We start from the raw sequence: 144179 nt of genomic DNA, 5'->3' as shown, positions 1-144179 counted from the left end.
GAATCATAAATCAGGGTTTGAATTGTAAATCGTAGGATTCAAAATTTTTTTTAAAAAATATTTATTTAAAAAGCGATTCAAATCACTTTGCTTAAGATTCGACTCAAATCATAAATCGTAGGATTTTGTCAACATTGGTGATGGATTAATTTATGGTTGTTATGGTCCATTTGTATTCATGTGGTGTGATGCTCTAGATCTATACTCTAGTGGTCTGATGCCCTAGATTTATTATCTGCTTATTTCATTTTCTGTCTTCTATCTCCTATAAATCCCAAAAGTGGTTCCTTGAATTCAAGTTCCACACAGTAGGGCTCATTTGGGAGCTTGTAAATGGAGGTAAATGGCAAATGGAATTGGAGGTAAATGAATTGGGAGTAAATGGCTTAACTCAGTTGTGTTTGTATGGGAGTAAATGAAATGCATTTGAAATCCAAATATTCCGTTTGGATGGGGGTAAATGGGAGGAATTGAAATGCATTGGAAATTTTCAATATATTCAAAAGAACATGTGATATCCTAAATTAGCTTTAACATCTCAAATTAGTGTACATATGTGATATTTAACAAAATGATTGTAAAAAGCCCATTGAAATATATACTTTAGCCAAAAATGAGAAAATTTTGAGCCTCGAGTGGGTCACAAACGTAAGGATCACAAGCAAGCAACTTGCCAACGCATTTTAACTGTCCATTTAGATGGCCAACCCTTGGATGGTTTGGATCATTCTATTGGTGTGATTTTAGTGATGTAGCAGGTAATTGAATTGTTTTGGAGTATCATTAACATGCCATGTGCAAGGCGGACATGTGCGTAGCACCACCTTTGTTTACTTGTGTGACTCTCTAAGGGAGGTCAAAAAGGCATTTCACCCCATTTAGTTCCAAATCCTTTCTTCTATAGAGGATTTCATTTACATACCCATTTACTCCCATTTCATTTCGTTTACATGCATTTACTTCCATACAAACACACCTTAAAAAGCTGGCATGTAAATCCATATTCTAATTATTTTCCAGTTTGGGCCCAATTCCTATTCCTTGCTACATTGGCAAGTGGTAGCTGGAGTATTTTTCATCTCATAGGATTCCAGAATCCACTTGATATTTCTAGAATCTTCTAGATAACTTTCAAATGTAATCTAGCAGGATCTAGAATCCTCGAAGATGTGAATTCTAATATCGTAGATTTAGGAGATTTCTAGAGTAGATTTAGGAGATATCTTGAATCCCCCAAGATATTCTAGGAATCTCCTCGATAGATTTCAGAAGTTTGTAAGTGCCATCTCATGTACCCATTCTAATAAAGCAATGCATTTTCTTCTTTTCTTTCTCTCGTTTCTCTTTTTAATATCAGTGACCATTTATTTGAACATGGTATTAGAGCGGGGTTGCAGGTTACATCATCACTCCTTCACCTTCCTCATCTCCCTGCCATCATCTCAATACCACTGTATCACACATTCATTAATTGGTGGATTAACAGGTATCAATTGTTAGGTATTATTTGAAGATGGTATGATAGCAGAACTGATGAATATATAAATGGTCAGGTATATAGCTATGAACATTTCAAAAATAAAAAATAAAAAGCTATGAACACATTGATCATACACCAACATTCTGAGCTGGCAGTTCATGATGTATGGGAAAAACGGAAGCTGCTACAGCAAATTAGGTCAGGGATGATTCAAAAAATCTACACGCACAAAGTTGTGGAATCTAACGGCGATCAACCGATCTGACGAGTAGGCCTTCATCATCAACTCCTGCTAAAGCTGAAAATGGTTATATGAGATACAAGCAGGCAATATCTCTGGATGTATACAGCTGTTCAAGACGAGGTCGAGTTTCTAACCAATCAAGAGGGAATTATGAAGTGCAAAAATAGGCCACGATAAATCGGATGAACTGTAAAATCTAACTGATGGTTCCTACTCTTGATTGGGAATTAGATCTTCGTTAATAGCTGTTAGGTCTAGTGTTTTTTTTTTTTTAATCCTATAAGACACCTTACATTTAGGTGGGCCCCCATAAGGTTACACGTGAAGAAGAATTGCAGCATTTTGTTTGGGATCTAGTAATAGGGTTACCATATATTTTTAGAAGGATTTAGGGGCCTTTTATACAAACAATTCTTGCGGTTAATTGTTAGTGATTTGGGTATTGGTCCTATGACTAAAACTATTTGCCTTCTAAGGCTTGCGATTGGTTGTTAATAAGGTCCCACATGTTTATTAGTTGGGATTTTAAGGAAGTGCCTGATTTAGTAGATTTCGGGCTGGTTTATTGGTGATGTTAGGATTCTTTTGGTTGCTTTGGTGAGAGTTCCTAGTTATCATTAGGTTATTTAGTGGTTCTTTATTTTTTGGTAACTAGGTGTCTTAAGATAATTTAAGAGAGATTAATGAGAGCGAGATAAAATAGCGGATGAAAGAAAAGCTTTCTTTGCGTTTTTATCCTACCGATGCATCTAGTTTCTCTCTCTCTCTCTCTCTCTATATATATATATATATATATATCCTATTGATTGATTTACATTAGATGTAGGGCCAGGGGTGGCCCCACTTGGTTGCAGGGCCATGTTTGAGCCAGAGCTATTGATTTTGGGGACCATAAATTAATCGGATGACTTAAATAGTGGTCCGATTGTCCCACAGTGCCCACATGACCAATCAAACAATTCTAATCACAAAATGCTGGACTCACTTTATCTTTTTGTCTTATGGCTAAGACTCTTGGTTGATAAGTTTCATATTTCAACTCCAATTAGTGGAGATCTTTATTCTAAAACCTTGTTTAGCAAGTAACAATTGGAGTCATGTCCAAGTTGGGAAAACAAAGTATGATGGTCTATATTTACTAGACCATTATAGTATAGAGATACATGATTAGTTTGACAATAACAAGACTCTTCTTCTAAACCTATGATTGCTTAATTTTGTGGGTTGGGATGCCGTAGATCTATATTTTCCAATGGTGTGATGCCTTAGATTTATTGTTTTGCCTAGTTCTTTTCTAACTTACAACTTTAATTCCTATATTTTTTTAATGATGAATATGAGCGAATAGTATAGAGATACATGGTTAGTTTTAATAAGACTCTTCTTCTAAACCTATGATTGCTTAATTTTGTGGGGTGTGATGCCGTAGATCTATATTTTCCAATGGTGTGATGTCTTAGATTTACTGTTTTGCCTAGTTCTTTTTTAACTTACAACTTTAATTCCTATATTTTTTTAATGATGAATACGAGCGAATTCTTGCAATGGAGATCTACAATTTCCGAAGTAGGTATGAACAATCTATTATTTGTTTTCTCTCAATTTGGATTCAATCTCACAATGCATGGGCATTTTCACACCGGGCTTGAGTGGGGTTGCCTATGGGATGCAAGGGCACACTCGGGGTGGGTGGCCCGTGTGAGACGCGTGGTTCATGTGAGGCAGTACCCATGTGATTTGGGGCTCACGTGGGGTTCGGCCGAGGTCCTAACCCATGAGATGTGGGCCCTGGGCTATGAGATGAAGGGATTAATTCGTCATGCTCTATCAGTTCGAGCTTTTAAAGCAAGTGGCTAATTGTCCTGCATCAAAGTGGTGTCAGAGCGAGAGGTCGCGTGTTCGAGACTCCTCACCGGGGGTGATTAATGTAGGGGCATTTTCACACCGGGCTCGAAAGGGGTTGCCTGTGGGATGCAGGGGCACACTCGGGGTGGGCGGCCCGTGTGAGGAGGTACCCATGTGATTTGGGGCCCACGAGGGTTCGACCAAGGTTCTAACCCATGAGATGTGGGGCCTGGGCTATGAGATAAAGGGATTAATTTGTCATGTTCTATCAGTTCGAGCTTTTAGAGCAAGTGGCTATTTGTCCTGCATCAAAATGGTACCAAAGCGAGAGGTCTCGTGTTCGAGACTCCTCAACGGGGGTGATTAATGCATGGGCATTTTCACACCGGGCTCGAGTGGCGTTACTTGTGGGATGCAGGGGCACACTCAGGGTGGGCGGCCCGTGTGAGGCGGGTGGCTCGTGTGAGGTGGTACCCATGTGATTTGGGGCCCACAAGGGAGGTTCGACCGAGGTCTTAACCCATAAGATGTGGGGCCTGGGCTATGAGATAAAGGGATTAATTCGTCATGCTCTATCAGTTCAAGCTTTTAGAGCAAGTGGCTAATTGTCCTGCACTGCATCATCTCATCTTCATCCTGCATCAATTTGGTATCATAGCTTCACTACACATTCTCCGAGGTCACTAACATTAGGATCAAATTTCGGGTTTGTGGCTCCTACTACTGGTGGTGTGACTCTACCTGAAATTCCATGTTTGACTTCACTTCAAACCTGACACATCAGGTCAGGTGTCAAGTTTTGTTGCTTCAATTCTTCCGTCTTACATCATGTTTTCTCATTTGTGTTGTACTAGGCCCATCTACACCTATACACAAGTCACGTGTGCTGCATCATGTTTTCTCACATTTGGCAACCTGGCTTTTGCCCAGAAGATTTCAAATCCTTATTTTGAACCTTTTTTTTTTTTTTTGTTTTCTTGGAATGAAAAATGGTTCAAAAGAAAAAAATCTGGCTCGCAAATTGTTGGATTTGCAATCCTCCCCAATGGTTGAGTTTTTATAGAAAGGGGAGAGTTGCAGCTTGAAAATTGAGGTTGCTAAATGCAGTTTCTGGATTCCACAGATTGAAAATCCAGGTTGCTTGACACAACTGACAGATTGAAAATCTAAGAGATTCAGAAATTCTGGATTTGGATTCTGAAGTAAAAATCTGAATCTAAGCTGCCAAATGACCGCTAGATATTGTTCCAAAGTTCTCCCCTGCCCATTGGTGGTGGGTAGGAATATGCTCATTCAAATTGGGATTCTGAGAATTGAGCTGGAATCCCATTTCACATGCAATGGGGAATCATGCACCAATGGACAGTGGTAGATCTTGTCATACAACCTCATATCTGCTGATAGGAGTACCGCACCGGAGATGTAATGAGCTTGTGACAATTCACTTGCATGCTTATCATTCACGTTGACAACATCAAAAAAAATGGTGATTTTGTAGGTCCGGGGCCCATCATGTGCACGCATGTTTGCAGACTATCTCTCAGGAATGAAGGAGGATGCAGGGATAAAGAAAGTGGTGGTTTTGGAACGCGGATTTAATGGATGGGAAGCTTCTGGGAGGCCCGTTTGTCGCTGTACTAACATCCCTTGTAAAGGCAGCAGTTCAAAGGCAGCAGTCTAACATGGATCCTATTCAACAAGAAGCAAATGAAGAAGAAAGCATCCTACTACACTATTAATAGCCAAACAGCAAAGTATATCTGGCTCTGGTGTTGCATCTCCAAACTAAAATGGTGACACTCGCATGCACCCAGGTGCTTGTAATACATACCGATTTGTTATCTGCCTTCTTGCATGTTTGGATATAACATGAACTGTTTGTAGGTAGAATGATTTTCTTGCAAAATGATATTGTGTTTCTTTTAAGTGGTCGATACGGGCTAAACTGTTGTTTTGGGGCAGAAAACCAGTAAGCCACCCATGTGGGCCGACCCAGATTGCATGACACCCCACCATGCGTTTGGATGCATGCCAAATTGTATTGAAATGGTGGTTTGCTGGCCACTGCCACACTTACCTCTACATGCTGATAAATGTGCCTATTGGTCATGCGTGAATGGCATATAATCCGTGCATCTGGCGGGGAGCCCACCGTGTCATCTGGTCCTTGCTCCAGTAGCAGGGAAGAGTGCCCGATCCTTTTCGAAGGGGATCTACCTCCTAGTGTGGAAGACACGTAATGGTTTATGAGAATCATTCTTTGCATTATTATTTGATAACAAGTAAATATATAGAAAAGCCTAGGATCTATTTACGATTCAGATTATCCCAAAGATAGGATCCATTCATGATTCGGATATCCCCTATCATATGATCAATTCCTTTGCAACTGAGAATTTATTTTAATTAATTAATTAATTATTATTATTATTATTATTGGATTCTATTATTTTACCTCCCTTAAAAGAACCTTGCCCTCAAGGTTTGATCTCCCTTGGGTCGCTTTGTCCTTGGATCTCCGCTTCAACATCAGCATCTAGTAGGAAGAATTGTTGCAACTTGCAGCAGTGACCTAGGCCAACTTTTCATCACAGTGGCTACATGGGCACTTTACTTTGGTGTGCCTGCATGTCTGGCCATGACTTTTATTATTATTATTATTATTATTATTAAGTGAATGACTCTTACTTTGGGTATCATTGGAGTAGTGTTCAGCACAAGGAATTCCATATCGGTAACAGTGGCCGTAAGGGTCACCACCGTTACCGATACGGGTATTGGTAGTAACCGCCAATATGGGGAGCATAACGACCTTTACGACCCCCATAACGGTTCAAAAAAATTTTGCCCAAAAAAAAACTGACAAAAAATATCTTGAAAATCTATAATAATGTAAATATCCTAAATCTGTATTCATTTTTTGTTTTGAAAATGCTTATGGTAGCATAATAGTCCACTCTTAAGTGAGAGTGTTGTATTGGATTGTCTAGTGAATTTATGAACTTAGTTATGTCTCTAATATTTACACATTACAACCAAGCATTAGAATTAGAATCGGAAAAAAAAATAAAAAAAATGCATATATACCTCTCTTTTCAATTTTTTGAAAAAAAAAAAAAACCATTGGAGCTTCTATTTGCCCAAATCACTTCAATCTACTATTTTTATCTTAAAAACTGTAGTACGAGTAGTCAAAATCTACTGTATAATGATGTAGGAAAGTTTTTGGAATAAGAAAAGTGAAAAAATGAGAAAAAATAAATTTACATAAAAAAAGACATTTTTCGACTGATACGGGGGTAACGGTCATTATGCCCCGTAACGGCCGATACAGTTCCAAAAAATCAACTACCCTGTTTTACCCCCGTATCGCGTAGCAGTCACAACCATTACCTGTACGTATCGGCCTTTACGGCCGTATCATAACGGATACGGAACACTTCGGTTCGGTGTTAGTTGGCTCTCCTCTCCGTGATGAAGCTGTTGGAGTTTTTCTTCCTGTATGCACATTGGCTTGATTGAAGTCACCACAGTGGTGAGCTGGGACATTAAAATTTGGCTCAGTCTCTTTCTTTAGCTCTCTAAAGAAGCAACCCACAAGTACCTTTTATATCCATCTTTCAACTCGATTTGCTAGCTGCTTGAAATTAGTTTGGTAGTCATGAATGGTTCTCGTCTATTGCAATTTTGAGAGTGTGGAATCAAAATCTTCATATTCAATTTGGTCTAGAATGGATGCATAAGGCTTTTATGAAATCAGCCCATATCAAGGTCACTTGCGTTTTCTCGTACCATTGATATGACAACACAGCATCATCTCCTTCCAAATGGAATAATGCTAATAAAATCTTTTGATCTTTCGACGTTAGCATCTCCTTCCAAATGGAAGGATGCTAATAAAATCTTTTGATCTTTCTATGTATTCTCAAGGTTGAAAATTTGCTTAGAACAATAAAACAAACTATTCAGATCTTGACCACCAAACTCTAAAAAGTTGATGCACGTGTACGTTGCTTGGATGGGTATCACACTATATTTATTAGGCTACCGTCAGATCTACTTAACCCGTTCTTTGCATTTCGATCATTGGTCTGATCTCCTGCATCCTTGATCAAGTGATAGTTACTATATCCATGTAAATTATTCTCCTATCTCTATGAATATGAAAGAATTATTCCATTATTGATCATTATAATAATGAAATCAATGGTCCAAAGTCAAAATGTGATTCCGATCGATGCTATTAATGAACCAACCCAATTAATACACTTGTTAAAGGTTCTTATATGATTTTTACTTAGAATTGGAAAGCATTAATCACAATAAAGATACAAAGTTACTTCCTTAAAAGTTTCAAAAGAACATATTAATATAACATTCAGTTGTATTAATAAAAATACACAGTTACTCCCTTAAAATTTCAAAAGAATGCACTAATATAAAATTCACTTGTATCGAGCCTCATGGCAGACAAGGCATCTTTGGTCTTATGCAACAATCAGAAATGTTGTAGCACTTGCTCTTTCAAATTTTCAACCTTGGCCTCTGTCGACTCAATTTGCTAAGCTTACATTGGTAAGTTTGGGCATTCCCAAGATTAATGCTTTAATACAGGTTGATATGATCCTTTTACTCCACGAGCAGATGAGTGCTTTTCATCCTCTTTGAAGGGGATTTACCTCTTACTACACAAGACATTCAGTGATGATAATCAATCTCTGCTTTATTATTTGATAACAACTAAATATAAAGAAAAAACCTTTGATCTATTTAAGATTTGGATTATCTCAAATATAGGATTTATTTTAATTAATTAATTATTTTATTTTATTTTATTCTTGAATCCTATTCCTTGCAGAACCCATGGCAAAAAATTCAGGCCTGTTAGCTATTGGGTAGGCAAGAACAAACTAAAGCAATGGATGGTCTAAGGGAAACCATGGATGGTAGACCATTCATTGTTTTTAGCTCATGTCTGGCCTACTTAATAGCTGACACAGCTTGTGTTTTTTTTTTTTCAGATGATCTAAACCATTGATGGAACCTGATACATGCATCTATTTCTACATGTGCATAACCAAATTGTAATTTCCATCCTTAGCATTCATATCTCATCTGGGTTCCTAACTGAAATAACATTATTTCAAGTTGGACAAGATATGAATATTGTTATAACTCAAATCTGGTTGGGTGGGTACCACACCTGTAGACGTCCAGATACCTGCACCTAGTAGTATGTTAAGGGCAAAGGGGCGCTGCCTGTTTGGGTTGTGGCCAGGGACCATCCGATGCCTAAGTCAGGTGAGTTGAATTAAAGTAGAAATGGGACTCGAGGTAGTGTTTTTGGTGCTTACCTCTTTTATGAAGACTAGTTGCTGTTTATATAGGACATCCGAGAATATTGGAGTTTCTGAATCCTCCTCGATTACACTAGAGGATCCCTGATTATACGGGATCCTTATCCTTCATTTACTGGAGATATATGCGGCTGGGATCGGATCGGATTCCGGATTTCTCGTACCGCCCCTAGCGGTGGCCGAGCTTGTCAGCTTGGGATGTCGGGTGAGCTCAGAGCTCTGAACCCGAGCACCTCTCCCACGGGCCCTTCCCGTATAGTAGATGGGTCAGTCCGACCGAGGTGAGTCCTTTCTACCGAGTCTTCTAACATCTCAGCTCGACAACTAATCCAAGCTACGGGAAACTACTCGTCCCCCGCTGGTGACCTCTATGCTCGGACCTTGGCAATCCGCAGCTCAAAGGGTCAGTAGATAATTGTTGCTCTTCCTGCGTGAGGGACTAGCTTGGTTTTCCCCACAATAAATATCATTGCAATTGGAGGTCTAAAAACTCACTGAGTCACTTGAAACTCCACCTGGTCAACTCAACTCAACTGAATTTGAGTGGACTTCGATGGGATCTATGATCCTTTTTAATATTTTAAAAAAAACGATAAATATCTAAGAGGGGTTTATTACTGATAACCCCTCTCTAGTTTATAAAGGGACCCAAAACAAATTCAACTGCTTTAAAAAAAAAAAAGAAAAAGAAAAAGAAAAAAAAAAAAACTGCTAAAAAGGGAGCCCAAAATGGGCGGACGGGATCTTCCAATTTGGAAAATTGTTTGAGCTACGTCCATCTATGGTGAGGCCCAGCAGATCGATAGCAACTAGGTACTGGGCCTCAAAGAGTAATCATATGGTCCTCTTGGATATGATCTCCCTTAGTTTTTCAAGGTGATCCAGACTGTTAATCTGATGCATGTCACTGTGGATGAATCATCCCTACAAAATGATGGCATGGAAATGAAATCAAGTAACTGTCCAGGGTCATTTGGGAAAGGACAATAAATGGGTGGCTAGGATCCTCCAAAAATTTTGAACACACCCCCACTATTTCATAACCATTCCAAAAATAAATAAATCTCCATTGCAAGACGTGTGAATGAAAAGCTTCAAGTAGGCACCTCACATTGATGAATTATATGGTACGGATAAGCGGGCCATGGTTCGGTAACCAGATTGGTCTGTTATGTATGCCTAGAGGTGGGCATCGAGCCGAGTCGAGTCGAGTCGAGATCGGCCAAGCTTGGCTTGGCTTGTCCATGATGTACTCGAGTTCGAGCTCGAGCTCAAGCTTGGCCTCGAGCTCAACATTGAAGCTTGGCTTGTTTGCCAAAGTTGTCGAGTCGAGTTCGAGTCGAACTAGTGGTTCGAGTCGAGTCGAGTTTACCTTGAGTCGAGCTCAAGCTTGTTGGGTGAGAGAGTACTGGATTTTGTTCTTGATCCTCCTCCATTGATGAAAAATTCAAAAATCTTAAGAGAATCAAAGCAAAACCCGATGAAAAAACCAAACAAAGCTTCGAACGGATGAGGAAACCCGTAAGAATCGATCTGTTCTTGATCTTCTTCCACCAGCAGAAATTCAAGTACTAGAAAAGAAATAGAGCAGAACACAGATTAGAAATCCAAGTAAAGAGCTCTAGCTAATCAGATCATTGGATTTCCTTGAAGCTCTAATAAATCTGAGAAGAACCCATCTCGAATTTCTTAGGTTTCTCGCCTAAGAAGTAGATCTCAAGAGATTGAAATCATACTATTATGGAGTTGAAATGAAAACTGGTGGTGGTGGTCGGGGCGGGCGTGTGGCTGGCAGTGGGCAGAGAAAGAGAAGAAAGGGAAAGGGAAGGGGGTGCGTGCGGTCGAGTAGAGACTCTAGGGTTTGTTTTTTGATTTTTAATTTTTAAGTTTAAACTTAAAACTTATATATATATATATATATATATATATATATATATATATAAAATATAATATAATATAATATAATATTTAATATATTTATTAATCGAGTCGAGTCGAGCTCAAGTTCGAGCTTCGAGTCGAGTTGAGTTGAAATGCCCCCTGGTCAAACTTGGCTTGAACTCAACTCGAGCTTCAAATAATTAGCTTGGCTCGGCTCGAATTGGCCATTCAAACTGAGTCAATCCGAGCTGCCTCGAGCCAAGTCAAGCGAGCTTTTCGAGCTAGCTTGACTCGTGAACAGCCCTATGTATGCCCCAAGGTGGATGTACTGTATGATTCAAAAGTTTCCTTAATAGGATAATCACAATCTTTCAATTGGAGGCATACAGATGAACGGTTGAAAAGAGATATACAACAAGAGCCCCATTTTCACATGAAGAAGTTCCAAGTAGGGGTAGAACTGGGCACGGAACGACTCAACTCGGCTAACTCGACCCATTCAGACCCGACTCGAGCCGAACCAAATGGGTGAGTCAGTCCGAACCGAGAGTAGGCTTCATCTAATCCAAACTCAAACTGAGTCGAGTCTGAGGTACCCAGTAACTCGACTCGACTCGACTCAACCCGAAACTCGATCCAGTTAGACTCGACTCGATCTGAAACCCGACTCGACTCGGGTTTAAGTATATTAAAAAAATAAAAAAAGAAACTAATTTCTAACTATCTCTAACCCTACCCACCTCACCCGATCCCAAACTCCCTCCCTCCCTCATCTTCCTCTTCCAAGCCCGGTAGCCACCCACCACCACCACCTCTCTCTCTCTCTCTCTCTCTCTCTCTCTCTCTCTCTCTCTCTCTCCAAGTCGGTGCCAACTCGACCCGACTCATTACTTCTATCCGAGTCGAACTCGGTTTGGATCAGTTCAAGCCATACCGGGACTCGAATTGGGTCAGGCATGCTGGACTTGGTACCCAGTCAGATCGAGTTCGGGTCAGAACTATTTCAAAACCATATCAAGTCGGGTCAGCCCTAACTCGGTCCTACTCGACTCGATGCCCAGCTAGGGGTTATATGTGATACACGTCTGCGTATGCAGCTTTATACGCAGGCACTCAGAAATTGTACACGTGGCTTACATTAACTCAATTAAACCGGCTAAATTGTGAAGCCACTAATAGCTGAGAAACAGTACCAAGATCAGATTGGTTAGACCATCCTAACATCTGATTCGTGGACACTAGTTTGTGGAAAATAGGATCCATTGGATATTTTCATTTTCGACCGTCCAATAAATGTTCACCAATCTGATAGTCAAATAATCAAATAACCGTAATTCTCAGTTCATAATACATCAAAACCAGGAAATATAATTTGTACAGTTCTTTAATTTGACTACTCTTATGCCAAGTATGCAATTTCTAAGTGCCTGTGTATCATCCACCACACTCTGCTAGAGCATCAATGTTTTCTTGTCCTAATACGGGCCCTTGGGATCATCCAGTACGTAAGATTTTTTTAGACATTCTAGATTCTCCAAGGAACTGAACCAATGGTTTGAATTAGCCAATCATATGGCTCCACTTGTCTAATTTAAAACCGCGCATACTGATAAAAGGTGGACCACACATACTATAAATCCTCTCTTGAAATCGCATCATGGTCGGCCTGTCACATCGTAACGTTGGTTGATAGTTACTGTGTCCGGGTCCAAACAGAGAACAATGGTTTCAATTATTTCCAAGATAAGCCTTTGATACTCTGTCGGGGTATGAATATCAATACACGGCCATGCCATAACTATCTGCTGGGCCAATTCAAACGGTTCAAATAATAGATACCACTCTAGATGGATCATAACATAAAAATCGCATTGAAAGATACTATAACCGTTCGACTGATGGCTGACAATTGGACGGTTCTATAAAATAATTGATGGTTCAAAATTCAACTAACATATTTCTACTCGATGGGATCATAGCTATACATGTAAGACATCATCAACATCATCATTGGAGCCTTATCCAGGCTAAGTGGGTTCGGCTTCAGAATCATGTTCTACCATTCTACTCTATCATTAAGTGGGTTCGGCTTCGGAATCATGTCTACCATTCCACTCTATCATGGACCATATCGTCACTTATACTAAGTCATTTGTAATCGGGACTGTAGCTTGGGTTTGGGTTAACCTGGATCCATCTGGCCCAATCCGAGGGTTATCCCCTCGGGTTGGATCCAGTTTGAAAAACACCATCCCGAATTGAATTCTATGTTAGGTTTGGATTGAGTAAATGTTAGGTGGGTTGTCAATAATCTCGTGTTTGTGGGTTGGGTTTGCTCTAGCTAGGTTGGGTTCTTTTGATGTCGGGTTAGGGTCAATTTGGAAGTATCTAGTATTAGTGCACTAACATATACATTTTGTTTATCAATCACGTGAGTTTGTATGTTATATAGTCGGTTGAGTCTTTGGAAGCTGAAGACAAAATACATAAGAGGACGTAAAACATTAAGGAGAAAAGAACAGGTACATGAGGAGCCTTGGTGACCCTAACCCTTTACATGATCATAAACTTAATAAGTAAACCATTAGTGATAATCCTTTAGCCTTAGAAGACCAATAAAACATGATAAGTAAGGCTTTAGTAGGTGCAACATTTCAGCCCAAAATAACAGTTTTCGAGTAAAGCTCGATCCCATTAAGCAATTCTTGATTGGTCTCGAGTGATCTAGTTCGATCGATTGAAGGTCGCCAAAAACATCTAGTAACAAATTCACTAAAAAGCTGAATTTTCTCGATCCATCAAAGGACTCTTTAATCGCATCGAAGGGGAGTTCGATCGATCGAGAGAGCCATTTTCTGCCTTTTTTTTAAACCATTAGAACTCGGTTCCTTTATATAGGGCATTCGGTTCTTGGGTATATGGGGGGGTACAAATAGAGACTGTTTTTTTTTACTCATGCCGCACATTTTAGACCTCAATGTAAAGAGTTTCATGTCAATCTTCTTGTGATTCTTCACTCTAATGAGCATTCCAATCTCTTTTTTGAAGATATCAATGAACCTTCACTTTTCTAGAGATTAAACACTATGCATATAGTTAAATCCTTGTCTAAATTTTCTAGATGACTCTTCTCGGTAAATCCCCTATGAATTACAATCTTCTCATGTGTTGTAGGAGATTCACCCAACTTCTCTCACATTGGTCACCTCTTTGGCACATCATATGCAAGGCAAACGACCATATGGGATAAAGCATTAGCAAGCATCGGCATCAAACATCGGAAGAGGAATTGAGGAGCAGATTCAAGAACGAGAGAGTTTTAAGAAGCAACTCATCTAATCATGCATATCATGCTATGCATTTGTGGGTTGCGTTACAGGTGAACCATTGTGTATGATTGGTTATTGTGTCATGGTTAAAGTGTTATAGTTGTTATTGATCTTGGGTAATACATTTGCATATCATGCCATCCATGCAGTTAAACAACTAGTTAGGAAAATTACTTATTTTGTGATGTCTAACATACATAACTTAGGATAATGTACCATTGAGTTAGCTACTCACTTCCACCTAGGACGATATTTTAAAACGCCAATCATATGATATTATCGACGCAGGTACCATCGATATCTCAGATGGGCAAGCTTAAATTGACTTATACCATCGCCGTAATGTTTTATGAGTGTTGAGCAAAAATGACTTATATATATATATATATATATTATTCATTTCGAACATGTATATATTGGAGTCCTCAGTTGGGTGGACTCCATAGTTTGGTTTTGTTGAATGTATATTATGGCTTGTGTAATCTTCATTTGGGTGGACATCACTTGTAAAGTTGTACATTTTGAATATTAGCAATATATTTCCGGATTTAGTTATCTCTGGTTAACTTTTGATACTGGTGATTTAAAACTACTCTTATTATTAATTCTAGATGAATGTTATCCGGACTGCGTGAGCACGTAGGAACTCACTCAAGTGTATTTTTACTAAGTTCACATTCGAGAATTCGGGATCGGAGTCTCTGTACTCGGGTGCCGAATTTTGGAGCATAATAGGTTACTCTTATGTATTTATAGAGTTATAAACCTTTCCTACCAAACTTTCCTTGTCATAAATAAATCTCTTTAAGATAATTCTACTAGGTTCTTAAACTACAAATATCATCTACAATATACTTGCTCATAATTAGACGTATACATGAGTCATTTCGAGTCAAACTTGGCACAGCTCGACTTGGCTCGGCCACTAGCTGGGGTCCTCGAGCCTTACTGGCCAGCTCAACTCGGTTCGGTTAGCAGCTCGGGCTAGTTCGAGCCAAGTTCGAGTCAAGATCAAGCCGAGTTTGCCTGTGCAGTATTTCCACAAACACATAGACCGTACCTTCAAAATCTCACTGTATGTAAAATAACAGCAAAGGTTTTACAGGTATTTCATCAAACACTTTGTAGGTACCTTATAGTCAACATTAAAATTAAGAAAAAAAATGTATTTGGTTCATATACATACCTTCCTTGCTACCAGCCTACATGTAACACCCTGAAAATTTGGAGGTCGTGCATACGCTCGACTCCCAAGTTCCCGGGTATCACTTATGACCAATTTTACTGTATTGTGTTTAATCTTGTTTAATGAGCAGCATGGAATTACTTGAAACATGAATCACAAACACCACTAGTCTACTGAAATAGAAGTAGCTATATATATATATATATATACATACATGTCCAAAATTATCAGTGGGTCGCCCAAGGGGTTGCCCAACAAAAATACAAAAGAATGACCAGTACAAAAGAATACTACATTGAGTCCACCACTCAGCGATCCAAAATAGGTTACTAAATCTATGGTGAGTCACTCATCAACTGGAAGTAGGACAGCTCATCCTCCTCATCAATACAGCGCCGCTCGGCTCCTTGAACTCGGCGCCACTTGTAGCTACTGAAGAATCTGGTTGGTGTTTTAAAATACCGTCCCAGAGTGGGAGTGAGTGATCAACTCAATGGGTGTTATTAGTCTTAAGCTACAACAAGTATCAATTTTATGATGAATTTAATGAAAGGCAAACATTCATAAACACGTAACTAATATTGTTAATGTATGTGCATGATAAATGGTATAATGCATGACCTCACAACAACACTTCCTCGAGTGACTCCTTCTAACGATCGCGTATGACCAACACTCCCTCATTGCGACATCAACTGCCGAATCGCCAAAACCTAGATAATGCGATGCATGAATAATGTTAGCCGAGTATTTAGTTAATTCCATTCATCTAGCAGATTGGAGAAACTAGTACACCCCACGATATCAATGTCCTCAACTGGTTACGAGGCCAAGGCCCCTCAACATGCGAGACTAAGACCCCGTGATCCTTGATCCCATTGGGCTTCCCATCCTTGATTTCAAGCACATGGGGAGCGCTGAGAAGTGGGATTGCTCGTGGTCACTATGGGGGGAGGCTCGTCACCTCAGCGTATGCCGACAGCTCAGACACAGTGTCATTCCACCATGCTCGGCTCTCGAGACGGTGGATCAATTTCAAGTGGTTATCGATGGGTTTCAGTGGGCGAATAGTATTCCAGGTTCCATTCAGGCGTGAGAAGACATGGTTAACAAACATGGTTGGTCAGTAAGTGAACTAGACCACGCGAGTTTAGGCGAGTATGTGTCGGACGACATCGAGTACAAGCGACCCATGTAGTCCAACTACTGTCTCCCGTTCGTACCCGCCCAAATCTACGTGTTTAACCTCAGGATAGCCCTACCCACGGGACCACCTTCCCTCTCTTCAGTTTCCTGGCCAACCTAGAGGTTTAATGGTATTCAATAACGCTTCAACAATTCAAGATTTATCATCTAAATACTAGTAATGTCATGCACTCATACATCAAATATGGATATTCAGATTTTCTTCTATAAATATAAATACTAACAATAACATGAAATGAATGTGTGTGAGGTGAGTGGGGTTAACAAAAAGACTAAGGATTATATATAGATATATATATATATATATATATATATATATATATATATATATATATATATATATATATCATAGCATAAAAATACAACAAGGGTTAATGTATCATACATGCTACAAGGAAACATTATTCAAGAATCAAGTATAAGATGCATCATGCAATCACCAAGTTTATGCCCAATCATGTGAGGAACAACAACAATTCATAATCATTTCGTGTCAATTGGGAGGATCTTTCATATAAGGTCTTGGCTATGTTTTCTTTTAGAATTTTCAAATACATCACCCAAACATACATAATCATTAAATTTACACTAAAATTGGTGCGAGGCCACCTAACAATAATAGCCCGCACCTATGGATTGATGAGATCTTGGAAATGATCTAAGGTTGCCGATCTCGCGGGTGGATTCGTAGAGATCCTGAGTCAAATGAACTTGCATGTTAGGATTACATGCAAATCCTAGCTCAACACAAAAGATTACCAAAAGATGGGTGTTTACCTCTCTAATCAGTTGGAAATCGAGCTTGGAGTGGTGGATGTGGGGTTTCTTGAGGAAGAGGGAAGGAGTTGCAAGACTTAACCTCTCTTGGGCCCCACCTTTAACTATGACCCACCTTCACTCTCTTCTTTCTTCACTCTCTCCTCTCCTTTGTTGCTCTTGTGGAAGTGAGTGAGAGAGAAAGTCAAAGAGGGTTTTATTTCCTAGGTTTGGGCCACATGGCCTTAAGTTCTAACATTATTCCTACAATGACCCTCTAGGACCCCCTTTTGGCTTTGGGGTAGCTCTGTACCCCTCTGGCCACCAAATTTGGTGTGTATGTGTCTAATGGCCCGATGAGGGGCTGTGTAAAATTTGAAGATAAATGGATGCAGGATTTTATCATACGGTTCCGATCTTTAAATGGCTCTATGGGATCCATTTTGGCTGTTGGGACGATTCTGATGCCCCCCTAGCCACCCAATTTATAGGATAGGAGCCCCATAGCCTGATGAAGGCCTGTGCAAAGTTTGAAGGCAAACGGATGCGAGGTTTTACTGCAAAGGTCCGATTTGCGATCAGCGGTCACCGTTTCACGATTGGGTTCCAGATTTTGTGGACGGGCGCAGAAAAATATTTTAAGCCTTCATCATAAATGTAGAAAAGATCTGGCGGCTGCAAAGCCTAATATCTCAGTTTTATTTAAAAGTGTCAGATTTCAATTCTAGCCTTTGGATCAAGGTTGAGGTGACTTGCGTTTGGTAAGTGCCGATGGGACAGTGTGAATAATTAATTTCTAGGCATCTGTGGAGTCCGTGGTCCGCGATGGACCACAAGCCCAGTGAGATCTGTGTTTTTTTCAATTTTTTATTTTATTTTTCTGACCTTCCTCGGCCGTTGCATGGCCCGCGCAGGCAGTTGCCAAGCACAAATAGGCTATCTGGCTTGACAGCCCGCACTCGGTCCAATCATAACCAAACTGGTCTACCTTAATAGGCTAACTTGGGTAATTTGTTGGTGGTACCCCACATACGAGCTGTTTAAGTGAATGGTCCTGCGACAAATCTTACGTGGACGCCTCAGGACACTGTTCTGGTTGGACAGAACGTTACACGACACTTCGTTGAGTCATTTCGTTAAACACTTGGTGAGCAACATCAATATCAAAGTAAACAAGTCATCGAACTGGTTCGATCCAAGTTCGATTCAAGCTGGTGTTCGATCCGAGTTGAGTTGAGCTCGGCCAAGTTCAAACTCGGTTTGAAATTTTTTCAAGCTAAAAAAATCGGCTCAACCCGGCTTGAACTCTGTTTCGTACCGAGTCGAATCGAGCTTTTTCAAGTCGAGTTGAGCGAGCTAACTGAGCTAAATCGGTTCGTGTACAACCCTACTCATAATAAGTTCTTAAACTATAAGTAACGTCTTCAAAATACTTGCTTAACCATACCTGAATTTGATTGATTCAAACACATCCAAGTTTAGGCAGTTCACATGTGCATCATTTATATATAAATACTATCATACACATCCATGTATTGCTTAAAAGCCCACTATCCTAGGCCTATTATATCCCATGATCATAATCAAACATTTAAAAACATCTTTGAACATTTTACAAAATAATGCGTGTGATGATTTCAAAATTAATTGTTCCATCGAAACAATTTATAAAACTAATTTAGCCGACAATGTTGATCAATACTTTTGATTCGTGATATTAGGCTAAACCTATAAAAGTCTTAAATCTTTTATTGAGAATCATAATCCTTACAAGAACATGATTAACCACTCAACTCACCGTGATCCATTTAAAAGGCTCTCATATTAGTGAATTAAAGCACTCAATCAAATCCCCATCAAGATCCTAAATCATCTCCAGTGTAAGGATAAGCATAACCAGTATAGGAAGTATAAACTAATACTAGACAATTAAATTCAGCTTTACTTCCTATATCTAGTCATTGTGTACACATGCATACATCTATACATGTGCGGAGACAATATTCAATGATAAGACTCACCATACGCACAACACCCACACCATGTATATATGGTGGCCCCTAGATAAAGCTATCTTGACTTACCTATTGATAATGACAATAAATATTCTATATCTATATAAAATAATACAAATTTTGTAATTTATTTTGCATCGAATTTGTTCTACTTCATTCCCCAGAGATACAGAGACATTAATTATCTCCTAAGAAATTTGTCACAGTCATATCCATTTCATATATATATATATATATATATATATATATATATATATATATATATATATATATATATATATATATATATATAAAACAATGAATAATAAATAAAACATTAATGAAAAAAATGTATAATTCATTTGACTAAAAGAACATATATATATTCTAACATAAGTTTTATAGAATTTTCTTACTTTTCTTATTGCAAATACTATTTGCTTATTCCAAAGGATACAAGAATTGAAAGATCCACCTTCCATTTAATTTTAGAACTTTGAGCTGAAAACTTGTCTTCCTCTTTGTATTAAAGGTTTTTATGTAGGTATTTAATGTTGTAGGACCAACATGATCATCCAATCAATGTGATTTTGGAATTTGATCCATCTAGAATCTATTCCACCTAACAAGCAGATGTATTAAATTGTTGATTGGACTTATTTTTTGTGTAAATACTCCCAACCGTCCATATTAAAGGCCATTAATCAAATTATTAAAATTTGTCAAATTGACGTTAAATTTGCACGCTAGCCCATGAAATTGTATGAGGGACTAGATCAGCGGATTGGAATGTTTAAATATTCCAATTCAACCAAGAGAATAGGAATATTTTTCTTTCCTTTATTCCTACTCTTGTTAAATAATCATGCTATGATCACATTCCTACCTAAAAATTTCACCTATTTATTTTTATTTGGGACCAAATCAATGTGGGTGGACCACCAAAAAGAAGGTAACCCATAGGTTCCCACTTGTTGAAGCAATGGACCCCACAAAACGAATAGGCCCCCACCATCTCGAAGTTGAAAGGTGGAAAATGATCCAATGCATCTAGCCGCATGGAATCCTTGTACCTCCTCCATATCCTGTGGTGCAGTGCTTGGCGCATGTGTATGAGAATCATAACCATACATCTCATGTGCTACTGATTGGACGATAATCAAATACTCCCTTGATCAGACTATCCTGTCCATCTAATAAATGAACTCATCACCACTGAATGTGAGCCATTGCTGGATTTTCTTTTAGTTTCCATTTGTGGGCCACCAGATATAGGGTTAGGATCATCTAAACCGGGCGATTCTTTTGATATGGAGAAATTCACAATTGGTCCACTGAATGAACGGCTCTGATCTCATCCATATGTTCTATATGTGCGTCAATGACATGGAGGCACAGTACCTCGATGCCTCCAGAAGCACTGGATCAGCTGCACCATTGATAGAGGAGTTTATTCTTATAATTTAATAAAACAAATATGGGTATTTTCGTCATTTAGGTAAAAGAAATGGACAGGCACTGATGGTCCCCATTCCAATAAAATCAGATCAAACCAATTTCACAAGCTACGGGCTAATGTCTCCAATGGACGCATAAAAATCAATTGTAAGTACACGTGTCACACGTGGATTTGATCCTCATCTGGGCCCTTAGTGAGGAGTATATGGACCACTAATCACATGATAAGGTGATCTGGACCGTCTGATCAAACAACCTTGGGTTGAATGTGGAAACTTATATTGGACTTGATAGTATCGGCTTCTACGCGACCGTTGCATTTTCCACTTTGCACCACAGGCCCACCTGAGGAACTACCTGGATCTTCAAATTGAGGAGGCTAATCATACTCGCACTCGTGACTTGACTATCTTACTCGCGTCATAAGAGTGACCTGTACACACGTGTGTGAGATTCTAGCCGCTTATTACTGCCCACCCCACAACGATAATGATCTGGACCACCTGGTTAAAAGATCAGCATATTGGACAATCCTAACTGCCGGATTGACCTGGACAACCTGTACACACGTGTATGAGATTCTAGCCGCTTATTACAAGGTTGATGGACGGACCACATTAAAAGCTCGATTTCTTGAATGATAGGTCTTTCGATGCTCTACTTCAGCGGCTAGGATTGTCCTCCCGAGTTCTCTCTTTGAATCAAGTCACATCTATGGCAGTTGCACGTATAGCATACAGGAGGTCCAGTTCACACGTGTCCTTCGACTAACGTGGATGATAGTGCGATTGCCATTCTCCTTGGAATCAAGGAAAAGATTCTAATCGGTAGTTATTTTATACTCTGGCGGCGAGTCATGGTTGATACGCAGGCATTCAGACATTCCTACGACAAGATTGTGTGAAGCGCTGTCAATAGATCATGATACAAATTCAAGACCAATCTAACAATCCTATCCTATAAGTAATAGCCGTTTATTTCTTGAATCAGACCATTTGATATTAACATTTAGGCCGTCCAATATATGTCCATGAATCGGCCAACTGAAAATTTCAATCAGATCGATTTTCTGTTTACGCATCATCTAAAATATTTCCGACGTTTTGAACTGCTTAGATTTTATTAATAATATTCCATGTGAAAATTTAGTGCCTGTGTATCAACCATCACACTCCACTAGAGCATCTGAACTTTTTATTTATTTATTTTTGTATCCTTCTGGATTAGCTGCTGACAGGTTCGGCAGCGAATCTAGCCACTGAAGTGACGTCGCCAGATTTTGTTGCCCTACCATGCTGTATGTGTTGCATCCACACCGTTCATCTATTTGAAGAGAATCACAGAATGAATCTAAAAATGAGGCAGATCCACAGCTCAAGTAAACTCTATCATAGACAACAGTGTGACGGCAACACTTACCCTTGATTCCTAAGTCAACACACACGGACGAAGGTAAAACACAAATATAGACTTAATCGAAAACTTTTGTAGCCCAAGGAAGTTCTTAATGGTAGACATTAATCTCCTACCTCTATCTTTGACTAAAATGATGCGGATATAACACGTACATCATGGTAAGGGATGACGTCACTTAGTAGCAAGACACCTGATGGACAGTCAGTAGCTAATCCGCGTCGGAAAGACCCTACCACTCTACTGAAATAGAAAAGTGATGTCACCACGTTCCGTGGGTCCCACTATAATATATGTGTTGTATTTATGCCCTTCATTTATTTGGAGAGCTTATTTTTGGGCATGAGTCAGAGAATAATTAAGATTCAAAGTGGGGCCACAAAATTTCGATCAACCTAATTTTTATATTTTCCCTAATTACATGTCTGTATTAACTTATAAACGAGTTAGGTCTCAAATAAACTTTATGGTGGGGCATAAGTTTCAACAGTGGGCATCATTTTTTCCACTGTTTACCACAGTGGGGTTCACTTCAACTTTGGATTTATCTCATTTTTTGGCCTATGCCCTAAAATAATATCTCCAAGTGATGGAAAGTGTGAATGCGATTACGTGCAAATGGCTACACGGTAGCGTGCCATACCGTCAGGAGATTTGAGTGGCTACCATAATGTATGAGTTTTATCCACGTTGTGTATCTCTTTGTTTTTTTTATCACTTTAGGGCATAAGTCTAAAATGAGGTGGATCTAAGGCTCAAGTGGATGACACAATGGGATTAAACTCTCATAGTTGAAAACTTTTTGGAAACCACATAAATTTTGGATGGAGCTGATATTTATATTTTGTCTTCGATCAATGTAACTTTAGGAATAGATTAGATGTCAAATAAACATCATGGTGAGCCCTAAAAAAGTTTCAACAGTAAGAATCATTATCACCCCTGCTTCCGTGGTGTGTTCCAACTTAGCCTTGGATCTGACTCATTTTTGGGCCCAAACTCTAAAACGATATAAAATAAAATAAAAATTGGATGGACGGTGTGGATAAGACTCATACATCACAGTGGCCACTCAAAGCTACTGCCACTCAAAGCTACTGCCCATTCCCAGATGGAGACAGGAGTGGGTAGGACGCAATCCGCGTCCATGTTACCTCCGTAGGAAACCCAAACCGTGAAAATTGTTGGCCTCGCTTCTTAAAAGATAGCATACCGAATAGTCCACAATACTTATTTTAAGCTACGCGTAAAACACCCAAGATCTATGGTGGGGCTTACCATTCTTAATATGTAAATCCAAACCGTACATAATGTTAACAAACTTATTTGAACCGTAAATACAAAAGATCATCCGGAAAGAATGCTCACACAACAATGGGAACGATATAAAATTTCCCCTAAAACCTCAACGTTCACGCGGTGTGGCCCAGTTAAGTTCTTTATCAGGATGATCTTTCTATGGTTGGTGTCCTATCTCAGTTATTCCCTTTCTGTGGCTCACATGAGCTGCGGATCCGTCTGAAGTTTTTTCCCCAGGGCCTAGAATCGAGAATATAACCTAGTGAACGGAGTGGATGTTACGTATACATGGTGGGCCCCAAAATCCATGGGTGTTTTGGGCGCGGATTGCTTACTACCCTCACCCGACCTAGCTAGCTAGAGATGGAAATTCATGTCAAGGGCTCTGTGGAGCTCCGTGATCTATATGTTTTATCTACGCCGTCTATATATTTTGACAGATCATTTTACTTAATTAGCCCAAAATAGAGATAGATCAAAGGCTCAGACGGACCACACCAAGCCTACCGTTGAACAATTTTTAGGGCCACACGGAAGTTTCAAATCAAGCTGATATTTATGTTTTCCCTTCGTACATGTCTATGTGAAATTATAAACATGTTGGATGGAAAATAAACATAACAGTGGGGCCTAGAAAGTTTTCAATGGTAAGAGTTGAATCCCTAGTGCTTCATTTGGTGTGGTCTACTTGAGCCTTCGATCTGCCTCCATTTTAGGTCCATCATATATAATGATCTTTTAAAATAGATGAACAGTGTGAATAAAATATATAGATCATAGGGCCCAACAGAGCCCCTTACATGACCGCATGAGTTTAAGCAAATACGTGACAGACGATATCGGGTACAAGCGATTCATGTAGTCCAACTACTGTCGCCCATACGCATCCACCCAAATCTACGGGTTTAACCTCATGATAGTCTTACCAACGGGAATACTGTCTCTCACCCCAGATTCCTGACCAACCCAAGGGTTTGATGATATTCAATAATACTTAAACAATCAGGGTTTATCTATTAACACAAGTGATATCATGCATTCATTATTTCCAAACATAAAAATTCAGATGTTTCTACAAGGCAAATGCTAACAATATTATGAAATAAAGATACATGTGTGTTGTGTGGGTTAGTGAGGAAGCCAAGCATTTTATATATCTCATAATACAAAAAAAATACACAAGGGTTAGAGCATCAAACATGTTATGAGGAAACATCATACAAGAATTGAGCCAAGAATATACAAGCAATCATCAAATTCATACCCAATCATGTTGAGAAACATCAACATTTCATATTGATTTGGGGAGGACATAAAGTATAAAGTCTTGTCTAGGTTTCTCTAAATTATCCAAATACATCACCCAACAAGCAAAATCATTAGATTCATATTAAAATTGGTATTAGGCGACCTAAGAATAATAATCCGCACCTAATTACGATCGGAGAGTGAAGAGGTGATCCTAACGACGTTGGGTCCGTAGGCTTGAAGTGTCGAGGCCCGACATTGTGTAGAATGCACAAGGATTAAAGATAAAGCTGAAATTCATGAAAATTAAAGGGAGAATCACCACATAACCTTAATTAGGGTGAGATCTCTCTTCCAATAACAAGAAATTTGTAGATTTTGAGGGAGAAGGGGAGAAAGAGTTCGGAATAGACGAGATCCAGCCGTCGGGGGTGCATGCAAGGTGGTGGCTCCCACTTTCTCTCTCACTCTCTTTTTCTTCTCTTTCTCTCTTTCTCTCTTTCCTTTCTCTAGGGTAAATTCGTATGGGGAGAGGGGTGCCCCAAAGAAGCCCTTATATAGGGCCAGATTTGGTATAAATGGCCCCAAGGGCTAGGTTTTTACTATACTAACCCTATGGGAGGGTCTTTCTAAGCTCTAAGGCCCACTATGGGTCGTACATATTGATATACACCGTGGGATAGTTAGCCCTAATAATGATCTACGTATGGATATGATAGGCCCGCCATTTGGATGCGTCGATCGATAGATATGATTAGAAATCTTTTCAACGGTCACCGATGGTCGATCGGGGCCGCGGCTATATGGATATGAGCAGGGAAATATCTTTACTGCACGTGTGAAGTTTGGTCATAAACCGACGGTCCGAAATTCTCAACTTAACGTAAGAGTGGACGACCCAATTCACTTAAGTTTCAACTTCTTCCTTTAGGGTATTTGCACTTCCCATGCACTCATCCTTTGGCTCAAGTTGAGCGGTTCTTGACAGTATCCAGGTCCGACTCCCGCGATGAATGTCAAGCCTAGTAAGACGGATATTATTCTATAGTTTTGGAACTAGTGACCCACTAACGAGTGGTCTAGAGTTTTGGAATAAATTAGGTATTGAGATTTATCGTGGGTAATGATTAGGGTTTGGATTAACTATGTTCATAAGGTGACCTATTTATAACTAGTTAAAGTAGAGATTTGATCATGACTACTCTAAACCATCAGTTTTAGGTTAAAAGAGTAACGGGGTTGATTTGGTTTATTAGTCAAGATCCGGGCCTTATCTAACTCGGCTTCGGTTAGATCTTTAATTTAGTTATGATCGTCTTAATTAGTTAGCGATGGGTTGGTTAGATTTGGGCCATACGTGAGTAAATCATGGGGCTAAACTTGATGTTCAAGTGATCGGGCGGATTCGTTGGCTTCCTACGGTTGATTAATCGGACTTGTGCGGTTCTTTACTGGTTCGACCCGTGCATAAACTAACATTGAGTGCTAATGACTAGTAAGTGATAATATAAGTTAATTATATAAAAAAATTCAAGGATTTTTGGAGATCCAAAACAGTGAAAATTCAGAACGTTACAATCTACCCCCCTTAAAAACAATTTCGTCCCCGAAATTGCCTAAGGGTAATAAGTAAAGATTTTGTTATTTCATTTGTCTAAGTTTTATTGATTTCAAGTTTATATGCGTGGTAGGGTGTATACTATCTATGCTGGTTTGACTCATTTTAGGCTACCTCCCTTAAAACTTTTTCACCCCGGTGGTTTACTACAATTTATTTATTTATCCATTTATTTTTAAAGATTTGGATTCATGATGATGATTTCTCTCTATCTAGAGTAAAAATATTTATTTTTAATGTTCGACCAACACGGAGAGACGGTTGTATTGGGCTTGAACCCGATATGTTGATCATCTACCTGACCATGGTAGAAGGCTCATCGTATCCCTTCTTCGTCCTGATGGATTCTGGTCTTCTGCTCGGTCAAAGCAATGAGTCTATTGGTAGTCGCCCATGATTGAGAATTGGGTCAAGCCGGGAATGCTTCGCAGGTGTATACTTATGTAATTCCGTAGTCCGATCAATCTCAATGTTTAGGGAATAGCCATCATTAAAAAGTTTAAATCTCCTATTTATAAGGTTGTCCTTTGGGTCTTGGTCTAAGAGAGTCCTCGTTTTAATTTATGTCCAAATTAGGGTTAATAAATCTCTCAATATGCCTATAGTTAAAGATCATCCAAAAAGTTTCTAAAGGCACAAAATTTTATATGAATCACAATTTCAATCTTATGGCTAGTGGGTTATGAGCATACTAAACTTCGGTTTCATAAATTTCAAGAATGAAGGATTAGTCGAAAGTTTTAAGGTATTCTGGAGGTTTGAAGTACTAATAACGCTAATAAGGACGCAGAAAGGCAAAGATAAAGGATATCATCTTCTTAATGTTGTTTGAATCTTAAGTCCATAAGAGAATAGGAAAACTCAATATATTTTACTATAGTCCGCCTCTAATACGAACTTAAAGAGTATTAAACTATGAAACTCAATCCTACTTAAAGGTCCTAACTTACTTACACCAAAACAACTTAAACAAATACGTATATGCAATCAAATTTAATTACGGAATGATTCGTAGCATGATTATAAATAATTTCTAAATAGACACCCAATGTTAAACTTTAATATGAAAAGACATGACTAGTCTATTGGCAACTCGAAGTTTCAGAAATTTTGTTTTCAACTCTTTTATTATTTGCAATATATTCGTCAACTTTGGTTACTATATTATTCTTAAATTTTTTTATAGTAATCCATCATTAAGCTTACTTTTATTTTACAAAATTTTGTTTCATTTGAAGTTCCACAAAAATTATAAAAATTCAGAAAGTGCTAGTTGTCTCAAACCAATGATTTTCTGTTTGTTTCTAAAATATCTATACTACTTGTAACGATTTTCATACTTAAAGTAACTAAATTATTTTGTGAATTTTTATAATGAGTTTTCAGTAAGTTTATCCTCATATTATAAAATTTCATCTCATTTTGAGTTGTATAAAAATTATTAAAATTCTAGAAGTGACAGTTGTCTGAAACTAATGATTTTTTTTTTTATATGATTACAAAATGTCTCAATTTCTTATAAGGTTTCTTATACTTTTGTTAACTGAGTAATTTTTAAAAATTTTATAGTATTTTATCATTAAGTTTAAAGTCATACCACAAAATTTTATATCATTTAGAATTTTAAATAAATTATTAAAATTCTAGGAGCAACAACTGTTCGAAATTAATAATTTTTGGACAGTTAGTAAAACATCTTAATTTTAACTATATTATAATTTTTTTTTCTTATTTTTATATAAAACTAGACTCATCAAGTTTCAATCTAAGTTTTGAATCACCTAAATCGGAGTTGTAACGAAGGAAATATGAATTTTTGAATTTAACCTCAAATTGTAGAAAATTTCGACGGGGGCAACGCCGAAACGGCGGGGGCCACGCGGTCTCCTGGACGGTTGGCGAGGGCTGCAGCGGGGGCCACGTGGTCGTCGAGGGCTGTGGCTGGGGCCACGCGGTCTGGCGGGGGCCACATAGTCCCTTGGACTGTCGGCGGGGGTACCTTGCGACGAACATATCTCGTAAACCGGAATGAGTTATTCGACGTGCCATATATGAATTTGAGGTAGGAGGAGACGATTTACGCAGTGAGCCTAGTGGTTTCACGAGATCCCCCATAGGTTAACAGTCAAAATCCAACTATCTAATCATTTTGTTCCGGTTCGTTCCTATCATCGAGCTAAGGTATTATAAGTCTCTCGGACCTGTTTCATAGCGTCGCTACTGTCTCTCGCTACCCAACCTTAACACCTTGGAAGTCTCACCTTCTGTCTAATACTGTCAGTTCATAGACTGGGGTGGTTCCTAGCATTTTCGTATTTTCTATTGTGTTTCCTCTCAAGTCAGTGGATGCGTTAGTGAGTTCATGACCCACGGCCCAATTAATTCCAAACTATTGCTTTGATACCAACTTGTAATGCCCTGAAAATTGAGGGTCATGCATACGCTCGACTCCTAAGTTCCCGAGTATCACTTATATCCAATTTTACTAATTTATGTTTAATCAGGGTAATGCGCAATAGAAAATTACTTGAAACATGAGGCATAACCACAACTAATCTACTAAAGTGGGAATGATTAAAAATATACAAGTCCAAAAATATAACTATGGGTCACATAAGGCGTTGCCCAACAAAATTATAAAAATAGCATGTCCAAAAAGAATGATGTGCTGAGTCCCCTACTCAGCGATCCAAATTCGTTTACTAGACCGATGGAGAACCACCCATCAGCTGGAAGTAGGATAACTCATCCTTCTCCTCAAGGCTCGCACCGACAGACTCTTCGTACTCTGCGTCACCTGCAACTAATGGAGAGTCTAGTTGGTGTTTTAAAACACTGTCCTAGAGTGGGAGTGAGTGATCAACTCAGTGGGTGCTATTAGTCTTAAGTTGTAACAAACATCAATTATATTATGAATTTAATGAAAGACAAACATACATAAACACCTAACTAATCTTGTTAATGTAGGTGCATGATAGATGATATGATACATGCCCTCGCAACAACACTCTCTCGAGCAACTCCTTCCAACGATCGCGTATAACCAACCACCCTCATTGCGACCTCAACTGCTGAGTCGCCAACCTAACTAGTGTGATGCGGTCATGATCGTGTTAGCCGGATTTTTAATTAAGTCCGTTCAAACAGCAAATTGGGGAAACTAGTATACCCCACGATATCAATGCCCTAAACTGGTTGCGAGGCCAAGACCTCCCAACATGTGAGGCCAAGACCCCGCGATCCTTGATCCCGTCGAGTTCCCCATTCCCGACTTCAAGCACGTGGGGAGTGCTGAGCAAAGAGATCGATCGCGATCAATATGGGGAGGCTCGTCACCTCAGCGTAGGCCGAGAGCTCGGACACAGTGTCTCATTCCACCATGCCTGGCTCCCGAGTCAGTGGATCAGTTTCAATTGGTTATCAATGAGTTCCAATAGTTGAAAGGTGTTCCAAGTTCCATACAGGCGTGAGCAGACAAAGTTAACAAACATGGTTGGTCAGTAAGTAGACTAGACTGCACGACTTCAAGCGAATACGTGACAGACGACATCGGATACAAGCAACCCATGTAATCCAACTACTGTCGCCCATAAGCATCCACCCAAATTCACAGGTTTAGCCTCAGGATAATCCTGCCAACAGGACCACCGTTTCTCACCCCAGATTCCTGACCAACCCAGGGGTTTAATGATATTTAATAATACTTCAACAATCAGAGTTTATCTACTAACACAAGCGACATCGTGCATTCATTATTTCCAAACATAAAAATTCAGATATTTCTACAAGGCAAATGCTAATAATATTATGAAATAAATATGCATGTGTGTTGTCTGGGTTAGTGAAGAAGTCAAGCATTTCATATATCTCATAGTACAAAAAAAATACATAAGGGTTAGAGTATCAAACATGTTATGAGTAAACATCATATAAGAATCGAGAAAGGAATGTACAAGCAATCATCAAATTCATACCCAATCATGTTGAGAAACATCAACATTCCATAATCATTCCATATTGATTTGGGGAGGACATAAAGTATAAAGTCTTGTCTAGGTTTTTCTAGATTACCCAAATACATCACCCAACAAGCAAAATCATTAGATTCATATTAAAATTGGTATTAGGCCACCTAAGAATAATAGTCCGCACCTAATTACGATCAGAGAGTGAAGAGGCGGTCCTAACGGCTCCGGGTCCGTAGGCTTGAAGTGTCAGGGCCCTACATTGTGTAGAATGCACAAGGATCAAAGATAAAGCTGAAATTCATGAAAATTAAAGGGAGAATTACCACATTACCTTAATTAGGGTGAGATTCCTCTTCCAATAAAAAGAAATTTGGAAATTTTGAGGGAGAAGGGGAGAAAGAGGTCGGAATAGACGAGATTCGGCCGTCGGGGGTGCATACAAGGTAGTGGCTCCCACTTTCTCTCTCACTCTCACTCTCTCTCTCTCACTCACTCTCTCTCTCTTTTTCTTCTCTTTGTCTCTTTCTTTTCTCTAGGGTAAATTCGTATGGGGAGAGGGGTGTCCCAAAGAAGTCCCTATATAAGGCCAGATTTGGTGTAAATGGCCTCAAGGGTTAGGTTTTTACTATACTAGCCCTATGAGAGTGTCTTTCTAAGCTCTAGGGCCCGCTATGGGGCGTACATATTGATATACACCGTGGGATAGTTAGCTTAATGATGATCTCCGTATGGATATGATCGGCCCGCCATTTGGATGCGCCGATCAACAGATATGATTAGAAGTCTGTTCAACGGTCACCGATGGTCGATCGGAGCTGCGGCTATACGGATATGAGAGGAAAAATATCCTTATTGCATGTGTGAAGTTTGGTCATAAACCGACGGTCCGAAATTCTCAACTTTACTAAGAGTGGACGACCCAATTCAATTAAGTTTCATCTTCTTCCTTTAGGGTATTTGTACTTCTCATGCACTAGTCCTTTGACTCAAGTTGAGCGGTTCTGGACAGTACCGAGGTCCGACTCCCGCAATGGACGTCAAGCTCAGTAAGACGGACATTATTTTATAGTTTTGAAACTAGTGGCCCACTAACGAGTGGTCTAGAGCTTGTTCGGAAAATCAGGTCATTTTTGAAATAAATTAGGTGTTGAGATTTCTCGTGGGCAATGATTAGAGTTTGGATTAACTATGTTCATAAGGTGGCATATTTATAACTAGTTAAAGTAGAGATTTGATCATGACTACTCTAAACCGCCAGTTTTAGGCTAAAAGAGTAACGGGGTTGATTTGGTCTATTAGTCAAGATCCAGAACTTATCTGACTCGGCTTCGTTTAGATCTTTAATTTAGTTATGATTATCTTGATTAGTTAACGATGGGTTGGTTAGATTTGGGTCCTACGTGAGTAAATCATGGGGCTAAACTTGATGTTCAAGTGATTGGGCGGATTCGTTGGCTTCCTACGGTTGATTAATCGGACTTGTGCAATTCTTTACTGGTTCAACCCGTGCATAAACTAACATTGAGTGCTAATGGCCAGTAAGTGATAATATAGGTTAATTACATTAAAAAAAATTCAAGAATTTTTAGAGATTCAAAACAATGAAAATATAGGACGTTAGCAATTGTGATAAGTGGGCCCGTGGTTCGTTTTTAGTATAGCCCACGCGAAGCACTCACCTTATTTTACTTCACCCAAACAAAACGTACCTAACCAAACTAGACCTCTACCAACATAGATGAACCCATGAAAACTAAAATACCTCCAATTTTTTTAGCTGCTTTGCTCTAAATACCAACGATATTTTTGTCCAAAACCCTATTTCCGTATCCTAAAAAAGGGCTTTGGTAGCATAAGTTCACCAGCGTTTGAAAAAGAAAAAACAAATATAATACAGAAGAGTCTACGGTATTAATTTCTTCCTGGAAATAGAGATATTCTTTAAAGGAAAGGCGCGTTTCAGATGCAACTGGTTGGACAATAAGTTATCATACAACTATCAAATAAGTTATAAAAAAAAAAAATCAAGTTTATGCAAAATCCAACCCATCCGAAATTCTGGACCCATCATGAAGAACAATCCATGGAAAGCTTAGTCTTATCCACTCATCATGTGGTCCATACTGTAGAAAAAGGGACATCCATGTGTCAAGGAAATGATGATTGGGTCAGCTTGAGTTTTCCCTTTAGGTGATCTTCATGGTGGGGTCGAGATTTTGGACGGATGGGATATCAATCTCGACGGATGGGATATCATACAACATTTGACACATTGTCGGCTCTGCTTCAAGTAGTTGGCATGTAAATTGAGTGTGGTTATAGATAGGGTGAGGCCGTGACCGTGGGCCTCACCTTGAGGTATGTGTTGTGTATCCACTCCGTCCATGTGTTTTTAAAGAGAATTTTATATCATAAGCGAAAAAAATTGAAGTTATAAAAATTTCAGGTAGACAACACCACAGGGAACAGTGTAAATTGAATTTTCACTATTAAAAGCTTCTTGTGGCCCACAAGAATTTTGGATCAACTTGATATCGGTGTTTTCCCTTCATCTAGATCTGGAAGATCTTATCAACAGGTTGGATGGCAAATACACAATATGGTGGGCCACAGGAAGTTTTCAATGGTAGGCATTCAATCACCACTGTTTCCTACGATGTAGTCTGTATCTTTTTTGGGTGCGTGCTCTAAAATTAGCTGGCATCGCGGATGGAAGGCGTGGTTATACAACACCTGAGCCGTTTAGGTGTTACCCTTACTGTGGGGCCCACCTTGATGAAATGTTGTATATCCATGCCATCCATCCCCTTTTCCAGACCATTTTAGGATATGTTAGCAAAAATTAAATAGATTCAAATCTCAGGTGGACCACAACACAGGAAACAGTACTGATTGAACACAGACCATTGAAAACTTCCCAAGGCCCACTGCAACCATGCCCGTAAAGTTTATTTTCCATCCAACCCGTTGATAAGGTCAAACAGACCTAGATGAATGGAAAATATAAATATCAGCCTGATCCAAAACTTTTATGACATACAAAACTTTAAATGATCATTTACCACCTTTTCCAATGGTTAAGGTCCACCTGATATTTGAATTTGGTAAAAAGTTTTATAAAACGCCCTGAAATAAACTGAAAAAACGGATGGACAGCGTGGATACACAAAAACTTGATCAAGGTGGCCCCACCAGCAAAGTAATACACACTAAGCTGTGTTACCCGTGTAGCAACTAATCCGCTCCATACATCGCATGCATCAAAGTGGGCCCCACGGTCACGGCCTCACGGAATTGGCGCTCGAAGACAAGAGGGGTGAACTGTGGTCAGATCCAATACAAACGGTTCTACGATAATCTTATCCTACAAATGTATGTGTGGGACCGACCGTGATGCTTTAAGGACATACAATCTGTTCATCATGTGGGGCCCCTAATTTTCCCAATTGAAACCAAATATCTGACCGATCCAAAACTCAGGTGGTCCACACAACAGGAAACAGATGGGATGGGGACACTCACCATTAAAAACCTTCCAGACTGTAAGTGGGGTCATCATATTTTCTATTTTCTATCTAATTCATTCAGAAGATGCTTCTGACAAAAAATCAGGCCATTTCAAAATTTAAATGAGCCAAAACATGTGATTTTAGATGTTTTAGGCATGATTTAACAGTCTATCTCAGTTGAGTTTGGCGTTCTAAGATAACAGGAGGGAACGCACATGATGGACGGATTGGATTTCATTATAACATAACAGTGGGTCCCGTGCATCGATTTGTACATTAAACTTATCCACCAAGGAAACGGATTGGCTACTGGCTAGTGGTCGGTGCTCTGTGGACCCCATCATAATGTATATCTTTCGTCCAGGCCGTTCATACATTTTTTTCAGATCACTTTATGTTGTGACCTCAAAAATAAGGTAGATCCAAATCTCAAGTGGACCACAAGGTGTTGATTGAACGCCCATCATTAAAATCTTCTTGGGACCACAAAAGTTTTGGTTCAAGCTGATATTTTTTTTGCCCTACATCCAGGTCTGTATGAGCTAATCAGAAGGTTGGATGTCAAATAAACATTCCAGTGGGCCCTAGGAGGTTTTTAATGGTGGACATTTGATCACTACTGTTTTTCTATGGTGTGGTGCACCTGAGACTTAGATCTGCCTCATTTTTTGGATCATGCACTAAAATGATCTGTAAAAATGGATGGACGGCGTGGATTAAATACATACATCATGGTGGGGCCCACAGAACACTTGCCACCTGTCTAGTGGCAGCACGCTGGCCAAACCGCGTCACCCCCCACCACAACACACCACCCCCAAACACTCAAACGAGAGACGGACCGGAATAGGCTACCTGTTTTACGCAGCCCCTGTGGTTCGCAACCCATTCCAATTTTTCCATGTGGTGTGGCCCATCTGGGATGTGGGTGTAGCTGATTTTTAGCCTTAGTGCTCAGCATCGAGAACAAAACCTGATAAACGGATAGATTTTACATATACAACATGGCGAGCCCCACATACTTTGGTGTCCCATCCCATTGTTCCACGTGGCCGTATGGCCCATCCGAGTCGTGGGCGTAGTTAATTTTCGGAAATAGGCCATAACTTCAAGGAAAGAACCTGATAGACGAAGTGGATTTTACATATACAACATGATGGGTCCCACATACTTTGGTGCCCCATCCCCATTGTTCCATTTGGTGTGGCCCATCCGAGTTGCGAGCATAGCTGATTTTTGTCCTTAAAACCTAAATTCAATGATAGAACCTGATAGACGAAGTGGATTTTACATTTTTTAAAAAATGGTGGACCCCACAAACTTAGGGTGTGTAATGCGGAAGCGGATTGCGTACTGAGTATGCGGAAGCGGATTGCGTACTGAGTAACTCAGTACCCTTAGCGTACTGAGTAAACTGTGTGGGGTCAACTGTTATTTATTTATTTTATCCACTCTATTAATCCATGTTAACAGATAATTTTATGACTATATCCCAAAAATGAAGCAAATTAAAATCTCAAGTGGACCACACTACAGGAAACAGTTTGATTGAACCTCTACCATTGAATTTTTTTTTGGAGGCCAAAGAAGTTTTGGATCAAGCTGATGTTTGTGGTTTCTCTTCATCCATGTCTTTGTGATCTTATGAACAGGTTGGATGACAAATAAAAATTAATTTGGACCCTAGGAAGGTCTCAACGGTGGAAATCATTATTCCACACTGTTTCCTGTGTAATGGTCCACTTGAGCTTTTGATTCACTTCAGTTTTGGTATCAACCGTTGAAATTATCAGTAAAAATGGATGGACGGTGTGGATAAACTGTACACATTAACAGTGGCCCCAACTGAGTTTACTCAGTACGATAAAAGCGTACTGAGTAACTCAGTACGCAATCCGATTCCGCTTAAAACAGGCGTTGTAGAGAATATCAGTCCCAGTCGGAGAGGAGTCCTCTACAAGAAGATAGAGAGATAGATTGAGAGAGAGAGAGAGAGAGAGAGAGAGAGATGGATTACATATTCAAGATGGTGGTGATAGGAGACTCAGGTGTAGGGAAATCCCAACTGCTAGAAAGATTCTCGAAGAACGAGTTCAACATCGAATGCAGGGCCACTGTAGGTGTTGAGTTCCAAACAAAGTCAATCTTCATTGAAGAAAAGCTAATAAAGGCCCAGATATGGGACACTGCTGGCCAGGAACGCTACCGTGCTATCACCAGCACTTACTACCGTGGGGCCCTCGGAGCCCTCATAGTCTACGACATCACCAACTTCCCTTCTTTCCAACAAGTCCCACGATGGCTCAACGATCTCCGAGCCTACGCCCATCCCAATGCCGCTATCATGCTCGTCGGAAATAAGTCCGACCTCGACAGTATGCGGTCCGTGCCTACCGAGGATGGGAGGAAGTACGCTGAGAAGGAGGGGCTGCTCTTCCTGGAGACGTCAGCATTGGACTCCACCAATGTGGAAAAGGCTTTTACCATGGTATTAGAGCAGATTTACCGAGCGGCGAGACGGAAGTCGCTTAGTGGCGACGCACAGCCGACACTAGTTCTTGGTTCGTTGATGCTTAAAGGGACTAAGTTGGATGTGACGGAGAATCAGCCACGGCCGTCCTGTTGCTCGGCGTAGGTAGCAATTGTTATTTGATATATATATATATATATATATATATATATATATATATATATATATATATATAGGAATTGTTTTTTTTTTTTTTTTTTGAATGATGATAACTATATATTCAATGATCACTGATGAAGTTAGATGGATGAATGTGGGCTTGTTTGGCTGAATTCTAACAAACAAGATTCCCACCGATTGCGTTTGGCTTGGCTTTTCCAGGGTGTATCAGAGACAAGACAGTGCAATGTTGGTTTTTTTTTTTTTTTCTTTCTCATTTTGTTAAAGCCTTTATTTATTTATTTAAGGAAAAGAATCTTTATTAAAATATCTGAAGCAGGCTCTACACGGAAGCGGATTGCGTGGTGTGCTTAAGTTCCGTGGGCCCCACCATGATGTATGTTTTATATCCAAACGGTCTGTCCATTTGGCGAGACCGTTTTAAGGCTTGAGCATCCAAATGCAGCCTGACCACATAACCATGTTTTTAAAATTTTTAAGATTTCAAACACAACCAAACCAAATCTAGAAATGCTCCAATGATCTTTAAGCACTATTAATTATAGTGTCATTGGTTGTTCGAGACACTTGGACAGCCCAATGCATTGATCAAGACCGTTCTGTTAACATATATGGATGTGAGTCATTACACACATACATAAAGGGACGACAATGTTGTAGTCCATACAAGCGCAATCCTATTTCCCCCTCTTTTCTCCCAACTTTTTACTCTCTCTATTTTCTTCTCTCTTCTACTCTTCTTTGCTTTCAACCAACAAAGCTGCATGTTATCAGAGCTGCATTGTCTTTGATTTAATCATCCTACCTAGGGCTGAAAGTCGGGCGGGTTGGGTCGGGTTGGTACTCAACCCTAGCCCAACCCAAGTGGGCTCAGTCGGGTTGGTTGGGTAGATATATGCTAATATTTTCATTATTACATTAGTCTATTATATTTTCAATATACGTCCTATTTTTTGTACCTATAATTTTATTAATTATATATGTAATTATTTATTGTAAAGAAGTTCATTTTTCTAAATAAACAAACTAAAATATAGGACAACTATTCCTTTAAAAGTCATATTGTGTAGCAAGCAACCTATTTGAGATAGAGAAATTCCGCATATCTTATTAGCGGCATTGGAATTTTATGTGTCTTCAACATAGATGATTCGCACTCAATTATAATTAACTTATAAGAACTTATATATTGATCAGGTTCACGTTGGGTCGGGCAACCCGAGACCTCAACCCGAGCCCAACCCAAGTTTTATCGGGTTGGTGTTTGTATGGCCCAAGCCCGAGACCAAACCCGATACATACTGCCCAAGCCCAACCTAATGTCTGGTTAGTCATGGGGTCAGTCGGGTTGAACCCGCCCAACTTTCAACCCTAATCCTTCCATCCTCTTATCAATTTTTTTTTTAAAAAAATTTTTGGTCAATTTGATCCCTTTTTTATTGAGAAGTTTTTTTAAAAAGTTATGGTTTTTCTTTTCTTTTTTGGTGCTAGCGTTTGTAATAATCTATGCATGTGAAGGAAGATGATGTGTTCATGATTATCACCTCTTGTGTGCTCAATCAAAGTATGTGAACGTGTGGGCTGAATACTCTCATTGAATGTCGTGTTTGTAATCGGTTGGAACGTGGGGATGTGTAGTACACATAAGTTTACAGTATTTATTCTATTCCTTATTCCAATTGAGATGAAAGGTAATTCGCAAACTAGATTTATAAATCCATCCAATCTTGTAATGGTTTAGATGACCTCTATTAAATTGAACCCAACAAATTATCTTTAGTTGTCAAAATCCATTTAAGTGTTTTAATAGCCAAAGGAAAATTAAATATTTGACCACTAAAAAGCCTATTGAAAGTGCTTGTACATATGATCAATAAATCTAGGATAATGCTCAGATTATGGCATGACTATGGAAAGTATACAACTATCTATTAATGTGAATATAATGCTTTTGGATACTACAAGGGAAGTGTGGGACGCATTACAAGAGTTGTATTCATCAAACAAAAATCTCATAAATATTAATTCTTTGAAGAAATATTTGAGTTCTAACAAAGATAAATTATTAGGCGAATATTACTCAAAACTTAAAGGAATGTAAAAGGAACTAAATGTGTACCAACCTCTTACCATTGACTTAGATAAACAACATCAATAACTAGAAGAATTATGTGTGGCTAAGTTTTTATTGAGTTTGAAAAGTGAATATAAACCAGTTGGTGCCCAGATTTTGAGTGACATAGATATGCTATTTTTATATGAGAGATGTATACTCACCTCTAACATTATCTTTTGACTCTTCGAGTGACTTTTGAAGTGAAGCTAATGACAACTTTACATTAGCCTCCTTTTCTAGTTGATGTTGAGGTGATGTTCGTGGTGATAAAGGTAATCAACGTGGTCATCGGGAAATGGAAGGAGGTCGTGGACCGAAGAAGTGCTCCCACTATAAACTTCCAAATCATTATGTTAAAAAAAATGTTGGGATCTTCATGGGAAGCCAGCATGAGCTAATCAGACATCTCACGTCAAAGAGAGAAATGGCACAGATTGAAGCTATAAACATTCAAGGTGTTGGGTCAAGTGGAAAAATAACTTGATGAGTCCTTTATTTATCCAGATTGAAATCAGTAGATCTCTTATTAGCCCATGCAAGAATCAACGACTCCCGATGGAAGTATCCAGCTACATGCACTTTATTGACCTCATAAGAACAACAAAGTCGACCAATCAAGACCGTGACCTTTACACATCTTCGGGTCTAAGGATCAAACCATTTTCCATGCATCACAATCACAATTCAAGCTAATAGACCCCCAAAATGTTAACTTGAACTCGATTCACTAATGTGAACAAAGGTCCAAACCAAGAACATTTATTCATAGCACACTCACTCTTTTGCGAAGGGTAAAGCATAAATTGACAACCAGTCAACTCAACCCCCGATGATGGAGGCTGTCCATTCTAACCCAAGTCAGTTCCCTCACACAAGATGACTGTACATCTCTTTTTGTTATTATTAAGAATAAATTTGTCATTACGTTAGTTTGGGACAAGACGGGTGTATTTGTTTTTGTTATTAAGGTACATGTACAATTTTTTTTCTTATATAATAGAGGGATGAGGGTGTGGACGTCCACTTGTCCGATCCCATTTCCCTCTCTTCTCCCAACTTTCTGATTTCTCTCCTTTGTTTTTCCCTACAATCTACGAAGTTACAATACCCAATGCACATTTCATGGGCTACCAATGCAAACATCCCACTGATATGACAAATATTAAACATTTGACCAACAGACTATAATATGGACAGCCAAGATTGTTTTACACGATCCGTCCAATCAACCATTTGATCCATTTATTTGTTAGAGACAATCATGGATTGCTTATAATTTTTCACAAGGTCAATCAAGGATGGATTGGATCATCTGATCAATGTGATTTCTGTATAGTCGTCCTGAACATATGTTCTGCAGTGAATAAATGGTTCAGATTGATCGATTGAACTGTCCAACTGAATGGATGCAACTAGAAGCGCTATAACTTTCAGAGCTCTGGAAGCACTGGAGCATTTTTCATTATTTTCTCCTCAAAATATACAGAAGTCACAGAACTCAATAAGATTCAAACGGAGATAACAAGGAGAGGAAGCCATGCTCATGTTTTAAAAACCTTGAGCTTTAACACTCAACATCTCACACCAAATGCAACGCTTCTGGCATAGTAAGTGTAGTCTTCAACCTGGGAACTCTTTCATCTCAAAACATAAAAAAGCTAACCTCCCAAGGGATTATGGCTACCTGCAGCATAAATACCTTAGCTGCCCTTTTGTTCTGTGCCAGAAACAAAAAAGAGAACCGTTAAGAGGGTAGTTTTTTCTTCCTCTACAATCAACAATAAATCAATAAATTCTTTTGATTTTCTTCCCAGAGCCCAAAATACGGTGAAAGGTATGTTATTCCCAAATGTCGCAGCTTCAAGAGCGAACATGGCTTGTGTGCTAAGAGAACCCAAGAGATTCACATTGTGATTCCAATGTTGAATGCTTGTGTGGATGGTGAAAGATAATCCCTATGGCAAATGTTCCTTAGCCCAAAAATCTGATTGCTCCAATTTCGGGTGGGTCACATCGTAAAAATGGATTAGTAAAAAAAAATGACAACCAACAGTCACATTCTATGTGCATGTCTCACCCGCCTGATGAGTGGACCACCATGATTTTTAGGATAGGAAACCAAGGGGGACAATCTGACGAACATGCTGGATTTTTTCAAAGAAGATAATGACGTTTTAAATTGAAAGCGAAAGGAGAGGGATAGAATCCTGCTTGTGGGCAAATGAAATGTTTAACCTAGAGGCAAGAGATCTAACTTTACTAAATAGAAAACTTAAAGCTGCACCCTTGTCACATTGGCACATGTATGTTTCACTTGAAGTGGGTGTATGGAAATAGAATTCCTCAATATGAAAATCCTTATAAAGAGGATGCCATTGTGCAGTTTGACTCGTAGAAATTATATGCATGTGCAGATCCCTCACAGTACACATAACATACATGTGGTAATGAAAACTCGATCTGGTTGGCCACCACATGGATGGTCCACTGGTATGTGATCTGGTTGGATAGCTCTGTTTTAAATTGACCATTCCTGTTCAGGCGACTGAATGGATGGTAACCACAATCCACCACAATCCAGTCTCCTTGCTTTTGGGATATAGTCCATACATGAGGTGGCGGACCATATAAGCACTCCCAATCACCACACATGTTTTCATGTGTCCCATGAGGGTGCATGTAACTTGTACGACTTGAGCTACATACCAGTGTTCTTCATCTTCATAATGCATGAATCTGCTGTTGTTTCCCAAATTTGAAATGCAAAGCCAAACATGCACAAGGGCGTGCATGAGCACACTGAATGCAAGATGTAGCTTTACCACAAACCATAATCAAAGTGACAAATCTGAGTCAAAGCAATTTCTCAACAAAGAAATTCCTTGGGTATTTTCAAGTTTCCGGGTTTTTCTCAACATTTTTGAGAGATAAGAGTGGGGGGACAAGAAAAAATGAGTTGAGGAAATCAGAAATGTTTGTTTTAAACAAAAAAGGTATATTTTAGCAGGAAAATTATCATGATATTAACGGGTTTCTTGAGATAGTTCTAACAATGGGAATAATATCAAGTAAATATTGCTTTCTAGGAAAACAGGGAGAATGTCACTATATTTTAAAAAAATATTGGAGATTTGTCACTACAATCATAACAAGCACTTATCAATCAAAATGAGAAAAGATGCATCAAATAAAATGTATTTAGTTACCAAGAAACTCAAGATGTTACTTGAGAATATGCTGAATCGACCATTTTTGCCTCAGAAATCTCGAAAGCTCATCTTGGGGTCCTCACGTTTCCCACCACTACGTCCCCGCCCCCTGCCTGCTCCTCTCCCTCTGCCTCTCCCTCTCCCTCTCCCTCCCACCCGCTTCAAAAAAGACTTCCCATGCTTCATCTCCACAAGTGAATGCAGCAACTCATCGCACAAGATGCACCCCACATGCAAAGTGGCTCCATCGCTCAATGGTGTTGTCTTCTTGTTGAAATCCACTTCAATGATCGTCGAGTCACACTCAGGGCACCGGTCACGTGTCGTTGAGATCTTGTGTGCACCCTGAGGGAGGTAGACGAGGCAGTTGCACATGTTGCAGTAAAGCCTCCACTTGGGGGCGCTGACCGGATCAAGGACAAGTGTCCCATTGCACTCAGGGCAAGCACACACTCCTTGAGCTATCAAAGAATGTGGACATGTGGGGTGCGGGCAGAGGAAGCAAGGCATGCCGGCTCCCTTGCCCAACTTGCTCGAACTGCCCGTCTTAAGGGCACCGAATAGTGTGTCTATCCCTTCAAATGGAGGGCTGTTGTAGCAATAAGGGCAGAGGGGGAAGGACTTGCCTTCTGGGCCCGCCAAGGAGAACAGTAATAGCTCAAAATTGTCGAGAGGACACACAAGTTCCTTATACAGCTGATGAAACAACATAGATTGGTTAATCAGTCTCAAGGAAGAAAGTTAAATGCTTAAAATTCTTTTGACATGCCCAGAAGATCTGTTTTTTTTTTTTCTTTTAAAAGGCCAACCAGAAGAACTGTTTATGAGTGGAAAACAACAATGTTTTGACTCATTCACTAGGGAGAGATTGAGACACTCGTATTTCTTTTTCTTTACATTTAGATTCAGCTAAACTAAGTTGCACAAAGTGTGCATGCAGAAAATAACCGAAGTACTGGGAAAATACATGAAAAATGTAACAATGCAAGCTTTTCATTTCCCACTCTTTTTATTTTGATTAGGTAAAGGAAAATAAAAGGCATTTTACTTTATCCTGCCCAATCCAACAAGTTATTATCACATTGTCAACCTCGATGCCATCACTAGTAAGGTAAGAGAGGTTGATTCTCCTTCTCTATCATATGTGATCATTATGACCGCAGATTTCCCGAAAATGTGCTTAATAAATGGAGGATAGTATACTGTCTTCTATGGTCTATTGTTTGAGGCGCTCAGACCAGTTAACTTTTCGATTAAAAAGGTTCCCAAAATAAAATAAAATAAAACAAAATAAATCATGCGTTTCTACTTGCCTTTGGAATACTAGGGTGCTTAGTATCAATTTGACACTGCAAGGGTCCCAAGTTTGGAAAACTTTGGGCATTGCAGTTCCAATCTTAGGACTTGAAAAGCACAGGCCCGGTGGACCAAACTGCAAGATTCAAATGGCTATAGACTTTTGCTAAGGCTACAATTATTTGTCCACAATAATGTCTACAAACTGACACATGCCAACCATGTGTGGGCACTAGAGTTGTAAGCCAATTAACCAAATGAGCCTCACTATGTAGATGACCTGGTCTTAAAATCAGGACAGTCTAGTCAATACATGGCCACACATGCATGCTGAATGTGGACATTGATATATTCTCATTAACACTGTCCATAAATTTTGTATATCTGTGGCCCATCAGACAAGCAAACTGACCAAATTGTTGGGCCGGGTAATCTATTTGGTGGTGTGACAAAAAGGGTTCATTATCTAGTTAAGATGGATGGATTAGATCTATCAAACATGCAAGTCTTGGTACCTGGTCATCGTGAATGTTCTTCTGAATTATTTGTAAACAATTGGAAATGGGTTTGACCAATGTATTCCTGTATCTAATAGGAAATCTAACAGCCATGATCTTATGGCAACTTTTTTCCAAGATGAAGGGCAGTGTAACCATCCGATCAATAGACAGATTTTCATATACCTACAGACGCATGGACATGTCCTTAACCAAACAAATAGTTTCCAAACCACAGGTTTAGTTTTTGATGGACACTATATTACCTTAATGGTGCCCCTTTGAGGAAGATGATAAACCTCCTCACAGGTACCACAATACAAACGGGATGGTTGGGTTGAGATGTACTTCATGTACCGAACGCATTTACCACACTTGCTTAGTAAACGTCCTGAATCTGCCAACGGTGAGAACTGTGCTTCAAACAATTCATCCATAGTTTCAATCTGTAGGAAAGAGACGAAAACATGTTTATGCATCCTTAACAGTAAATAATGAGTAAGAGATGTGAGGAGATCACACAGCACAACATGGAGGCAATATAATTGTATGTAATTTTTACAAATGCATGATTCTTCACATTGTTGCAAAGAAATATTTTGGGAGGCACCTATGTGATAAAGGCACTCCATTTTCTTGAAAATGGTGGTCATCTATGACACCTGTGTCATAAACATGAAACACCTCTTGACAACTCTGTTAAGAAAACCTGAGTTTACCATCCCTTCCTGCATTGTAATGCACTTAATAACTGTAATTTTAATTTGTAGAAACAGTTAATAAGTCAACTCTATTAGTATTTGTGATTTAATAAGTGTAGCATGATGAAGGAAAATAAATTAAGATGGAGTAATAAGCCTATGCCTGGATTCATGATAAAAGTTGCAGCAGAAGTTACATGCAAGTTGCCAACCTGATGCAATTTTGTGTGGGTTTGAGACTGGCAATAAGAGCACAAAACTCTCTAAGAAAATCAGTTTAGATTTATGCCAAGAAGGCCAACTGTTGAGGCTATTTTCCCACTCAGAGTGCTGATGGAGAAATTTGAGGGGACTCTGCATGGCCTTTAATGACTTATAGAGAAAGCATATGATAGGGTCTTTAAGTTGATTTGGTGGGTAATGAGAAATAAAAGAATCTCAAGAGGACCTGTTGACATGATTAAGGAAATGTATGAAGTTGTTGTAACAAAAATGAGGACCACTAGTGAGACAAGTGAGTTTCCAATTATTGTAGGCCTACACCAGGGGTCAACATTCAGCCCTTATCTTTTTGCATTGATTATGGACGAGTTAACAAGGCATTTACAAGAAGAGTACCCCATAACGTACATAGTTTGCAAATGACATAGTTTTGATTGCTGAGACAAGGGAGGGCATAAACAAAGTAAGAACTATGGAAGGATGACTTAGAATCCAAAGGTTTTAAAATTAATATGACCAAAACATAGTATATGGAATGCAAATTAGCGACAATTGGGTGGAAACGGGGAATTAGTTAAGACTGATGACCAAAAAGTACCCCAACATGATGATTTTTAATATCTTGAGTCAATAATTCATGAGAGCACATTTTTTTTTCTTGCTTTCTATGATTTTAGATGGGATATTTGTAACAAGAATGGAAGAACAAGGGGGTTGGAAGATGGTGATCAGAAAGAAATCGACATTACAGGGAACTAATAGGTAGGGACCCTCTTGATTGTCTGAATATGAAACCTTATTCATAGAAAGCTTTCAGGAAGGGTGGATACCAGTCGATTTTGAAAGAGTGTTTGGAAGTGCTGGTTTTGTCATGAAAGTAGTGATCCCAAAAGAAAGAAACACAAACACAATTAGAGGTTGCGCTTTCATTCAAATGAGCTCGGAAGAGGAGATTGAATGTGCAGTTCAGCTGCTGGAAGGGTAGAGTTTTGGTGGTAAAAAACTCAGAAGTTCACAAGGCAAGATATGGGCCAGAAGAACAAAGAAGAGATGGTTTGGACTTTGGAGTAAAGAAAAGACGACAGATACTAAAGGGAAAAAAGAAAGTGGGACACAGGGAGGAAGAGGCACAGACAATGGACCCTTCTTCAAGTTTGAAAGGAACAGTTAATGGAAAATCCTTCAAAGAGGTTGTTTTGAACGAATCGGAAAAGGGGACCAAGGTCAAAGAAGCAAGGAATCCCGGTGAGAAATGGGTTTGGAGGGTGCATATGGAGAGAGGGTTGGAAGTAAGAATACACAGAAAAGATTTTCAGAACTCACCTAAGACCTTCGAATTTTGCTTTGTTGCCACAGTAAAACTATACTCGTTAGAACTGGATTTGGGGGAATGGGTAACACAAAATTGCAATGGAATAGAGGTAGAAGATTTGGTTGTCAAAAGGCTTCAGGAGGACATCATGCTTGTTTCGTTGGGGTGCCAAGAACATGATGAGGCTGTGTTCTCAGCTTGTAACTCAAGCCAGGGTGGTATGGTAAAAAACAATAAGAAATGGGAGGAGTGGTCTGTCTTCAGCTGGGAGGAGCATTGGTATCAAATCTGGGATACCCCGCAAGAATTTTGGATTGATGACATTTTCAGAGAGCTCGGAGCTTGTATCGGAACACTAATAGAGATTGATAGCTGAACGGATAGCAGCGAAGAATTGAGGTTTGCTCGTATGAGAATTAAAAAGAAAAAGCTAGATTTCTATCCCTCACAGAATGATTTCTTCAAGGGTGGAGAATGCAAAGGTGAAGGTAATAGTGTTGCAAGAGCTGGAGGAAGAGCAGGAGGAAGTAGGTGAAGATGGGTGTATGTCTGCAATGGCAGACGGGAGAAAGTTCGAAGACAGCACCAAATAACGCTCCTGCGGTAGACTCTTAGGAGTTTCAACACCTGGTCAAGGGTTTGAGTACCCATAGGTGGTGAAATCCCACTATGGTGTGAGTGTGTGGTGGTGTGTGTGCGTGTTAAAAATAATAATAATAATAATAATAATAATAATAATAATAATGCTCCCACGAAACACCGGGTGTGGAAGAAAGGCGATGTTATTTCCCTATTGGTCATAGTAAAGCTAGTGCAATCTCCTGGGCAGAGGAGCTGCTACGTAGAGGAGGGAGTAAGGTTGAAGCGACATGTGTCGATCTCATTAACGACAAAGGCAATTGAGTCGCCCCAACGTCCAACGAAAGTGTGACACGTGCATTAGTAGCTGCTGAAGAGAGATCGGAAGAAAGAGATCTCAAGAAAGGGCCGTGTATAAGAGTTGATATTCGGGCTCGTCTGCCGACTTTATCATGCAAGTGCTTTCACCTATCTTTCACACGAGAGGAACCCAACCCCTTACAACTCGATGGCACGTGTGACATCCCCAACCCCTTACAACTCGATGCAGAGCACTTCAATCCAGAGATACCGCAAGAGCAGCAACAGGAAAGGTCGGTAGCGACAGAGCTAGGGCAGAGACAACGTCCCACAAGGCCATGTATGCAGTCATCGTCCATCACTCCACCATCCGAATCGCACAGAAGCCTCCTAGAGAGCGTGGTTGCAGTGAGAGAGGAGGAGAAGTAATGAGGATGCGGATGACATAATGTTGATGCATCGGGCTGATTTACTTGCCGATGAGTTTTGGCATGGATTCAAGCATGGAAATTGGCCCAAATATCTTCCATAATGGGCCAAACCCGTAGACCCATCAATGGACCATGCATTATGGTACCCTAGTGCACTTTCGGGTCGCAAAAATGTCTTTTGGTAACATTTTTATTAAGTTGTGACTTTTACTTTATTTTTAGACGAATTTTAGTTTATTTTTTTCTTTACTTATGCCTCTCTTAAGTAGATATGAATTGTTTAGTCTTTTTCCCTTTAAAATAAAATTGTAGATTTGAGATTATAACATCCAACCCACAATTATGCTTTGATATAAGGCCCAGATTAGTTTTAGGGCTTTTCTTTTGTTCCCTTTCATATAAAACTCAATAACAAAAATTGTCCAACAGCTTTTGGGACATTTTCTTATCTATTCCATAAGCCTTGGGCTAGGGTTTGTGCAATTGCATATTTGCATGCATGGGGCATATGATCTAGGCCATCAAAATTGGTGAGAGCTTCAATTATTCAATGGTTTTTGCATATTTTCCCCTTTCGTTGGTTGTAGAAGAATCTCTATCTTAGATTAGGTATGTTTCGGGGATGATTTGGTCCTATGGTTTGATACAACTGCATGTGGTTGCCGATTTTCTTCTGCTAGCTACATCGAGAAGCAAGAGCAGAGTAGAGACGATAACATAGTGGTGCCCATAAAAGATGCCGACAGCAGCAATTATTGCGAATGGCGAGGTAGGGTTGGCAGGATAAAGTCGGCAACACCCAAATGGCCCCTTATGTTTAAAAGGAGAAGATCCACCCCCCCTTGATGACATGTGCAGCATTCAGAGGGTTATGGAGCCGCATCAAAGGAGGTCAAGGCTCTGATATCTCTAAACAAAAAAAGTCCTATGGTCAATGAAGGCTTGGACAACCTTGTTGTGATGACCCCATTGGCCATCAAACAACCACCATTGACGCACTGGGGAACTGCTCAGAGGAAAGGACAGGAGCTACTGATGGTATTGAGCTGAGGCTTTCATAGAATAGGAAGATCTCGATGGCACAAGGTATTAAAAAGGATAAAGTGACTATGGAAATAGCTTGGCTAGTGGGTGTAACTTTTGGAGATAGGTCATAGGATTATGTGGCCTTATTCAAATTTGTAGAAGAAAGGGGAAGACAGCCAGTTCTTAATTAGGGGCAAGATATGAACTAAGAGAGAGGGTGGTCGGTTAACAATAATCAGAACAAAGAAAATGCAATTGTGAGCAAGGTTAACATGGACATCAGGGATTAGTCAATTGCTAATGAAGATTATGGGTTGAATATCAGGGGTTTGGGATGTCTGCAAAAGAGAGGGCACGTGAAGGATATGTGCAAGAGTTACAAAATTCAGCTAGCAGCTTTTCAAGAAACTAAGTTGCAGGGGATAGATCATGGACTGGTTAATTCGTACTAATGGGGTCAATAAAAAGATTGGGAAGCAGTAGATGCAATAGGGACAACGGGAGGCATTTTGGTGGTATGGAATTCTAACATTTGGGCTAAAGAGGATTGCTGGAAAGGAAATTATTCAGTATCAATGGTGTTTAAAGAAAACTCAATCAATCGGGTGTTTTTTAGCGGTTTATGGGCCGTGTAAACCGAAACTATGAGACGAATTTTGGGTTGAGTTGGATTCGAGTCGGAGTAGATGGGGTTCACCATGGTGTGTGGGTTGGATCACTAGAAGTATGAGAAATTTCTCAGATTGGATTATAAGAAATGAACTAGTGGACCTACCTTTGGGAGAAGTTAAATTCGCATGGTCAAACTTTTTTTCTTGTTATTGATAGAGTGTTATTCTCCGCCCCTGTCATAAGGGTCCGGACCCCCACAGACGGGGGAGCGAGTCGACTGAACATCTTAGCCATTGGCAGGAATTTCGCCCGCATCCGATCCCCAATTCTTGTTCACCCCAGATGATCGTGTTGGGTGAATTGTGACCTCGTACGATCGTGTCAGGTGAGCAACAGCTGCTAGTAAATCCAATCAAATCTAAGTTAGATTCCTTATTTCTACGGATTGGGCTTAAAAATTCCCATTGGTCCATCAAAGAGGATTGCCGAGGCCTATTTCTAATCATTGTCCAGTTTCACTTTAGATCAGCAGTCAATTGGCCCCTATTTCAGAGTATTTAGGAATGTTTGATGAAATCATCATCATATACACTCTACTTTTAAAATTTGGGGGAAGATGGGCCGATTTGCGAAAAATTGAGGAAATTTTCTCAAATTAGAGAGGAAAAGTGTCAGCGTTATGTTAGAGAGTATCTTCACTAGTATCACTCTACTATGACCCATGCATAGTATTGTTGGTTTGTAGAGTAGCAGTAGTATGCCCAGCCCCGTCAAGATGGAGATGATGATTTTGAGCCACCGCACAGCTCTGTGGGTCTAAACCACAACCACACATCATTCACAAGTATATTTCTAGTTTTCTACTTCTTCTTTTGCTTTGAATGTATTGCTTGTGTTTGTATACATGTCTTCTATCATTTATAAATTATATGAATTGACTTTGAATATACTTGCATTAGTTCAGTTAGACAACGCATAGATTAGGACCCCATACAAAGGAAACCTATCATGTGAACTTGTTTTTTATGACGTTTTCATTTCTAAGTGAGTATTTATGTATTTTTTTTTAACAGTCTCATTGAAAAAATCAACCAATTTCCCAATGTTTCCCCATGTTTCCCAACAAGAGTGATAAATTACGGGATGTAACCGATATATCCCATGTGATAATCGATGTATCCATATCGCAAGGGTGTGATACATTATGGAAAAACGATCCGGAAAACATTGCTTATTAGAACATGGTCAAATACACCATTAAATACATATATGCCCGTATCATATCGGTTTTTTTTCCCAGGCCGATAGGCCCCCTCATACCAATATTCAGAATCATGAGTCTTCTATTGCAATTATATTTTGAGTATGAGATGTAACACGAATACTATCTGCAAAGAGAATTACCTGCTTAACAAAATAAGAGTACTTTTGGGTAAATTGCTGCAGTACATGTTGCACAACACGAATATGGTCCGCTTGACCCTTTGCAATAAGGGTGATCTGCTGTTCAATGAAGCTACGGATGTCTGGCAAACATAGGTCTGGATCAATGCATTGGTATCCTCTTATCAAGGTGATTCCTAGGGCTGTAGGGACCAACCTCCTCCCACCTTGGACCTTCAAGTTACAAGTAAGATAAATATCAGGTCTTCAATTTGTACAAAAACAAGTCTAGCCTACACTTAAGATGCTTAGGGTGCGTCTAAGAGAACACAAAGCCTTGAAGCCACCACAATTGAAAAAGCGCGGCATTTGGAGTGGCAAAGAAAGTGAACTTGCTATTGATGGACTATCACTTTTGAACCCCATGTCAGTATTATGCTCATAATACTGATGTCGGATGCGAAAGTGATAGTCCATCTATTGTAAGTTCACTTTCCAATGGTCTAACTAGAGTTATGGCCCTTGATAGAGTGGAAAGGTGGAACACGATTCATGTAGACAAAACCTATTAATTGGGATAAGGCAATGATGATGATCAGTATCATGCTCATTTTGTGTAAGGCATGAAATGAGCAGTCTACTAGTTTTGGCAAAACCAATTATGCCCAACAGTATTCTCAAGACACCTAAATGCACCACTTAAGATGCTATTATACATCCAGCATCATGATGATGGCGTGTGAACAGCACCAAAGCTAAAAGAAATATAACGAAGGAAATCAATCACACAACATAAATGGGGAATGATATAAGCTTCTGGAGGAATGTAGGAACCTGCACATAGTTACGCTCACATATGTTGTTAATGTGAACAGGAATGGATGCATCTGTGCCTATCCCATTCTTTTCCATGAGAGAAATAATCTCACTCTCACTGAGGTAATCTGGAGGTGTGGTGCTCCCCTGAAATGAAATAAATTCAATCATGTATCAACAAAAACTACTAATGCGGGTTGTGCAAAAGAATCTCAGATTGAGTAATTCTACTAGCTGATAAGAATAATACAATGTTTTAATGCTAGAATTCTGATAATAAATAATCGATTGCCAGTGGGCTGTTGAAAATTCATAGTAATTTCTAACTCAAGATTCAAGAATGAACCAAGGTTGAAAAAGTGATGAAGCTGATCAGAAAGGATCAAAAGGCTACCTCATATAGGTCAATTTTTGAAATTTTTATTCTCTCTCCCTTTGAAAACTGCGGAAGGTTCTTTTCATTCACAGCCATCCATGGCATAATAGATGTAAATCCCTCGTCGATAACCTGCAGCCCTATACAATTGAAGGACTCCCCTCCAGCTGATAATTCTACTTTTGTCCTGGGACAACAAAGAAAGATAAAAGCTAAATTGGAATAGTCAATATATTTGAATTTGACAACAAATCCTTTTATCTTCTTATTCATGCAGTAAACACCAGAACAGGAATAAATCTGCAATGTCATAAGAGAAAGGCGAGGGCATCTGCTCAGATATTCAGGAAGACTCTCACAACACATACGTCAAAGTAGCAAATTTATGAGATTTGGGTCATTCATCAGGTGAGGCCACTGTGAACATCCCATTTCTGAAAATAGGCGGGTATAATGCAACAAGTTACAGAAATTTAGATCTCGAGCTGTATTTTCTAGATCCAAACCCAAAATGTTCAATGATGCAGGAAATGAAAATAAGGGACTGGATTAACATTCAAAAATCTTCTAGCCACTATGCTAACCAACCCTCTTTCCTCTCCTATTGAATAGCAACACGTGCTAAGGCAGAACTGCATGCTAGAAAACTCATCATTTCTTTTACTAAATCATTGCAGCATTGTAATGAGTCCATACAAAGAGATAAAATGAATCTGGACTTTGCTACTTTTAGGTGTAGAAAATATTCTAAATCATTAGTACATTGATACCTAGACTCTAGATACAGAAAAGGAAATAATTCTAGTGAAAGATTCCAAAAATATTTCCAATTGACATCTAATCTGGAAATCCGAAAAAGGAAATAATCCAGCAATTAAAAACTCTAAAAACATGAGGGACATGACCAAAATAGCACTGCAGATGGTCTGATTTACTCAGCCCATGCATATTGCAAATTTGATTATTGCATCAGGAATTCTTTGACATCTTTCAGCAACCAGTTCATTCAAGGGAGTCATCAGATTGGACCTGTGGAACCTAGAGTCTATATGGGCCAGTAATCTTTGTACAGATGAATCATCCAACTCTTGATCTGGTCTGGATCCATGATTAGACCAACATATATACCTGAAATGATCCAGATCAGCAATCTTAAAGATTGAATGATCCAGATATTTAATTGGACATTTGAATATGTACAGTCTTTGAGGTCTATTTGGATGGGTTGATATGCATTCTGATAATTGAATCTTCAATTGACCAGTGTAAGTGGCCTGATAGTGGACCAACCTGATTTTTGGTAGAGGGCATGTTGGAAGTTGGACCCACTTGATGAACGTCCCAAATCTCAAACATGTCTAGCGAGGATCTCCCTCAATCTCCCTGGCATGTCACCTTAGCATTTTGCACATTGGCAAAGACATGAACCAGAAAAAAGCCATAAGCATGAAGTTTTAGTATCCAAATTCAAGCAAGAAGAGGCGGAAGCTCCATTGTCTCTGGTTGACAAAGGAACATATGCCAACTCAGATTGATGCCAAATGGTTCATTCTATACAATCACAATTAGAATTTACTAGCGCAAATAATAAGACTAAAATCCGAAACATACAACAATAATTTATAAATGTGAGTTATAAATGGTATTTTAAGTTCTCTTTGAAATTTTCAGACTTTCACGTTCCAAGGAAACAGGATTTGTTCAGGGGCTGTAAAATTCGTGTCCAATAGAGTCAAAGATTCGTTCTCTGCAAAAATTATAACCTGATAATTTAATAATAGGATAGAATGCACATTTTGGACCAGATGAGATGGAGATTGACACCCCTTTTTTCTTGGAACCAGTCAAGCTCCTAAAATGAATAAGAGTAGAGACCAACAATTCATTACTAGAGACAATTAACCTCATCTACCGGAATTTCAATTAGGTAAAGATGTTTTAATCGATGTTCCAAAAATTGAAATTTTTAGTGCCGTGGCGAATCTGGTGAAGTCAGCTGATGGGAAGAATCCATCCAAACATAAACACTTTCAATCTAAGCATGAGAACCACAAACAAAGTAGAAAGAAAAATCTATAAATTTTATTCAATTCAAAGGTGTCTTGAGACTACTCTTGCAAGGCCTTAAATAGGTTCCTTAGACGTACAAAGAAGGTAGGTTCATGATATCATTGACAACCAATGGCTTATTTAAAAAATGAAAAAGTAATAAAAAGATTCTAGGGGATAAGAATGAATTTAAGAAAATTTGGCTAGTCGATTTTGCATAACTAGCTGCTTAATTAGGAGGCTAGGCCTCCTTAATGATGGGCCAACTGTGGGCTTGGGCTTGGGCCTCGGCCTGGCCCATATATCTTGGGCCCAATTCAACCTACATCGGTCCTCCCTGGCTTGAAAGAACTCGACTCTAGTGAGTTAATGGCTTGCTCATAAATGTCAAGATTCAGGCATCGGAAGTTTATAGCTATGATCCACGTAGCATCAGAGAGAAGTCATCGTTGCCAACAAATGAGGAAATTGTTGTAACCACCTTGGCGCGTGGAGACGATCTGGTCATCAAGAACATCAATGATCGTGTTTGTAGGTGGCAAAATAATTGGAAGTGTGGTAGCTTATTCCTCGATACCATTATTAGTATGGTGCCCACAATAGATGAAAAAGATCTTCCACATTGAAAGTAGAACTGATAGGTAAATCTGGTGGGAGATCCAAAACGCAAGCATTGGTGCTAATCTTCTTTATGATTTTGAACGAGCCCACATTGCGAGGATAGAGCTTCTTTGAGGATCGGGGGGGTAACTGTTCAGGATGAATACGGGCCATTACCATGTCACCTGCTGCAAATTCGACAAAACGATGTCTTCCATCTACATCTTGCTTATAACTTTCATTATTTACGACGATATCGTGTCGAACTTCATCATGCACCTGTTGCATATGGCGAAAGAAGTCATCAACTTCTGCACTTACTCTCAACTATAGGTGGAGGAACCAAATTGACTAGAAGATGCAGTAATATACTAGTTACTATTTCAAAATGTGACATCCCTATGGATCTGCTAACTAAGTTATCATAGGCAAATTTAGCTAGTCCCATGTAGCTATATGATCATGGACAAGACACCGTAATTACTTGCCCGGGCTACAGTTGACCACTTCCATTTGACCATCAGTCTAAGGGTGGTAGGAAGTAGAGAATTGAAGCTTAGTTTTTATTGTTGTCCAAAGCAAGATGTTTAATAATGGTAACGGTAATTGTAATGGCCACCAAGGTATTCTGTATTGGTACTGGTGGCCGTGCATAACGACCGTTACGACCACCGTAATGGTTGAAAATTTTTTGTTACCCAAAAAATTCTGAAAAAAAAAAAAATCTAGAAAATTCATAATAATGTAAATATTCCAAATATGTATTCACTTTTTTGTTTTGAACATGTTTATGGAGTGCAATGGTCCACTCTTTGGTGAGAGTGTTGTATTAGGTTGTCTAGTGAATTTGTGAACATGATTATATGTCTTTAATGTTTACACATTACAATCAAGGACTAGAACTAGAAATCAAGAAAAAAAAAAAAGGCATAAATACTACTTTTTCAATTTAAAAAAATGGCCCTCGAGGATTCACCCAAATCACTTCAATCTACAGTTTTAATTTTAAAAACTACAATAAGAGTAGTCGAAATTTGTTGTAAAATGATCTAGGAGAATTTTTAGAATGAGAAAAGTGAAAAATTGATGAGAAATTTGAATTTAAATAGGGGGGAAAAAAAAAAGTAGCCATTTTTCGATCATTACGGGGGTAACAATCGTTATGCCGCGTAACGGCCTTTACGACCACCGTAACAGCCAATACGGTCCCAAAAAACCAACCACACTGTTTCACCCCCGCATCACGTAACGGTCATGACCATTACTTATATGTATAGGCCTTTATGGGTGTACCGTAATAGATACAAAACACCTTGATGGCCACCATCGTTACTGTTACTGTGCAGGCCGTAACGGCCATTACAGCTCCATTTCAAGGTCATTACAGGACAATTAACGGCCATTACGATTGTTTCAAGACCATTACAAGATTGTTATGGGGCTATTACTAGCGGTTTTTCTGCAACGGTCGTTACGACCCTATAACGCGTAACGATTATCACCATTACTGTCAGTGTTCGAAATATCGGTATCGCGTTACATATCGCATTCTTGGGATACAGATACGTATCGGTTATCGCATTGGATATACCGGTGGTATCGTGTAATGTATCACTGTCGTTGGAAACATTGGGAAATTGGTTGAATTTTTCAATGAAAATTCGGTGATTGTTAAAAAAGACATCAATACACACTAGTAAATCAAAACATTACAAAAAACAAGTACACACAATAAGTTTTCTTTGTATGGGGTCCTAATCTATGCATTGTCTAACTGAATTGATGCAAGCATATTCAATGTCTATTCATATACTTTAAAAATGTAAGAAGACGTGTGGAAACACAAGCAATACATTCAAACGCAAAAGAAGAATCACTAGATTAGGTTACATACATGTTTGATTTGATGTTTAGACACAAAGATTGCAAACGGTTTGCGAGAAATTGGGAAATTTTGATTTTTTCCAATTTTCTGCAACTCGGCCAATCTCTCCAAATCTCGAAATTGAAGCTCCCAATCAATGATTTTTCATGCAAAAAATGAAAAATCATGGATTTGTAACAATTTGACACTAATTTAACATGATTTACAGAAAATAAAAGGATCGAAATTCGAAAATGCTCACCAGATCGAACATGTGGGATATATCACACTACTTGTGCGTTTCGTATCGCACTGGTGGGATAAAAGATATATCGTGGGATATATCGACCGATATCGTCGATATTTAAAACACTGGTTACTGTTATGTAACCATATTAGCAAACCATGGGCCAAAGAGTTTTTCATAAATAACTCATGAACTTGGTATGACGATCTGACGCAATTGTCTTCGGAAGCCCATGAAGACGAACAACCTCTCGAAAAAATAATTACGCAATCTTGAAAGCATCTGTCATACTCATATCTAAACATGGTAAAAAATGAGCCATCTTTGAAAATTGGTCAACCACCACAAAATAATGAATCAATTTTTCAAGCGGTCTTTGGCAAACCTGGTACAGTCCATGCTGAGATCTTTCCACGGAATAAGTGGGACTAGCAGTGGTTGATACAATCCACTGTTTTTCTTTTGACCTTCAACGAGCTAGCAAACCATGCATAACTAGCAGATCTTTGCAATATCATATTTTAAACGAGGCCAAAAGTATCTATCTCCAATGAAGGTTAGGGTCTTATTGCAACCCAAGTGAACACTACATCCACCGGCATGTAACTCCCTCATAATATACTCGTGGATGGATTTACTAGGTAGGTAAAGTTACGTCCCCATAACAAGTAGCGCTCATGAATGTTGAAATGTGGGTGCCTAGCATGCTCTCCACTAAGAATATCTATATAAATACGTCTGAAATCCTTGTCAACATCCAGTGTTGTCAAAATCCTAAGATTTAGGATTTGAGTCAAATCTTAAGCAAAACGATTTGAATTCCACCCTTTGAATCCTTTTTTATATGAATCCTACGATTTTATGATTTGAATCCTGCGATTTTATGATTTGAATTGTACTTGTTCTCTTCTATTTTATGATTTGAATCCTACAATTTATGATTTGAATCCCACCTTTTCATATGCTTTCAAATTGCAGACAATATTTAAAACCTTTTTGCTAATGGATGGACCTCCTAACTAAGAATTCCACCAATGCCAATGTTAAAAGCGTCGCGACTCACCTCAAATACCTTCTCAAGGTCCGAAAGGCACGGAACTAGAGCTTTGGTCATCTTATGTTTGATCATATGAAACGCTCTTATTGATGCATTTGTCCATCAAAACTCTTTTTGTTTCATGCAATCGGTAATCGGAGCCATGATGTTTCTAAAGTTCTACATAAAATGTGTAAAATGTGGTGAGGCCATGGAAACTAAGAAATTCAAAGATATTGGTACATGTCAGCTAATCAACAATGTCTTTCACCCTGGTGGGGTTCACCTTCACACCTTGTGACAAGACAATGTGCTAAGAAGACCATGGGTGTACTCATGAAGATGTGCTTTTTAAAGTTATAGAAGTGTTCACAGCGAAATACTCCAAAGATAAAGACCCAACTAACAAAGGGTTGTAATATCTGAGTCGTGACGTGCATGAAGGTAATAGGCACGTTTGTGAGATCAAATGACATAACCAACCACTCGTAGCGACCGCCCTTCGTCTTGAATGTCGTATGTCATTCCTCACCAGGTCGGATATAGATCCAGTGGTATCCACTACAAAGATCAATCTTAGAGAAGACATTAGCACTTGGCATCAAGTCTAACATATCATCAAGCCAATGAATAAGGAAATAGTACTTCACTGTGATCTTATTAATAGCTCGGTTGTCCACACACATATGCCAACTTTCATCCTTCTTGGTTGTAAGAAGGGCTAGCATAGCATAAGGGCTTAGGCTCTCTCAGATGTAGCCATTTTTTAGTACCTTATCAACTTGACACTTCAACTCAGCATGCTTGGTTGAACTCATTCGGTATGCTGGTAAGTTAGGTAAGAATGCTCTAAGCACCAAATCTATGACATGTTGAATATCCTGTAGTGGAGGTAACTCCTCCGACAAATCAACGGGGACCAAATCTTGGAAGTCATTAAGCATGGATTTAACTTCATTAGGAATACGATCATCCTCATCAGTAAAAGGCTCCTACACATGTTTTGTGACTAAAACGAACATAACGCTTTTCTCCTTATTCTCTTCTTCAAACTTTCACATGGTGAGAACAAGGAAGTTGGGAAGGGCAGCTGATGTCAATGATGGGAGCGTAGGAGGTGACATAGGCAACAATAGGTGAAGGTGGATCCAATGAGCTCGTCATGGGAAAATATGCATGCTAGCCTCATCGTCACTTTGTACCTTTCGATCAAAGAACCAAGGTCAACCAAGAAGGATATGGGTGACATTCATCGGAGTTATGTCACACCAGATGTTGTCCTCATATATACCAATTTTAAAGGACACCACACACCTTCGAGTCACAGGGATGACAGTGTCATCAACCCATGCAACCTTATATGGTTTTGGATGCCTTTCAATTCGCAACTTGAGTTTATCAATGACCACTTGTGAGATAATGTTCATCGCACTGCCGCATCAATGATCATGCTACGTAACATACCTTGGCATTTTACCCGCGAATGAAAATTTGTGGTCCGTTGCTAGTCTTCCCCTTCCTTCACCGTGGTGGTAAGGAGGCAGCATATGAGCATCTCGAAATCATACATGAGCATCTTGCACTGGATCTCATGGTGTTAACCTGCTCAATAGTGGTTAGTTGTTATGCAATCTATCACTGCAAGCTTACAACTAAAGTTCCATGTTTGAATGCAAGGAGCTCCTAGAGAGTATCTCTATAGTCTGAAAGCAAATACTTGCTTTCCAACTTCTCTCATGTTAACCCACCTGGTGATAGCAGGGTGAACCATGATGAGATTGTTGTCGTCAATGCTTTGAAGCTAGATTCTTGTTAGGCCCTTCAGCTTGACCTTGACAAAAGCCACTCGTTGGAAATCATCCATGCCGGACCATGCAAAATAATCCTTAAGCATTGTAATCTAATCGACAAAAGCTTTCGCATCAAGGCGACCCATGAAGTCTAAAACTTCAACTCGTATTTTCTTGGTAATATCGTCTTTCTTGGGCGTCTCTATCAACGCGTCATGGGCTCTCTCTCCAAAGAGGCATTGCATGAAGTCACAACTAGACTCCCAAGGACTAGTGCCATGCTAATTCAACGAAAGTTCTGTCTAGAACCCTTGTCAGGGATATGGGTGATGCAGGACATGGAAAATTAAATATGATATGCAAGATTGCAGGCTTAGATCACACCAATTCAGAAACAATCACACAAATTCCACATCCCACATGAAAATCCAAACATTCAATTAAAGGGGAATCTATGCGGGTCCAAGCCGACACAGGCTAGGACTGGACCAATAAAATTATAAACCAAACAATGTCAAAGGGAAATAAAATCAACTACTCATGCATAAAAATCAATCCCTAATCCAAGGGATTCCCTAATTTCAATTCAAGGAACCCTAAGGTGATAAAAAGGGGCAAATCAATTAGGGATCATGTAATATAGGGTTAGGATTCATGAAAAAAAACGGCTATGAGAGGATAAAAGAAGATAAAAACCTGAACCAAAAGATGATCCCGCGTGTGGACAGCAACAATGGTCCAGATGGACGTGTGTGTGATCCCGGCCGCACGTGTGTGGGGCCCACTATTCAGAAAAAGGCCACCTTGGCCCTGGTCGGCCAGGGATGGACTCCAAAACCTCCAAATTTCAGCTCGATCCGATGTACGGTTTGTGCGTGGTGCTCCGCCGAAGTTTCAGCTCGCCTACGGGCCGAAATCTGATGCAACAAAAGGACAAATTCGAAGTACGGATGGAGGAAAAGATGATCGAAGATGGGGGTGAATTGGGATCGATGTGGCTTCGCACCACGGTATTTAGCCCTTCGAAAAGGGAGGGCTTCGCACCCACTTTTGAATTCTTCCACAACTCATGAAGAGAGTAGAAAAATAAAGCAGGAATTTTTTTATTAACTTCAATGAATGAAAAGAACTACAAGGGGTGCCTATTTATAGGGAAAACCTCATACCCAAAAACTCGCACCATGTGCGACACCTATTACTTGGCGATGAAGTAAACTAAAATAAAAACCAAACTAGGAAATCTAAAGCGTTCACGATGTTCTAAATAATAACAATAAGCAAAACCGAAAATATAAAACCAATCCGACGAGTGGGCCACGATCATGAGATCCCATGGTGGGCTTTTCTTGACTATCGGGCCACTTTTCTGAACCAAAACTTGTCTTCTAGCTAGGAGGCCCTCCCTGGATGTCGTCATCGAGCCAGATCGATAGCGGGGTCCTCCTTCTGCGTACGTACGTGCAAAAGGGTAGTGGTGTGCGGGCGTGCGTATTCAAAATGTCCTCATCAACTCTCCCTGGCTGCGAAGATTTCGCCACTGGCGAAATAAAACTCTTGAACCACTCTAGGATGTCGGGATCAAGTCTCTGAAGCTCCTCCTCAGTGAGCCACGTGCTGTCTAAAGCTGGGCGTGACTTCCATTTAACTAGGTATTTCTGAAACCCGCCATCCGACGTGAAATTATCTCATGGTCCAAGATATCCTCTATTTCCTCTCTGGGTGTGTGAAGGCTAGGTATGGAAGGCAGAGGCTGGGATGAAAGGTCGGGAAGAGGCCATGGATCAAAGGGTAAGGTTGGGACATCAGGATGGGTGGGCGAAGGGCTGGACAAAGTATCAGTGGGTCCCTGAAAAGCAACTAGATCCTCCACGTTGAATGTGGAACTAATTCCCATGGAAGGTGGAAGATCTACCTCATACGCATTGAGACCGTTTCGCTTTATAATTTTGAAGGGCCCAGCGCTACGCGCGTGTAACTTACGAACGGCTCCTAGAGGGTACCGCTCGGGCCTGATGCAGACCATCACAGAGTCCCCAATATTGAACTCTTTGAAACATCTATGTTGGTTTGCAGAAAATTTGTAATGTTCATTACTAGCAGTGATCTTTCGCCTGATTTATTGATGCAATGAATGTATGTGATGCGCAAAAGACTCTGCAGACTCTGATGGCCTATGGGACAATGACATGGGGATAAAATCAATAGGCTTCCTAGGCTTGTAACCAGTAACGACTTCAAGAGGACTTAAACCTGTGAACCTATTGACAAAACTATTGCATGCAAACTCGGCTATGGCTAGTACGGCGTCCCATGTCCTGGTATGCTTCCCCACTAAACATCGAAGTAAACTCCCTAGGCTCCTATTAACCACCTCAGTCTGGCCATCGGTCTGAGGGTGGTAGGCAGAAGAAAATTGGAGCCTAGTATTCATCATGTGCCATAGTGTCTTCCAAAAGTAACTCATGAATCTCACGTCACGGTCAGACACTATGGTTTTTGGTAACCCATGCAGTTTGACGACCTCACTAAAGAACAGCTTGGCAACATGAGAGGCGTCGGAGGTCTTAGAACAAGGAATGAAGTGGGCCATTTTAGAGAAACGGTCCACGACAACAAATATGGAGTCATGCTTTCGAATAGTCTTGGGAAGTCCAAGCACGAAGTCCATACTGATGTCCTGCCAAGGGATGAATGGGACTGGCAAAGGTGTATATAATCCTGTATTCTGTTTCCTCTGCTTTGCCAGTTGACAAGTACGACATTGCCCTATAATTTTGGCCACGTCCCGCTTGAGGCTTGGCCAATGAAATCTATCCTCCACTAGGGCAATGGTCTTGTCACGACCGAAATGACCCGCGACCCCCCCTGAATGTAACTCCCAGACAAGAAAATCGCGAAGGGAGGTGCGTGGTATGCACAAGCGGTCACTCCTAAACAAATATCCGTCCAAAATCAAATACTCACTGTTAGCTCCTGACGGACTCTCTAATAAAGACGTATACACAACTCCAAAATCTGGACACTCAGAATACTCTTCTTTGATGCGCTCAAGGCCCGTAACTTCAACGTTCATGGAGTTGAGTAATGCGACTCGACGACTCAACGCGTCGGCAGGCTTATTCTCTACACCGGCCTTGTGCTTAAGCACAAAAGTATACTCTTGAAGGAATTGAACCCACTTAGCGTGCCTGGGGCTTAATTTCTTTTGAGAGTTCAAGTATTTTAAGGCCTCGTGATCTGAGAACAAGACGAATTCTTGCGGTAACAGGTAATGTCGCCAATGGCGTAGTGATTGCACTACCGCGTAGAATTCCTTGTCATAGGTGGAATATCTTTGCTTCGCCTCATTCAGTTTCTCACTAAACAAGGCGACAGGGTGCCCTTCTTGGCTAAGTACTCCCCCTATGCCGACTCCTGACGCGTCACATGCGACTTCAAAAGCTTTTGAAAAATCTGGAAGTCGCGTAACTGGAGCTTCGGTCATCTTGACCTTTATCTCCTTGAAGGCCTTCGAGGCGGCCTTTGTCCATTGAAACTCTCCCTTTTTTATACAGTCCGTGATGGGAGACACAATGGAACTGAAGCCTCGAATGAACCGCCTATAAAAGGTGGCTAAGCCATGAAAGCTGCGCACCTCATGAATATTGCGGGGTTCAGGCCAATTAACGATGGCCTTGACCTTCTCGGGATCCGCTGATACGCCCTCAGCTGACACAATAAAACCTAAGAAGATCACACTACTAGACAAGAACGCGCACTTCTTTAGGTTGGCGTACAACTTCTCGGCCCTAAGGATCCCACAAACCTGCCTCAAATGGTTGAGGTGTTGCTCCTTAGTCATGCTATAAATCAAGATATCATCAAAGTATACGACCAGGAACTTCCCCATGAAGGGTCTCAACACTTGGGTCATCACACGCATGAAAGTGCTTGGGGCATTAGTTAACCCAAAAGGCATAACTAGCCACTCATATAGCCCATCCTTTTGCTTGAAGGCCGTCTTCCACTCATCACCAGGGCGTATACGGATTTGGTGATACCCACTTTTGAGGTCGATTTTTGAGAAGATAGTAGCATTAGCCATCATATCTAGCATGTCATCAAGACGCGGTATGGGAAATCGATACTTGATTGTAATTTTGTTGATGGCCCTACTATCAACACACATCCTCCATGTGCCATCCTTCTTAGGTGTAAGAAGGGCGGGCACGGCACACGGACTCATGCTCTCTCGAATGAAACCCTTCTCTAGGAGTTCATCAATTTGCCTCTTCAACTCGGCGTGCTCCGTCGGGTTCATTCTGATAATGTGGGAGGTTTGGTAGAGTTGCCCAGTGATTAAATCTATGGCATGCTATATATCCCTCATAGGGGGAAGCTCATTCGGTAAATCATCAGGAAAAACATCACGAAACTCATGTACTACCTGAATGGCCTCAGTGGGTAACTCTACGCTAGTATCTGGTACACTCTCCCTAGCCACAAGGGCGTATATCATCGAGTCCGCCTCCGTCTCTCGCTCAAAGTCTTTGGCATTCAAAATATGGAGTGGTTTGGGCTTGGACTTCGACTCCTTCACTTCTTTTGGGCCGCTCACACCACTCTGTGTGGTGAACTCCTTTCCAGTTGTATTCTTGGGTGGTAGAGGATTTAGCTTGACCTTCTTGCCCTCAAACCAGAATGTACACACATTTGAACGACCAAATATGGTAACATCCTTGTCATACAGCCACAGCCTACCCAGAATGACATGGCCCACATCCATAGGAACAACATCACACCAAATTGTGTCTTTATAAGATCTGAACTGAATAGGGACAAGACAACGGTGCGAGACTGGAATGGATGTTTCATCAACCCAGGAGACTCTATAGGGCTGAGGATGGGCTTCCAGCTTCAAGCCCAAACGACTCACAGTGCTACTCGATGCCACGTTGGCACAACTACCACTATCCACGATCATCTTACAGCTCTTTTCCCCACATTTTGCATAAGTGTAGAAGATCGTGTTGCGGCGCCAGTCATCAGTGTTCTTGGCTTGAGTTAAAGCGCAACGCACAATTGCGAGGGTCAAAGACTCTTGTGCTCCCTTTTCCTCATCACTAGGGGTTCCGACTGGCTCATATTCTTCCTCCTCACTATCACTCTCTGGGGGCACTACTTCTACTTGCCCATCAATAAGGAGTACTTTGGTGCTCTCTCTTGTGCTGCACTTGTGAGCAAAATGACCAAACCCCTGACACCTAAAACACCTAGTGGCCCCACTTCCACGTGAACTAGACTCGACAATCTCTTTACCCTTATCATCCTTGGGCCTAGACTGGGCATTATTGGAAGGTTTGTTTTGGAATTCCGTGTTAGGTCTAATCCCAGAGGGGTTGGCCTTAGCACCGGACTCGCGAAAGTCAAACCACCTTCCCACAGATGCTTTAAGGTATTGCTTGACGTTTAACACTACTTGGTACAATTGTTCAATAGTGTCTATGTCTTTGGCGAGCAATTCTCTCCTGATGTCAGGACGGAGGCCCATTTTAAAACGAGCAAGGGTGAGTACTGGGTCCTCATCAACCTCACAGCGGGTTGAGTACTCTTCGAACTTCTCGATATAGTCAGCAACACTCATGGAACCCTGTCGAAGAGACTGCCACTCCTCAATCAACCGCATGCGATAAGAGAAAGGGAGGTACTTCTCTTTCAGAGTATCTATCATTTATCCCCAATGGACTATTGAAAGTTCCCTCGCTCTTTCTTTTTTTCGCTCAATGCCCAAAACCTCTTTGCTTGACCCACAAGCTTCATCTTGGCGAATCGGACTCGTCGAGCATCCGACATATCATACCATTCAAAATAGTGGTCCATATCCGCCAACCAATCTAAAAAAGCTTTAGGGTCCAAGTGACCATCAAAAGTAGGAGCATCTACCCTAACTCCCTTGAGGAGTTGTGCATCTGGGTCATATTGATCATGATGTCCCTCACGGGGTGGGTGCACAGGTACGCGCCCATGACCAGCTCCTTGGCCGCCTCCATTCCTTGGTCTAACATCCCGACCAACTGCCTGAGATTGGGCATCCTCCCCAGTGGTGGGGTTTGCCCTGAAGGAGGCCTCTATTTCTTCGAGACGTTTATCTATGTGTTGTTCCAAATGCTTATTCAAGGACTCAACTTGCTGGGCTAACTTGGCCACTGTTTCTTGTAGTTGCTCCATGTTTAGTGTGGGGTGCAAACCGAAGCCGCGACCCGTACGTGTGGGCATACACTGACTTGCTCAACCTAAGGACCTGTTATGACAACTATATGCGTCTAAAAACTAAATGACCCTACGAGACTCTATATGAAGGAGACTACACACTGTTACTAAAATTCATCTATATATGATGGACTGAATGCATGAAGGACTCAAACAAACTAAACCCTAAATATGTGGTGAATTCCCCTATAAGAACCCTAGGCTCTGATACCAAATTTGATGCAGGACATGGAAAATTAAATATGATATGCAAGATTGCAGGCTTAGATCACACCAATTCAGAAACAATCACACAAATTCCACATCCCACATGAAAATCCAAACATTCAATTAAAGGGGAATCTATGCGGGTCCAAGCCGACTAGGACTGGACCAATAAAATGATAAACCAAACAATGTCAAAGGGAAATAAAATCAACTACTCATGCATAAAAATCAATCCCTAATCCAAGGGATTCCCTAATTTCAATTCAAGGAACCCTAAGGTGATAAAAAGGGGCAAATCAATTAGGGATCATGTAATATAGGGTTAGGATTCATGAAAAAAAACGGCTATGAGAGGATAAAAGAAGATAAAAACCTGAACCAAAAGATGATCCCGCGTGTGGACAGCAACAATGGTCCAGATGGACGTGTGTGTGATCCCGGCCGCACGTGTGTGGGGCCCACTATTCAGAAAAAGGCCACCTTGGCCCTGGTCGGCCAGGGATGGACTCCAAAACCTCCAAATTTCAGCTCGATCCGATGTACGGTTTGTGCGTGGTGCTCCGCCGAAGTTTCAGCTCGCCTGCGGGCCGAAATCTGGAAACCTGCTTCAATGAAGAAATCTGATGCAACAAAAGGACAAATTCGAAGTATGGATGGTGGGGGAAGATGGAAAAAAAAAGATGATGGAAGATGGGGGTGAATTGGGATCGATGTGGCTTCGCACCACGGTATTTAGCCCTTCAAAAAGGGAGGGCTTCACACCCACTTTTGAATTCTTCCACAACTCACGAAGAGAGCAGAAAAATAAAGCAGGAATTTTTTTATTAACTTCAATGAATGAAAAGAACTACAAGGGGTGCCTATTTATAGGGAGAAATCCTATACTCAAAAACTCGCACCATGTGCGACACCTATTACTTGGCGATGAAGTAAACTAAAATAAAAACCAAACAAGAAAATCTAAAGCGTTCACGATGTTCTAAATAATAACAATAAGCAAAACTTAAAATATAAAACCAATCCGACGAGTGGGCCACGATCATGAGATCTCATGGTGGGCTTTTCTTGACTATCGGGCCACTTTTCTGAACCAAAACTTGTCTTCTAGCTAGGAGGCCCTCCCTGGACGTCGTCATCGAGCCAGATCGATGGTGGGGTCCTTCTGCGTATGTACGTGCGTAGGGGTGGTGGTGTGCGGGCGTGCGTGTGCACGATGTCCTCATCAATGGGTTACCATTGTTGGAATATTAAGTTAGTAGGGTCATTTTTATAAATATGATATTAGTGGGCTTATTTGCAAATATTGTATAAAGTGGGCTGTTATGATGTAATAAAGGAGAAAACCCTACATATATATTGAATAAGATAATTGAGAGATCCCACGTTCCCTCTCTCTTTCTCCAAACCCTCTCTCTCACATTCCTCCTCTTTGGTTCCTTCATTCTTCATAGTATTAGAGCCTTGATCGATCCAACCTATGCAAGACCAACATACATCGGATCCCCCTCAGTAAGACAACAAGTCTAGGTAAAAAGGGAAAGTTCTACACAAAAATCGAGGGAGCCACGTGCTGACATCAACATCTGTACAGCTAACGTCAGCAATCCACCATTTGCACAGATCAGTTTTCTCCAAAATCTCTACCACCTTGTGTGGAATCATGTAAGAGGATTTATGAGTATTTTTCTAGAATTTTTTGAAGAAGATTAATATTTTTTATAGATTTTATAGCATTTTCCAGAAAATATGCACAAATCAAACCATTTTTCATCTCTCTCAAATCTATGGCTTTTTATCCACCAAACCAATTGCATATGGGCCAGTTTTTACTACCCTACATAGAGGAATCAATTTCGTGGAGATCCGAATAGCATGGATGCATTTTTGGGCCAAAATGGGTGACCAATTGCACCATTTTTTGGGTTTTTGAGGTCCAGTGCATACACCAACTGTACAGTGTATATACATGTGTTCTTTGCGTGGTGTGCCGTAAAGGCCGTTACGTAAAGGTAACGGTGGCAATCGTTCCACGTTACGGGGTCGTAACGACCGTAACAGCCGTTATGGAAAAAAATGACCCGTGATTGCCGTTAACGGCACGTTACATCCCCTTTAAAGGCCATAATAGCCCCATAATGGTCTATTACGGGACATGTTTTTCATACTTTTTAATCAACATTACGAGGCATATACATGTTTTTCAGGAGTTTTTTCAATAAATAAAAAAATAAAAAAGAGAGATCATAACGGCCGTTACGAGGCCGTAACAGCCATTATGCCCTGTATCATAAAGGTAATGGTGGTGGCCGTTACGGCCACCGTTACCGTTACGGAACACCTTGGTTCTTTGCGTTAATTAATCTCCATCTACTGTTGTTCTTTGTATTCCTTCTCCCTGTTTCTCCTTTTTTGTTCGTATTTATGGATTCCAAGTCTCTCGAACATGGCCTCGATGAACCACTTTCAATTACTTCTACGAAATTTAACAAATGTAGCTTTCTTCTTTGGTCTCAAGCTGTTCGGATGTATATTGTTGCCAAGGAAAAGATTGGGCATCTTATTGGCACAACAAAACGGCCTTCATCCTCAGTGGACACATGGGATTCCTCCAATGCCATTGTTATGGGATGGTTACTCAATTCAATGGAACCCAGTAATGGAACTCAGTATTGCTTCTGGATATTTCTTTTATGCGGGCATCTAAGGATCATAGCACTCCTCTCTACGCATGGTCACCAAAACGATGGGCTGATTTATAGAAATCACTCAATGACACTTATGGAACGGTCTCAAATAAGCCTCACATCTTCCAGTTGAATACAGAGTTGCATTCTCTCACATAGGAGAACCTTTCCGTTACTGAGTATTTTGGGGCATTGACGAGTCGCTGGGAAGAACTGAGTCATTTGCAGCCCCTCAGTGAACTCCCTGACACTCACAATGCTGAAATTGTGAAAAATTAGGAGGATAAAGCCAAGACATACAAATTCCTAGTGGGATTGAATAATGAGTATGAGGCATTGAGGACTCAGCTTGTCGCCCCAACTCCCTTTCCTACACTCCAAACAACATATTTTGTAGTCCATTCAGAGGAAGCCCGCCGGCAAGTTATGTCAACTCCAACGTTGACACAGGAGAGGATTGTCTTTACCTCTACTACGATTCCACCTAGCGATAGGAGTGGTGGTTCAGATACTCAAGGTGGGTTCACATCTAGAGGACGTGGTAGAGGTAGGGGGAGATTTTTCTGTACCTATTGCAATTGTTCAGGACATTCCCGGGAATGATGTTTCAAGTTACATGGCCGCCCTACTGCTACGTCACAGCTTCTGATGATACAGGAGATACTTTTGATATTTGTGGCATTCCTCCTACCAACTCCTCTCATATAGAGTCTGTTACTATGACTAGGGCAGATGTGATGGAGTTTTAGCATCTCGGATCCCTTTAGCCCCGATCAACCACACCTACATGTCTCATCACAGTCATCTGCTTCTTCCTTTGTTGTTATGACAGGTACTACACTTCATGCCTCATCCACTCCTGCCACTTGGATTATAGATTCTAGGGCATCCAATCATAAGAATGGTATGCACAGTTGTCTTCTTCCCTCCACCGCTTCTTCTTGCAGTCATTCAGTCCATCTTGCTAATGGGACTTATATCCCAGTTGCATTTGTTGTCTCAACTTCAATTTCTCCTACCCTCACCCTTTCTAACGTTTTGTACATTCCTTGGTTCAATGCAAATTTGATATCTATTAGTTGTCTTACTAGCGTATTAAATTGTAGTGTGACTTTCTTTCCACTGCATTGTGTTTTTTAGGATTTGAGTACGAAGAGGATTATTGGTGCGAGGTATGAGCGTGAGGGTCTCTACTTGTTGTGATAGGGGGGAGTTTACTGCTGCTAGTGCTTCCGCTACATCTCATTCATTTGTTTCTCAATTATGCAGTTTAGAGTCCGATAAAGTGTCTATTGTCATTTGGCATGCAAGATTGGGTCATGTGACTGTTAGAACTTTACAATCTCTTATTCCACAATTTAATAAAATTAGTGATGCTTATTCTAAATGTGAAACGTGTCAGTTGAGTAAACGTGTTAGAAGTTCATTTCTTATTGTTGAGCATCGTTCTGATAAAATGTTTGCATTGGTACATTCTAATATCTGGGGACCTAGTCTTGTTGCATCTCTAGAGGATTTTTTATTTTTTATTTTGTTACGTTTATTGATGATTTCTCTTGTGTGACTTGGGTGTATTTGATGCGTCGCCGTGATGAATTGTTTAACTTGTTTTGATCATTTCATCAAATGATCCAGACCCAGTATAATTGTGTCATTCAAAACCTTTGTTCTGATAATGGTGGTAAGTATACCTCAAATAACTTTAAATCGTATGTCCAAGAGCATGGCATTCATCATCAACTTTCTTGTGCTTACACTCCACAACAAAATGGAGTAGCATAGTGCACTAATCGCCATCTTCTTGAGGTTACTCGCTCTCGTTTGATAGGAATGAAGGTCCCTAAGTCATACTGGTCTGCAGCCTTGTTAACATCATGTTATTTGATTAATTGAATGCCTACCTGTGTCCTCAAGGGAAATATTCCAATACGTGCATTGAAACCTACCCGTCCTTTGTTTGTTGTCCCTCCTAAAGTGTTTGATTGTGTCTGTTTTGTGCATTCATTAGGTCTCTCCAAGGACAAATTTGCCAATTGGTCTGTTAAGTGAATTTTCATCGGATATTCCCTTCAACATAAGGGCTATAGGTGTTATGATCCATCTACAAGGAAATATTTTATGCCTATGGATGTGACCTTCTTTGAAGATCACCCATTCTACTCTCCTTCATCTAAACATGCTGATGCATTCGAGACAAATCATTTTCTGCCTTTGCAGCTATTGATACTTCTCAATTTGCATCTCCCTCGGCACCCAAGCAACTCCTCACCTATGTTCGCAGACATTCTTCAACCATTAGGATCCCCAATGGAATCAAGTTTCTCTCCATATTGTTCTAAATATAATTGGTCAACAGCGGCTTCCAAGTTGGCTACCTACCCTTGCCAATAGCTCAGTAATGTAATTGTCTCGTTGTTGATCAATTAACCTCCCTTAATAGATGTGACCACTACGGGTAGACATCATATCAAGGGAGTAACGTAAACAAAGTAATCAACAGAATATAGAGCAGTTTCTGGTTTAGAATAGAAGATTGTTAATGGGCTGAGATTCTAGGTTTTAATGGGTTGGAATTAGGGCTGAATTTGGATTGTTAATGGGTTGGATTTTGGACTTTTAATGGGCTATGATAGGGACTAGATTTGGATTGGAAAAGTGTTGGGTTTCAGGGCTTTTAATGGGATGGAATATGGGCTGGATTCTAGGCTGTCACTGGGCTTTTAATGGACTGCACATAGGGGCTAGGTTTTGGGTTGAAATAGAGCTAAGTTTTAGGGCTTTTAATGGGTTGAAATAGGGGCTAAGTTTTGGGCTTTTAATGGGCTATTTTTGGGCTAGAATGGGTGATGCAGAACATGAAAATTAGATATAATGTGCAAGATTTCAGGCTTTAGATCATAATAATTTAGAAACAATCACAATAATTCCACATCCCACATAAAGTCAAGCATTCAACAAGGGGAATCTACGAGGGTCCAAGCCTACGCTTGTTAGGACTGAATCAATTAAAAATTATAGACCAAACAATGCTCAAAGGATAGTAGATTCATCCACACATGCAAATGCTTATTTCCCAATCCAAGGGATTTTCACGTTTCAATTCGGGAAAACCTAGGGTTTCAAAAGTGGAATAGAACTTGGGGATTTAAGATAATCTAGGGTTGGGGTTATAGAAACAAGGTGAAAGATAAGTGAAATAGAGACGAGAGGGAACCTGTGATCAGCCCACACGTGTGGACAGCAAATCGGCCTGACGCACGTGCGTGGATGGCAGCCGGCACGTGTGTGGGGCCCACGAATCTGGAATCAGCCAGGGATGGGCCACCTTCCCTCCAAATTTCAGGACAAACGGATGATTGGTTTGAACACAGTGGTCCGCCGAAGTTTCAGCCCCTCGCAGGGCCAGATTCTAGAAATCTGTTGTATGGGAAATATTAGCTGCAAACGTGGGTGGATTTGATGAGGGGATGGTTGTAGGAGATGAGGAATATGGAGGGTAGGAGATGGGGGCGATTTGGGATGGGTATGGAGGATAATGTGAAGAAGAGATGAGAATATTGAGAGAGGAGGAGGAGGAGAGTTTGGGAGAGATAATGTGTGTTAGGCTTGCATGCCCTAACACATAATATTTTATTATGAAAAAGCATATAGTACACTGCAGGGGAATAGGGAAGTGTGCACATGCACTTACACTAAAAGGACACACTATAAATATAATACACTAGCATTCTCTATACTCCCCCTCAAGTTGGAGCATAGATGTTGATCATGCCCAACTTGTCACGAACACGATGAAGAGCATCTCGACTCAAGGATTTTGTAAGAACATCAGCAAGTTGATCCCCAGATCGAACAAAATGAGTGACAATTTCCTTAGAAGCAACTTTCTCCCGAATAAAGTGACAGTCAACCTCAATATGCTTGGTTCGCTCGTGGAAAACTGGGTTACGAGCAATATGGATAGCCGCTTGATTGTCACAGTGAAGAGGAATAGGACCTGAAGGAGGATAGCCAAGTTCTTCAAGAAGATTGCGAAGCCACACAAGTTCACATGTCGCATGAGCCATAGCATGATATTCAGCTTCAGGTGAGGACCGGGCAACAACTGGCTGCTTTTTGCTCTTCCAGGTTTGATGAGGACATCGTGCACACGCACGCCCGCACACCACCACCCCTACGCACGTATGTACGCAGAAGGAGGACCCCACCATCGATCTGGCTCGATGACGACGTCCAGGGAGGGCCTCCTAGCTAGAAGACAAGTTTTGGTTCAGAAAAGTGGCCCGATAGTCAAGAAAAGCCCACCATGGGATCTCATGATCGTGGCCCACTCGTCAGATTGGTTTTATATTTTAAGTTTTGCTTATTGTTATTATTTAGAACATCGTGAACGCTTTAGATTTCCTTGTTTGGTTTTTATTTTAGTTTACTTCATCGCCAAGTAATAGGTGTCGCACATGGTGCGAGTTTTTGGGTATAGGGTTCTCCCTATAAATAGGCACCCTTTGTAGTTCTTTTCATTCATTGAAGTTAATAAAAAATTCCTGCTTTATTTTTCTGCTCTCTTCGTGAGTTGTGGAAGAATTCAAAAGTGGGTGCGAAGCCCTCCCTTTTCGAATGGCTAACTATCGTGGTGCGAAGCCACATCGATCCCAATTCACCCCCATCTTCCATCATCTTTTTTTTCCATCTTCCCCCACCATCCGTACTTTGAATTTGTCCTTTTGTTGCATCAGATTTCTTCATTGAAGCAGGTTTCCAGATTTCGGCCCGCAGGCGAGCTGAAACTTCGGCGGAGCACCACGCACAAACCGTACATCGGATCGAGCTGAAATTTGGAGGTTTTGGAGTCCATCCCTGGCTGACCAGGGCCAAGGTGGCCTTTTTCTGAATAGTGGGCCCCACACACGTGCGGCCGGGATCACACGCACGTCCGTTTGGGCCATTGTTGTTGTCCACACGCGGGATCATCTTTTGGCTCAGGTTTTTATCCTCTTTATCCTCTTATAATCATTTTTTTCATGAATCCTAACCCTAGATTACATGATTCCTAATTGATTTGCCCCTTTTTATCACCTTAGGGTTCCTTGAATTGAAATTAGGGAATCCCTTGGATTAGGGACTGATTTTTATGCATGAGTAGTTGATTTTATTTCCCTTTGACATTGTTTGGTTTATAATTTTATTGATCCAGTCCTAGCCTGTGTCGGCTTGGACCCGCATAGATTCCCCTTTAATTGAATGTTTGGATTTTCATGTGGGATGTGGAATTTGTGTGATTGTTTCTGAATTGGTGTGATCTAAGCCTGCAATCTTGCATATCATATTTAATTTTCCATGTCCTGCATCAAGGTTATAAGATTGCCACGTAGGAAGGTACAGAAGCCGGATGTAGAGCGGCGATCAAAAGTACTACCTGCACAATCAGCATCGGAATAGCCAGAAAGATGAAGATGACCATGCAACTGAAAGTAGAGGCCAAGACCCGGGGCTGATTTTAAATACCGAAGTATGCGGTAGACAGCCGTGAGATGAGAAGTACAGGGAGCTTGCATGAATTGGCTAACAACCCCCACTGCAAATGAGAGATCTGGGCGAGTAATAGTCAGGTAAATAAGCCGGCCTACAAGTCGTCGATACATCTCGAGATCAGTAAGGAGAGGACCATCATCTGGTCGAAGCTTTTGTGAAGTATCCATGGGAGTGGTAGCAGGCTTGCACCCTAACATGCCGGTCTCCATGAGAAGATCGAGCGCATATTTTCGTTGTGACAAGACCAATTTGGATGATGAGCGAGCAACTTCAATTCCGAGGAAGTAACGAAGAGGACCAAGATCCTTGATTTCAAACTTGGTCTTCAAAAAATCTTTGACCTCCCTCATTCCAGCAGAATCACTACCGGACAAAACAATATCATCCACATAGACAATGAGAACCATGATGCCCGTCGATCGACGACATATAAAGAGAGAATGATCGGCATAACTACGAACAAAGTTAAACTCCAAGAGAGCCTGACTAAATTTTTCGAATCATGCACGTGGAGATTGTTTGAGTCCATAAAGAGCCTTCTTCAACCGACATACAAGTGCAGGGTTGTGAGAAGCAACAAAGCCAGGAGGTTGATGCATGTAAACTTCCTCTGTAAGATCCCCATGGAGAAATGCATTCTTAACATCAAGCTGAAACAAGGGCCATGATAAATTAACGGCCAAGAAGAGCACAACACGAATTGAATTAAGCTTAGCCACTGGAGAAAATGTCTCGAAGTAATCCACACCATGAGTCTGGGTGTAACCTTTAGCAACAAGACGGGCTTTATAGCGATCAATTGAGCCATCTGGAAGAAACTTGATTATATAAACCCATCGACAGCCAACAGGCTTATGGCCTACAGGAAGTGGCACAAGATCCCAAGTATGATTCTTCTCAAGAGCAGACATTTCTTCCATCATCGCCTTTGTCCAATCAGGACTCTGAAGAGCATGTGAGAGAGATCTAGGAATAGTCTGTGATGAAAGGGAAGCTGCAAACGACTGAAAAGACGGTGAAAGATGATCATATGAAACGAAATTACTAATGGGGTGTTGAGTACAAGATCGTGACCCTTTGCGCAAGGCAATGGGAAGATCTAAACTCGAGTTAGGAGAGTCACCTGAACCAACATCCAAAGTAAGCGGAAGGGTAGATGACTGAGCTTGTGAAGATTTATCTCGACGCTGATACACCCGCAGAGGCTTAGGCTCAACCATATCACCAACAGGATGCTGAATAGAGGGGAGAGGAGTTTTCCCATGATCATTAGTGGAAAGAGGATAACAGTTATACTCCCCCTGACGCGCAAGAGGATCACAGAGGGATCTGCCTGGAGAGGAAAAAAAAGAAAGATCCTCAAAGAAGGTGACATCGGCAGAGACATTTCTTGCGAGTCAATGGGTCAAAGCATTTATAACCTTTCTAACTCCGAGTATACCCTATAAAGACACATTTAATCGCCCTGGGACTAAGTTTATCATTACTCCCATCCAAAATTTGAACAAAGCATGTACAACCAAAAACTTTAGGTGGTAGAGGAAATGGGTTATCATGAGGATACAAAATAGTAAATGAAGATTTATAAGATAGAATACGTGAGGGTATACGATCAATAAGAAAAGTAGCAGTTAAAAGAGCATCACCCCAAAAATATTTGGGTAGATGCATACCAAGTAGAAGGGTGCGAGCAACGTCAAGAAGATGACGATTCTTTCGTTCTGCAATACCATTTTGTTGAGGAGTGCGAGCACATGACGTCCTAGATAAAATACCACGTTCCTGCAAGAAGGACAGAAAGGCAGTAGACATGTATTCTCCCCCATTATCAGAATGGAGGGATTTGATGGAACAATGAAATTGAGTGCACACTTCATGATAAAACACTTTAAATGCATCAAATACTTCACTTTTAGATTTCAAAAGATAAATCCAAGTCATGCGGGAATAATCATCAATAAAGGTAACAAAATATCTAAATCCAAAAGTCGAGGTAACCGGAGCTAGCCCCAAACATCCGAGTGAACCAGAAGAAAAGGTTGAGATTTCCTCCCAGAAGAGCTAGGAGGAAACGTAGCACGATGATGTTTAGACAATTCACAAATATCACAGCATAATGGTTTAGTGACAGGTAAGGAGGGAAATAAAAGTCTCAATCTAGCAATGGATGGGTGGCCTAAGCGGCAATGCCACCGAGTCATGGACTCTTGATCTAGAGAAAAGGTACTAGAAGCGGCAACAGGTGTATCATCGAGAAGATAAACGCCTCCTCGCTCATGCCCCCCACCAATCACTCTCTTCGTCTGTAGGTCCTGAAACAAACAATAAGAAGGAAAGAAGGTGATAGAACAATTGAGTGATTTAGTAAGAGAGCTAACAGACAATAAGTTTAATGGAAAACGAGGCACATGCAATACGGAGGACAAAGACAAGGAAGAAGAGAGAGGGATGGAACCAATCCCAGAGATGGGAGATTGGGTTCCATCTACGACTGTGACATACTGAGTGGGAGAAGAAGAAGAAGAATAAGAAGAAAAGAATTGCAACTTACCAGTCATATGGGAGGAAGCTCCAGAGTCAATGACCCAGGAGGTAGGAGAGGATGACGCAAGAAGGGCGGTACCTGACTGGGCCGAAGCTGCGTGAGAAGGCTCAGGAATATCCCGAATGTGAAGCCGCATAAGGGCATCATATGCCGCCCGAGAAATAATAAGAGACTCCCCTGAAGTAGACTGCTCAGCTGTCGGGGTGGAAGACTGTCTCAGAAGCAACAGTGGAAGCAACAGAAGCAGCGACATACGTAGGACGACCATGTAGCTGCCAGCAATAATCAATAGTGTGATTAGTTCCACCGCAATGTGAACAAATGCGGGAACCATCACGTCCTCGTCCACGTCCACCACGACCACGAAGACTACGGCCGCCGCGACTGCGATCTAGATCGCGGCCTCTACCACGACCACCAAAACCAGAAATGCGCCCTGAGCTCAAGGATGGTACCCTAAGACCAAGGGAGTACTGATCGCCAACAAGATGTGCCGAACGCTCGGGTGGCACAAATGAATGAGAAGGAAGAGTAGAGATCATAGCACTCTGACACATGGCATAGACTGTCGTCAATGAGGGAAGAGGATCCTGCATAACAACCTGATCGCGAACGTGAAGATAATCAGAACTCAACCCAGCGAAGAACTACATGATACGAGTATCATCCCGTTGCTTATGAGCATGTTCATGATCCTCTTTACATTTGGAAGGAAGAGGCTGATACATATCCAACTCATCCCACATACCCCGAAGCATCGAATAGTAGTCTTTTAAGGATCTGGAGTTTTGTTGAAACCGACCAATTTCTTGAATAAGCTGGAATACCCATGAAAAATTCTGAGATTCCGAGAACATATCATGAAGCGTATCCCAAATGCCTTTAGCCGAGGATAAAAACATCACTGAGTGGCTAATCGAGGAATCCATGCTATTCAACAACCATGCAATAACTTGATAATTCTCCTTTGTCCAAGACTTGTAAATAACATCTGTAGAGCTTGGGGAATCATCCAAAATATACGACAACTTGTCACGGGCTCCTAAAAATACTTTTACAGATTGTGCCCATTGAAGATAGTTGTTACCATTCAACTTAATGGAGGTAATCTGCAAGGGGTTAGATTCAAGAGACCCTATGCCAAGAGATGAGGGCCCTTTGTCAGCCATAATAGAGTCCAAGAGAAATAAACCTATGCCAAGAGACCCCCTATGCCAAGAAAGATTGATTCAAACAACTCTATCTCACTCAATCCTTCAACATAACAAGAGATAAACCTCAAACAAATGTCAATCATCCAAAATACCATGAAACGCAGTCAAATAGGGCCTGACCGAGTGAAAAACGGCCCAGCCGCACGCCCATTTGAGGTTAAAAACCTCTCAAACATTGATCTTAAGTAAAAAATCCACCATGGATAGCTTGGGAGGAAGATTTCGGTCCATCTTGAGCAAAGAAACCGAAGAAAAGCTTACCGATTTGAGGTAGATCGAAGAAAAACGGAATCTGGAACCGATTTTCGAATTTCTCTATTTCGCCCAAAATACCATGAAATGAGGTCCAATAAATTCTGAAAAAATCATGACAAATCTTCTAAAATCAAGATCTATCAAACCCCTAAACATTTAGATCAAGCGGAGTCCATGTGTCCGTACAACACTGACGTTAGCCGTACGAGAGCTGGTGTCAGCAAGGTGACGTGTCGCCTCTCAACCTGTTGGATGCGGAATGCCTTGAACTTGCTCTGATACCAAGTAGAAAAAGATTTGATGAGGATAATGTGAAGAAGAGATGAGAATATTGAGAGAGGAGGAGGAGAGTTTGGGAGAGATGATGTGTGTTAGGCTTGCATGCCCTAACACATAATATTTTATTATGAAAAAGCATATAGTACACTGCAGGGGAATAGGGAAGTGTGCACATGCACTTACACTAAAAGGACACACTATAAATATAATACACTAGCATTCTCTATAATGGCTTCGCACCACGATAGTTAGCCCTTCGAAGAAGGGAGGGTTTCGCCCCCAATTAGGTTTCCACAACTCAGAGAATTAGAGAAGAAGGAAAACACAGAATTTTATTAATCATCTTCAATAAGAAAAAAAGACTACAAGGGGTGCATATTTATAATAAAAATCCTATACCCCAAAACTCGCGCCATGTGCGCAACCCATTACTTGGAGACGAAGTTACCACAAATAACAACTAATCAAAGCAATCTAAACTGTCCATGATGTTCCTAATAACAAAAATAACCAAAACTCAAAGTACTAGATCGTTTAGAATAGTGGGCCACGATCATGAGAACTCATGGTGGGATTCACATGACGATTAGGTCCACTCCAAGGGACCAAAACGTAGTCCTCTAACTAGGAGGCCCTCCCTGGATGTCGTCATCAATCCAGATCGATGGTGGGGCCCTCCTCCTTGCGTACGTGCGTAGGGGGGGCGTGCGTGTGCACGTGATGTTCCCATCAATGAGGCTAATTTTTAAGGTTTATAATGTGCTGGAAAAGGGGTTGGATTTGGGGCTTTTCATGGGCTGTAATGGGGGCTGAACTTAGATCGGAATAAGACTGATTTTTGGGGATTTTAATGGGCAGGAATAGGGCTTATTTTTTGGGGTTTTAATGGGCTAGAATATAACTAATTTTTTTGGGTTCTAATGGGCTGGATTTTGGAGGATAAATGGCTACCAAAATTTTGACAGTCTACCCTTGTCAATTGGACATTTGAAGGGGGGAGGGTAGATGCAATGAAGATAACAACGAAAAGACGCAAAATTTTATGATTAAAGAACTAGGAAATAGAATATCGAGATTGTGGTTAATCTAGGACTTCAATTCAGCCGTTGGAACCCACTCTGATACTAAACTGGTGCAGCCAGCTGATGGGAAGGTTCCGTGCAAACATGGGCACATTTGATCTAAGCACGAAACCACAAACAAAGTACAAAGAAAAAAACCAGAAATTTTATTCAATTCAAAGGCGCCTTGAGACTACTCATTTAAGGCCCTTGAATAGGCTCGTTAGACGTGCAAAGAAGATAGGTTCACAATGTCATCGACAACCAATGATTTATTACAAAAATAGAAAAGTAATAAAAAGATGCATAAGGGATAAGAATGAATTTAAGAAGATTCGGCTGATTGATTTTGCATAACTAAATGCATAATTAGGAGACTTAAAGGATAAGAACAAATTTAAGAAGATTTGGCTAATTGATTTTACATAACTAGCTGCATAATTAGGAGGCCTAAGCCTCCTTATTGATAGGACAATTGTGGAGCCTGGGCTTGGGCCTGGCCCATGGATCTTGGGCCAGTTCAGCCTGCATCAAAATCGAGATTGTGGTAAAATTCATCACCAGGTGATACGATGAAAATGGTTGGATCAGGACATAGATATTGCATTATAATGCATCATTCGTACTAGTATATCACTGGAAATGAAATGTATCGCATATACATACATAATTTATTGTATTGTATTTAAATATTTCCTTTATTTATTATTCACAAGGTTATTTTATCAATTATAATGTAACTGTTAATATAATCCAAATTGAGTGAAATAGTTTCTTGACATACATATTCAATTAGGTTACAATCATTCCCTTGTTTGGATTTTTTTTTAATTGTCGTCAAATCTTTTACAGGATTTACACGTTAATTTTTATTTTTATTTATATATATATATATATATATATATATATATATATATATATATATATATATATATATATATATATATATACCTAAAGGAGAGAACAACATGAGCTAAATGAGAAATGTACCCATGACGTCGATGTAATTCATCGGTAGGATATGTTCAATCGATATATTGAACCTTGGTTTTGATCTAGACATACTATAAAGTTGTGTTACATATATAGTAAAACACTAATTAATGCTACATGACTAATTGCTAATCAGCATCTTCTACACAATCCGAACTCACATATTTCCAATACTTGCAACAGATATGGATTCTTTTTAAGAACTCGGTGGCAAGAACAGTCCAAGTAGACAGTGGGAAACACAAATAAGAAGCCAGCAATGTCACGGCCCCTATATGTAATTAAATCCTACAGTTTCATTACAGATGCAGCAAGTCCAGATGCAGAATTTGTATGCAGAGAGCTAATTGCAAAATTCCTGGAAAGATATTACAAAATGAAAAGATGCCGCCATCTTCTTTCAGGGAGTCATCAGGAAAGAGTAAAATATTGTGGTGGTTTATTTGCAGTCAACAAATAATAACTAATTAAAAGGACATAATTTTCCCCACTACAAAGTTTTATTATCAAGTGGTTACTTGCCACTGAGGATGGGTTTCAACTTTCAACCTATAACTAGTTAACTACAGCTCTTAAGCAACTAGCGAACCCTCTGGGATGGTCAACAGATCGGGTTTAGGTTTGGTCCTATAGTACCCGTACCCAAATTAGCCAGGTTTGGGTCATGGCTGTCTGGGACATTTCAGTTCTGGATCTCATTATTGAAGACTGGATCCGGATCCGATTGGGTTCTGGTACCTGTCTAGTGCCCATTTGGTCCTTTGGATCTACATTTTGAGTCAAATAAGATCATTCACATGGTCAGGCTCACCCAATGGATGGATTATGTGCACACACATTTGCCACTTTACATACGCGGGCTCTTTTACATGTTTGTGGCTAGGAAACATCATTTAGAATAATTAATATATATTTAAAAGAAATGCTCCGATGCTTTGAGAGCACTACAAGTTCCAGTAATCCAAGTTGCACCTGATAATGTGATCATTCCAGTTGATCAATGTCAACTGTCAATTAAGTTTAGAATGCATTTCTAGGGCTACCAGATAATACTGGTAATGGTTGCCTAACAGAAGTGATTCTTTAGAGTTTGGGGTTGCAATGGGTCAGGTCGGGTTGGATTCAGCTCAGTTTAGGCCACTCTAGAGGGATTGGATGGTTAAATTATGATAGAGGAGCAGCTATTTAACTATCCAATCCCTCTAGAGTGGCCTTGCACCACTTTGTTAATTTTGGGGTTGAAACACTTTACTCTCCTTCATGCTTCTGGAAGGAGTCATGGCTCCTTCGGTGTCAATGTCTAGCACGGCCAATTGCGCAATGGGTTCTGTAACTGTCCAAATTGAGAAAACCCACATTTTGGAAGCACATCCCATGTAGAATGATGGATATTCAAACGCATTGTGGTACTTGCAAAGAAAGACTTTCAATTCCCTGGTTTACTCCCCCTGAGGTACTGCAGGTACAAACTTTATCAAAAGGCTCCTATTTGGGGTGGGTAGCCTCTCTAAGTGATGGGGACATCTCGCACACACGCACGCCCCCCTTACACACATATGCAAGGAGGGCCCCACCTTCGATCTGGATCAATGACGGCATCCATGGAGGGTCTCCTAGTTAGAGGACTATGTTTTGGTTCCTTGGGATAGACCCGATCATCATGTAGATCCCATCATTGGATCTCATGATCATGGCCCACTACCCTCGGTGACCTAGGACTTTTGAGTTTTGCTTATTACCGTTATTAGAAACATCATGAACGGTTTAGATTGCATTGATTAGTTGTTATTTTTTATTACTTCATCTTTAAGTAATAGTATGCACACATGGCGCGGCTTTTGGGATATAGGTTTTTCTTATAAATAGGCAACCCCTTGTAGGGTTTTTTTTTTTTTTTTTAAATTAAAGATGATTAATAAAATTCTTCGTTTTCCTGCTTCCCTAATTCTCTGAGTTGTGAAAACCTAATTGGGTGCGAAACCCTCCCTTCTTCGAAGGGCTAACCACCGTGGTGCGAAGCCACAACCATCTCAAATTGCCCCCATCTCCTACCCTCCATATTCCACATCTCCTACAACCATCCCCTCCTCAAATCCACCCACGTTTGTAGCTAAACTTTCCCCTATAGCAGATTTTCAGAATCTGGCCCTGCAGGAGGGCTGAAATTTCGGCAGAGCACCGTGTTCAAACCGATCATCTGTTTGGCCTGAAATTTGGAGGGAAGGTGGCCCATCCTTAGCCGACCAGGCCCTAGCTGGCTAATTCCATATTCGTGGGCCCCACACACGTGCGGGCCGCCATCCACGCACGTGCATTAGGCCAGTTTGTTGTCCACACGTGCAAGCTGATCAAAGGTTCCCTCTCGTCTCTATTTCACTCCTCTTTCGCCTTGTTTCCATAACCCTAACCCTAGTTCATCTCAAATCCCCAAGTTGTATTCCACTTTTGAAACCCTAGGTTTTCCCGAATTGAAACGTGAGAATCCCTTGGATTGGGAAATAATCTTTTGCATGTGTGGATGAATCTACTATCCTTTGAGCATTGTTTAGTCTATAATTTTTAATTGATTCAGCTCTAACATGTATAGGCTTGGACCCTCGTAGATTCCCCTTGTTTAATGCTTGACTTTATGTGGGATGTGGAATTATTGTGATTGTTTCTAAATTATTATGATTTAAAGCCTGAAATCTTGCACATCATATCTAATTTTCATGTCCTGCGTCACTAAGGCTTCTTAGGGCCTACAACTGGTACTCCCCCTTTACTTCCATGAACAAGGTCCTAGGGATCTGCAAACCAATTTTTCTTCACCTAGATCTCTTTTGTGAAGTTCTGGAGTCATAAATATGTGGGCAATAAAAATATGTGCATATGTTTTTTTTTTTTTTTAATAGCTAAAGGTGCGAGCAAACCACCTATAATTTTATTAACTCATAAAATCAACTCAATGTGTATGTATCATGTATATATTTGAAAATCAAATATGTATGCTAGGAACAACAAAGAATGACTAAAAGATATTGAGTTATATGTGCTAGGAACAACCAAAACATTTAGAACCCATTCCAACTCATCCAAAATTGCGTCAAGGGCAACAAAAATACAAAGATGGAATGGTATCTGATGCATAACATACACACAAAAAGTTAAAAACAGAAAGTAGAAATTTGATTCTTACATTGGTTGAATCTTGAAGATGAAGTAAACATGAAGAAATATGAAAGAGATTGCAGCCACAAGAAATATAGGATATTTTATAGCACCAACATTTGCAATATAATTCTAGTGCAAACAAGTTATGTTGACCCACCGTTATGTGTTGATAACATCCACTTTGACCATCATGCACACCATGCTTCGTTTGGCCATTGGCCCAAAACTCAGGCCCCACAACTCAAGTAGGCCTATCAAGCAGGAAACATTGGGAGGGGAACACCTACCATTGGATTTATGTTGAGGCCCACCCAAGTTTCAAAATAGCCTGATTTTTTAGGTGTGCCATCAACTAGGGCAGACGTTTCATATCAATGGAATGGATGGCATACATGCAACACAATGGGCCCTCTACAAGAATCAAGGGTAGGCGTCCCTATCAACTATTCCTGCTCATTGGCCCACCTGAGTCATGGATTGGCCTACTTTTGGGCCATGGCCAAATGAGGCATGGCATGCAAGATGGTTGAAGTGGATGTTATCAAGACATCATGGCAGGCCCCACACAACTTGTTTGCACTATAATATATTCCAAAAATTTGCATTTGATAATTATCTCTATATATAAAGAGAAATGTTCACACGCAACTAATTTACGTCCAACTAGTTGGTGTGTGGGGCCCACCATGGTATTTGTATGACATCCCGTCCGTCCAACAATGTTATCCCATCATGAAAATGGGATGCCCCAGAAATAAGATCGATCCAACCATCAAGGGGGGCCATCATAGAAAACCATGAACAACCCAAAAAACTCCACATTCATGTGGAGCATTCCATTGACCTGATTTTTAGATATCCATTTTCATGGTTGTATCAACCTGATTTTTAGGCATCCCATTTTCACGGTGGGACAACTTTGTTGGATGGGCGAGATGTCATACAAACACCATGGTGGGCCCCACAAGCCAACTAGTTGTGTAACTAGTTAGCGAGTGGGAGCCACCATGGTGTTTGTATGACATCCTGCCCATCCAACAAGGATGTCCCATCATAAAAATGGGATACCCGAAAAATAATGTTGATCCAACTATCAGGTGGGGCACACCATAGAAAACCATGAACAACAACCCAAAAACTCCACATTCATGTGGAGCATCCCATTTTCATGGTTGGATCGACCTGATTTTTGGGGCATCCCATTTTCATGGTGGAACAACCTTGCTGATGGGCAAGATGTCATACAAACACTATGGTGGGCCATCACACGCCAACTAGTTGGATGTGCAACTAATTGTGCGAGCATTTCTCACACGCACACATACAAGACGACTAAGACCAAAGATTCAAGAAATTGAATGTTTGAGAAACCAGGTTTGACAAATAGCAACTCTTGAACAAAATGATACAACAGAACTATTCTAACAAAGATCACTGGTGAAACTACCACAATACCCTTTGTCTAAGTCAATGTTTGATAGGTCAGATATTAGAAAGATAAAAAACTAGCAGTATGAACCCAGAAGGAAAACAAAAGGCCAAACATTGACAGAGACTAAATTCTTATTCAAAATTCAATAGATAAACATTTTAGTGGCAAAACATCCCAAGTGGCACAGAATATTCACATGCAAGCAGAGGCCTTCTAAACAAGCAGCTAATAAGTACATCAAAGAAAAAGCAGTACTTTTTATCACCTTAGGTATTTACAGTCAGGACTCACAGTCCCGATGAAATGTTGAGTGATGTACTGGTATAATCTCCAAGCATCATTACCTAACATATCCTCAGTTGCTAATCGCATTGGAGTTATGGGAGGATGGTCACCGGCATCAGTTCCCGTTCGTGGCTTGTGAAATCTATTAGCTAGTAGTGTCCGCACATCATCACCCCAAACAGGATTATTAAGCTGCACTGAAAGTGTGCCTCCGAAGTCAAATGAGGCAGGGTAGGCTGTGCTCTCAGTACGTGGATAGCTGTAGTGTCATGCAAACAATGAATGGATCAGATCAGAACCAAACGCCACAATAAAGAAAGAACAATAGAGAAATCAAATCAAAATTTGAAAAACGATACTGTTTATCTTGGCTTGGTATGTTTGCCATGGTATTATGTATGATAGAAATGATAAAAGATGCTTTCTTTATGGGCCAAAAGATATTCGTTGAGAGGGAAATCATAGAAAACAAGCCACGGTACAATATAATATGGACATTTCAATAGAAGCTGTTACAGAGACCAGTACATTTTAGTAGTCGTTCAGATAGAGTTTGCCTCCCTATGAGCAATAATAAAATGGTAAATCACTTACAGAAAAAATTTACTGTTCAATGTATTAATAATCCTGTCAAAGAGATAACTGTCATTTTATGAATGTCGGTATAATCCAGAGCATTGGACAAACACTAGTGGACTTGGAATCCCTTAAGGTGATAGAATGATGCTACATAAGCATCATTTCACAATAAACAAGTGGCATACTACTCTGGAAAACCAATCTCAGGGTTGAAAAGGCACTTGGTAGCACTCAAACTATCTACAGTAGCACAATCCCTATTTACAACAATAGACAATAATTGAAGAGAAACAATAACAGATTATAGTCTTCGACATGATATGGACACCAATGAACATTGTCCCTCAAGCTGATAGTAAATTAGTGATGTGGACATGTGTCATGCCCTACTTGGACAGCTAGGATCACACCAGCCATAGCCAGACACCATTCATGAGACACATGAGATAAATGACGTCAAGTAGGGATATTTTTTGCAAATTTTGGAGTTTGGCAATATTTTTGTAATTCCTTCTTGTGTTGGTTAGTTGTTAATTGGTGGTTAAAGAGTTATAAAGTTTGACAGAGTCGGTCTTAGTTTGTTGGGGTTAGATATATTAGGGAACTAATTACCTCGGATTAGTTAGTGATCAGTTAGGGGATTACAAGAGGTTTTCAGGATTAGTTGTTGTCTAAGGTCATGAAAAGGGAAATTCACTAGAATTTCATGTAGTTTAGGCTTTTGTAATAAAAATTGAGAGAGAATTGAGAAGAGAGGGCTTGCTTTTGTGTGTTTGGATGCCAAATTGTATTCCAATTCCCTGAAGGCCCAAATCCTCCCTTCCTCCTTCCTCTTCTAGCTCCTTCGGAACCAGCCAAAGCATGAGATCCAGGTTACATTACTTAGCTACATAAGGACCAAAACAATTCCAAAGAAGATTACTTAGTGGTTACTAGAATATCAAGGGAATTCTAGAATCCTATGAAATGAAAAATATTCCAACTGCTACATTTCTCTACAACAACATATCTACAATGGGTCCCACAATTTGGACAGTTTGATTTTACTAGATGTATGCCACGTCCACATTAGCAATTTCAGAGCATCGTATCAACCATCACATTCTGCTGAAGTACCAAATAATTCCTCGTAGTCTTTTTGTGGTTAAGACCAGTGTTCGAAATATCGATACTATCGGCCGATATATCGGCCGATATTATCGATATCGCACCCCTGCGACACGATACAGTCACGATAACCCCCGGAAGATACCAAAAAACTCAAAATCCAAATATCGGCCGATATAGCGTCGATATCGCACGATATTTTGACGATATCACGCGATTTCCTCTCCATTATTGTCGGACATCGACGTCATCATCCGAAAAAATCGGGAAAAAAAAAATAGAGGGTGGATTTCGGTACCTGTAGAAGAGATCACCATGATCGGAAGCTTCCATTTGGTGGGCGATTCGAATTGAAGCGTCATTCCTAGGTTACCGCAAATAACATCTCCGATTTTAGAGAGAAATCCGGAGACATCCGATGAGATTTGGGAGATATTTTAGGGTTCTGGTTTCCGGAACCCTCTCTGTTTGAAAACCAAAGGTCGTTCGAGCCTTTTTCTCGGACGCGGATTAGCTACTGACAGGTTGAGTAGCGAGATCACCAAGTTACGTGGGTCCCACCATAATGAATGTGTTATATCCACACGGTCCATCCATTTGGAGATATCATTTTAGGACATGAGTCAAATAATGAGGGAGATAAATTTCTGTAATGGACCCCACTACAGAAAACAGTGGAGAAAGTGACATACACCGTTGAAACCTTCCTAAGGTCCACCGTGATGTTTATTTGAGATCCGACCCGTTAATAAGTTAAAAAAAGCATTATAAAAGGGGAAAAAAATATATCAGCTTAATCGAAAACTTTTGTGGCCCTCAGAAGTTTTTAATGGTGGGCGTCACTCTCTCTACTGCTTTCTCTGGTGGGGTCCATTGGAGCTTTGAATCTTAGTCATTCTTAGGCTAATGGCATAAAATGTTCTCTCCAAATTAATGGACGGTGTGGATACAAAACATACATCATGGTGGGGCCCACGGAACTTGGTGACGTCAATTCAGTAGCGAGTCTCGCTACTCAGCTAATCCGCGCCCTTTTTTTTATTGTAATCGAGTACGCGCACACGGCGCACCACCAAACTGTGTTGACGTCACCAAGTTCTGTGGGTCCCAGCATGAGGTATGTGGTATATCCAGGCCGTTCGTCCATTTGGCGAGCTCTTTGTAAGGCTTGAGCCGAAAAATAAGACAAATCCAAAGATCAACTGGACCACACTGCAAACAGCAGTGGTAGATTGAACGTTTACCATTGAAACCCTTTCGAGGGTCACCAAAGTTTTGGATCAATATGATATTTATTTTTCCTCTTCATTCAGGTCAGGTCTATGTGACCTAATTAATAGATTGGATAAAAAATAAACATTATCGTGGGCCCTACGACCCAGGGAGGTTTCAACAGTAGGAATTTTCCTACCCACCTTTTCCTTTAGTGTGGCCCACTTTAGTCTTGGATTCTGCTCATTTTTGCTCTCAAGTGCTAAAATGATCTCAAAAAATGAATGGACGAGGTGGATTTCTTACAAACATCACAGTGGGCCCCACATAGGTTTTGAGTGAAGGATCTTGGTAACAGCGCCCCACCCCCAGTGTGGTGGGAAGTGGATCCCCTAGTGAGCAGTGTACTTTGTAAACTTTGTGGGCCCACCATAATTCATGTATTTTATCCACTCCGTCCATCCATTTTACAATATAAATTTATGGTTTGAATGAAGAGAAAAAACTATTATTAGCCTGAACCAAAACTTTTGTGGCCCCATTAATGGTCAATCACCATTGTTTCCTATGGTATGGTGTACCTAATTATTGGATCTGTTTTATTTTTTAGATAATGTCCTGAAATGATATGGAAAAACGGATGAACGGGGTTGATACTGAATATAGTTGTCTTAGTTCAATCGGACAGCGCACAGCTTGGGACCTTATACAAAGGAAATTTATTATGTACACTTCTTTTTTGAAACTTTATGATTTAAAAGTGTGTATTAAGGGCTTTTTTAACAATCCCCAAAGTTTCATTAAAAAATTCAACCATTTTCCCAATGTTTCCCCATGTTACCCAAAAAGTGCGATAAATTATGCGATACAAACGATATATCCCGTGCGATAACCGATACGTATATGTATCCCAAGGGTGCGATACATTGTGCGATACCAATATTTCGAACACTGGTTAAGACTAATGTGATAGTTCACAATCATTTTAAATGGTTGACTCTTCAAGCACACACATGGCAACGTCGTAACGCAATCTAGAGCATCAAAATCTCTTACTCAATTATGGTGGAATATAACAGAAAAATTACATAGAGAAGATGACAGTAACCATCTGATTTTTCCCTTAGAATTTGGAGAACTCACTATTTTAATCTTCCCTCCCCTTGGCTTCTTTTTTTCTTTTTGTAAAAGACAGTTACACAATGAGATAGGAAATAAGGTAAGTACATTTACAGAAGAAACACATTAAAAAAAAAAAAGGACACAAATAGCTATGGCACACTGCAGGTGAATCCAATACAATACACACCACACGACATTTCTGACATGGAGCATACCCAACTAATGTTTGGATTGGCCCGTTGAACAGGTTGGATGGCATACCCACACCACGTGGACCCAATAGCTCAACTCCTTGGATGGCACGTGCGCGCGCACCCACACACGTGCACGCACACACCATGTGGGTCTCACAATAGCTCAACTCCATGGCAATTACCATGTAGTCAACTACATGTGATTATTCGACTACATGTAGTAACACGCACATGCACAATCCATTATGTGTGTGTCTATATATATATATATATATATATATATATATATATATATATATATATATATATATATATATATATATATATATATAACACAATAAATTCCAGAAGACAAAAAATGAAACTGAAGTATGGCACATCCAGAAGGATTGAAGCTCCCTATACCATACTTACATTTGAATGTGGACACACCAATCAGGTCATCTGCCCGACCCATCCAGTCGGTCCTATTCTTCATGGGCCACCATGCAAAGACCATAGTGATTAGATGATCCAATACATCCAACCAATCTCCTCAATAATATATGGTTTGGAAAATTTATAATAAAAAAGCCCAATTATCAATCTGAACCATCCATTCAGTATGTCCACCTTGGACTTCCAATGGTTCCATTATGATGCTCAGCTATGATGTGGATGCACGAAATATTAAGCATGGACATCAAACGAGTACAAATTTTACACAACTCAATAATTACTTCAATAAGACGATCTTAGCCATCCCATCTGGGGCTAGGAAAACTGTCACGCCCTAAACTTGGTAACCGGACTCACAAGGAACCCGATAACCGGTTCTGGCCGCAACAGCCTCCGTAGTACCCCATTCTCGGCTCTTGAGGCAGGTTCCGATCCTGGGATCCCACAAGGAGGATTTCCATAACTGTATAATCATTTCCAATACGAGTATACCCAACATCACAGCAAGTAACATCTCGAAAACAACAAAGGAAACACATCGCAAAATCCACTATAAATTCGAACTTTACAGTTACATAAGGTTCAAAAGGACATACATAAGATAATAGAAGAAGGAGAAAAAAGTCTGCAACACTGGGGTCCTTTAGCTCAACTCTAATCCGAGCTCTGCCGCTACGACGCCTGCCTAAGATCTCCTACACGCATCAATCGTGCATAAGCTTATAGAAGCTTAGAGGGTGGTGAAGGTGTGTGATAATGGTGCACAGAAGAATAGTAGGAGATACAGGAGGGGAAACATGATCAATGATAATATCGCTAGCCTTACCGAGGCTTATCGTGAATACAATGCAATGAGTGCTGGACGCCTTACCAAGGCGATGCATAAAGGGGCTTATGTAGCCGATGCGAATGCAATACGAAGTGATGCCAGTGCTCATATCCAAATTCACATATCAAGTACATTTCCAATCATAAGGAAATCATCGGGGTCCAGTATACTGCTGGATGACTGCCGCTCTACAGACCCACACAGTCAAACGAGCGTAAGAGACCTCACTACCCGTCCGTGGTTAGCCAATCACTAGCAAGGCTCGATGGTAACGGACCCATTCACGAGCTGGTCAAACTCAGCCTAGCTATTGTCTTCTCTCTCAGGCGGGTAAGGCTACACCCCTACCCAACCGACTACACGACAGTGAGAGTCGCGGCCTAACGGTATAAGGCCCTCGTGCGCTCATAGTTTCCACTTGGTCACGACGTTGGGGCAGATCCTTCGTACCATGGAAGTTTTGGGAATTTCACCCATAGGCATCCTATGCACCCGATATGCTCAAGTAACATTTCCGGTATCCACATATACAGCCATCCATGAATATCCCTGTAGAGACAAGGCCCTGATGAAGCAAGGGCGGTATCATTATGAAATGCGATGCAAATGCATGAGTCACACATACAGATCATGCACTAGCTTCAGGCACTCAATGTGCACAAGGGGAGAAACTTCATCCATCTATGACCACCACACAATGCAATCAATTCACGCAGATGGTGCATATGGGACTTAATGATGTAAGTGTGCTAATCGGCGATGATATCGTAGAATATACTCTTCCTTCCCAAGGAGGGACAAGGTCTAGATACATAGACATGGACTCGAAGGAGAAGTCCTCTAGTAGGGGCCTAATACTTTGGGGTAGCCCACAAGCTAAGAGAGCCATAAAGGTCAAAGGAAGAAGTGGTCCTAATAGGGGTCCAAGGTGGGCCTTCAACCACCTATAAGGGCCCTATGCGCCTACCTTAGGGCCACCAAGGAAGACATCCAACCTCAACTGGGTCCCAAAAGGTAGCCCGCTAACTACACGCTTGTAAGGCAAAGCCCAAGGCCTAGGCAATCCATGGCCTAGTGGGCCATACACAAGGCCCAACACTTAGGTAACATGGTGGGCCCTCAAGCAAGGTTTGGGCCCAACCATAATGATCATGAGTCCACTCATTGTGGTGGGCCTAATGGGCAGCCCATTATTCCAACCACATGGGCAATTCTTATGTTTAAATCAAGTGAGTTGGGCCTCACATCTTGGCCCTAGTATGGGGGCTAATTTAATGGGCAACCAAGGGCCCAACTACTTGAGTATTTTGGCCCATAAACCCATCACAATGGTGTATTAAATATAGGCCCAAAGGTCAGGGGTCCACCGAGAAGATTCTAGGACAATGGGCTTAGGAAACCCAACATGTAACTACAAATATTATTCCAATAAAATCCCATTTAAAGTGGACCTTAAGTATGCACTAATTAAGCCAAAAATCTAATTAAAAATAGGGTAAGATATGTGTAATAATATCTCCAATTTTGGTGGGCTATGCTGCCCCAAAACATTCATTTATGGGCTGCAACTTTGGGCCTATTGCTGAAATTCCAGCCCACCCACTATCTAGACTTGGTGGAAATTCAATATTAATTAATTTATATATTTATTTTAGTCCCTGGTGACCCATACATGTCATAGAGGGCCCACCAGATGAAGGGAGTAAATAAAACACATACTTCAGGTGGGCCATGCTGCTTGACGTACGTCCAGCAGCAGCCCAATGGGCCTGGGCGTCCCATGGTGGGCAATCCAAGGGGCCTGGGTAATTGGCCCAAAAACTCATTCGATGGGCCCCAAATGGATGCTACTGAAGGGGGGATGATCACGCCCCCTATGGACCTCACTTGGATGAACGGTGGACACAAAAATACATCAAGGTGGGCCCACAAGGTGGCCTGGATGGCCAGCCAAGGCTGAACACCCCAACCTGGGCGTCCCAGCCTGGTGGGCCACTCCAGGCCGCACCACGGGTGGTACAGGGACCCGATGGCACTGAAAATTTGCATGGTGGTCCTTCCATGGGTGGGTCACACCTCCACAAAATTTCACGATTTTTGGATGATTAGAAGTATTTTAATTTAATTTAGAATTACAGCCTATCCAGAAATTCTGTTGGGTAAAATGTTGTTGTCCATACATGTTTATCCAATAATGTGAGCCCAAACTTCATCTAGGAGGGGAAGGATGTATGATTAGTATTTTTCCCATAAAATACAGCAAGGTGGGGTCCACAAAAGTGGCCCACCACTCAGAAAATTAAGCTGGAAATTGTGTTTTCCCCTCAATTTATAGGGCTAGACGGTCCAGCAAGGTGGACCGCCCACCTCCTTTGGGCCTCATTTTTGGGTGCCTTTGCATGAGCAATCTGAGGTGTGATCTACCACACTTCAAGGTGGGGTCCACACCTTCAAAATACACTCATCAATCAAAAGAAAAAAAACGAAAATCATGGACCAAATCCATGCCAAACATCAGCTACATCAGTCCCAACAAACAGTCCAGATTTTTGGACAGCTATGTATGGCTGGACATATCAACATATATCAGAATATATACAACAAATAAAAGGATGTGTGGCCTTCCTTAGTGGGCCCCACACATGTTTAGATGATGGACTTAGGCTAGGACACTTGCATGCATTGATTAAAGTGTCCAAAAATCATGGGATTGGGTGGTAGGGGCATCCTACCCTTGCTGGATTTTTGGGACGTCTCAGGCCCACCAAGTGGGCCACACACACATCATCATCCACACATCAGAGAAAAGAGAAGAAGGAAAGACAATCCGGCCATGAGGGTAGGGCCCCGCCACTAATGAGCCCTCCCAAGAATCAATCTCAATCATACAACTATGTTGATTGAATATGCAACATAAAACTAATGCATGCATGATCTATGATTAAAATGGATGGTTGGGACGTCATCCCAACATATTATTTAAGGTCTAGATAACCTTGAAATAGAGTAGATCATGAAATACATCATGATGGGGTCCATGGAGAATAGCCCCATCATGGATCATGACATGCATGTAGGATGGGCCAAAGGGCCACATCCATGGGATCAAATGGGATCCCCACCATGGATTGGTGGGTCTCATATGATCCATTCATGAAGACAAAGAAGATTCAAAGGTTAGAAAGGAAATCAGAAATTTATAATCACCCACATGCAAAGCAAGCCTTCAAACTTCCACACTAAGGAGATCTTAGACCTAATAAGAGGTTTTAATGGTGGAGATATGTTTTTAATGGTAGGATTGAAAGGATTTGGGGGATTAGAGGGCTGGAGAATTGGGGAAGAAAGGGACGTTGGAGAGTGGGGTGTTGCTAGCAAATGGAGGGAAATGAGAAAGGGAAAGATAAAGAGAGAGAGAGAGAGAGAGAGAGAGAGAGAGATGTCATGATGGTTTTGTAAGAAAGGCAATAATTGCCTAGGGAAGGAGATTACAATGTTGTAGGCTTAGGGTAGGCTTGTGTAGTGTGTTGAGGTGGATGGTGTTTTCCATAGAATTTGTGTGGTGTGTGGTGTGTGCATAGGGACTTGTGCCAAAAGAGGTGATCCACATGCATTCCACTAAAGTGGGCCACATGATTAAGGGTTATACAATGTAATGTTCATAACTTTTGACCCATATGTTGGATGGACGCGCAAAATACGTCGTTGGAACCGCAACGACTATGCGAACAAGATGACATAGGTCTCAGGTTGATCCGAGTTGGGTCTACGTGACCGGATTTAAGGATGACCGCAAACACAATTAGAGGGTCACCGGTTGCCGGGATTTGACTGGTAGAACCGCGGGACCAAGAGAAATGAAATGCATACCTACACACACATGCACACACAGGAACTCGGGTCGGGTCTTACAATCCTCCCCACCAACAAAAAATTTTGTCCTCGAAATTGCCAAAATCGGAACAAGAAAATGCATAAACATCATATATCTATATCATCGATCACAAGAGAAGGCAATACAAGTAACGTAAGCAATCAATCATCGAACAAATAGGGATAACGCTTTCTAATCTCGGCCTCGCGTTCCCAAGACGCCTCGGCCTCTGAATGATGACCCCATTGTACCTTCACCAAGGGAATGACCTTGGTCCTGAGGACTTGCTCCTTCTGATCAAGAATACGAATCGGCTGCTTGATGTAGGAAGGATCTTCACAGACCTCAAGTGGCTGCCAATCAATCACAGGGACAATGTCCAACCCACACTTCCATAACATAGAAACATGGAACACGTTGTGGATCACGAACAACTGAGGAGGTAAGGCAAGCCTATAGGCCACAGTGCCCACGCGCTCGGTAATATCAAAAGATCCAATAAATCTCGAGGCAAGCTTGCCCTTCACACCAAATCGAACCACGCCTTTCATAGGCGAGACCTTGAGATACACCATGTCCCCAACTGCAAACTTGAGGGGTCGATGTCGACAATCAGCAAAACTCTTCTGTCGGCTCTGAGCTGTGCGCATCCTCTGCCTGATAATATCGATAGCCTCCAACGTCTGCTGCACAAGCTCAGGACCTAGGAGACGATGCTCTCCAACCTCAGTCCAATAACTAGAAAATCTGCACGGTCTGCCATAAGAGTGCCTCAAAAGGAGTCATGTCGATAGTCGTTGGATAGCTATTGTTGTACGCAAACTCGGCGAGGCGCAAATGCTCATCCCAACTGCCCGCAAAGTCAATCACACAAGCTCTGAGCATGTCCTCAAGGATCTGGTTGACCCTTTCGGTCTTCCTATTCGCCTGCGGATGATAAGTGGTGCTGAGATGCAAAGTGGCCCCCATCGCCTGCTAGAAACTCCTCCAAAACTGAGACGTAAATCTGGAGTCTAGGTCTGAAACGATCAAAACTAGGATGTCGTGCAGTCTCACTATATCCTCAATGAACACCTTTGCAATCCGGTCCATAGACCAGGAAGCACGCACCGAAATGAAATAAGCCGACTTTGTCAGACGATCGACGATAACTCAGATGGTATCGTAACAGTGTTGAGTCCTTGGCAAACCTGCGATGAAGTCCATCGACACATGCTCCCAGTTCCACTCTGGAACGCTCAACGGCTGCAAGGGACCAGGAGGTCTCTGGTGATCAGCCTTGACACGATGGCATGTGTCACACTCAGCCATAAAACTCGCAATCTGACACTTCATCCCCTGCTAGAAGTACTCGCAGCAGAAGCGTGGTGGGCCCATAACCCACAAGTCTCAGGATCAATTGTAAGACCAAACCAGAGTTCCTGTGTGTGCATGTGTGTAGGTATGCATTTCATTTCTCTTGGTCCCGCAGTCCTACCGGTTAAATCTCAGCGACCCACGACCCTCGGATTGTGTTTGCGGTCATCCTTAAGTCCGGTCACATAGACCCAACTCGGATCGACTCGAGACCTATGCCATCTTGTTCGCATCGTCATTGCGGTTCCAAGGACGTATCTTGCACGTCCATCCGATATATGGATCAAAAGTTATGAACATTACATTGTATGACCCTTAATCATGTGGCCCACTTTAGTGGAATGCATGTGGACCACCTCTCTTGGCACAAGTCCCTATGCACACTACACACACCACAAATTCTATGGAAAACACCACCCACCTCAACACACACTACACAAGCCTACCCTAAGCCTACAACATTGTAATCTCCTCCCCTAGGCAATGATTGCCTTTCTTACGAAACCATCTCTCTCTCTCTCTCTCTCTCTCTCTCTCTCTCTCTCTCATTTCCCTCCATTAGCTAGCAACACCCCACTCTCCAACGTCCCTTTCTTCCCCAATTCTCCAGCCCTCTAATCCCCAAAATCCTTCCAATCCTACCATTAAAAACATATCCCCACCATTAAAACCTCTTCTTAGGTCCAAGATCTCCTTAGTGTGGAAGTTTGAAGGCTTGCTTTGCATGTGAGTGATTATAAATTTCTGATTTCCTTTCTAACCTTTGAATCTTCTTTCTCTTCATGAATGGATCATATGGGACCCACCAATCCATGGTGGGGATCCCATTTGATCCCATGGATGTGGCCCTTTAGCGCATCCTACATGTATGTCATGATCCATGATAAGGTCATTCTCCATGGACCCCATCATGATGTATTTCATGATCTACTCCATTTCAAGGTCATCTAGACCTTAAATAATATGTTGGGATGGCGTCCCAACCATCCATTTTAATCATAGATCATGCATGAATTAGTTTAATGTTGCATGTTCAATCAACATAGTTGTATGGATGAGATTGATTCTTGGGAGGGCCCATTCGTGGCGGAGCCCACCCCCATGGCCGGATTGTCTTTCCTTCTTCTCTTTTCACTGATATGTGGATGATGATGTGTGTGGCCCACTTGGTGGGCCTGGGACGTCCCAAAAATCCAGCAAGGGTGGGACGCCCCTACCACCCAATCCCATGATTTTTGGACACTTTAATCAATGCATGCAAGTGTCCTAGCCTAAGTTCATGATCTGGACGTGTGGGGCCCACTAAGGAAGGCCACATATCCTTTTATTTATTGTATATATTCTGATATATGCTGATATGTCCAGCCATACATAGCTGTCCAAAAATCTGGACTATATGTTGGGACCAATGTAGCTGATGTTTGGCATGGATTTGGTCCATGATTTCCATTGTTTTTCTTTTGATCGAGGAGTGTATTTTGAAGGTGTGGACCCCACCTTGAAATGTGATAGATCACACCTCAGATTACTCATGCAAAGGCACCCAAAAATGAGGCCCAAAGGGGGTGGGCGGTCCACCTTGCTGGACCGTCCAGCCCTATAGATTGAGGGGAAAACACAATTTTCAGCTTAATTTTCTGAGTGGTGGGCCACTTTTGTGGACCCCACCTTGCTGTATTTTATGGAAAAAATACTAATCATACATCCCTCCCCTCCTAGATGAAGTTTGGGCCCACCTTATTGGATAAACATTGTATGGACAACAACATTTTACCCAGCAGAATTTCTGGATAGGCTGTAATTCTAAATTAAATTAAAATACTTCTAATCATCCAAAAATCGCAAAATTTTGTGGAGGTGTGACCCACCCATGGAAGGACCACCTTGCAGATTTTCAAGGCCATCGGGCCCCTGTACCACCCGTGGTGCGGCCTAGAGTGGCCCACCAGGCTGGGACGCCCAGGTTGGGGCGTTCAGCCTTGGTTGGCCGTCCAGGCCACCTTGTGGGCCCACCTTGATGTATTTTTGTGTCCACCGTTCATCCAAGTGGGGTCCATAGGGGGCGTGATCATCCCCCCTTCAGTAGCATCCATTTGGGGCCCATTGAATGAGTTTTTGGGCCAATTACCCAGGCCCCTTGGATTGCCGACTATGGGACGCCCAAGCCCATTGGGCTGCTGCTGGACGTCCAGTCCAGCAGCATGGCCCACCTGAATTATGTGTTTTATTTACTCCCTTCATCTGGTGGGCCCTCTGTGACATGTATGGGTCACCAGGGACTAAAATAAATGTATAAATTAATTAATATTGAATTTCCAACAAGTCCAGATAGTGGGTGGGCTGGAATTTCAGCAATAGGCCCAAAGTTGCAGCACATAAATGAATGTTTTGGGGCAGCATGGCCATCAAATTTGGGGATATTATTACACATATTTTGCCCTATTTTTAATTAGATTTTTAGGCTTAATTAGTGCATACTTAAGGCCCACTTAAAATGGGATTTTATTGGAATAATATTCATAGTTACATGTTAGCTTTCCTAGGCCCATTGTCCTAGAATCTTCTCGGTGGACCCCTGACCTTTGGGCCTATATTTAATACACCATTGTGATGGGTTTTATAGGCCAAAATACTCAAGTAGTTGGGCCCTTGGTTGCCCATTAAATTAACCCCATACTTGGGCCAAGATGTGAGGCTCAAATCACTTGATTTAAACATAAGAATTGCCCATGTGGTTGGAATAATGGGTTGCCCGTTAGGACCATCACAATGAGTGGACTCATAATCATTATGGTTGGGCCCAAACCTTGCTTGAGGGCCCACCATGTTACCTAAGTGTTGGGCCTTGTGTATGGCCCACTAGGCCATGGATTGCCTAGGCCTTGGGCCTTGCTTTACATGCGTGTAGTTAGCGGGCTACCTTTTGGGACCCAGTTGAGGTTGGATGTCCTCCTTGGTGGCCCTAAGGTAGGCCCATAGGACCCTTATAAGTGGTTGAAGGCCCACCATGGACCCCTATTAGGACCGCTTCTTCCTTTAACCTTTATGGCTCTCTTAGCTTGTGGACTACCCCCATAGTATTGGGCCCCCACTAGAGGACTTCTTCTTAGAGTACATGTCTATGTATCTAGACCTTGTCCCTCCTTGGGAAGGAGTATATTCTACGATATCATTGCCGAGTAGCACACTTACATCATTAAGTCCCATATGCATCATTTGCGTGAATTGATTGCATTGTGTGGTGGTCATAGAGGGATGGAGTTTCTCCCCTTGTGCACATTGAGTGCCTGAAGCTAGTGCATGATCTGTATGTGTGACTCATGCATTGGCATCGCATTTCATAATGATACCGCCCTTGCTTCATCAGGGCCTTGCCTCCACAGGGATATTCGTGGATGGCTGTATGTGTGGACACCGGAAATGTTACTTGAGCATATCGGGTGCATAGGATGCCCATGGGTGAAATTTTCAAAACTTCCATGGTACCAAGGATCTGCCCCAACGTCGTGACCGAGTGGAAACTATGAGCGCACGAGGGCCTTATACCGTTAGGCCGCGACTCCCACTGTCATGTAGTCGTTTGGGTAGGGGTGTAGCCTTACTCGCCTGAGCGAAAGAAGGCAATAGCCAAGCTGAGTTTGACTAGCTCGTGAATGGGTCCGCTACCGTCGAGCCTTGTTGGTGATTGGCTAACCATGGACGGGTAGTGAGGTCTCTTACGCTCGTTTGACTATGCGAGTCTGTAGAGTGGCAGTCATCCAGCAGTGTACTGGACCCCGGTGATTTCCTCATGATTAGAAATGTACTTGACATGTGGATTTGGATATGAGCACTGGCATCACTTCGCATTGCATTCGCATCGGCTACATAAGCCCCTTTATGCATCGCCTTGGTAAGGCGTCCAGCACTCATTGCATTGTATTCACGATAAGCCTCGGTAAGGCTAACGATATTTTCATTGATCATGTTTCCCCTCCTGTATCTCCTATTATTCTTCTGTGCACCATTATCACACATCTTCACCACCCTCTAAGCTTCTATAAGCTTATGCACGATTGATGTGTGCAGGAGATCCTAGGCAGACGTCGTAGCGGCAGAGCTCGGATTAGAGTTGAGCTAGAGGACCCCAGTGTTGCAGACTTTTCTCTCCTTCTTCTATTATCTTATATATGTCCTTTTGAACCTTATGTAACTGTAAAGTTCGAATTTATAGTGGATTTTGCGATGTGTTTCCTTTGTTATTTTCGAGATGTTACTTGTTGTGGTCTTGGGTATACTCCTATTGGAAATGGTTATATAGTTATGGAAATCCTCCTTGTGGGATCCCAAGATCGAAACCTGCCTCAGGAGCCGAGAATGGGGTACTACAGAGGCTGTTGCGGCCAAAACCGGCTATCGGCTTCCTTGTGAGTCCGATTACCGAGTCTGGAGCATGACAAAAACAAACTGTTTAAGGTCACTGTTCCAATGGATAAGATTAAATGATAGATGCAACCTTTTCATGGTGTCCCACAAAGACTGGAATGGAATTAATGGATGGTCCAGATCAGTGGATTGGAATGTGCATGTTCCCAAATGCGTGCATAGGGAGCTTTTGCATCCAACTTGTGTAGAGGATACAACCTCATGTGTGCTTGTGTCTAATCATTGATAGATTTCACATCAATAGATAAAAATTTAGTGAAGCCTCTGTTCATTCTTGAAATAAAAATCAATCATTTCCATTTTCAGCAATAGAAGTATAAGGAAATGCACAAGTTGGTAGAAATGGGATATCGGAAAAACCTGATGAAACCTTGAGTGTACAAACGTTCAGCTATTTGCATGGCTGTTTGAGGTCCTAATCCTAATGCACTTGAAGCAACCTGGAGAAAATGGTAATCACATAATTACGCGGTTTCCTTATTGATAGAGAAAACTTTGATTCTCTGGTAGAGTGTGATGGATGATACACACAAGCTAAGAAATTGTACAAGTGGAATATAACGAATTCAAATTGCACTGGCCAGGATTACGTGTCCCAGTTTTCAGATGCATCCTAAACCAAAAATTACACTTGATTATCTAAATATTGGATTGGTGGACATTTATTTGCTGGTTGAAATGAAAAATATCCAGTCCTATTGCAGCAAACAAGTGTCCACGAATCAAGTGTTGGAATTATTCAACCAATCTGTTTTCGGGATTACAGTGGTCTTCAAATTTTAGGCTGTTTAATTTGGTTTCATGTATGACATGTATACAACTACTGAGTTCATGAATATCAAGCATCATACACTGCTAGAGTATCAAATAACTCCCCTTATTGATACCACATTCATTACTATTGAAATACCATCCAATCATATATATTGATCCAGTGAATTATTTAAAAAAATAAAAAATAAAAAATAAAACAAACTAAGGGCATGTTAGGATAGCAAGATTTAAGAGTATTGTATAGTAAAAGCACCATCATTACAATGGAATCAGATTAGGAGTTACCATTAGAAGATAAAGTAGACTTCTTGTAATCAAGTATTACATTAAACTTCCAAATATCTGTGTTTCATAAGTACAAACAACTTTACAATTGTGTGCAAACACTGCAAGCATAAGTTCATGACTACTGAGACTCCTAAATGACACAAATAGAATAATGCCAGAATCAATTCAATATGGGAAGCAGGGTACAGCGTGCGCCATGCAGTCCAAATAACCTACTCCTAGAAGTCCACAAAATCTAATTATTCTTGAAGACGCCATTCAATATTTTATCCATGCCATGCTGTTAAATAAAAGCATGAAACGGTGATTCATTCAAGCCCAAAAGCCTGGCAAGCTTGAAGTATAAGGGACTTGTTGTGTCAATAGACAAACACTCATTCTGTTAGCAATTACCCTCAACGATTTAGATGCAACTATAGAGAAGAGTTTCGAGGAAGTAAACCATCAAGCAAACCCAAGACGAATACTCGGCAAAACAATTCACCAAAAAAAAATGAACTGGGAGTGGTGAACAGTAATCGAGAGTGCATGAAAACACCCACCACCAAAAAATGGAGACCAGTTAAACCAAGCATCCATGAAGAGGGTGAGCCATTGAGGATAGGCATGCTAAGAAACAGGGAGAACACCCAAGATGAGGGAAAGAAGAGAGGGAAATTCCCACTTGGATGCCCTCCAAGCCACGAACCCATAGATGAGTTGGGATGATGAATTCATGTTTCCAAGAGTATAAAAATCCAGAAGTGAGATGTATAAAGAATCCAGAGGCCTTATTCAAGTTGGATCCCCATATCTTTGAAAAGAGTCAGGATCCCCATTATTTGGAAGGGTTATTGTTTAAACCAGGCATGTTCTCAAGGTTCCCTCGACATCATAGGTGATCGTCAGCAAACAGAAAACAAAATTCTAAAGGGATAGATGGATTCTACATTTCCAAACATTGCTGTCTTTGGACAACTTTCCAACCTGTGAAGTTGAACTAGAAGACGATCTGAGCAAGCTTATTGTCAAAGCTGACAGTCAATGTTGAAAGGACTAGTGAGAAACTGAGAATCTTACTAGAAGGTTCTGGCTCAAGTACTTTGGAACAAAAATCATTACTGCTCCCCTTCTAGTTCCCATGAAAACTCAGAAGGATAACTTTATCTGGAAGCTCAACAGTTTGATGAACATGAATCGAACCAAACTCACCCTCTTGACCCCAGAAGACCCTAGTTTCCAGGATCTTTATTGGCAATTATTATGGAAAATTCCCTGGCATGAAAAGAAAATTCACTTTCGAGCCGACCCATTCCATTCCATTCCACCAACAGACGTCGTCCAGAATCTATCATTCACTTGTTCCTACAAATCTTAGCTCAGATGCCGGTCCATAAGGAAACAGAAACCCTCCCAGAATCTTGTCCTTCATCCCTTCTCTTTGAATAATCTAGCTTGTCCAAATGCAAACACTTCAAACAACAAAGTTAAATATTTGGAGAATCACCCAGAAAGCCAGAGCAGAGAGATAGAAAAGGACTTATTGGAAACCCTCCCAATGGTTCTGATTGCAGCATTTGGACAGGAGTTGACTTGAGGACAGGGCCAACATAAATGGTGATGGAACTCACTGTAAATTAAACTTTGACAACTACTTCCAACTGCAAACCCTGATGGCCAATGGCACTGGCAGCCGGAACAATCTGACATTACATGGCCAATCTGATAGTTGTGTTTGCAGCCCCATCTCATTATTCAGTCATTATTGTAATACAAGAAATCGGACTGGCATCTGACTCCAACTCCAAAAACCAATACTTGAAGGGGATTCAGCAGATTAGTCCAACCACTGAGTGGATCTGATTTGTTTACTGAAACTCTCTAACAAAAGTATGGAACACTGGTGGAGAACTTGGAGTGGCAGGTGCGCAATGTTTGCATGGAAGGACATGTTGTTTTGGATCATTTGGCTAGGGAGTATAATTCTGATCATGTGGAATGGCAGGGGTGTGTTCCCCACTTTTTGTCTTCCGTTTTGGACTCTTCATAAGGCTAGTACTAATTTCATTATCCCCAGTGCTTAACGAAGATTCCTTTCCAACCAAAGAAAGAAAAGCCTAAATCTGTTTGTTCCTGATTATTGGATTTAAAAAAGTAAAAAACATAAGGAAACTGGAGCATTTGCGTAGAAGACAGAAAATGTAGAGAGCAAGATTCCAATTTATGGGTGTTTAAAGCAGCCTATGTTGGGTCCTTACTCATGCCACGGTGGTAGACTCACAAGAGTTTCAACACGAGGTCATGGGTTCGAGTACCCATTGTGGTGAAATCCCACTGTGGTGCGAGTGCGTGTAAAAAAATGTTGGACAGGTTCAGATGCACATTGGCTTCTATGGACCAGATAACACTTACAAATACCCCAACTAGACTTTCTTAGAGTGATGAATTCATTCATATATTTCTAGTTCCAACCAGAAGTCCTAAAATGCCTTTTTTGTACAGAGTTTTCTTGACTAACAAGCGGTTAATACCTACCTATTGGATGCTACATATATGCATATTTTCAAAAGGATGTTTTGATCTTTGTACCTATAAACAAATTTTAGCGCCGTGTACAAATGTCTTCTCAATACCTTCATTACCTCAGTGTGTCGGGTTTCATTCAGCATGATGCTGGCTTGAGAAAGCTCACAGAGACTAACATTGACCAGGAGAGTCCTCAAGTTAAGTCAAGGTCGCTGCATGAAGCACTCTATTTTTGACCAGGAGAGTCCTCGACATAATTCTGATCATGCTGAAGCACTCTATTTTTGTTACTGCATGAACACGGTGATGTGACTACTAAAACCAAGATATAAAAATGTCCTAATAATATTTTCCACATGAAATTATTGAGGATTACAGAACAGCGCTTTTGAAAAGCATCAAACTGTATTTTGGTGGAACTATATGTGAGTTCGGAAAAGGGTCAATTTTGTGTTTTTGTACTATTGTGCCCACTTGAAGTGGAGAAAAGTGATTGCTTCGAAAATGCGGAAAGCACATTCTAAATCGAGCAGCACAGTTCCTTGGTCAAACCGGTGACAATTGCCGCTGGGCTCAGTTCCTGTAGTGCAGGAACTGATCACAACGGAAATCTGGGCAAATGGGCCTCACTCTCTAAGAATTTAACAATTCTCAAACGTACCATAAAATATTATATGAATTAAGCAGGTGGCCAGATAGCTATATACAAATTATGTAGTTCAATACAGCCTACAAACGAGTAATCATTGAAAATCATGACTCATAATTTCTTTGAAGGCTAACTGCAGAAACTAAAGTATCATTTGCAGCGCCTAATGCCAGTAACCTTTAGCATATTCACGGTGTTAAGGCCAGATGGACGGCTTTTGCACTCTTCCTTAGCAGATATATCAGTTACACTTAGAATACCATCTTCAGCAACCAATTTTTGAAACATCACAGTAACCTGAAATTAGAGTAAACAAATTAGACATACAAATGAAATCTAATGAAAACAGCAATCAAGACAGGTAGACAGGGAGGGACTCACGTCAAGGTCAAAAAGCTTCTCGCGTTCCCATTCTAACTTCAGTTCATAGCCAATTTTTATGATGTAAGGGTGCAACGCCCAAGATTTTTCTGGCTTAAACGTAGTAATTTGCAAGTGCCGTTGCACACAAAATCCAAGAGTAGGGGTTTGACATGGCCCATACCTGAAACAAACAATAGACAAGCACCAGGATTACATTTATATTTGTGATCGAGATGAGAAAATAGGACTCCTAGCTATTACGTATCTATAAGTATACAGATCCCTCCAAAGTTTAGTGGGAACCCTTGACTCGCGAAGAAAGGGAGCAAAAGCTCATCAATCCACACAAACAACACACTTACTAAAACTAGATTGGGAGAAAGTCTACAATCTTTTAAAGTCGCTTGATTTCTCTTGGGCTATTAATGGGTCCATCCTAGAGTTGTTTGGGGGTTGGGCAAAAGGTCATTTCTTCCAAGAGCAGCAATCCTAAGGAAGATGATACCCTATGCAGTTTTATGAGAATTTGCAGAATCTTTTATGGCATTAGCAGTCCATTGGACTCCCTAAAGAGAAAAGTTCAATATGTGCCCTTGGATTGGGCCTATGAATAGTCCTCGATCTCAAGAGGACTTCCAGCTCCATCACCCCCACCACTTTAGATGATTCTATTATTTCAAAGAAAGCACTGTATTTGATATTAAGTTATGCCTTCTTTTCTTTTTCTTTTCTTTTTTTCAGTTTTTTGAAGATATGCTGTTGTATTGGAGATGATTGCTCATCATCCCATTTTGCTTCCCCCACTCTGTTGCTTTTTTTTTTTAATTCGGGAATAAAATTATCATTAGAAAAGAAAAAAAAATTACCTTCAACAACTCAATATTTGTCAGTATGTTAATGGCTTCTACGACAGTTACAGTAGTGGTACTAGGATGAAATCAAATTCAAAGAAGCCAAGATGCACTCACAAGGCATTATTAGCACATAAATAAGTGAAATCCTAAGGAACTCACATAAAAAAACATAATGAAGCTTTCAACAAAGTTTGATAATCAAGACTTGATGCAACCAGGCCATTCATCCATTGGATTGCTACCAGATGGGTCATAACAGATGACAGATTGAACAAACAACTGTCAAAATTTTATCAGGCCCAGGATGAGGGCAATCAAAGGGCCCAGATAAAAGATTCAACCGTCCAGGTTGAAGATCTGGTCATTGATTAATGATCCATTTGTTCATATAAACAGGACCTGCAGATCATTGGACAACCTTGTTTGATCGCATGTGTGACATATTTGCAACTCAAAGAGGTCCAAGCAATCATCCGGGTTGTCCTTTCACTCCACACAGTTGGAAGTTGAAATTCAAAATAGAGAGTAGAAGTCCGTTTGAATTTAAAACTTTTTAGTTCCATTCTTCTTTATCCTCCTTTAAGTTGTGGAGTAAGGTTAGGATGAGTAATAGGAGTAGGAAGGTATGACGTATCAGCTTTAGCAAACTCTATCCATACATCCAAGAGATGTAACATGAACTATTTAAAGCCGTCCAGCTGTAAGGAAGGAACAACTACATAAATGAACGAACAAATAAATTTTGTGTTTAGCATGTGTTGCTTAATTTGCAGATGAGATGAGGGTAGGATGGCTTATGTATGTGAAAACTAGCATAGCAGCTAGAAGACTTTTGCGAATCCTCCCAGGAACCTTCATCTTTATTTTTTGGCAGTATTTTCTGCATTTTCTCAGCTGAAACTTCATTCCAGATTAGTTCAGATTGATCCAGATCCAAGCTAATTGAACCTGATGCGCCATTTTGGAACCAGAGCAAGTTCTGGTCCCTCAGGAACTCGTTTCACTGTCAGTTCCATACTTTTTCGGTGTCGATCTGTTTCTCTTGCCATCAACCTTTGGGGGGATCTATTTCCTGCTGTTAGAGCTGATCCTTGTTCCAGATGTGTGGGTGGAAAGTTCAGATCCTGCCACTAGAGTCCCTTCTTTCTATTTCCAGCACATGTACATGCACGTTTGAAGGGATCTGAATCCGATTTCTACAACAAATACGAAACTCAAATTCATATCTGTGGTCTTCTTGGGACCCCATTCTTTCCATTCTTCTCTCCTTTACTACCCAAAAACCCAGATCTGATCTCTATGCCCATACAACCTTTAAGTGCCACCCTTGAACCAATGGTACCTAGCCTAAAGCCCTGTCTCAAACCCTAACTTGCTGTTCCATCCAACAGCAGCCCCCATTCTTGACAAAAATCCAGATGACGGTTCATGTTCCCTATAAAAATGCCTTAACCACAGCCAATCAGCCATCCAACACCTACACCCCAAATTACAGCAACCCTGAAGTTCCCTAATTTTCCTAAGGGCCCGTTTGGCCGGTCGGATTAGAAGGGCTTGGATGGTATTGGAAGGGATTGAAAGTCAAATCCCGGGATTGGCCTGGCGTGCCAAACAGAGTTGGTGATCTGATCCCAATCCCATGGATCTTAAGACAATCCACTGACAACACCATCATTACCTTTAAATTCCATCCAATCCAACCTAATCCTTTCAAATTTGTCTGGGACGTGTTTGGTTTGAGGGATTGGAAGGGATGAGAAGGTTTAATCCCAGGATTGGCCGAGCGCACCAAACAGATTGGATATAGCAATCCAGGGATATAGCAATCCCATGGATCTCCAGACAATCCACCGACAACACCATCATTACCTAGAAATCCATGCCATCCACCCTAATACCATTCAATCCCTCCCAATCCATCCGGCCAAACGGGCCCTAAACTGCTGCAAAACAGTATGCCTAACCCATAACCCTATTTCCAATCACTTCAGCAGCCAAGCCCAGTTGCATCTTCTTCTTCTTTTTTATTATTTTTATTTTTTTATTTGGCAGTATTTTTTGTGTTTTCTCTTATGAAATTTCAGATTCAGAACTGATTAGACAGATCCGCATCCAACCAACAGAACATGCTGTGTCAAGACTGAATAAAAGTCAATAAATAGTGAACAGAAAGTCATTCAGATTTGTAAACAAATCTTTCACTTCAAAACCCACTATCGTAGTAATGTAAATACATACGCTCAGAAACACAAATCAAGCATGAGTATATTTCAATCATATGATTAAAAAATAAAAACAATAAAAAAAAAAAAGAAAAAACTAAATGCACAACTAGGACATGCACAATTAATGCATTTTACATGTAAGAAAAAATGACATGGTATCCACTGGCAGTCACAAGCAGTGTTCGAAATATCGGTATCGCACAATGTATCGCACCCTTGAGATACAGATACGTATCGGTTATCGCATGGGATATATCGTTTGTATCGCATAGTTTATCGCACTTTTTGGGAAACATGGGGAAACATTGGGAAAATGGTTGAATTTTTTAATGAAACTTTGGGGATTGTTAAAAAACCCCTTAATACACACTTTTAAATCATAACATCTCAAAAAAAATATACACATAATAAGTTTCCTTTGTATAGGGTCCTAAGTTATGCGATGTTTAACTGAACTAATGCAACTATATTTAAATTGGATGCATGATATTTATAAATATATCGTAGTCATGTATTAAAACACAACCAATTTATTGAAAAGACAAAGAATAACTTAAAGAAGTAAATTTTGAGAAATATACTTATGATTGATGGGGACATGAAGTGACATCACCAAGTTCTGAAGGGCCCACCATGATGTATGTGTTGTATCCACACCGTCCATCCATTAGAAGATATCATTTTAGGCCATGAGAAAAAGAATGAGTCAGATCCAAAGCTCGAGTGGACCCCACCACAGAAAATAGTGGAGAGAGTGACACCCACCATTAAAAATTTCTAGGGGCCACAAAAGTCTTTGATCAAGCTGAAAGTTGTTTTTTCCCTTTTTTCATGTGTCTTAACTTATAAATAGGTTGGATCTCAGATAAACATCACAGTGGACCCATGATCAGGGTTTCAATGGTGGGCGTCCCTCTCTCCACTGTTTTCTATGGTGGGATCCACTCCAAATTTGGATCTGACCCATTCTTTATCTCATGCCGTAAAATGATTTAGCCAAAGGGATGGACGGTGTAGATGCAATACATACATCATGGTGGGCCCCACAGAACTTGGTGACGTTACTTTAGTAGCCGGTCTGGCTACGCGTCCTAAGAATCCAAGGACGCGGATTTCCTGCGCAAGCCATTTGCAGGAAGTTCCAGCGCTGAAAACTTAAGTGGGGCCCAACGTGATGTTTGTGAGTAATCCACTCCGTTCATCCATTTTTTGAGATCATTTTAGAACAAAGAGCCAAAAATGAACAAGATCCAATTTTCAACTGGGCTGAAAATGTAAGGATTGAACATCCACTGTAGAAATATTCGTGTGCCCATAAAAGTTTTGAATCAGGTTAATATTTGGGATTTCAATTCATCTCAGCTCCGTGGGCCCCACCATAATGTATTTGTTTCATCCATTCCGTTCATCCATTTTTACGGATCATTTTAGTGCTTAATACAAAAAATTATAGGGATATGATCTCATGTGGACCACACCACAGGAAAACAATAATGATTGGATATCCACCATTAAAATCCTCCTAAGGCCCATGCACTATTGTCTTGTTTATTTGACATCCAATCTGTTGATTGGGTCATAAAGACCCAGATGAAGGGAAAAAATAAATATCTGGTTGGATGACAAACAAACATCACTGTGGGCCTTAAAAAGGTTTCAACGGTAGAAATTAACAGTTCCACTATTTCCTGTGGTATGGTCCACTTGAGTTGTGGATATGGTTCAATTTTGGGCTGAACACCTAAAATGATCAGTAAAAACGGATGGACGGCATGGATAAACCACATGCAATCACGGTGGCCCAACAGAGTTTACTCGGTACGAGCGTACCATGTCGCCCGTCATTGACGGAAACGGATTGGCTACTCCACCAGCCAATGGCTGATGGTCGGTGCTCTGTGGGCCCACCATGATGTATGTGTTTCATCCATTCCGTCCATATATTTTTATATATCATTTTAGGATATTAAAAAAAAAAGAAGATATATTCCAATATCAACTGGGCCACATTACAGGTAACAGTGTGAAATGAACGTTGACCATTAAAAACTTTTTGGGGTCCATAAAAGTATTGGATCTAGCTGATATTTCTTTTTTCCCTTCACCTGGGTCTTTATGACCTAATCAACAGATTTGATGTCAAATAAACAGTACAGTGAGCCTTAGGAATAGTTAAATGATGGATATCCAATCACTATTGTTTTCCTTTGGTGTGGTCCACCTGAGATTTATATCTCTCTAGTTTTTTGGATAAAGCCATAAAATAATCTTTAAAAATTTATGAACGGAATGGATGAAATAAATACATTATTGTGGGGCCCACAGAGCACCGACCATCATCCGCGGGCTGGTGTCAGGGAAGTATCCAAATCTGTTTCCGTAATTGACGGCCCCAATGCCACGTGACCAACTTACGTGGGTCCCACTAAGATGTATTTTTTGCATCCACACCGTCTATACATTTGAAGAGATCATCTTATGGCATGAGCCAAAAAATGGGTCAGATCCAGAGCTCGAGTGGACCCCACCATAGAAAACAGTGGAAAGAGTGACTCCGTTAAGGTAGGCCCTTAAAATTCTTAAATTTATATATCAACCCCTTAAATTAGAAAGGAAACCGGATGGACGGCGTGGATAGACTACATACATTAAAGGTTGGCCCAACTGAGTTTACTAAGTACAATAAGTGCGTACTCCGTAACCCACCGCACGATCGAAACCCCTTTTCACCCCATTTCCGCACCCTTCTTCTTCGTTTTCCCTCTCCTTCACGCACGCAGAGATTCCGATGATCGCAGCGGCGACGATTCTCGTTCCGGAGGAAGGGGTTCCTCAATCTGGCCCGATTTCTCGCCGGAATCTCCGAGAAATCTCCACAGATATATCGTAATGGACCACCTCCGATCACCAATCTTCGCTGGTACTCTCCGATTTCTCTCTTTTTTTTTTAAATCTAATTCAATTTTTTTTTATTCTCCACCTATGCGCATGGCGATATCGCACGATATATCGTGCGATATCTGAATTTTTGCATTTTTGGTATCTTCCGGGCGTTATCGCCCGGGTATCGTCTCGTTGGGGCCCGATAACGATAATATCGGCCGATAGTATCGATATTTCGAACACTGGTCACAAGTGCCAATTGAAGCAAGACAAAATCTAAATAAAATAATAGGTCGAATTGGATGTTGACGAGTACCGGTGAACCTAAGATAAAAATCTTAAATATCAACAAGAAAGCTCAGCTTTCCTTGAAATTGCTACATTGTAAATGTCCACCTAAAAATAAAAGAATTAAACTGTGGAAGAAAATGTGAAGCTCAGCTTAATTCAGGGTCTGATAGAACAATTTGGTGGACAATATATAAAAGAACATCAGACACTAGAAATAAACAGAAAAAGAAGAAGAAGAAGAAGAAGAATATACGAAATAACTCTGGAATCAAGGTTCCCATATTTTCCTTGGAAATAGCGAGTTTGAAACCGCGTAAATGCAACTCCAACTTTCAGGTCTATCTCTTGGCGTGCATCAACAGCCAATGCTTCATCCCTATTGGGTTCAACAAGGCTATCCATGGCCTTCAATATGTCTTTCTCAGTAACAGAAGAAAATCGAGCACGGTAAACTCTCTTCATAGCCTCCATTTTGTGAAACCCAGTACATTCAATAACTGAAAAGGCACATATAATTGTTAAGAGTCAGTTGAAAGTCAAGTATTTTATCATTCACATGACCCTATTGCATGAAGAAAGTAGACCACCATAGATATGCTTGAAACAAGTTTAAGACTTGTTTGCATGTATAACTAAGCATCTAAACTCAAGTTCATTGGTTCAGCTATAATGATAATAGCAGGTAATGAATCTCCAAGAGAAACTTAATAGCAGGTACCAGCTGTTACATAATTACTACAATCACATTGAGAGTATACATGAAAATTCCAATCTGTAAGAATAAATGAAAGCAAACCACCATAACGCCTCTTGAAATATGATCATGATTAACCTCTCTAAGTATTACATGAAGAAAGAAAACACCATAAAGCTTCTTAAATTATGATCAAGATTAACCTATATACTCCTGAATCCTGACTACATTAATGCAGGTCATAAAATCAAATGCTTGACAATAACAGGGACATGAATATACAGAAATACATCATCATGTGACAGTTGATTTTAGAGCTTAGGAAGAAAAAAAAAATTAATAAATACATATCATTTAATCCTCTCACTACAAGTTTTCAGTGTTTTCATCCAGGGTGGACAAATATTCTGAGAGATGATATATAGGAACAAGATATTAAACTTTGACATTACATAGCATGTTGGGAGTGGCTACTGATCCAAATGAGCTTCTTTAAAATCTCTTACTTGCATTACCAGGATTATGTGCTTGTGTTTAGGGAGAGTTTATTTTATTACTTTATTCCCTATTGTCCCGTTAAGTCTGTGCCGGAAGCTTGCTTTATGAGGTCACGTTTGCAGTTCTTGTTGTGGAGCCTCTATCATAGGACTAAGAGTTCATTTGCCTGGTATAGAGACTTGAAGTACTTCTCAGTATTGTGGTTATGAGATTAAGGAGATGAATTCTCATAAGGTATAACAATATTTTGTATCTAATTGAAGAGAGGCAGATGCTAAGCCCATTAATTCTATCGTGGAACAAAACCATAATTTTAATATGATGATCAAATATTGTGAGAGATCTAGGTAGCTACTACCAGTGTTTTAATTATTGGCGATATCAACCGATATATCCCACGATATATCTTGTATCCCACCTATGCGATACGAAACGCACAAGTAATGTAATATATCCCACATGTTTGAACCGGTGAGCATTTTTTATTTTCGACAATTTTTTTTTCTTTTCTTCTACAAATCTTGTTAAATTAGTGTCAAATTGTTACAAATTCATGATTTTTCATGTTTTGCACAAAAAATCATGGATTGGGAGCTTCAATTTCGAGATTTGGAGGTAAGGCTATACATGAACCAAGCTAGCTTGAAAAGCTCGCTTGGCTTGGCTCGATCTAGCTCGACATGACTCGACTCGAATGATGACTCAAGGTGAGCCAAGCTTCATATGACCCAGCCCGTTTTAAAAATAAGCCAAGTTCGAACATAGTAGAGCTTGACTCGACTCGAACCTAGCTCGGCTCGACTCGAATATATATTATATTATATATATTATTATATTTTTTAAAAATAATAATAATAATAATAAAACTTAAACTATACCCCACCTGTCCGTCCCATTCTTACCCTTTTCCTTCCTTACCTAACTCGCCGCGCTCAACTCCTCTCTCTCTCTCTCTCTCTCTCTCTCTCTCTCTCTCTCTCTCTCTCTCAGCCACTCACCCGACTTGTCTCAACCATACAGCCTACAGTCGCCCGAGCTATCCTCTCTCTCTCTCTCTCAGCACCAACAACAAGGTACCCTCTATAGATCTATCTAATATTATATTATATATATTATTAATTGAATATTTGATTTAGGGATTGGGTCAGTTGGGTCGGGTTGCTAGGTTGAGTCAGGTGCGGGCTGGGTCAGGTTGGGAGCAGACTCGACTCGACTCGAGATAAGCTCGCCTCGACTCGATCCACTAGCTCGCCTCGAGCTCGAGCTCGAACTCGAGGAGAGCACAGACAAGCCAAGCCAAGCTTGACCCACCTCGACTCGACTCGGCTCGATGTACAACCCTATTTGGAGGAGATGGGCCGGGTTGCGGAAAATTGAAAACAAAAATAATAATTTCTCACAAATCAATTGCAATTTGTGTCCAAACATAAAATCAAACATGTATGTAACCTGATCTAGTGATTCTTCTTTTGCTTTTGAATGTATTTCTTGTGTTCCCACATTTCTTCTTACATTTATAAATTATATGAATAGACTTTAAATCAGTATTTTGAATAGCATTGTAGTGGAGCGTGTAGCGTACGCTACGTAGCATATGGAAATAGCGTATTTCCTCTGTAGCGTACGCTACAAGGGTTGTAGCGTACGCTACACATAGGTAGTGTGTAGCGTACATTGCGTACGCCTCAGGACTATGGTGTCAAAGGAAATATCAATCAGCTTTACAGATTTACAGATTTACAGCTTTACAGATTTACAGATTTACAGATTTACAGATTTACAGCTTTGCAGATTTACAGATTTACAGCTAATATCTACAGCAGATTTACAGCTAATAGCAGATTTACAGCTAATATCTACAGCTTTGACTGATATGACAGTTATACAGATTTATTCCTTCCTTAATTAGGATATATTAGCTGTACAGTATATTTAGATAGATGTATATATGGTAGGGGCTGAAGATCAGCTTGTATTTCTTCCCTAAATAGCTTGTAATCTACCTATATAATGGGCAATTGTCAATAAAGAAAGGCAGACTTTTTCAAAAGGACTCTAAACTGTCATGGTATCAGAGCTATAGCTCTAAATTTCCATTTGTCTCGTGCTCTCAAGTTTCTTAGTCTCGGTTATTCTTGTTCTAGTTCTGTTGACCTCATGTCTTCCGATAAGTCTGATGTTTCTTTGATTCGTTTCAATGGCAAGAACTACTCTGCTTGGGCGTTTCATTTCAGGATTTTCGTCAAAGGTAAGGAGTTGTGGGGACATGTTGATGGCAGTAACCTAGCTCCTGACAAAGACAAAGACAAAGACCGACACGCCAAGTGGGAAGTCAAGGACGCACAAGTTATGGCATGGATTTTGGGATCCGTTGAACCCAACATCATCTTGAACCTTCGATCTTCTCATACTGCAGCTCAGATGTGGACATACCTGAAGAAGGTCTACAGTCAACAAAACACTGCTCGTCGTTTCCAGCTTGAACATGAATTGGCCACTCTCCAACAGGATAGTCTTTCTATCTCTGATTTTTACTCTAGATTCACTAATCTTTGGGCTGAATACACTGATATAGTTTATGCTGACTTACCATCCGAAGGTCTTAGTTCTGTTCAATCTGTCCATGAAACTACTTAGAGGGATCAATTTCTAATGAAACTAAGGTCTGAATTTGAAGGCACCAGATCCAATCTTATGAACCGAGAATCTGTCCCCTCCTTGGATACATGCCTAAATGATCTTCTTCGCGAGGAACAGCGCCTTCTCACTCAAACCACCATGGAACAACGACGATCTACATCTGTTCCTGTAGCCTATGCAGCACAAGGCAGGCCACGAAGCAGGGATATGAGCACTGTTCAGTGCTTCTGTTGCAAGGGATTTGGTCATTATGCTGCAAACTGTCCCCGAAAATTCTGCAACTATTGCAAAAAGGATGGCCATATCATCAAGGAATGCCCAACTCGACCCCCCAAGAAATCGGAGACAGCATATACTGTCTCAGTTGGCTCTTCTAGTGCGGGTAGTTTGGTGAATACAACACAAAGTGCTCCTGCTCCTGCTCCCGTTTTCCAACCCGTGCCCCCCGACATGATTCAACAAATGATCATTTCTGCATTTTCAGCTTTAGGACTCTCAGGTAAACCCTTCACTACATCATCTCCTTGGTACTTTGATTCCGGGGCTTCCCATCATATGACAAACAATGCTGCTTCTCTTACCAATGTAAACAAATATTTTGGAAATCTCAATATTCATACTGTTGATGGCAATCATTTACCTATCACGGCCACTGGTGATGTTTCCTCCTCTCTCACTGATGTCTTCGTATCTCCCGGTCTTACCACCAATCTTGTGTCTGTCGGTCAGTTAGTTGATAATGATTGTAAAGTAGAGTTTTCTAAATCTGGTTGTGTTGTGCAGGATCAACAGTCAGGGCGGATGATCGCGAGGGGGCCTAAAGTGGGACGTCTTTTTCCTCTTCAATTTCCTTTGTCTTCTTTTTCTTTGCCTTTTGTCGCTTGTAATTCTGCTCATGTTAATTACCGAGCGTGGCATAAACGTCTCGGACATCCAAACTCTAATGTACTTCATGCTTTATTGAAATCTGGTTTTCTTGGGAATAATGAAACACCATCTCTTAGTGTTGTTCAGTTTGATTGCAATTCTTGCAGACTTGGCAAAAGTAAAACTCTACCCCTTCCTTTTCACACACCGCATGTTGTTAAACCTTTCGATCTGATACATAGTGATGTGTGGGGTATGGCACCAGTCACTTCGCATGCTAATTACAAATACTTTGTCACTTTTATTGACGACTATAGTCGTTTCACATGGATTTATTTCCTTCATTCCAAAGACGAAGTATTTTATGATTATAAGATTTTTCATGCATATATTCAGACACAATTTTCGGCCCATGTCAAAATCCTTCGTTCTGACAATGGGGGTGAGTATATGTCTCATTTGTTTCAGGACTTCCTACAGAATCATGGCATCATCTCTCAACGGTCTTGCCCTTCGACACCTCAACAAAATGGAGTGGCTGAAAGGAAGAACCGTCACCTTCTTGATGTGGTTCGCACTCTTCTGTTAGAATCTTCCACGCCCTCTCGATTTTGGTGTGAAGCTCTTTCCACTGCTGTCCATCTCATTAACAGATTGCCTTCTCCCACATTGAACCATGACTCACCTTTCACCAGGTTATTTGGTCACCCTCCAACTTATTCTAACCTTCGTACCTTTGGTTGTGTCTGTTATGTTCATCTTCCTGCACATGAACGCACAAAACTTACGGCTCAGTCAATTAAATGTGCTTTTCTAGGATATTCAGTACAGCAGAAAGGTTTTCTTTGCTATGATCCAAATCTGTGTCGCATTCGAGTTTCTAGAAATGTGACTTTTTTTGAAAATCAATATTTCTTTTCTACCCATCAGGATCATGTTTCTCCTTCATTTTCTGTTTTGCCTATGTTTCCTAACTCTCTTGCAGATCCAGTCCCTTCTAAACCTCTCCTAGTGTATCGACGACGCTCCACCGCCACTTCCCACCAACCTTCAGCACCTCCTGACCTTTTGAAAAAGTCTGCCTTTCTTTATTGACAATTGCCCATTATATAGGTAGATTACAAGCTATTTAGGGAAGAAATACAAGCTGATCTTCAGCCCCTACCATATATACATCTATCTAAATATACTGTACAGCTAATATATCCTAATTAAGGAAGGAATAAATCGTATAAGCTGTCATATCACCAAAGTGTAGATATTAGTAAATCTGCTATTAGTAAATCTGTAGATATTAGTCAGAATCAGAATCAGTAATCTGTAAAGTCAGAATCTATAAATCAGAAAATCAGAAGTCAGAAATCAGTAAATCAGTAAGTGAATCAATGTGTAGATTGATATTTCCTTTGACATCCCCCCTCAAATTGATGCTGGTAAATCGACAAGCATCAATTTGCTAACGAGAAAATGATGGCGCTGACGTGGCATGGATTTTGTGAAGATATCAACGATCTGCAAAGTTGTGGAGATATGTGGAAGAGTGATGACTTGATGATCATAGGCTTCCCTGATTGAGTGACAGTCAACCTCGATGTGCTTGGTGCGTTCGTGATAGACTGGGTTTGCGGCAATTTGGATGGCACTAGTGTTGTCAGCATGGAGTGGAGTAGCATGTACGGGAATGAAACTGAGCTCTGTGAGGAGACCACGCAGCCAAATGATCTCGGAGCCAGTGATGAAGCTTCTTCCCCGACTGCTGCTCCTGTTTCAGCACCTGCACCTCCCTCTCTCCGACTCAGTACTCGGGTTCGTAGACCCCCAGATAGGTTTGGTTTCTCTTCTCCTTCATCCTTCACAGCCAATTTGTCGTCTATTTCTCTTCCTTCATCTTATAAACAGGCAATGGAGCATGAGTGTTGGCGAAAAGCAATTGAAACCGAACTTCTCGCACTTGAAGAAAACCAAACATGGGATGTTGTTCCATGTCCCTCCTCCGTGAAACCCCTTGGCAGTAAGTTCGTGTTTTCTATCAAGCTTAATTCCGATGGGTCCATAGATCGTTACAAAGCTCGGTTAGTGGCACTTGGCAACAAACAAGAATATGGTCTCGACTATGATGAGACCTTTGCACCGGTCACCAAAATGACCACTGTCCGAACTATACTCGCTCTTGCTGCATCCCAATCCTGGCCCTTACATCAAATGGATGTTAAGAACGCATTTCTCCACGGTGATCTCAAGGAAGACGTTTACTTGAAACTTCCCTCTGGTATGCCCACTTCCTCACCTACTGATGTTTGCAAACTGAAACGTTCTTTGTATGGTTTGAAGCAGGCACCAAGAGTATGGTTTGAGAAGTTTCGATCCACTTTGCTTAGTTTTTCTTTCACTCAAAGTCAGTATGACTCCTCTCTTTTTCTACAAAGGACATCCACAGGTATCGTCGTCCTCCTTGTTTATGTGGACGATATCGTCATCACTGGCTCTGACTTGGGAGGCAATCTCTGCGGTTCAAACTTTGTTGAATTCTACATTTCACATGAAAGATCTTGGCCAGCTCACCTATTTCTTGGGTTTGGAGGTGCATCATCAGCCGCACGGTCTCCTCTTGCATCAGCACAAGTATAGTCAAGATCTGGTTCAGCTAGCCGGTCTCACCAACGCGACTTCGGTTGACACCCCCATGGAACTTAATGTGAAATATCGACGTGACGAAGGGGAGCTTCTTGAGGATCCTACTACCTATCGGAAGTTGGTTGGTAGTCTTATCTATCTAACTATTACCCGATCAGACATCTCTTATGCTGTTCATACCGTTAGCAAATTCATGCAAGCACCGAGGCATCTCCATCTATTTGCAATCCGCCGCATAATTCGCTACATTCTTGGGACACCTACTCGTGGCTTATTCTTCCCTTCCGGTTCTTCACTTCAGCTACAAGCCTATAGTGACGCTGACTGGGCTGGCTACCCAGACACCAGGAAATCTACTACCGGCTGGTGTATGTTTCTTGGTGATGCCCTTATCTCTTGGAAATGCAAGAAGCAGGACCACGTCTCTAAATCATCTACTGAGGCCGAGTACCGAGCCATGTCTGCAGCATGCTCCGAGATCATTTGGCTGCGTGGTCTCCTCACAGAGCTCAGTTTCATTCCCGTACATGCTACTCCACTCCATGCTGACAACACTAGTGCCATCCAAATTGCCGCAAACCCAGTCTATCACGAACGCACCAAGCACATCGAGGTTGACTGTCACTCAATCAGGGAAGCCTATGATCATCAAGTCATCACTCTTCCACATATCTCCACAACTTTGCAGATCGTTGATATCTTCACAAAATCCATGCCACGTCAGCGCCATCATTTTCTCGTTAGCAAATTGATGCTTGTCGATTTACCAGCATCAATTTGAGGGGGGATGTCAAAGGAAATATCAATCTACACAGATTTGACAGACTTTCTGATTCTGATTTACAACTTCTGATTCAGATTTATAGATTCTGACTTTATGATTTACTGATTTGATTCACTAATATCTACAGCATTTTACTGACTAATAGCGATTTACTGACTAATATCTACTTTGGTGATATGACAGCTTATACAGTGATTTATTCCTTCCTTAATTAGGATATATTAGCTGTACAGTATATTTAGATAGATGTATATATGGTAGGGGCTGAAGATCAGCTTGTCTTTCTTCCCTAAATAGCTTGTAATCTACCTATATAATGGGCAATTGTCAATAAAGAAAGGCAGACTTTTTCAAAAGGACTCTAAACTGTCATATGGTACTTTTCTTTAAAATAAAAGCTCTGTTTTATTATGTGAGTTAACAAATTGTTTTAAATTGGTGGTGGCCCATATTTTTCACACGTGGCAGCATGTAGATCCATCCAAACCATCCTTCACACACGTGGCACTTTGTAGGTTATAAATATGTACTCATTTGAACATTTTTACAATCTAAACCATTAAAAAAATTAGCCTTGAAATGTACGGTTAGGACTTTTTCCTTTTGAGTAGATGATGGGAGACTCATATTTTAAGAAAAAAAAATTAACTTAAAACTATCGAAATAGGGCTTTCGAACAGCCCTATCTCAATGCCGCAGCAGCCGCACTTGCTGCCATTTTCAAGCTTTGATTCCTACCGATCAAAAGGCCCCTTGAAGATCAGATTTCAAGCATTCAATCGAACCTACAAGAGCATCTTCTTGCTGGATTTTCAAGAGCATTGAAGTCCAAACAAGGGAGAAATCACGTTTCCCTCTTTTCGTAGCTGCGCGGACACATAGCATAAAAAAATTCATTTTCAGTCGATTAAATCTCTATTGAAGGTATGGTTTGGCCCTTTAATCATTGCTAATGAGTTTTCTTTTTATTTATGCTAAAAAGTTGTGGTTATTTTTTTCATCTTTTCAAATTTTTTCTTTTTAGGAGGTCGATTCTTATGTAACAAAGATGCATGGGGGATGTGGTACGTATGGCATGGATTTGACCCATCCAACCATCACATGGGACACGTGTAGGGTCCACTATGGTGTTCTATGCCATGGCCCACATGTGTGGGGTCATCTATGGTGTTTTATGCCATGGCCCACATGCGTGGGGTCCACTGTGGTATCATGTTTTTCTTTTTTTAAAAAATTTAAAAAATAGAAGTATTGTGTAGCTTACGCTACACGCTACGCTATTTCGCTACACGCTACGGAGGTTGAACGCTACGCAACACGCTACCGCTATTTAAAACACTGCTTTGAATATGCTTGCATCAATTCAGTTAGACAACGCATAGATTAGTACCCCATACAAAGAAAACCTATTATATGCACTTGTTTTTTGTAATGTTTTAATTTATAAGTGTGTATTGATGTCTTTTTTAACAATCACTGAAGTTTCATTGAAAAATTCGACCAATTTCCCAATGTTTCCCCATGCTTCCAACAACAACGATGCATTATGCGATACAACCGATATATCTCATGTGATAACCGATACGTATCCATATCCCAAGGGTGCGATACATAACGCGATACCAATATTTCGAACATTGGCTACTACTACTAATCAGAAAGTTGATTAACCCAACTATAACAAGACTGATTTAAACTATTTTCAGGTATTTCTTATTAAACCTGCTCCGAAAGTCCATGTCTCCTAATAAGTAATCATGCGCATAATTTTCTGTAGAAGCCTATTCAGATCCAGAAAGGAGAAGTGTCTTCATGAGATCGATGGCAGACAGATGCTACACATTTGTCAGAGGCATCCAGTTACAGGAAAGAATGAAAACAATCTGTTATCGTGAGATCTAGAAAAAGCAGGATACTGGGAAACAAGGCCAAAAATCTATGAGCTAGCTTGGTTAAAAACAATGTCAGAGGACACAGGAAGTGTTCTTCCAACAAACATGAATTGTGATAACACAATCAAATCTAAGCTTCGCAAAAGGACAGAATATAGATTTAAGTCATCTCTTCATCATAAACAACACCGGCCCTAAGAAAATTCCTACACCATTAGTAAAATCTGAAGATCAGACATGTTTACCAAGCCACTTGGTAAAACTCAAATAGAGGTTACATCAGGCAAGCTAGACATGATAAACATTTCTGCTCCAGATGGAGGAAAATATGGAGTGTCTATCACGTAAAATACATAGTATGCTGATGCTCCAATGATATGACCAATGCTTTAGCCATAGAGATGCTATTCTTCTTTTAATAAATCTTTTCACTATTCATCAAAGAAACAGTTTGGTCATTAGTGTCATGACATGCTTTGCATATTTGACCAGGATTTTGCAAATATATAGTTAGTTGTGCAGTTTTAATTGTGAGTCCAATATAGAACGGAAGACTACTAGCTGTTTCTCTTTGAATATTCCTTCACACGATAGGTAATGAATAACTAACCTCAGTGACAATCTATTATCACCAGTTTTATCAACACAAACATGCACCCAGAAAACAGACTGCCAAAATTGACATGCAGCTTCGTCAAAAAATATAGGTCGTTTCGAGTTTGTATTTGAGACATACAGTAACATAGCATGAGTCTATCTTCTCATTCCAGAATTACAGTCAAGACACCACCTACATAAACTGATTTCTTGCAACTTAAATATGCCACACGCATAATAGTTAACAATCAGACAAATCATTAAACTCGCTTGAATTGAAGAGGTACCTTCAAAGCATATATTTTCTCCTTCCCGGTCACAATCCAGCCACAGTACCAGAAACTCGCACCCACGAGCTTCTTGGCTTAAATGCCGACAAATATGAGCCTTCAAATTGAAGAGGGGAAAAAGTCAGCACACAAATAGCCACATAAATATTTTATTTTAAAAAACAAAAACAAAAACAAAATCAAGAAAACAATCAACCCACAAGTTACAAAACTCATCAATGGTGTTGATGAACTTTCTTTTCCTTTCGAAAAGGGAGATTAATGTCACAAATTAAAAAGAAAAGGAAAACAATATTTGCTTAGAGTTTGCGCAAAATTGGTGGTGAGGACATTCGAGCACCAGTCAGAGTATACCGAGGAGAGCTCTCATTTCTTTAATGCTAGGTGATGCATACATGGGGCCCCGTGGGACCAATTCAAGTGCCTAGCCCGTTGAATGTCCCACATGCATGATTATGCATCTTTAAAGGTCCCACACTGGGAAGATGCATGTGGGCTACTTAGTTGGACCATTCTAACCGATGGATCATCGTCGTTGAACATCTTGATCGTGGGTCACGAAATAGTTTAGTTTATTTAGTTGTTTATATATTTTTTTGTTTTGTTTATATTTTTGCTGAAGTTAGGGAGTTGGGAACAAATTTTATTTTATTGAGCGTCTTTATGTGAAAGTTCTTATCTGAGAACGTCTTCTTGTAAAAAGTCTTTACTGGGACTATACAAGGGTTGGACGTCCCCACCCTAGCCATTATTGCATATGAAATAAATAACTCTTTCTCGTTGCTTTGTGATGAAGTAAAACCTCATGTGATCGGAGCAATTTGGTGTGATGCCATAGAGTGATTCCTAGTTATCCTTCTCTTTCATTCTCTTCCATCAAAAGTTATTTCTTCTATTTTCTCTTTCTCTTTCTTTCTAGTTTTCTTTTCTTCTTTCCCCATCAACAAACAATCCCCACATCCATCCTTGTTCTTCTTTCTCCCAACCCACCCCCTAACCGTACATCCATACGGCCATACCTAGCCATACCCACCGGTCCGTACAACCGTATGGACAGATTTGTAGGGTTGTTCGTACGGTCAGCCTCCCCCTTCCTTTCATCCTTTGTTTACTCTATTCAAACCCTAATCCCTAAAATACCAAATTCCAAACCTAGTTTCCTACAAAATCCTAAATCCCTTAAACCCTAACCCCAAATCCCTAAAACCTTGAGCCCTAATTCCCAAATCCAAAATCCCCAAATCTCCAAACATTATTTTCCCCAATTCTGAAAATCTGAACCTATTTTCCAATTCCTTAAACCTTTAAATCAGCCCTAGCCTATCAACCCTAAAAAAGACAAGTACTTCCTTTGAATGACGATTAGTACCTATGCTAAATGGAAGTCCTACCTTCCATAGGTCCTATCTAATCATGCTTTATAAGATCTAACTGACAGGTTGTGATTTAGTCTTGAATCTAAGCATAGTTAAATAATTGAATTCATTAAGCTTGTAATTGATTAGCATTATTTTGTGCTTAAATTGTTCTAGGTAATCCATTGATGATCTCATTGCATCATTCTAGGCAAGGCCATCCGTCCGGCATCAATTGGGAGCCTCCTACACTCATATACCTTAAGCATATGAAAAAATTGAAACGTTTAAGAAAACAGTAATCCGTAACATAGGAAGTTCAAAGGATACAAAACTGAAAGTAGACACATGGTTATTGCATCAACAACTAACAATTTGAATAGAAATGGGGAAGAACATGCACAGATAGATTTAGTAGAACTTACAGTTTCAATGTCCAGAACTGACAAATTCTCATTCTCAAAGAACAACAGTGGAGATGGGGATGCTACAAATGTTGATTGAAGCAATGGGGTAGAAATAGGGTGAAGCTTAAAGGACTGGATAAAGACCTATTGCTTGATGGGGTACAATTTCTGTTGGTTCCTTACATCCATCTATGAGATGAATTTTGGGTGCGTTGCAGAGACTGTACAAGCATGTATCGAGCATATTTGTACCCATGCAGTGTATATATTCATTTTAGTTGGGTGTGTATGTTTATGTATTGGTGCTCCCTTGCGACAACATTCCTTTTTTTCTAGTTTAGGGTTTTATATAAAAAAAGATTATGGAAAGAGCACTCTCTAATCTTTCTTCCTGTTTTCTTTCCCAAATCCTCTTCCCTTCTAATTCTTCACGGTACCAGATCTAGGGTACACACACTGAAATATAACCAAGATGGATCCATTGCCGGACAGAAAGCTCCTTCAGTGGAAAAGGGATTCACCCAAGCATTCATGGGTGATTTTCATGAGAAGTTACCTATGGTCGCCAAGATGAACTCAGTTCGTGTTCTCCTCTCAATTATTGCTTGTTGTACTTGTAGCCGGCCCCTTTCCTAGTTAAAATGTGAATTATGCAATTTTTCCATGGTAATCTCTAGGTAGAGGCATACATGTCCCCTGGGTTCTGTTCTCCTAGAATGAAAGGGAAGAAGTGCAAGTAAAAGAAGGCCTTATATGGTCTTTTTGAGTTATGAGTATGTAATAATGTTTGTTTTAACACCCCTGAAGTTTCATTGAAAAAGTCGACCGATTCCCCAATGTTTCCCAAAAACAACAATTCATTACCCGATACATGCAATACCAATATGTTTTTGTATCCTAAGGGTGCAATACATGCGTCGATACCGATACTTAAATCATTGGTAGTTCCTAATCCCGTCCCGTTATATTGTCATAATCAGGTTGCTATCCATATTCCTTATAATCCTGTCTTTCATTATAGAATGAAGAACGTTTAAGTGGATTGTTATTTTTTGCAAAAAAAAAAAAACACACGTCAAGGAAGTTGTCTACTCATGTTCATTCTAAGAATCAGTTTTCTTACAAGGCCATGCATTTCGCTCAGATTCATGAGATTGTATATAGGTGGGCATGAATGACACATGTGCTCCAGCCAAGGGAGGAGGCTTGGAGAGATTGTGTGTAGGGTGTATTAAGCCAATTTCTACTCTTACAATGTATTATATTCATTTTAGTTGGGTGTGTTTATGTATGTATTGGTGCTCCCTCAAGACACCATTCCTTTTATCTTGTTTACGGTTTTATAATAAAATATGATCAGGGAGAGAGCATTCTCTAAACTCTCTCCCCCTTTTTTGTACCAAATCTTCTCCCCTTCTACTTCTTCAGGTGGAATTATGAAAAGTTGGGGAGATGTAGAGTGAATACAAAGATTAGAATATCCGTTGATTTGGCCTCAATAATCTCACTGATATTCCTCTATTGGTGGTCCAACAATAAGGAGAGATGGGTCATGTCTAAACTTGATCGGTTTCTAATGTTTGTGGACAAGAACAATCATTTCCAAGGGGTTTTGCAATTTGCACTTTTGCGCACAACTTCTAATCTTATTCTGATTGTGTTGGAACCAATGTTTAAAATAGTGAATAGCGTGTAGCATAGCGTTCAACCCTCTGAAGCGTGAGGTGTAAGCTACACGCTGAATTTTAATCAAGGTTGAGCTTGGTTGCACCAATTTCTCTCTCTTTTCGAAAGGCACTTGGTTGCACCAATTTCATGATATTTTTCACCAAATTAGACTAATTAATAATGAAATTTAACAAAATTTCATGATATTTGATGCAACCAAACGCAACCTAAAGAAATGGGAAAGGGCAATGGTTTGGTATAAAGGTAAAGAAAGAGCAACAGAACTTATTTAATAATTTTTTAAGCGGATTGATTTAATACTTTTTTTACGACAGGGTATCCCTACCTCTTTTTAAGGCAAGACTAATCCCTGCGGATGCACGCAATCACAAGCAAATCACATGCATCAGGTAAAGCACGGGGATGGGAATCGAACTCATGTCTGTGGGGAGCAAATCCATGACATTAGCCATACGTCCAAACCCCAGGTGGGTATTTAATATTGTTACTTGTATTATTTTACTTAAAGCATTGAAAAGATCAACTAATTTTTATTGAAAATAGAAAAATGTAACAAATCATTGAAAACAGTAATTGACATTAATATTGTAGTGAAAAATAACTTTGTAATATAAGCTACATAGCGTGTAGCGTGTGCAAATTATCGTGAAGCTCAAGCTACATGCAACTTAAGCTATTTTCATGAATTACGTAACATCAACTACATAGCATAGCCAGTAAAAGCATTGGTTGGAAGTTGGAACATCTGGCTTGGTGATGAGGACATCACGTCACGTACACCCTTACGTACGTATCTGAGGAGGAGGTGGGCCGCACCCATTTCCCTGTGGCTAAGTGAGTACTTGTGATCGTGCTGAAGACCCCATGTGCATGGGCGAGCATCTAGAAGACCCCACACTGGGAAAACGCACATAGGCTGCTTTATGGAGTAATCCAAACCATTGGATTCGAGGAACACGACGATCGGTCCATTAGATCGCATGGATCACATGATCGGGCCATTGATCGTTGATCATCCACATCAGTTTTAGACTTTATCATATTTTAGGATTTAATTTTTTATTATTTTATATTTGGACACATTATGAGTATTTTAGTTGATTTTATTTATGCTAGGGCTATTTTCATTAAAATTCACAAGACGTGGATTATTGTAATTTTTGAAACTTCTTGGATCTATAAAAAGAGGGGGGTGTGTGACCTCTCTCCCATTCGACTTTGTGATTTAAAATAAATAATTTTAAAAAAAAACAAAGAGAAAAGCTCTTGCTTTCTTTTCACATCTTCATGCGATTTGAAGATACTTCCATACGATTTGGAATGAAGATTGGTGCGAGGCTAATCTTCATCAGTGGAGGTGCGAGGTCTCCATCTATCTCCATATCATCTTCTCTTTTCTCCCCCATTCAGGTATTTTCTTTAAGTTCTTCATTCTCTCCATCATATATCTTCATCTTCTCCCAAACCCTACTTTTCCATACCCATCCACACTAACCGACCTAAACTCATCCTCCTCTGCCACACGTGTGACCATACGGCCACACGTGTGAATCCCACCTGCCCCTTTTGGTTTCCCACCATCATTATATCAAAACCCCTTTCTTCCATCCCCGAAACCCTAAACCTGAAATTCCTAATTTCCCTACTTTCCCAAATTACCCAAACCCTAATTTTCACCCTAGGTTGTATTAGGTTTCCTATTTTGAAATAGACTATACCCTATGCTAATTGGATGTCCCTACATCCATTAGATCCTACTTTCTTTTTTATTTAATGATCTTGTGTTGCGATGATGGTAGCTTAGGCTAGGATTATGCATGATGCTCTTTTGATTTTCATGATATTTGTGATGATTATAGCGATGTTTTTTTTTTTTTTTTTTGTTAAATATCTTAATTTAGCAACTTGATCTCACAAGTTAATTGGTTCATGCATCGGTCCTGCATCACTTGGTTAGGTCCCATTCCATTTCTCCTGGAAAATTGGCGTTTGGAGACTCCAAATTTCTCGCATTTGCAGTTCGGTTGGTGAAAAGGCTCTAACATTGAGGGTTAGCCATTTTTATATTAGCCAAGAAACACCAAATGCTTTGAGACCCATCTTAAGGAATGGAGCAAGGTTTCTTTTAGAGGGAAAGACTTGAGGAGGGAAGAGATCTTATTCAAAATGTCAAGCATTGATGTAGTCGAAGATCAGGCTATGGTTGTTTCTACCCGTAAAGGGATGCAAGGGAGAATTTGAGGCATGAATAACAACAATTTTATGTAGAGAGATGGTTTGGACTTTGGAGGCAAGAATCTAGCACCACTTGGCTTTTAAGGGTTTTTCTTTTTTCTTTCTTTTTTTCTTTTCTTTTTTTTTGGGGGGGTGGGGGGGACCAAAGTGAAAATTATATTAAAAAAATCCAAACAAAAGAGGAACAACACTAAACAAGAAGGGAGAGCAATAATGATGAGGGATCATCCTAGGACAGAGACTAGAATCCACAACCCATCAACCAACAAAGTCCACACTCTCATGCCCAACAGAAACCTTTAGTGCCAAAGCCCAAGTAATCACCATTCCTTTTGCATGTCTAAAGACCTCTCTTGGAGATTCCAATTTGTTCACAGAGGCCCAACTGTAAAATTCCTTCCAAATGGACCCCAGACCTGCCAACAAGGATAATCTCTAGAAAATGTGTCCCTTATTGCCCTGCCTTGCAGAATTCCATGATCAAACAAAATATACAGTCATTTCTAGCATAAATAATATTAATCTAAAAGGCTCAAAGAATCCTAACCAAACCTCCAACTCAAATTCATGTTGAATAAACAAATGATAGGTTGATTCTTCATTAACTCAATGATTTTAATCAACCTATGTAATAGACAATTACATGGTGCATATGGGAGTTTTGTGCTCTCATTGCTAGTCCCAAGCCCGAATGGAACTTTTGCCACAGCCTTTATCATGAATCCTAACAATATGACATTTCAAACAATAGAGTAGAATGGCACAACAAGATTCGTATAGTTGACCCCAATTAATTGGGATAAGGTTTAGATGATGATGATGATCTGTTGATTCTTTCCTCAAACACATAATGCATCTATTGAAAATCATCATCCTTGCGTTCCTTAAGAAGTCCATAGAACTTTGCCCTACCATAATTAGTATGCAAGGAGTCACAGAATGATTCCACTGAAAAATTCCCAAGAATTCCAACTTGCCATCAGCAGTTATCCCATATGCTCACTGTAGGAATCAAATTTTGAAGACATCCCTACAAACCATTGAACTCTAAAAGTTCTTCATCTATGAGATTCTAATGAAAACAATGCCAAACCACCTCAGCACCCACCATCGAGAAACATTGAGCCACTGATAATTCCTTATTTAGCACCATCCTAAATAGAAGGGGAAAAATCCTAACTTAATGGCATGCTTGCACTAAGAATCCTCCCAAAACCTAACCTAGGATCTAAACACCTCTTTCCATATCCCAAGGTCTAAGATATTTTGATTTATGACGTTGCGGCAAACATGGTCATGCGAGTTATACATGAGAAGCTAATTCTAATTGGCGGTTTTTTTTTTTGTTTTTTTTTTTGGAGAATTAACGAGATTGTATCAAAGGGGAGAAAAAAGACATTAAAAAAAAAAGGGAAAAAACTAGAAACAGAAGAGCAGGAAAAACAGAAAAGGCTACGCTGAGATAGCGAAAGCCATTAAGCAACAAGAAAAGAAAGGTCTGCTTCCCTTAGAGTCGGCGTATGTGGCCCATTTGATCACCAGGTTTAGAGCTTTGAAAGAAACTGACTCGGCTGAGGAGGAGTTTCTAAAGCATCTATCATTTCTCTCTAGCCAAACGGACCACCATATGGCAAGGATTACCATTCTCCAAATGTGAGTCTTCGCCTTCCCGAGCCTGATACCGTGCCAAGCTTTGAGCTGAAGGTCCACTGAACCTGATATGCACCAGTGCATGTTGAAACGGCTGACAAAGTCAGCCCATAAAATCAAAATGAACGGGCAGTGAAGCAGCAAATGATCTATCGACTCAGCGTTTTTCATGCAACAAAGACAAATGTTGGGGAGGACCATTCCTCTTTTCCCCAGATTGTCGACTGTGAGGATTTTCTTGTTGGCAACCAACTAGGCGAAGGCCACTACTAATTGGTGAAGGTTATGCAACCATTGCTACATTAGATCCAAAGGTTCTTCAATTTGGAAATACGAACATGGGAATTAAATCATTGAAATCTTTGTTTGATCGAAAGGAGGAAAGGTATAAAAAAAGGGCTTTCTTCCACAATGTCAAACGTGCAGAGGCACAATAATGATATTCATAACTTCATATAAGTGGTGCTTTAGTAGAAGATCCAGAACAAACTAAGAAAGAGTTTGTGAGTGTCCATGAAAAGATATTTGTGAATGAAGATTTTGCAAGGCTTACACTAGCTGTTGCTTTCAGAAGGCTTCCTGAAATTTATTGCCTTGCCAGAAAGGAATGGGCACCACATAGAGCCAAGAGTGCAAACCTCTGAATTTTCCTTCTTTTTTTTTTAATGAACATGGTTTATCCATATAAATAATACTTGAAAGCTTGAAATCATTAAAGAACTTGTATCACCATCAAAGATAATTAACAGACTATCCAATAAGCTGTCTCAAAATTATTTAATTAGTCCAAGCGATAAAGTTCAAACAAGAAAGTGTAAAACCACAAAGCTAGCACAAGGTGAACTTAGAAAAAGAAATGAAGCTACAAGGCTACACCTTCGGGTTTGATTCTGCCTTCAAAATCGAAGCCTGGAAAAGATCCATAGGATCTGTCACTTCCCAGTTTTGATATGTTGGTGGAAAGTCTACACTGGAATTGTAAAAGAGAAGCCAAAATCAGAAAACCCAGTATCTTGGATGTGCAAATCAAGCAGGTTCCCCTCACATGATAATTCCAGAGAATTAAATACAGTGCTTCAGAACACTGCTTTTACACATTTCATAGTGTCAACACAACAAATGGAATTACATCATAGACCTAAAGGATTCTTCTAAGAATTGAAAATAAATAAACAAATAAATGATCACAAAGACATGAAAGTGTATGGAAGATCTATGTTAATCGCAAAAGCCACTTAAGTCTTAGTTTCTTTTTTTTGAAACTATAATCTAGGTGACAACCATATTTTATTGAACATGCAAGAAGCACATCAGACACCCAATGGAATTTATTACTAGTTGTGATTATCTCAACAGAAACCATTTACAGAATAGTGTGTAAAGTGACCAAGTTTGTAATGGAAACCTTGACTTGAGCCACAACACTTTCCTCAACGTTATATCTGGTCTTAAGCAATGTAATCATCTCATATCTCATATCTGACCCATTAGTTTCTTGTTACCATCATTCTTCCCACATTTATCAATTACTATAGGGATGGGGAGGCTTTCCAGTTGTGGCCATTCTCCACTAACAACTGTATGCCGCATCAATAGCTAAAGCATGCCTGACTAGTCAGCAAAATTATCAATCCTCCATTAAGTAATTGAGTTTGCAATTGTAACTTAAATAAATTAACACAAAGGGTCAAGTATTGAAGAATGAAGAGACAGTGTTGGAAGGGATAGTTCTGTCCCAAGGGACCACACCCAACCAAAATTTCAGCAATTGGACCTAGTATGCTAAGAGAGGCTGGTGTGAACAAAGCAATTAAGGCAACAACGGGCTGGTTTCATCATCATACAAACACATTACTTTCTTGTTATCAGCATTCTTAAGGCCTTTACTAGGGATGGGGAGGCTTGCCAGTTGTGGCCATTCGCCACTAACCATTGTATGCCTCTTCAGTAGCTAAAGTATGGCCTGACTCTAGTCAGCAAAAATATCAACTCCTCCATCAAACAATTGAGTTTGCAATTGGGATTAAACCAATTAACACAAATAGGAAAAAAAATTAACCTTCTATGATAATCTTCTCAAATTTATACACCAATGTCTCTCTCTCAAACTAAGGATTTCTTAGTTATTACTAGAGAATCCATTTCAGCTATGAGCCATCTGATTAATCTTATTGGGACCTCTCTCCTTTTTTTTCTTTTCTTTTTTGTAAAGATAATGGGTACTCTACAGTAGTCGCAGCTTAAAACATTTGGAAACTCCACAGAACAGATCATACAGCAGCTTCCGTAACCTGCTTGAGCCCAGCTCCAGACATGAGAACCAAAGAGGGTGGTCTAATCAAGGACTGCAAAAAATTGCTTGGTCTACAAGATACTGGAGCTTTGAGTGGGACAGATGATGGATGATGGAAGAAGAAGAAGATACAGCAGCTTCTGTAACTTGCTTGAGCCCAGATCCAGACAAGAGAACCAAAGAGGGTGGACTAATTAAGGACCGCAAAAAATTGCTTGGTTTACAAGAGATTGGAGCTTTGAGTCGGACAGATGATGGATGATGGAAGAAGAAGAAGAAGATACAGCAGCTTCCATAACCTGCTTGACCCCAGCTCCAGATGGTGGTCTAATCAAGGACTGCAAAAATAAATTGCATGATCGGACCAAAGGACCACGAAAATTTGCATGGTCTACAAGATACTGGAGGAGAGGAGAGAAAAGGAAGAGAGAGAGAGAGAGAGAGAGAGAGAGAGAGAGAGAGAGAGAGAAGAGAACATGAGAGGAAGAGAGCTCTTTCGTATCTCCTCCCTTCCGCCTAGCAATCTATTTATAGTAAATAGGTTTACAAGAGATGCGATGAAGAGGAATCCTAACCTAATCACAATCGACTACTAACCTAATCACAATCGACTCCTAACCTAATCACATTTAACAAAAGAAGCAATCACAATCGAGACTCCTAACCTACTCACATTTAACAAAAGAAGCAAAAGGATATAGTGCACTGCAGGAGTATATAGGATATAGTGCACTGCTGGAGTAAACATAACTGTGCACATTAACAAATCCAAAATTAGAAAATGGGTTCTCATCTCCACTATAATGTGAGTAAGATCGTAAAGAGTCCAAACCTACATACAAGTTGCATGCCCCAACATTGAACAAGTACTTTTTTTTTCTTTTCTTTTTTCTTTTTGAAGGATAACAAGTCTTTCTTTGTTGAATAGGTTCAAAACTTAATATTCAAGGAATGGGTCATTTTTCTTTCAAACTTAGAGAGCGGTGTCAAGTCTAGCCATCTAGCTTGATCAAAATGCCACCATTACACCAAAGGTTATTGATTATTGCGAGTCTAAGACAGCTCATTGCACAAAGGAATACATGAATAAAGATACTCGACACGTGGAATATAGAAGCTTCAAATATAATTTAATGAAATTTCACCATTCAAATCCCCTCAAATCTATATGGTAGTCATGCATCATAGTCCACACCCAAGATCCATATATAGCATCCCCACAGAAAGAATTATCCTCTTTACAGAGATAAATAGAAGCAAATTAGTGCAGATACTACTTTATATTAGACAAAATAAGAAGTTTTTTCCTTCCATGCTCACTTAAAAGATAAGACAAAATTGGAGACCTGAAGACGTGCCCAATGACAGATGTCACTTTATAATGTGCATGAAAGCCTCGAAATGTTCCATCAAATTCATGGACTTCAGTGCTACCTCGTCGTGTGGACATCTAAGGCGAGCAAAGGATAAGACATTAGCAAAGTACAACTAAGAGAAAACAAGACAATCAGTTTTAAAAAATCACAATTACTAATAATACAAAGAAAGTGAAGCATCTAAAACAAACTAATCAATTAAAAGTAACTTCAGGCAACTAGGCAAGTGCTAATAGAACTTAGAGAAGAAGAAGCATCGAAGATTCACCAAGAAATATTGAGACCTAATCAAAATATTTGAAATCCCTCCCTCGTGGAAAGCTTAAATGATTTTTTCCAACCAGTCCATTTGTTTTGCATACCGTGGCCGACCTTTTGAGTGATCCAGCTGAATGATTAGGCCAGATGATCTCAATAGTGTGGCCCACATCATTCAAAGTTTGGATATTGCACACATGCAACATATTGCCATGTGTGATGCATGCAGTTGAGCAGGGCTATACATGCATTTAGCCTTAGCAAACCTCTGTTATTGTTAGTATTCAAGTCAAATTTCATGTGAAAATTTTTTTGTTACCGTCATGCACAATTGGTACTCTACGAATTATGTGTGATGTGCTATATGATACTTGGATAACCAAATAAGCTGAATGGATCCAACAATCAGTGCTAGCACATGTCACAGAGTAATTTCATGAAGCATCAATCATTGTTGTTCCTCTTGTCCACTGGCATGATGCGTCAATCATGCCATCCATTAGTGCGATGCATACTATAATGCATAAATCATTGTTATGCACTTGTGGAAGGGTGAAATTTTATAAAATTTATTTATATTTTTATATTTACAAAATTCTTTAGTAAAAAAAGACTAATCTGAGTCAAATTTTGTACGTCGGCTGAGTCTAAGTCCAATAAACCCGAGGTACTTACTTACAAAAAGAAAGGAGACATACAAAGCTGTGAGGGATTTAACATATGCGCTTGGAGAGAGTGATTAAGGAAATTATGGCATGAAACAAATGTATCGGCGAAAAACAAAAAAGGTCTCATAAAGCATGGCTGGTATTCTAAATATCAGCCGGATTAAAAATGCAATTTTAGTAACAAGCGGAGCAGAAATGAAGAATTAATTAAGATTGTTGACCAACAAGTACCCCAAAATGACCATTTTCAGTATCTTGGCTCCATCAATTCAAAAGAGTAGGGAGATTGAGAAGGATTTTCTCATAGATTTAAAGCTAGGTGGATGAACTACAAATGTGCCCTTGGAGTTTTATGTGATTGCTACATATCAATAAAGCTGAAGGGGAGATTTTATAAGATAGCTATAAGACCAGCCATGCTTTATGGGACAAAATGTTGGGCGGTCATTTAGTGAAGGAACAACATGTTCATAGGATGAGTGTAGCTGAAATGATGATGTGAAGATGGATGAGTGGCAAAGCGAGGAACGATAGAAATGAAAGCATTCGAGGGAATTTAGTAGTAGCACCAGTATGTAATAAGATGAAGTAGAATTGGATAACTTTGGCCATGTGCAATGGAGACCAAGAACTGCATCAATTAGAAAGAGTGACTAGGTTTCGAGTTGACAACTCTTAAAGCGCAAAGGGAATGCCCCAAGTGACGAGGGCAGAGCTAGTATGAAAAGGTTTGATCACCTATGGTTTAACTGGATTTGGTCGTTGATAGTGTAATGGTGGAACCAGATTCGTGTAGCCAACCCAATTAGTTGGGATAAGGGTTGGATGAGGATGACGATTATGAGTAAGTCTTGTTCGCATCTCGAGTTTGTCAACCTTGAAGAACTCAAAAGATTGAAGGTTTGCTTTAACAAGTTATAATGGGCCAACAGTGTCATGTGAGCCCCACATTCCATCTACATCTTAACGCTAGGAGGGGGCCACAAAACATTGAAAATCAAATAATCATCTCAAGAAACAGTAGTGTCTCTCCCTCTTAAAAATTAGTAAACCCTAACAAACGAACCAAAAAAAAAAAACCAACAACAAACCTATGCTTTTTTGTTAAATGGCTCATGGTAAAAACAAGGTACAATGAACTAAACCCTAGACAGTGCGAGGAGGTCCCCGTGAGTAGTTTCCTCAATAACAAGAGAATGAGATGGTTGCATCCATCTTTCACTCCTAGCATTCGAGCTTGCCCCCAATCAAAACCATGCCTCCACTCGATCAATTTACAAAGCCATTGATGTATTGACAAAAACAAGGTACAGAGAAATCAAAAGGCAAAGAAACAAATAACTCAAGTATCAAGGTAAAAGAAAAGATTACTGATGACTGGGAGGTCGTATTGACGAACACTAAGGAAGCCGCTGAAGTTGAGATGGACGTTAAGATCTCACACCAACGACAACCAAGAAGACCACATGTCAAAGGCCAGCAATGACAAAGGCAACACTTAGACAACCAAAAGTTGATCAAGAGCAACGGTTGAGACCGTGACCAACATCCCTCCCCTCCATGCCCACAAATCTAGCTCTGCAGGATAAGTTGAAACCAGCACCCGGATCATGGAAGACCGCAAAGAAATAAAAGAAAGAATAGTGTGATGTACAACGCCATCCTTTGAGTGAGGTATCGATCTGGGATACAAGGCTTCATCACTAGCTGCCACCAAGATTGAAAAAGATGCAACAAATAGACGCAGCAAGTTTAAAGACCCACATCAGTTTCCAAACTCGGCAACAAGTTTTCAAAGCCAAGGGGAGTTGATACAATCAGCTCCTCAACCTTGCATCTCTTTCACAACGTGCTACATTAGAGCACTATGGAAACACTACAGCCGGGTACTACATTGACAGTTATGGTAGCATGCCACAGTAATTCAACATTGTATTTTTGGAAATTAGTATGAGTCTTCATTAACTGCTCTCTAATATTGTAGTAAAGTTTGTTGAGTGTGAATACATGGCATATCACATTTTGAATGTTATTGTTACGAATAGAGTGACACAATTACATGACAGAATCAGGGAGCCAAAACATGGAACCCAGAGACCCACTTAAATCAACAACATGCAGAAGGGCAGGTCAATTCACTGCCCCAATCCGATGGCGGAGATGGTATGCCGACGACATGGTCCCAATCAAATGCAAGCGGACAGGCCCTACTCTATTTCTTTCATCTCTTCTTTCTCTCAACTCATTTTCTTTCAAGTGATACAGAAAGGAAACACAAGCGCCATGGCCCAATAAAGATGGGACGTGCCATGCACAGTCCAAGGAGCACATGCACACAGTCCATGAGAATGGAGCCCGCGCACGCAGGCCAAGGGGGGACGTGCATTGCACAATCCAAATTGGAGCGCACGTTGCACAATTCGAGTAGGAAGCACCCATTGAGCATTTAGTGTGGTGATCGTGTGCTCCAAGATCTCTTCCCTAGAGTGGTCAGCCTTACTTCTAATCGCTTCATTTCTATAGCTGGTTGCTTCTCTTTTTGCGGTGGCTCTATAGTATGGAATCTTCCTCAGTGTTTTCGGTAGCACCCGTAGCATAGTGCATAGCGTACACTATGTAGCGCAGCCAAAACACTATGTAGCGCATAGCATACACTACGTAGCATAGGGTAGCTAAAACGCTGCATAGCGCATGCAGGTAGTGTAGCTCCTTAGTAGAGTAAGCTACAGGGCATGTAGCGTAAGCTACGGAGCACGTAGTGTAGCATACAGTGTAGCACGGGTAGCATATGATGCCTGAAATCTCCTCTCTTTTTTAAGTTTTTCTTTTATGCTAGTTCAACACCTATTTTGAAATGGTGGTGGTGACTCATCCTCATCACTCGTGGCACTACATTAGATCAATCTGGACCATCTAAATTGTGGTCCATATCGTGGATAGAGCGCTTAGATCAATTCGGACCATCCAAATTTTTTTATTTTTTTTGAAAGATGAATTCGGACCATCCAAATTGTGGTCCATATTGTGAATTTGTGATGTTTTCATAAATTAATAAATAAAGAGGTCACACTTAAAGATGTTTGACGGCAAAGAGACAAATTTTGCATGGAAATATGTGGTTGATGATCCAGATTTGCGGTAAAAAAAAACTCAAAGGAATTATGCATTTTGTAAATTGTATCATATTATCTATTATTTTAATTAAAAATAATAAGTATCATGTAGCTTACGCCATACGCTATGTAGGAATATGATGAATGAGGAGATTGGTGAGTTTGTTGGGTTACTGGATTGCCTCAAGAGCATACTTCCTTCTAGCCGAGATTCTGATTTGATGATTTGGACTGCACACCGATCGAGAAAGTTTTTCGTTCGTTCGTTATTCAATTTGATTATTAAGTTGCCTCGCTCTCATGGCCCTCATCATTGGTTCTATGGAGCCCCTCCCCGCATGGCAAATTATTTTTTCTGGCTTGTGGGTAGGAAGAGAAACCTCATTATTGACAACCTTCAAAGGAGATCTAGTCATGCCTAATGTTTGCCTTGTGTATGGAGAATGTGAAGATGATTGATCATCTTTTCATTCATTGCCCTTATGTATGTAAGGTTTGGGAGCATTTTCTATGTCTCTTTCACACTCATTGGGTGATGTCGAAGACAATGGAGAACCTCTTGTAGGCTTGGCATGGGGGAAGAGTAGGTGAAGGTGGAAGAGCCATGTGGAGGTTGATCATGATGGCCTTGCTTTAGGTTATTTGGGGAGCTCAAAATGATCATTGCTTCCGGAATGAGAGCACGTCTGTAGAGGAGGTTGTTAGAAAAATTAAAGGTCTAGTTGTGGGATGGGTTGTCTATGTAAAAGCAGCAGTGTCTACTAATCTTTTTGGGTCTTGTTGATTTGTGTCGGGTTGTATTCTTTTCTTGCTTTTGGCTAGCTTCTTAATAAAATTTGTCACCTCTGGGATGTGATTCTTGAAAGGATGGAGCAGAAACTTTCTCCTTGGAAATATCATTAGCTGTCAATAGTTGGAAGACTCTGATGCAAGACAATTAACCACTTGCTCTAAAAGCTCGAACTGTTAGAGTATGGAGAATTAATCCCTTTATCTCATAGCCCAGGCCCCACATCTCATGGGTTTTAGGACCTCGGTCGAACCCCCTTCGTGGGCCCCAAATCACATGGGCCGCCCACCCCAAGTGTGTCCCCGCATCCCACAGGCTACCCCACTCGAGCTTGGTGTGAAATGCGCATTAATCACCGCTGGTAAGGAATCTCGAACACGAGACCTCCTCCGTGGGCCGCACCCACCCCGAGTGTGCCCCTGCATCCCACAAGCGACCCCACTCGAGCCCAGTGTGAAAATGCCCCTGCATTAGACTCACTTTGATTAAAGCCTCCCTGTCTAACCTCATTTCCATTATCTCTTCTGGTTTTGATGCCCAAAGTCCATTTTAAGTAGAATTGACAAATTAAGGAGACATTTCCTTTGGAATGGCAATTCTGACAGCGACAAGTATAATCTCCTTAGTTGGCCAAAGGTTTGCAAACCAAGGTATTCCATATTGGTAACGGTGGCCGTAACGGTCACCACCATTACCAATACGGGTATCGGCCATAACGGCCGATACAGAGGCGTAACGACGTTACGCCCCCCGTAATAGTTGAAAATTTTCTTTTGCCCGAAAAATTCTGAAAAAATATCTAGAAATTCCATAATAATGTAAATATTTCAAATATGTATTCATTTTTTATTTTGAACATGTTTATGATAGTGTAACGGTCCACTATTTGGTGAGGGTATTGTATCGGGCTATCTAGTGAATTTGTGAACATGATTAATATGTATCTAATGTTTACACATCGCAATCAAGTATTAGAACTAGAAAAAATGTATAAATACTACTTTTTCAATCTTTTAAAAAGACGATCCTCAGAGTTTCTATTCTCTCAAATCACTTCAATCTACGGTTTTAATCTTAAAAATTATAGTAAGAGTGGTCGAAATCTATTGTAAAATGATTTAAATGAGTTTTTGGAATGAGAAAGTGAAAAAAAGATAGAAGAAAAATGGATTTAAATAAGGAAAAAAGGTATCGTTTTTCGACCGTTGTGGGGGTAATGGTTGTTTTGCCCCGTAACGGCCTTTATGGCCACCATAGCGGCCGATACGGTCTCAAAAGGCTAACTACGCCGTTTCACCCCCATATAGTGTAACGGTCATGACCGTTACCTATACGTATCGGCCTTTATGAGCGTATCGCAACGGATACGGAACACTTTGTTGCAAACCCTATCTGAAAGGGGGAGCAGGCACCAGGGTTCTAGCTAATGTCAACTTTTCTTTGCTTTCGACAAAGGTAGGATCTTAGTGGAGAGGTTTACTAGCTTTCACATATGGTGTTGAGGAGGGTGGATGGTTCACCAAAGACTCATCCCTTTATAGAACTTCCACTCTTTGGAAATCCATCTCCAACCTCAAATCCAAGTTCCGGGAGGGTGTCTCTTTCGGATTGGGGAATGGGGCCAAGATGAGTTTCAGCTAGACCACTGGATTTCTGTGAATCTCTTACTTCTGATTTTTGTGGCTTGGCACGCCTTTCTCCGAAACTCTCCATTTCGGTGGTTAATTGTTTCTACCCTGTTAGACTTGGTCCAAGGGTTTGGTGTCCACCGTGCAGAAGAAATTCGGAACCCGAGGATAATGCCCTCTTGGATCTTCTCAAGCTTCTTCAAGGTGCAAGCCCCTCAACAGGAGTGGAGGATTCCATCATTTGATTCGTGTCTTCTTCTAGCATCTTCTCCTGAAATCCTTTTCATTGCTCATCAAATCTCCCTCCTCTGGCTTGCACATGGATTTTCCTTCCTTCATTTGGACTCCAAGCGCTGCTCCAAAAGTGGTGACTTTCATCTAATTGCTTGCGAGTGGAAGAACCCTTACAGTCAACAACCTCCGACGTCGTGGAATGATCCTTCCAAACGTCTGCCTTCTATGCTATGAAGATACAAAATAGATCAACCACCTTTACCTGCACTATTCTTTTACAAGGTTTGGTCTGTCATTCTACTCAAGTTCCAGTTTTAGTCGATTATGCCTCTCTCGATCCCATCTTTCCTCTTCGCCTGGCATGGTCTCATAGCAAGAAAGGACTTACGCAAATTCCGTCTTTGCATCCTTCTGGCCTCTGTGGAGAGAGAGGAATCAACGATGCTTTCATGGTTCTCCTTCCCCCTCTGATAGGGTTATGGATCTTTTTCAAGACTTGGTCCTCAACCTTGGCGACAGGCCTTCGGTCTCTTTCGTGTTGGGCTAATGTGTCGGCCTCTATTATGGATGGTCTCCTGTTGCCCTTTCATGTTGTTTAGAATTGTGTAGTTTTTTTTTAATGTTTTTGTTTGTTTTGCATTGTTTTGTTTATAGTTGTGTAGTTTTTTCGAGTTTCTGTTGTTTTTGTTTTCTTTGCCACCTTTTCTGTTGTTAGGTTGCTTCGGCTCCCTTTTTTAATGAAAATATTCAATCTTCAAAAAAAAAAAAAAACAATCACTGAGCAATACGAGGGGAAACAGATTGCAACCGAAGTGGAGCAAGCACTACAGGAAAGAGTGAAAGATATGAGATTAAGGTGTGTGTGTGTGTGTGTGTGTGAGGGGGGGTTGGTGGGGCCATAACGATAATGATCAGCATAACAATCCCCACCATTATTGTTATGTTATGGTCGTTAAGGAGGTGTAACGGTCTTTTCCTCCAAAAAATATAAGAAATTTGTTAAAAATGTATATGATTCCAAATCAAAGTATGCCATAACGGTAACAGTCAGCGTAACAATCCCCACCATTACTATTATGTTATGGCCATTAAGTGGGAGTAATAGTCTTTTTTTCCAAAAAAAGAAAATCCCAACAAATATGGAAAAACTTTCAAAAAATTATATGATTCCAAATTTCTATTCTTTTTTGCTTTGGCCATGTTTACAATGGCATAGCAGTCCACTCTTTGGTGAGAATGTTGTCTCGACCTGTCTAATAATTTTATTAACCTGACAGGTCTAGGCAGTCCATTCTGCGGCACTTATCCCACTAATGCATATCCCTAATGATTTGACATCATTCCTCCACGTAATTTTACGAAAAAAAATTAAATTAAATTTGGATAAATAGTGTTGCCAGTTTGGGAGCCAACTCGAATGCCCCAAGTTGGCTCAAAAATCATGAAATCTATAATGCATATCCCTAAGCATTTGACATCATGTTTCCCAAGTAATAAAAAAATAAAATTAAATTAAATTCAAATGAATGATGTCGTTGATTTGGCTCGAAATTCATGCAATCTACAGCAATTATCCCACTAATGCATATCTGTAAGCATTTGACATCATTCCCTCCAAAAAAATTTACGAAAAATTGGAAATAAAATTCAAATGAATAGTGTCACCAATTTGGGGGACCACTAAAATGCCTCCAAATCAGCCCCAAATTTATGTAATCTATGACATTCATCCTACAAATGTTTATCCCTAGGCATTTGACATCATACCCTCAAGAAATTTTAAGTAAAACTTGATTTTAAATTTGGATGAATAGTGTCACCAATTTAAGAACCACTCGAATGCCCCCAAATCGGCCCTAAATTATGCTTATTTCATCATATAACTATTAGATCGGTGGACATTTATGGGACAGTGAAGAATCAAAAATGTTGGTGGTCATATTTCTACAAACCAGTGCCCATAAATCAACGGTTAGGATCATTAAAATCGGATTTAGAACTATGACTTAGCAATGGTGGGTCCCACGTTTTAAACAATTTGGTTTGTTTTAATGTATGTCATGTGTACAGTTTTTTACTAGTGCAAGTGTATCAAGCGTCAAACGCCACAGAAGTATCATGTAAATGACTTTATAAAACCATAGCTGATATAAAGCCACCTTGCGAAGACAAAAGATGAAGAAGAAGAAGAAGAGAGAGAGAGGAAAGAGAGGTCATTGCAAGATCTAGGGTTTTAGAGAGGCCTTTATATGTGTGTGTGTGTGTGTGTGTGGGGTTGTGTGTCATGCCCACAACCGTTGAAGACCTAGGTACGTTTCTTTTCTCTCTAGAAAAACCCATTTTAATTTATTGTGCATAACGGCCCCGGGCCATTATGCTGGTCCATTGTGGACCATTTTGGGCCCAAAATGGCCATTACAAGGCCATTAGAACTCGATTTTTTTTTTAATTGGATGTTACAACCCCATAACACATAACGGCCCTAACCTTTCTATTACATAACGAATAGCGGGCACTTTTGTTTTAATAGGGAGGGAGAGGCGGCAGTTATCGACCTCTCCCTCTTAGCTCTTGACATGGGACGGGGTGGGCAGTTGGCCCCACTGGGGGTTGCCACGTATGACCTATCACTCATCTCCCGCTCAACCCCATAGTGGGAGAGAACTTTTCCAGTCTGCCTCGACAATATTGACCAACATTGCAAACATGGAGCAAGAATCAAAGAGATGGGACCATCCGGAATTCCAGTGTCTCTACACAGGTATTTGTACATTAAACAACCACGAACCACCACACTAGCTAGCGCACAACCTCCCAAGCTCCCCAATGTCTATCCTAAACCCACATGACCACACCGGATGGAGATATTCCTAGATCTACGATCACTCTACCAACATAAGCTTATTGAGTTCAAGTCACAAACCTTCACAAACATTTTCAAAATGTTTTCAAAATAAAGTATTTAATTACATATAATTTTTTAAAATGGTATGCAAATCATTGTCCCACTAAACTTGATAATCACATGGTGAGCTTGATATCAATGTCAAAGGGTTTTGCCCATACAACTACACAAGTCAGAATAGACTAAGCCAATTTCCTTGTAGCACATCCCCAGCCAAGTCAATCGTAACCTTCATATTGAAGGCCAAAGTCACATCACTCAATCTCATCCTCCTGTACGCAAAGATAGGTAGGTGAAGGCACAAGGATCGCCTAAAGGACCAACTTGCACAATATACTGATAAAATCGAATCAAACACTAGTTAAGGTATTAAAAACAGTTATATAATAGTCGTTACATAACAATAAAGGTGGGAACAGTTACGCATTATGGGGCCATAACAATCGTTACAGAAAAAAAAAAAAAAAATTATATATATATATATATATTGGCTTGTAACAGCCGTTACTACCCCACAACACCCTGTTATGGGGTTACATATTTTTTATAAGGCAGCAATGGTTGTTACAACCCGTATGATAATGGTAATTATGAGCATGTGTGGGCGGGTTTTGGGGGGGTTGTTAAATATGGAGAGACGGTGGTTACCAAGTCTATATATTTGTTTAGTAGCTTAGAGACATTAGGAGTCTATCCTTCAGCTAGAATTCATGCAACAAGAATTCCCCTCTAATGTTGTGGTGCCCTCGAAAACCAATCGTGTGATGCCATCAGGACTCTTGAATGGGGCAATTCCATGTAGTTTATAGATTTCTACAATTAGTTTCACTCAATCCTACTTGCATCACGTTTGTGGAGCATTAGATGGCACGCAACTTAAAAAGCGGCACTGAACTATGACTAGGACCATAATCTCATCCCAAAATGAAATTCATCGTGTTCTCATTTTCCTTTTTTTTTTTTTTCAAAAAGAACAGTTATCTTCCAAACTCAAATATAGGGTTTCTCAAGAATCAATAATGAGAGAGAAATTGCGAGAGGCTTACTCGACCATTGGAAAGAGCTGAGGCGAGGGAGAGAGCGATGCTTGGCTTCTCTGCAACCTGTTATTGTAGTAAAAGAATAAAAGAAATATAATTATAGAGAGAGAGAGAGAGAGAGAATGAAAATCCCAAATGACTGAAAAAAAGAAAGAAGAGAAAGAAGAGCAGAGAATATTCTTCACATACCATCAGTACTTTGGGTGCCATTCTGGGCGCACCAACAGGGGCGCACCAAGAAGAGTACTCTCTCTCTCTCTCTCTCGCAGTGGAAACAAAGGAGAAATCTGAGTTTCTGTTCTTTTCAAGTTCTGCCGCGCGAACTGCGCGTTTTCTTTCGGGAGTATATATGATTATAAAAATAAAAAATACCTGTGTTAGTTTTACCACCATTTACAAATGGTGGTGACTCTTGGCCTGCACCTGCCGTAGATGTACGGAAATCCAGACCGTCCAGATCACTGAAGCAACAGTGGATGGAGCATAAACTGAAAATTACGCTGATATAAAAACAGTATTCTATGTTGTTTACGTTTGAATTTGGAATATTTACGGTCTTAAGTTTAACCATTCACTTGATAGTGATTGGGATTCCTTGATCAGTTTGATGTTATAAGTATGCTCCATCTACGATGTGACTACACTTTGAACGGTGTGGATAGCTGAACATGAGTGGTAGTTGCGAGGAGGATGAGTCACCAGCATTTTCAAAGTGGTGGTGAACATCAGAACAGTCCACCTAGACTATAACTTCCAATATACTAAGTGCACGTGACATCCAATCCTTCCAATAGGTTAGTCTCACCATAACAATCGTATCATGCAAAAATCAGCTCTATCTACTAATCAAACGGGCCACAACATAGGAAACAATACCAACCA

General features: G+C 40.4%; 3 protein-coding genes across 6 annotated transcripts in view; 2 read left to right on the top strand and 1 right to left on the bottom strand.

Moving 5' to 3' along the window:
• LOC131239668 (arsenate reductase 2.2) overlaps window positions 1–5495 on the top strand; it is a 13233-nt gene extending 7738 nt beyond the window's left edge. Inside the window, exon 3 of the mRNA XM_058237500.1 lies at window positions 5068–5495. Coding sequence (XP_058093483.1) covers window positions 5068–5250 — 183 coding nt within the window. The 3' untranslated portion in view covers window positions 5251–5495. The remainder of the gene's footprint in view (window positions 1–5067) is intronic.
• A 30264-nt stretch (window positions 5496–35759) lies between these two features.
• Window positions 35760–36434, top strand: LOC131239667 (ras-related protein RGP1-like). Its single transcript, XM_058237499.1, has one exon. It carries the CDS (start codon window positions 35800–35802, stop codon window positions 36424–36426), a length of 627 nt encoding a protein of 208 aa, XP_058093482.1. The 5' UTR covers window positions 35760–35799; the 3' UTR covers window positions 36427–36434.
• Window positions 36435–39909: 3475 nt separating this feature from the next.
• LOC131239665 (DNA topoisomerase 3-beta) lies at window positions 39910–143620 on the bottom strand. 4 transcript variants are annotated; one of them, XR_009168314.1, is made up of 16 exons: window positions 143487–143620; window positions 143304–143360; window positions 132632–132735; window positions 129869–129962; window positions 121654–121753; window positions 111014–111257; window positions 104526–104688; window positions 104322–104441; window positions 100289–100368; window positions 84773–85051; window positions 51336–51504; window positions 50960–51088; window positions 50147–50359; window positions 43826–44005; window positions 41764–42462; window positions 39910–40274 (listed from the first exon to the last, which is right to left on the bottom strand). XR_009168314.1 is itself a non-coding variant. In XM_058237497.1 (16 exons), the coding sequence occupies exons 1-15, from the start codon at window positions 143505–143507 to the stop codon at window positions 41815–41817; spliced, it is 2601 nt and encodes an 866-aa protein (XP_058093480.1). In that variant the 5' UTR covers window positions 143508–143620; the 3' UTR covers window positions 39910–40274; window positions 41784–41814. The 4 variants fall into 4 exon arrangements, 3 of the variants coding, with proteins under 3 accessions (XP_058093480.1, XP_058093479.1, XP_058093481.1); XM_058237497.1 differs by having other exon boundaries at window positions 41784–42462; XM_058237496.1 differs by lacking the exon at window positions 39910–40274 and having other exon boundaries at window positions 41602–42462.
• Window positions 143621–144179: the final 559 nt, after the last annotated feature.

The sequence above is a fragment of the Magnolia sinica genome, chromosome 3, assembly GCF_029962835.1.
Source record: "Magnolia sinica isolate HGM2019 chromosome 3, MsV1, whole genome shotgun sequence".
NCBI classification, from domain to species: domain Eukaryota; kingdom Viridiplantae; phylum Streptophyta; class Magnoliopsida; order Magnoliales; family Magnoliaceae; genus Magnolia; species Magnolia sinica.
Note: the sequence above shows the minus strand (reverse complement) of the source record. Positions and strands in the feature narration are given on the sequence as shown.

Coding starts and splice junctions, on each gene's coding strand:
- LOC131239667 (XM_058237499.1), top strand. CDS start 35,800: ATGGATTACATATTCAAGATGGTGGTGATAGGAGACTCAGGTGTAGGG.
- LOC131239665 (XM_058237497.1), bottom strand. CDS start 143,507: ATGGCACCCAAAGTACTGATG. Junction 132,736..143,303: donor CAGCTCTTTCCAATGGTCGA/GTAAGCCTCTCG, acceptor TGCTCGCCTTAG/ATGTCCACACGACGAGGTAG. Junction 104,442..104,525: donor AGAAGCTTTTTGACCTTGAC/GTGAGTCCCTCC, acceptor CTCTAATTTCAG/GTTACTGTGATGTTTCAAAA.